At 40.1% G+C, this 144,179-nt stretch overlaps 1 protein-coding gene and 1 non-coding gene across 6 annotated transcripts; one reads left to right on the top strand and one right to left on the bottom strand.

The window, feature by feature from the left end:
- Nucleotides 1-259: 259 nt before the first annotated feature.
- LOC131749048 (U6 spliceosomal RNA) lies at nucleotides 260-362 on the bottom strand. The gene has a single exon (XR_009333166.1). It is a non-coding gene; the product is annotated as a U6 spliceosomal RNA (small nuclear RNA).
- Nucleotides 363-1,642: 1,280 nt separating this feature from the next.
- PHF8 (PHD finger protein 8) lies at nucleotides 1,643-101,615 on the top strand. Of its 5 annotated transcripts, none has more exons than XM_059049745.2 (22): nucleotides 2,270-2,967; nucleotides 3,873-4,062; nucleotides 32,467-32,552; nucleotides 32,942-33,050; nucleotides 35,389-35,549; nucleotides 36,158-36,299; nucleotides 37,025-37,211; nucleotides 39,381-39,543; nucleotides 52,799-52,886; nucleotides 53,256-53,362; nucleotides 54,601-54,692; nucleotides 57,766-57,855; nucleotides 59,526-59,828; nucleotides 60,592-60,695; nucleotides 64,966-65,144; nucleotides 65,439-65,524; nucleotides 66,037-66,170; nucleotides 66,772-67,085; nucleotides 78,888-78,983; nucleotides 93,030-93,139; nucleotides 99,998-100,334; nucleotides 101,265-101,615. In XM_059049745.2, the coding sequence occupies exons 2-22, from the start codon at nucleotides 3,965-3,967 to the stop codon at nucleotides 101,351-101,353; spliced, it is 3,075 nt and encodes a 1,024-aa protein (XP_058905728.1). In that variant the 5' UTR covers nucleotides 2,270-2,967; nucleotides 3,873-3,964; the 3' UTR covers nucleotides 101,354-101,615. The 5 variants fall into 5 exon arrangements, with proteins under 5 accessions (XP_066879188.1, XP_058905728.1, XP_058905730.1 ...); XM_067023085.1 differs by having other exon boundaries at nucleotides 2,404-2,967; nucleotides 3,779-4,062; XM_067023087.1 differs by lacking the exons at nucleotides 2,270-2,967; nucleotides 59,526-59,828 and adding an exon at nucleotides 1,643-1,732.
- Nucleotides 101,616-144,179: the final 42,564 nt, after the last annotated feature.

The following is a 144,179-nucleotide window of genomic DNA, read 5'->3' on the forward strand; positions in this document are numbered from 1 at the left end:
TTTTCTTCTGTGTACCCTGGCTCGACTGATGGCACCATCATCCAGAAATGACACCCAACCTAGAAACGAACTCACGCTCCTTTCACTCATTCACCTACTATTTTCAATTAGTCTCCTAGCCCGGCCTATTCAACCTCCAAAATATCCCACTTATCTGATCATTTTTTACCCTTGCTGCAACTATCCTGATTCAGGCCTCATCTTTTTTCATGACTAATGAAACTGCCTCCTCCTCTCTGCCTCTCCCCCTTTTCTCTCGTTTATTATGGAATGCTTTATAAATCTGCATGTCAAACTTGTACAGGGGCCATGCTAATCTTCTGTCTTTTCAATGTTAATGTATGTGCTGCTGAAGCGAATACCCTCCTGCCTTCTTGTGAAGCTAAGAAAGCTTAAGCTGCAGGGTTTGTCACTTGCCATATGGTCACATGGTCATATGTTTTATAAAGTTTACAAAATATATTTAAACCACAATTGGTTAAAATTGCTGTCCCTTTCCACTGAGAGTTTTCCTGGTCACATTTTCCTTGTATTAGGTGGTGCTGGAGCTGCCTCAGACATTTTTGAGATCCATCTACATGGAAGTTGATTTGCGGGATACATTTAATTTGGGTTTATTGGGGACATTTATATGTTTGTACCGCTTCTATTTATAGTTATTACCGAGGTGTAGGAATGACTTCTAGAAATACTGTCTACCTTTGAACATAATTTTGTATTCACAAGTCTATATTCTTAATGAAATCCTACCTCACAAACTGTACAAGTTTCAGGTCCCACTAAACCTGGATTGTCCTCTGGCTAAGCCACAAATGTGACTCTGTTGCTTTTGCTCAAAAACCTACAATGGTTTCTTATAGCTTACAGGATAAAATCTAATATTCAACTTCTTTTCGTAAATGTTTTCCCAGGTGCATCCATGCATCTGTACATGATAATCATTTATATACAATGTTCTTGTTAATTTAGTCAACTTTTATATACCCTCCAAGTCTCTCTGAAATCTTCCTTGACAGCAGCAAGCAGCTTCTGAGGCACTTTCTTAGCCTTATTCTGCAGTTTGCAAGAGGTATCTGTGTGCTTACTAGATGCTGTATTCCAGCTGTTTACCTGCAAGCTTGTCTCCTGCACTGGCTGCCAATCTCCCACCGCAGAGTTCCTCTTTTGCAACATTGTATCCCCAGGGCCTAACCCACCATCACTTAGGAAACTGGTGTGCACACACACACATTTCCTTTTCTAAAGCAGTTGGACCCTAAGAAAATGAAATAGTAAGAGTATTCCTAGAGAATATTCAAGAATGTCTGAGGAAACCAGCGCCACCTTGAAGCATGTGTGTGGAGTTCCACTCATTCAACCTCTTCTCCTACCCCACCCTCAGGCTGTAGTCAGAAAATCGTGGGACAGGTGCATGGAAATCCTTGAATTGTATCTGAATTGAACTAAACTGAACTGGGGTGGAGTCAAAGAAAAGAGATTTCAGAGGGAGCTGGGGACAGAGGATTTACGGAGGAATTACGATCGAGGGACCGAGGGCAGGACGCGGGCGGGGAGGATAGTAGAGGGTGCAAGGTTCAACAACTTCCCGGCTCTGAAACTTAAGCCACTTGGCTTCCCTAAGCGCGTGTCCTCACTCTGGGATAATAACAGCTTCCCTTGCAGGGTGAAGAGTAAATGACCCGGAGACCGTGTGAAAGCAGGCCAGCTGAAGGTGCTCAATGAAGGGGAACCTGTGAGTACTCGCCCCGCCTCCACCCGGGCCAAAGGCCCGCCCCCCCGCCGCCACCTATTAAGTTTGCGGAGCCCAGTCACTCGTAAGAGGAAAAAGCTGGGGGAGGAGGGGAGGGGTGTGTGTGTGTGTGTGTGTGAGCTGGGGGAGGAGGGGAGGGGTGTGTGTGTGTGTGTAGGGTGTGTGAGGGGAGGGTGTGTGTGCCTGGGGAGTAGGGGAGAGAGTGAGTGACAGTGTGTCAGTGATGTTGGTGTGTGGGGGGGTGTGCTTAACTCCCCGCTCGCCCAGAGTAGGGGGAAGGCGAAGGCGGGGAAGGCTCTGGCCCCACTCAAAATGGAGCCAAGCGCCTGCCTCGCCTAAGATGGCGGCCTCTCCGCCTTTCGGTTCCGGGTTCTCAGCGTCGATTGGGTACCTGGGGAGTCGAGCGTGTCCAAAGGTGGCCTAGCCCCGCCCCCTTTCTCAAGGTGACGCTCCGCCCCCGATGGCGTCACGCGGGAGCCGGGGGCCCGCCCTTGTCCGCCTGCGCCGCGGTTACCTCGCGTGTCCGGCCTTCATAAGATGGCGGTCGGGTCGCCTACCCGTGGTGGCACCGCCACTCTCAACATGGTAGCTGTTTACCCCGTATTTCTCCTCCCCTCTCCTCCTCAACTTCCTCGTTGTTTTGAATAAACTTTATTGACTACTCTGAATTGCCTATCACCGCCACCAGGCTTCTCCTGGCTATTTTTCGGGCCGTTTTTCTCCAACCGGGCCGCCGGTTCATCTCCTTCCTCGTTGGTTTGCTCGCGGCGATCTCCTGCCGGCCCAGCGACACCGCCGCTTGCCTGTTCGTCAGGCGGCCGCTGGACTAGGCCCGAGCCGCGGGCTCCAATAGGCCCTAACGGCCGGGCCCGGGGCAGACCTGTGGAGAAAGCTGCCCTGAAGCACCGCCGAGACAGCGGGTGGCTCGAGAGTAAGGCGAGAGAGGTTCGCCGCGTTGCCGTAACGATCCCAGAATTCGGTGCGCGCCGCCTGTGGGGCCGGAACTGCCGGCCGAACCTCAGCTGAGCGAGGCGCTGAGCAGCTCCGGAGCGAGCCTGGCCGCCGGCGCTTCGGTGGGACTGAGCTCCGCGGGCGTGAGGAATCCCTGCGGCTTTGCGGATGAGGAGGTCCCTGTAGGGTTCCGGACCGAATACGTTCTTGTCAGGTTTGGGGCGTGAAGAGGTTCCTGTCAGTCTGGGAGGCGTGAAGAGATTCTCGTAAGTTTCGGGGGCTGCAAGGATATTCCTGTCACTCGGGATCTGTGACGAGATCCCTGTCAGTTTTGGGGGAGAGGGGAGTCTTGGTCAGTTCTCAAACTGTGAGGAGATACCTGCCAGTTTCAGAGCTGTGGAAGGAAAATCCTGGCTTGGTTGCAGGAGTGAGGAAATTCTAGTCAGTTTCAGGGGTTTTGAAGTGATCCTTTCGAGTTTTGGGGGTGCAATAAGAACCCTGTCGTCTTTGAAGTAGAGGGTGAGCTTATCAGTTTTGAGGTTGAGATTTATTTCAGTTGTTGGGGTGATGAGACTCCCGATTGGTCGGGGATGGAATGATTTTGAGAGTGAAGGAGCAGATCATTTAAACTCTCACAACAGAACCCCAGAACTGTGATTTGAGTTGGGCGCCTAGTCTTGTCTGCCTCGTTGCTGAAGACATCGAGGTAATTGTCGAGTAATCTGAGGACTTCCAATGATCACTCATCTCTCTCTAGTTGCGTCTATTTTGGGGGTGAGAGAAGTGGCTTTTTCTGAGGTACCCCCAGCCTCATCCTCTAGGCTATGCTTTGTGTCATAATAAATATTGAGAGCTCTGGGAAACAAGGTTGCTAACAAGGAGAGGGTGCAGTGAGGGATTAAAGAACCTTCCTGAAAAGGCATCAGATCTTTCCCTGAAACCCGGAAAGAAGTTATCACTGACCCTGGGGGCTGAAGGAGGTAAGGAGGGAAAAAAAGCCTCGACGGCAGAGCGCCGTTCTTTATTTGTTAAAGAAATTCTGGCGGCCTGTTGACTTTCTCCGTTTGCCCCCTACAGCCGCACCAGCTGTGTTGCATCCCGGCAGCGGTAACTGCCCATTTGTGAGCTGAGGGACCTGATTCACTCTGTAAAAAGTGTTGTTTGTGCCCAGCCTTCGTCCAGAGAGAACGCGTGCTGCCGCCTCCCGCTCCCTTTGACGCTAAGAACCTGGCCCACCGCAGAACGCTCCAAGGCCAGGCGAAGATGGCCTCGGTACCGGTGTATTGCCTCTGTCGGCTGCCTTACGATGTCACCCGCTTCATGATCGAGTGTGACATGTGCCAGGACTGGTTTCATGGCAGGTAAGGAGGGCAGGGCACGCTGGACAGGGTGTAGTGACCAGGTGCTCACTCGCTTGCTCCTTTCTCAACTCTGGTTCAGGTTCCTGCTCAGAAACTTATTTCCCCTCTCTTGCAGACAGTTAACACCAACCCACCTCCCAGACCCAGATTCTTCCATCCTTCTTTTCAGGCTAGGGCCTAGGTGACATTGGCCTCTGATTTCTCCTCTTTTTTCTTTTCCCATATGTATTTCTTCTTTGCACCCTTCTTCTGTTTCTTTGTTTTTTTCTCTTAGAAAAATACTTTCTTTCCAGCCACAAAGAATGTATCATTTTTGTATTCTGGCAATTTTGTTTTGACTCAGATGCTGGCTTTGGGGGAGACGTACTGCATTTTTGAGATATTTGAGTCCAACAAACATGGATTTGAGTTGTGGTTTTGCAACTTACTATCAAAGTGACCTTGGGCAAGTTGCTTTGCCTCTCTGAGCCTCTGTTTTCACCCATGAAGTATATCTAATACATCCTTCCTGTTTACTTAAAGCATTTTGCATGCACTGAGTAAATGGGGGCAGAAATGCAATAGTATTTTATTTCTACAGTATTTATCTGCAGAACCATCCAGCTAAATTGAATTAAGCAGAGGAGATGTTGGGTAAAACAGTAGGAGTAAAACCACTAATGAATTCCCTCCAGCTAAACATGTGTGCACATAAGCACCTGTCACCCAGGATTCCAGAGAGGTTAGTGTGTGGAATAAACCTGTAATGTTATCCCATTATTGGGACTTATATCCCAGCTCTGGAAAGAAAACCATGAGAGGGGTTTGTACATTAGAGTACAACAAAACTGTATGGTGCCCTCCTCCTGTTGCATATTGTTAGGTTCTAGAATTTTCAGTTGTCATTAGTCCCTTCCAAAGGAGCTGTTCCTGCTATCACACCCAAGACTAAACTGAAGGTGTTGGTGCTGCTAAAATTCTGCTCTTAGCAGGGACTGCCCTGTGCAGCACGTCCAAATTCACATTCAGCTGATCTTTGTTGAGTATTACTGTGTGTCATGTTCCCATGGCACTTTGTGTACATCCTTATTGAAAGTGATTATTTCATCATATCATAGTTATAAATACGTCTGTGTTACTCATTAGCAAGAGCTGCCTGAGGGCAGAGATGTCAGCTTTTCATGTTTGGTATCCTCAGAACCTAGTTCAATGCTAAACATATAATAGATTATTTTTGGTTGCATTGGGTCTTCGTTGCTGTGCGTGGGCTTTCTCTAGTTGCGGAGAGCAGGGGCCACTCATTGCGGTGGCTTCTCTTGTTGTGGAGCACAGGCTCTAGGCGCACAGGCTCAGTAGTTGTGGCGCACGGGCTTAGTTGCTCCGCAACACGTGGGATCTTCCTGGACCAGGGCTCGAACCCATGTCCCCTGCATTGGCAGGCAGATTCTTAACCACTGCACCACCAGGGAAGCCCTATAATAGATTCTGAGTACATTTTTGAATGAACAGATGAATGAGTTGTCTTGAAAAAAGCTATTGCCTGTGGCCCTTGCTTTGAATTGTGTAGATTTAAACCTGGAAAGTGAACTCCTACCCACAATACAGAGACCCTAACTCTGCAGTCTGGGAACAGGAAACAGGAATGAATGCTTCCTGAGTGCTTACTGTGTGCCAGGCCCCATGACAGAGACTTGGCATGCATTTATCTCATCTAATCCACATCCAAGCATGAAAGTTAGGTATTTCTATTTTAAATAATAATAAAAAATTTTCCCTGACTATGTAAGTGAGACATGCTCATTGTAGAACATACAGAAAAAGAATAAAGAAGGAAATAAAAATCATGCATGAGCCTACTATCCAGGACAATCTACTGTTTAATTTTTTTGTTGCATTAACTCCCATCATTTGACTTAGAATATAAACATATATTTTACAACATGGGATTGTATTATAAGTACTATTTTGTAATGTCATTTTTATTCCTACTTAACATTATAAAGTTAAGGTCATTAAATATTCATCTGATTTCTGATATCCCATCGTATATCTGTATCATCAGTTACTTGGTCATTTCCTCTGAGGTTGGATACTTAGGTTATTTCTACTTTTTTATATTATAAATAATACTATGATGTGAGGGAAACTTTGGGGTTCTGGAAATGTTTTGCATTTTTATTTGGGAGAAAAAAACATTGCGGTGAGCATCTTTGCATAGTAGAGACTTGACATTTACAAGGAACACCACTGAGGCCTTTAAGAATTCCAAATTTACAAATATGGAAATGGATTTATGGGCCAGGCCCCTCCTTAATCACATTTCTGTGGTGAGTCCTGTGTTTCTGTGCACATCCTGACATAAGTTAACTGCCTTAATTGTTTTTCCTGTGAAAGAGACCAAGCTTTTATCTCTTATCATGCTTTTCTCTATGGGCTGCCAGAGAATAAGGAAGCCAGCTGAGAATCAGGTCCTTGGTGGGTGGCTGTTTTTGCTTACTTAGTGTATTGTGTACACTCACACACACACACACACACACACACACACACACACACACACACACACACACACACACACACACACACACCAGGCTCATAGTGCTCTAGTTAAGTCTGTATTTAGCATAATTGAAAATTACTAAATATTGTGGACTTTTCACAGTTGTTCATAATAGTTAAGCCCACAAATGCCTATAGATGATATAAATCTGTTCACATCTCTGATGACTTCCATAGGCCAGATTTCTTAAAGTCCAGCTGGGGATTAGTAATGCTATGTTACTTCCTGGTAAGGTTATAGCAAGGAAGGTGACTATTCCATTTTGCTGGTGAGAATCTGGAACTCATGGAGGTTAAGTTACTTTCTGAGTCTGGATTTGAACTTAGAATTATCTGGCTCCAGAGCCCATGTTCTCAAAAGTGGGAAAAAAATGGTATAGCTCCATTCCTCTATTGTAAAGGGCTGAATTTTGAAGAGCATTTTGATTTGTAGAGCAGTGGTTCTCAAACTTTAGGGTGTATCAGAATCACTTGGAAGACCTCTTAAAAGATAAGATAGGTAGGCTCCACTTGCAGGGTTTCTGATTCAGTATGTGAGCAGAGGCCACTCTCAGAACCACTGATTTAGAGCATTATTCTGTCTTAGTTCCTTCCCTTTCTGTAGAGTGTGACAGCTTCTGATATTGGGGGATGGGTGGGCTAACATATCATTACTGTACACTGTTCTCAAAATGTGGTTCATTAACTGGGAATTTGTTAAAAATGCAAATTCTTGGGTTGGGACCTGGCAATCTATATTTTAACAGGCAGGTAGATTCTGATGTACCCTAACTTTTGAGAAACATTGCTGTACACTGGTGGAGGAAGTTAGTTGGCAAGCATTTATTGATGTCTGGGGCTTTGGCAAAACCTCACCCCTCTACAGTTTTCCAATCTGTAAAGGAAGCATTGGTTGGCATATCCCCAAGGTGGTGGCTGTGGTGTGAACTCTAAACTCTAGAGGAAATGGCACTGGCTTCAGATCTGGGTTCAAATTCTGACTCTGTTACTTTTTAGCAAAGGATTTCATCTCTGTGAAGCCTCAATTTCCCCAAGAGTGGTTGTGATGATTTAAATAAAATGGTAGTGGCCATTGTTTATTGAGCACTAGCTAGTCTGCTGGTCACTATGCTAAACACTTTGCTTAATTATCTTTAACCTTTTTTTCAGTTTTTAAAATTATGAATTCAGTTCATTTAATAGTTATAGTACTATTTAAATTATCTATTTTATATTGGATATGTTTTGGTAGTGTGTGCTTTCTAAGGAATCGATTGATCTATTTCTTCTAAGTTGTGAAATTTAAGCATGTAGAATTGTTCATAGTATTCCCTTATTATCCTTTTGATGGCTGCAGGCTGGCTCTGTGGTGATATCTCATTTCGTTCCTGATATTGAAAATTTGTCTCTTCTCTCTTTTTTTCTTTGTCAGGCTTGCTAGAGATTTGTCAGTATCATTGATCTTCTCAAAGAGGAAGCTTTTTGTTTCATTGAATTTCCCTATTGTCTTTCTGTTTTCAATTTCACTGATTTCTGCACTTTATTATTACCTTCCTTCTGCTTGCTTTGGGTTCATTTTGCTCCTCTTAATATCTTGAGGTGGGAGCTTAGTTTATTGATTTGAGACTTTTCCTGTATTCTAATATAAGCATTTAGTGCTATTGGTTTCCTTCTTAGTACTCATTTAGCTGTGTCCCACAAATTTTGATATGTTTTCTTTTTCATGTAGTTCAATATAATTTTTAATTTGCTTAGAGACTTCACATTTGACCTATGAATTATATAGAAGTATGTTGTTTACTTTCCAAGTGTTTGCAGATTTTTGTGTTATCATTCTGTTATTGATTTCTGGTTTGTTTCCATAGCAGTCAGAGAATATGCTCTATACAATTTCAGTTCCTTTAAATTTACTGGGGTTTGTTTTATGGCCCAGGATATGGTCTGTCTTGGTAAATGTTCCATGGTCACTTGAAAAGAATGTATATCCTGCTGATGTTGGGAGGAGTTTTCTGTAAATGTTGATTTACTCCTGTTGGTTGATGGTGTTGCTGAATTCTCCTCTCTTTGCTGATTTTCTGTATAGTTGTTCAGTCCATTGTTGAGAAGGAGGTGTTGAAGTGTCCAGCCCTAATTGTCAATTTTTTAATTCTTCCTTTCAGTTCTATCATTTGCCTCACATCGTGCAGCTTTGTTGTTTGAATGCAGATGCATTTAGGATTAATGTGTCTTGGTGGATTGACCCTTTAATTATTATGTAATGTCCTTCTCTGTCTCTGGTAATTTTCTTTGCATAGAAGTCCACTTTATAGGATATTAATATAGCCATTAATATAGCCACTCTTGCTTTCTTTTGATTAAAGGTTGCCTGGTATCTTTTTCTATCCCTTTACTTTCAACTGATGTCATTATATATGAAGTGAGTTTCTTGTAGACAGCATATAGTTCAGAATTATTTTTGTCCACTCTGCCAATCTCTTTTAATTGGTATATTTTGACCATATATACCTAATGCAGTTATTGATATGTTAGGGCATAAGTTAGTCATTTTATTTTTTTGTTTTCTGTTTGTTCCCTCTGTTCATTCTGTTTTCTTTTTCCTGCCTTCCTTTGGGTTACTTAAATCTTTCCAAGAATTCCATTTTGATTTATCCGTAATGTTTTTGAGTATATCTTTTTGTATAGCTTTGTCAATGCTTGTTCTAGGCATTGACATAATACATACATAACTTACCATAATCAACTGGTATTGACATTTTACCGCTTTGAGTGAAGAGTAGAAAACTTACTTCCCTTTAAGTTCCTTTATGCTCCCCTGCTATAATTATCTTAAATATTTCACCTACATACATTGAGAACCATATATAGTGTTACAATTTTTGCTTGAACTCTCAAACATGATTTAGAAAACTCAAGGGGAGAAGGAAAGTATATTGTATGTACCCATATTTTCACCCTTTCCCTTGTTCTTGCTTACTTCCTAGTGTTCCTAAGAGTCCTTCTTTTATTATTTCCTTTCTGTTTAAAAGACTTCCTTTAGCCATGCTTTTAGAATTGGTCTACTGGCAACAAATACTCTTAGTTTTCCTTCATATGAGAATGTCTTGATTTCCCCTTGAATTCCTGAAGGGTCTTTTCATTTGATATCAGATTCTGTGTTTCCAGTTCTTTCAATCCTTGAACACTTGTGCTACTTCCTTTTGGCCGCCATGGTTTCTGATGAGAGATCCTGTGTCATTTAAATTGGTGTTTTCCTTTGGGAAATGACATTTTTCTCACTGATCTCAAGATCTTTCCTTTGTGTTTTATGTTCAGGATTTTGATTATGCTATTTTTTTTGGCCACACTGCATGGCTTGTGGGATCTTAGTTCCCCGACCAGGGATTGAACCTGGGGCCACAGCAATGAAAGCTCTGAGTCCTAACCACTGGACCACCAGGGAATTCCCTGATTATTGCTGTTTCTCATTGTGGATTTCTTTGTTGCTGAAGCGCTGTTCTTTTTTTCCAATCTATTTTCCTTCAGTTTTATTGAGATATAATTGACATATAGTACTGTTTAAGTTTAAGGTATAGAGTATAATGACTTGAATTACATATACATATATTGTGAAATGATTACCACAATAAGTTTAGTTAACATCCATCATCCCATATAGGTACAAATAAGAGAGAAAGAGAGAAAAATAAGTTTTTTTGCTTGTGATGAGAAGTTTTAGGATTTACTCTTAGCAATTTTCAAATATACTATACAGCAGTAGTCATCATGTTGTACATTACATCCTCAGTACTTATATATCGTTTTTTTTTTTTTAACATCTTTATTGGAGTATAATTGTTTTACAATAGTGTGTTAGTTTTCCCTCTACAACAAACTGAATCAGTTATACATACACACATGCTCCCACATATCCTCCCTCTTGCATCACCCTCTCTCCCACCCTCCCTATCCCACCCCCCCAGGCGGTCACAAAGCACAGAGGTGATCTCCCTGTGCTATGCAGCAGCTTCCCACCAGCTATCTAGTTTACATTTGATAGTGTATATATGTCCCTGCCACTCCCCCACTTCGTCACAGCCCACCCCTCCCCCTCCCCATATCCTCAAGTCCATGCTCGAGTAAGTCTGTGTTTTATTCCCGTCCTACCACTAATCTCTTCATGACATTTTTTTCCCTTAGAGTCCATATATATGTGTTAGCATACGGTATTTGTTTTTCTCCTTCTGACTTACTTCACTCTGTATGACAGACTCCAGGTCCATCCACCTCATTATAAATAACTCAGTTTCATTTCTTTTTATGGCTGAGTAATATTCCATTGTATATATGTGCCACATCTTCTTTATCCATTCATCTGTTGATGGACACTTAGGTTGCTTCCATGTCCTGGCTATTGTAAATAGAGCTGCAATGAACATTTTGGTACATGAGTCTTTCTCAATTATGGTTTTCTCAGGGTATATGCCCAGTAGTGGGATTGCTGGGTCGTATGGTAGTTCTATTTGTAGTTTTTTAAGGAACCTCCATACTGTTCTCCATAGCGGCTGTATCAATTTACATTCCCACCAGCAGTGCAAGAGGGTTCCCTTTTCTCCACACCCTCTCCAGCATTTATTGTTTCTAGAGTTTTTGATAATGGCCAATCTGACCGGTGTGAGATGATATCTCATTGTAGTTTTGATTTGCATTTCTCTAATGATTAATGAAGTTGAGCATTCTTTCATGTGTTTGTTAGCAATCTGTATATCTTCTTTGGAGAAATGTCTATTTAGTTCTTCTGCCCATTTTTGGATTGGGTTGTTTGTTTTTTTGTTATTGAGCTGCATGAGTTGCTTATAAATTTTGGAAATTAATCCTTTGTCAGTTGCTTCATTTGCAAATATTTTCTCCCATTCTGAGGGTTGTCTTTTGGTCTTGTTTATGGTATCCTTTGCTGTGCAAAAGCTTTTAAGTTTAATTAGGTCCCATTTGTTTATTTGTGTTTTTATTTCCATTTCTCTAGGAGATGGGTCAAAAAGGATCTTGCTGTGATTTATGTCGTATAGTGTTCTGCCTATGTTTTCCTCTAAGAGTTTGATAGTGTCTGGCCTTACATGTAGGTCTTTAACCCATTTTGAGTTTATTTTTGTGTGTGGTGTTAGGGATTGTTCTAATTTCATACTTTTACATGTAGCTGTCCAGTTTTCCCAGCACCACTTATTGAAGAGGCTGTCTTTTCTCCACTGTATATCCTTCCCTCCTTTATCAAAGATAAGGTGACCATATGTGTGTGGGTTTATCTCTGGGCTCTCTATCCTGTTCCATTGATCTATATTTCTGTTTTTGTGCCAGTACCATATTGTCTTGATTACTGTAGCCTTGTAGTAGAGTCTGAAGTCAGGGAGCCTAATTCTTCCAGCTCCATTTCTCGTTCTCAAGATTGCTTTGGCTATTCGGGGTCTTTTGTGTTTCCATACAAATTGTGAAATTTTTTGTTCTAGTTCTGTAAAAAATGCCAGTGGTAATTTGATAGGGATTGCATTGAATCGGTAGATTGCTTTGGGTAGTATAGTCATTTTCACAATGTTGATTCTTCCAATCCAAGAACATGGTATATTTCTCCACCTATTTGTATCATCTTTAATTTCTTTCATCAGTGTCTTATAGTTTTCTGCATATAAGTCTTTTGTCTCCTTAGGTAGGTTTATTCCTAGATATTTTATTCTTTTTGTTGCAATGGTAAATGGGAGTGTTTTCTTAATTTCACTCTCAGATTTTTCATCATTAGTGTATAAGAGTGCCAGAGATTTCTGTGCATTAATTTTGTATCCTGCAACTTTATCAAATTCATTGATTAGCTCTAGTAGTTTTCTGGTAGCATCCTTAAGATTCTCTATGTATAGTATCATGTCATCTGCAAACAGTGACGGCTTTACTTCTTTTCCGATTTGAATTCCTTTTATATCTTTTTCTTCTCTGATTGTTGTGGCTAGAACTTCCAAAACTATGTTGAATAAGAGTGGTGAGAGTGGGCAACCTTGTCTTGTTCCTGATCTTAGTGGAAATGGTTTCAGTTTTTCACCATTGAGAACGATGCTAGCTGTGGGTTTGTCATATCTGGCCTTTATTATGTTGAGGAAAGTTCCCTGTATGCCTACTTTCTGCAAGGTTTTTATCATAAATGAGTGTTGAATTTTGTCAAAAGCTTTCTCTGCATCTATTGAGATGATCATATGGTTTTTCTCCTTCAGTTTGTTGATATGGTGTATCACATTGATTGATTTGCATATATTGAAGAATCCTTGCATTCCTGGGATAAACCCCACTTGATCATGGTGTATGATCCTTTTAATGTGCTGTTGGATTCTGTTTGCTAATATTTTGTTGAGGATTTTTGCATCTATGTTCATCAGTGATATTGGCCTGTAGTTTTCTTTCTTTGTGACGTCTTTGTCTGGTTTTGGTATCAGGGTGATGTTGGCCTCATAGAATGAGTTTGGGAGTGTTCCTCCCTCTGCTATCTTTTGGAAGAGTTTGAGAAGGATAGGTGTTAGCTCTTCTCTAAATGTTTGATAGAATTCGCCTGTGAAGCCATCTGGTCCTGGGCTTTTGTTTGCTGGAAGATTTTTAATCACAGTTTCAATTTCAGTGCTTGTGATTGGTCTGTTCATATTTTCTATTTCTTCCTGGTTCAGTCTCGGCAGGTTGTGCATTTCTAAGAATTTGTCCATTTCTTCCAGGTTGTCCATTTTATTGGCATACAGTTGCTTGTAGTAATCTCTAATAATCTTTTGTATTTCTGCAGTGTCAGCTGTTACATCTCCTTTTTCATTTCTAATTCTATTGATTTGAGTCTTCTCCCTTTTATTCTTGATGAGTCTGGCTAATGGTTTATCAATTTTATTTATCTTCTCAAAGAACCAGCTTTTAGTTTTATTGATCTTTGCTATTGTTTCCTTCACTTCTTTTTCATTTATTTCTGATCTGATCTTTATGATTTCTTTCCTTCTGCTAAATTTGGGGTTTTTTTGTTCTTCTTTCTCTAATTGCTTTAAGTGCAAAGTTAGGTTGTTTATTCGAGATGTTTCCTGTTTCTTAAGGTATGATTGTATTGCTATAAACTTGCCTCTTAGAACTGCTTTTGCTGTATCCCATAGGTTTTGGGTTGTTGTGTCTCCATTGTCATTTTTTTCTAAGTATTTTTTGATTTCCTCTTTGATTTCTTCAGTGATCACTTCGTTATTAAGTAGTGTATTGTTTAGCCTCCATGTGTTTGTATTTTTTACAGATCTTTTCCTGTAATTGATATCTAGTCGCATAGCGTTGTGGTCGGAAAAGATACTTGATACGATTTCAATTTTCTTAAATTTACCAAGGCTAGATTTGTGACCAAAGATATGATCTGTCCTGGAGAATGTTCCATGAGCATTTGAGAAAAAAATGTATTCTGTTGTTTTTGGATGCAATGTCCTATAAATATATCAATTAAGTCCATCTTGTGAAATGTATCATTTAAAGCTTGTGTTTCCTTATTTATTTTCATTTTGGATGATCTGTCCATTGGTGACAGTGGGGTGTTAAAGTCCCCTACTATGATTGTGTTACTGTTGATTTCCCCTTTTATGGCTGTTAGTATTTGCCTTAGGTATTGAGGTTCTCCTATGTTGGGTGCATAAATATTTACAATTGTTATATCTTCTTCATGGATCGATCCCTTGATAATTATGTAGTGTCCTTCTTTGTCTCTTGTAATAGTTTTTATTTTAAAGTCTATTTTGTCTGATATGAGAATTGCTACTCCAGCTTTCTTCTGATTTCCTTTCGCATGGAATATCTTTTTCCATCCCCTCACTTTCAGTCTGTAAGTGTCCCTAGGTCTGAAGTGGGTCTCTTGTAGACAGCATATATATATGGGTCCTGTTTTTGTATCCATTCAGCCAGTCTGTGTTTTGGTGGGAGCATTTAATCCATTTACATTTAAGGTAATTATTGATATGTGTGTTCCTGTTACCATTTACTTAATTGTTTCGGGTTGTTCTTGTAGGTCTTTTGCTTCTCTTGGGTTTCTCGCCAAGAGAATTTCCTTTAGCATTAGTTGTAAAGCTGGTTTGGTGGTGCTGAACTCTCTCAGCTTTTGCTTGTCTGTAAAGGTTTTAATTTCTCCATCAAATCTGAATGAGATCCTTGCTGGGTAGAGTAATCTTGGTTGTAGGTTTTTTTCCTTCATCACTTTTTTTGGGTTTTTTTTTTTTTTTTTTTTTTTTTTGTGTGTGTGTGTGTGTGTGTGTGGTACGTGGGCCTCTCACTGTTGTGGCCTCTCCCGTTGCAGAGCACAGGCTCCAGAAGAGCAGGCTCAGCGGCCGTGGCTCACGGGCCCAGCCGCTCGGCGGCATGTGGGATCTTCCTGGACCAGGGCACGAACCCATGTCCCCTGCATTGGCAGGCGGACTCTCAACCAATGTGCCACCAGGGAAGCCCCCTTCATCACTTTAAATATGTCCTGCCACTCCCTTCTGGCTTGTAGAGTTTCTGCTGAAAGATCAGATGTTAATCTTATGGGGATTCCCTTGTGTGTTATTTGTTGTTTTTCCCTTGCTGCTTTTAATATCTTTTCTTTGTATTTAATTTTTGACAGTTTGATTATTATGTGTCTTGGCGTGTTTCTCTTTGGGTTTATCCTGTATGGAACTCTCTGTGCTTCCTGGACTTGATTGACTATTTCCTTTCCTATATTAGGGAAGTTTTCAACTATAATCTCTTCAAATATTTTCTCAGTCCCTTTCTTTTTCTCTTCTTCTTCTGGGACCCCTATAATTCGAATGTTGGTGCATTTAATGTTGTCCCAGAGGTCTCTGAGACTGTCCTCAGTTCTTTTCATTCTTTTTTCTTTATTCTGCTCTACAGTAGTTATTTCCACTATTTTATCATCCAGGTCACTTATCCATCCTTCTGCCTCAGTTATTCTGCTGTTGATCCCATCTAGAGTATTATTCATTTCATTTATTGTGTTGCTCATCGTTGCTTGCTTCCTCTTTAATTCTTCTAGGTCCTTGTTAAATGTTTCTTGCAATTTGTCTATTCTATTTCCACGATTTTGAATCATCTTTACTATCATTATTCTGAATTCTTTTTCAGGTAGACTGCTTATTTCCTCTTCATTTGTTAGGTCTGGTGTGTTTTTATCTTGCTCCTTCATCTGTTGTGTGTTTTTCTGTCTTCTCATTTCGCTTATCTTACTGTGTTTGGGGTCTCCTTTTTGCATGCTGCAGGTTCGTAGTTCCCGTTGTTTTTGGTGGCTGTCCCCAGTGGCTAAGGTTGGTTCAGTGGGTTGAGTAGATTCCCTGGTTGGGGGGACTAGTGCCTCTGTTCTGGTGGATGAGGCTGGATCTTGTCTTTCTGGTGGGCAGGTCCTCGTCTGGTGGTATGTTTGGGAATGTTGGTAACCTTATTATGATTTTAGGCAGCCTCTCTGCTAATGGATGGGGCTGTAGACCTGTCTTGCTCTTTGTTGGGCATAGGGTGTCCAGCACTGTTCTTTGCTGGTCCTTGAGTGAAGCTGGGTCTTGGTGTTGAGATGGAGATCTCTGGGAGATTTTCGCCGTCTGATATTACGTGGAGCTGGGAGGTCTCTTGTGGACTAGTGTCTTGAGGTTGTTTCTCCCACCTCAGGGACACCGCCCTGGTGCCTGGCTGGGGCGCCAAGAACCTTTAATCCACACGGCTCAAAATAAAAGGTAGAATAAATAGAAAGGAAAGAAAAGGAAGGAAGGAGGGAGGGAGGGAAGGAAGCAAGAAAGGAAGGAAGGAAGGTGCAGAGGAAGAAAGGGAGGAAGGAAGAGAGGAAGGGAGGAAAGAAGGGGGGAAGGAAGGAAGAAAGGAGGGAAGGAGGGAAGAAAGGAAGGAAGAAAGGAAGAAAGAAAGGGAGAAGACAGAGTAGTATATAGTTATTAAAATAAAAAATAATTATTAAGAAGAAAAATTTCCTTTAAAAAAAAAAAAACAGAAAAATGGGTCGGTCTAACCCTAGGACAAATGGTGAAAGCAAAGCTATACAGAGAAAATCTCACACAGCAGCACACACATACACACTCACAAAAAGAAAAAAAAGGGGAAAATAATAGTATATCTTGCTCCCAAAGTCCACCTACTCAACTTGGGATGATTCGTTGTCTATTCAGGTTTTCAACAGATGCAGGGCACTTAAAGTTGATTGTGGAGCTTTAATCCGCCGCTTCTGAGGCTGCTGGGAGAGACCTCCCCCTCTCCTCTCTGTTCGCACAGCTCCTGGGGTTCAGCTTTGGACTTGGTCCCGCCTCTGCGTGTAGGTTGTCCGAGGGCAACTGCCCTTCGCTCAGACAGGACGATGTTAAAGGAGCAGTTGATTCGGGGGCTCCAGCTCACTCAGGCTGGGGGGAGGGAGTGGCACGGGGGCGGGGCGAGTCCGCGGCGGCAGAGGCCGACGTGACGCTGCACAGGCCCAAGGCGCGCCGTGCGTTCTCCCGGGGAAGCTGTCCCTGGATCCCGGGACCCCGGCAGTGGCGGACTGCACGGGCTCCCGGGAGGGCCGGTGTGGAGAGTGACCTGTGCTCACACACAGGCCTCTTGGTGGTGGCAGCAGCAACCTTAGCGTCCGACACCCGTTTCTACTGTCCGTGCCGACAGCCGTGGCTCGCGCCCGTTTCTGGAGTTCCTCTACGCGGTGCTCTTAATCCCCTCACCTCACACCCGAGGAAGCAAAGAGGCAAGAAAAAGTCTCTTGTCTCTTCGGCAGCTCCGCGCCCACTTCTGGGGCTCCTTTAAGCGGCGCACTTAATCCCCTCTCCTCGCGCCCAGGCAGCAAAGAGGGAGGAAAAGGTCTCTTGCCTCTTTGGCAGCTCCAGACTTCTTCCGAACTCCCTCCCGGCCAGCCGTGGCACACTAGCCCCCTTCAAGCTGTCTTCACTCTGCCAACTCCAGACCTTTCCCTGGGATCCGACTGAAGCCCGAGCCTCAGCTCCCGGCCCCGCCCGCCCCGGCGGGCGAGCAGACAAGCCTCTCGGGCTAGTGAGTGCCGGTCGGCACCGATCCTCTGCGGGAATCTCCGCTTTGCCCTCCGCAACCCTGTGGCTGAGCTGTCCTCCGCGGCTCCGGAGCTTTCCCCTCCGGCGCCCGCAGTCTCCGCCCGCGAAGGGGCCTCTAGTGTGTGGGAGTCTTTCCTCCTTCACGGCTCCCTCCCACTGGCGTAGGTCCCGTCCCTATTCTTTTGTCCCTGTTTATTCTTTTTTCTTTTGTCCTACCCAGATATGTGGGGAGTTTCTTGCCTTTTTGGAGGTCTGAGGTCTTCTGCAGCGTTCGGTGGGTGTTCTATAGGAGAAGTTCCACGTGTAGATGTATTTCTGATGTCTCTGTGAGGAGGAAGGAGATCTCCGCGTCTTACTCTTCCGCCATCTTTAAGCCGTCTCGCAGTACTTATATATCTTATAACTGGAAGTTTGCACCTTTTGACCACCTTCATCCACTTCTCCCACCCCACCCCCGCCTCTGGAGGATAACCACAAATCTCACTTTCTCTGTGAGTTTGGGTTTTGTTTTTTTAGATTTCAGATATGAGTGAGATCATAGAATATTTGTCTTTGTCTGACTTATTTCACTTAGCATAATGCCTTCAAGCGCTGTCCATGTTGTTGCAAATGGCAGGATTTTCTTCTTTTTTATGACTGAATAGTACTCCATTGTGTGTGTGTGTGTGTGTGTGTGTGTGTGTGTGTGTGTGTGTGGTGTATTTATATATACATGTATTACATTTTTTTATCCATTCATCTTTTGATGGACATTTAGGTTGTTTTCATGATTCAGTTATTATAAATAAGTCTGCAGTGGACATGGAGGTGCAGATATCTCTTTAACATAGTTTTTATTTCTTTCAGATAGATACTTAGAAGTGGAATTGCTGGATCATATGATAGTTATATTTTTAATTTTTTGAGGAATTTCCATACTGTAAGTGGCTGCACCAGTTTGCAATCCCAACAGTGCACAAAGGTTCCCTTTTCTCCATGTCCTCACCAACATTTGTTATCCCCTTGTCTTTTTGATAAGCCATTATAACGGGTGTGAGATGATATCTCATTGTGGTTTAGGTTTGCATCTCCTTGATGATTAGTGATGTTGAGCACCTTTTCATGTACCCGTTGGCCATTTGTATGTCTTCTTTGTAAAAATACCTATTCAATTACTCTGCCCACTTTACAACAAGATTTTTTTTTGCTATTGGTCTGTATGAGTTTTTCATTTATTTTGAATATTAACCCCTTATTTAACATATGATTTGCAAGTATATTCTCCTATTCCATAGGTTACCTTTTTATTTTGATGATTTCTTCTTTCTTTTTTTTTTGCTGTGCAGAAACTTTTTAGTTTGATGTGGTCAAACTAAATTTTTAATTTATTTTTGATTTTGTCACTTTGTGCTTTAGATGTCATATCCAAAAAATCATTGCCAAGATGCATGTTAAGGAGCTTTTTTCCTATGTTTTCCTCTAGAATATTCATGGTTTCAGGTCTTACATTTAACTCTTTAATCCATTTCGAGTTAATTTTTGTGGGTGATGTAAGTCAGGGGTCTATTTTCATTCTTTTACCTGTGAATATCCAATTTTCCCAGCACCATTCACTGAAGAGACTGTCTTTTCTCCACTGAGTATTCTTGGCTCCCTTGTCAAATATTATTTGACTGTGTATGCATGGGTTTATTTCTGGGCTCTTGATACGGTTCCAACAGATACTGTGTCTGTTTTTATGCCAGTACCATACTGTTTTGATTACTATAGCTTTATAATACAGTTTGAAATCAGGAAATGTGATGTTTCCCACTTTCTTCTTTATCAGGATTGCTTTGGCTATTCTGGGTCCTTTGTGATTCCATATGAATTTGAAGATTGTTTTTTCTACTTTTGTAAAAAAAATACTGTTGGAATCTTGATAAGGATTGTTTTGAATCTATAGATGGCTTTAGGCAGTGTGGACATTTTAACAGTATTGATTCTTCCAATCCATGAACATAGGATAGCTTTCCATTTCTTTGTGTTTTCTTCAATTTCTTTCATTGACGTCTTGTAGTTTTCAGTGTAGAGATCTTTCACCTTCTTGGTTAAATTTATTCCTAAATATTTTATAGTTTTTGACATTATTGTAAATGGGAATGTTTTCTTTATTTCTTTTTTAGACAATGTGTTTTTAGTGTATAGAGATGCTACTGATTTTTGCATGTTAATTTTTTATCCTGCAACTTTACAGAATTCATTGATTAGCTCTAACAGTTTTTAGATGGAATTTTTAGGATTTTCTATATATAAAATCATGTCATCTGCAAATAGAGATAATTTTCCTTCTTCCTTCTTCCTTGTCAATTATGATGCCTTTTTTTCCCTTTGACTGATTGCTCTGGCTGGGATTTCCAATACTCTGTTGAATAGAAGTGGTGAGAGTGGGCACCCTTGTCTTGTTCCTGATCTTAGAGAAAAAGCTTTCAGCCATTCACCATTGAGTCTGATGTTAGCTCTGTGCTTGTCATATATGGCCTTTATTATGTTGAGGTGCATTTCTTCTGTACCCCATTGAGTGTTTTTTTAAATCATGAATCAGTGCTGAATTTTGTCAGATGTTTTTTCTGCATCTTTTGAGATCACTTTTTTCTATCATTCTATTAATGTGATGTATCACCTTTATTGATTTGCTTATGTTGAACCAGCTTTGTATTTCAAGGATAAATCCCATTTGATCATGGGAAATGTTCCCTTTAGTGTGCTGCTGAATTCAGTTTGCTAGTATTTTATTGAGAATTTTTCCATGTGTATTCATCAGGGATATTGGCCTGTAGTTTTCTTTTCTTGTAGTGTCCTTATCTGGCTTTGGTATCAGGGTAATGCTGGCCTCATAAAATGAGTTCTGGAGTGTTCTCTTCTCTGATTTTTTTTTTTTTTTTTTTTTTGTGGTATGTGGGCCTCTCACTGCTGTAGCCTCTCCCGTTGCAGAGCACAGGCTCCGGACGCACAGGCTCAGCAGCCTGTATATGGCTCACGGGCCCAGCCGCTCCGCGGCATGTGGGTCTTCCCGCACCGGGGTATGAACCCGTGTCCCCTGCATCGGCAGGGAAACTCTCAACCACTGCGCCACCAGGGAAGCCCTTTGATTTTTTTAAAGAGTTTGAGAAAAATTGGTGGTAATTTTTCTTTAAATGTTTAATAAAATTCACCAGTGAAGCCATCTGGTCCTAGGTTTCTCTTCGCTGGGTGGTTTTTTTGTTTTTATTACCGATTCAATCTCATTACTAGTAACTGGTCTCTTCAAATTTTCTATTTCTTCCCAATTAAATCTTGGCAGGTTGTATATTTCCAAGAATATATCTATTTCTTCTAGGTTGTCCAATTTGTTGACTTATAGTTAGTTGTTCGTAGTTCAGTCTATTTTCTTTCTGTTGTTCAGATTGGATAGTTTCTATTGTTCTATCTTCAGGTTTACTATTTTTTTCTCTGTTGTCTACATTCTGCTATTGAGCCCATGCAGTGAGTTTTCATTTAAGTTGCTATAGTTTTTTCTAGAAGTGCCATTGGTTCTTTTCTATATCTTCTATTTCTTTGCAGAGATTCTATTTTTTTGCTAACACTTTATTTATTCATTTGTTTCAGGCATGTTTGTAATTGTTTTTTGAAGCATTTTTGTGGTTGCTCCTTTAAAATCCTTATCAGATAATTCCAACATCTGTGTCATCTCATTGTTGAGATTGATTTTCTTTGCTCATTCAAGTTGTGATTTTTCTTGTTCTTGATATGATGAGTGATTATTTTCATTATATGTTGAATATTTTGGGTATTATGTTATGAGATTCTGGATATTATTATATCTTACATTTTTGTGGGCTTCTTCAGACACTGCACTTCAGTGGCAGGGGAAGGGGGTACTACTTCTTTACTGCCAGGTAGGAGTGGAAGTCCAGGTTACCCCAGTTGCTCTCTGTTGGCACTCACTACCTCAGATCCTTCTGTCTTCTAGTCAGGCTGCCTTCTCTCCATCTTTCAGAGTCATCTTACCTTTTTTTTTAATGTCCAAGATTTTTAGCTGTATTTAGTGGGAGTAATAGGGAGAAATAGGGAGAAGTGTGTTTACTCCATTATTCCAGAACCAGAAGTGACCAATTAATCTTTAAAATAGCTCTTTGGAGCTATTATTTTCTCTCATGAGGCTAAATAGCTTGCTCAAAGCTACACAGCCAGTTAGTTGCTCAACCACAAGTCAAACCTGGGTCCCTTGGACTCTTGCTATAGTATAAAGCACTGTTCAGGTTAAGCCATTTTCAAGGTGTTGTGGGAGATAGAGAAAATCAGGCTTATAAACTCACACACACTCCACATTTTTGTTCAAAGTGAAATCAGGTTAAAATGGACATCACTCTTTTTGAAGCAACTGAAGCAGCTGCTACACAGCTTTAGGAGTGTGTAGCAAAGGGAAGAGAAGGCCTAGCATTCATATTCAGGGTTTACTATGATACAATGTATGGGCTGCAGAATCCCTGCCCTGGACAAGGTCTTATAGGGTGTGGAGTTAAAAGTATCAGAAGGACAGCCTGCTCTGTCAGGGCTTACAGGATGTCTCTTGGAGTGACATATTTTTTTTTTAAAAAATTATTTTTTAATAATTATAGATTCATAGGAAGTTGCAAAAAATGTATGTGGAGGGCCTTTGTACCTTTACCCAGTTTCCCCCATGATGATATCTTATATAACTACAGTACAATATCAAAACCAAGAAACTGACCTTGGTACAATCCACCAATCTTATTTCAATTTTTCCAGTTTTACACGCACTCATTTGTGTGTGTGTATGTGTTTAGTTCTATACAATTTTATCACACTTGTAGATTCATGTCACCACTGCAATCAGAATACAGAACAACAGAAGGAATCAGAATTCCTTCACCAGTGGGATAGCATAATTTTTGCCCCAACCCACCTAGAAGAAATTTGGGATGGCAAACATGTACCAAAGGATGGGTGGTCAGTATCCAAGAGGAGTATTATAAAAATTCAGATCAGGTCTGATACGCATGATGCCCAGGACTGAGTTATGGGAGCTAAATGAAAATCTGCTTTTGGAAACAGAGGCATCACTGAGTGGGGAGCACACCTGACATGTTACCTTTCCAGTTATAGCAAAGGGACCAATGTTATTAGACAGAATGAGGGGAGAGTAGTAGAAGCTGATGATGGGGGGTGGGGGTGGGGGTGCAATCATGTAGGGCAGTGGTTCTCCAAGTAGGACAAGCAGGATCAGCATCACCTGGGAACTGGTTAGGCAAATTCCATTGTCCTACCCCAGACCTACCAAATCAGAAACTCTGGAGGTGGGGCCCAGGAATCTATGGTTTAACAAGCCTTCCAGGTGATTCTGATGCACACTAAAGTTTGAGAACCACAGGTATAGGGTCCTATGAGCCATTGTAAGAACTTGGTTTTCACTCCAGATAGGATGGGAGCCATAGAAGGATTTTGAGCAAAGGAGAGTTGTGATCTGGTTTAGGCTTTGGCTGTTGTGAGGACAGACTCAAAGTGAGTATGGGATGAAACAGGAAGAGTTCGGGGATCACTGTAGATCATTATTTCTTAAAATGTGGTCCCTGCACCAGCAGCATCAGTATCACCCGCAACCTTGTTAGAAATGCATGTTTCTGGGCCCCACCCCAGATCTACCAAATCAGGATCTCTAGAGATGAGGTCTAGGAATCTGTCTTAACAAGCCCTCCAGGTGTTTCTGATGTGCCCTAATATTTGAGAAACACTGGTCTAATTAGGCAGTGGTGACTTGGACTGGAGTCACTGGTGATGAGAAGTGGTTGGATTTTGAATATATATTGATACAGGATTTGCTGACAGATTGGATTGGGGTTGTGAAAGGACTCAATGATGTCTCCGTTTTGAGGAGTTTTGGTATACAGGGGAATAGAGTAACAGGGCAGTGACAGAAGAGGTCACAAGAGGATTTTTTTGTTTCGTTGGTTTTTTTGGGAGATAGAGATTACAGCCTGTTTGCCTGCATGTCAGTGCACATGGAGTGATTCTGTTGGTGCATCCAGCATTTAGTGAAGCCTGTTATTGGCAAACTTATGTGCCAGGGACTGGGTAGAACAAAAAGAAACATCCCTGGTGCACTGAAACTTGCTCAGTGTCCTTTGTACTCCTCCAAGTCCTATGTGCTTGGAGGCAGGGGGGACCACTGGTGCGAATGGTGGGTGCCTCAGCATCTTGGGATGGGTCATCCCTGTTTTTATACATTGTGCTTGGCCTGATCAAGGTGTTGCAGGAAACTAGAAAATGACTTGGATTTTCTGATATTTTTTGAATAATGAAGAAAGGTAAAATATGTTCTTTTTCCTCTTTATTGATGACTGAAGACATTGTTTTTCCAAGGCATAGGTGGTGACAGGACCTGGCTCTTTGGGAATCCTCAGAGAGCAGAGGTTGAGCAGATAAAAAGCTAGACAGGATCCTGGGCAATCTTGTCACCTCTCAAGCTTCTCCAGCCCTCAGCTCCCACCTCAGTTCCACATCCCTGGAAGGATTGAATGCCCACTTTTGTGTTCTCATAGCACTTGACTCTACTAATAACACCACATTATATTTTAGTTATGTATTGTAGTGGTATAGTGGAGTCAGATGGATCTGGATTTTTATCCTGCTCTGCTATTTATTAGTTTTGTAATGACCAACAAGTTCCTTAACCACTCAGATTTCCTATCTGTTAAATTAGAATGATATTAATAATGAAGATAGCTAATACTTTGTCCCAAGTACTCTCAGTTCTTTACCTACTTTAGCTCATTTAAGCCTAACAACTCTATGAGGTGGGGTACTATTAATATTCTTCTTTTATAGATGCAGAAACTGAGGCACAGCAAGGTTAAGTAAATTGCCTAAGTTCACACAGCTAGTAAGTGGCAGAGGTGAGATTTAAACCCAGGCAGTTGGCTCCCAAGTCTGCACTTTTAAACTCTGTGCCTCTAAATACTGTACAGAATGCCCTGATTTGTTGTAGAGATTAGATGTGTTAATATATGTGTGATAATGTATTCACAGTTCACTTTTCTCCTCAACTCCTTTTATGCAGGCTTCAAATTCACTCACCACCCCCTTACCCTGCTTTATTTACTTTATAAATAAAGTAAATATACTGTATTTACTATAGCGCTTATGGAACTGTTTTGGTACCACCTGTCTCCCCCTCTAGAATGTCCACTCCATGAGGGCAGTAGCTGTTTTCAGTCAATATTTATTGAATTTATGCACCCACTTACATCCAAATACTGAGTGCCTACCATGTGCCAGGTTCTGTGGCACCTGTTGGGGGTAATTCATCTTAATCTTGAGACCTGGTGCTGTGATAATTGTCTTCTTCACTAAGGAAGCAAAACAGCATTTAGGAACCTTGGTCCAGGTAATAATTATTGAGACAGTGCAGCCAGAAGCCTGATTTTCATCCATATGCCTTCCTGATATGAGATATTATCTAGCCCAATGAATTGGGTTGAATAATAAATAAAGCAAGACTGGAAGATGGATAAGGTGAGGACTTGGGGTGAACAAGAGATGCTGTCTGCTGTATGTAGTAGGGGCAGATAGCAAGTAAATGGGCAGTTGCAAGTCTGCAGGGTGAGTGCTGAAATATGAATAGTTAGGGGGGCGAGGCATGGCAGTAGGGAAGAGAAAGGGAAGGAATGTTCTAGGCACAGGGAGCCATGTGTGATGAGTCCCAGAGACCAGAAAGAGCATGGCACTGGGAGTCGAGCTGGGTTTTAGAGCAGGGCTGGCTTCATGGGTGTGTGACTGCTGTAGTCACACACAGCCTCATATTTGGAAGGGGGCCCCATGCCCATGCTTGAAGTTTAATGCTCTGTGGTTGTAGTCTTGAAATTCTTAATAATTTTACCTTTGAATTTGTGTTTTGTATGTGAGGTTCAAGGGGACAGTGGAGTTTGTCCTGGGGGCCTAAAGCTTTAGCTCACCTGTGGTCCTACCTCTCGCTGCCTCTCTGAATGGATTCTCGACTGGCTGCCTGTGTTGCTGGGCCTGGGTGCAGGTACTGGAGAGTCAGGGTCAGGTTCATGCACCCTGCACACTAAGTCATAGTGCATGGCCCCTGAGTGCCTGTGAGGGTCTGCACTTGCCCCTTGAGTATCCCCATGCCCAAGGGAACATGACAATAATTAACAAAAAGCCCTACGGCAGGTTGAGAGAGATCATGGAAGAGAGGAAATAGCTTTTATTTGTCAACTGGGGTCCCCTGATTTTCATTTGCACCAGCCCCACAAATTTTATAGCCGATGCTATGTGTGAAGGGCAAGAGGTAGGGTCTTTTAGGCCATGATAAGTTTATACTTTATCTTAAGAAAAATAGGAAGCATTTGAGGGGTTTTGAGCAAGTGTTGACAGGATCAAATTTACATTTTAAAAAGGTCACTTTGGCTGTAGTGTGGAAGGCCATTTGGGTGAGGACAGAGTAGAGACCAGGAGCCCAGTTAGGAGAGGACAGGACAGTAATCCCATTTAGAGATAATAGTGGCCTGGATTAGGGCAGGGGCAGTGAGGATGACAAAGGAACAGTTGATAGCCAGTTAGGAGATAGAAGTGATAGGACATGGTGATAACTTGGATGATAATAGCATCACATACAGAACACTTACTCTGTACCAGGCACTGTTCTAAACACTATATAAATTAACTCATTTACTTTTGAGAGCAACATTATAATACACATACAAATTTTTATCCCTACCTTAGAGATGAGGAAACTAAGGCATAGAGTTGAGTAACTTGCCTAAGATCTCACAGGTAGTAAGTGGAAAGTATAGCTAGGCTGTAAACCCAGGCAGTCTGGCCCTAAAATCTAAGGTCCTGAGCTTGAATACCTACTCAGGGTGTAGTGGAGGGAAAAGGTGAGAGGCAAGTCATCAGTGGCTGCCAGGTTTCTGGCTTAAACACCTGGTAAGGTTATGGTGCCTTAGAGAGGGAGCAGGTTTAGGGGCCAGGCAGGGGGAGAAATTGAATTTGGACGTGTTAAATTTGAAGTACTATGTAAGTGGGCTATCCAGTAGAAATATCCAGGAGAAATTTTGAGGAAGGGTCTGAAACTCAGCAGAGATCTGGCTTGCAGTAATAGTTATATAGAGGGCACATGGAGCCCTGGGAGTTAGTGAAACCAACAAGAGAAAATGAGGAGAAAAGAGAGCCTAGGCAAGAGGACCTAAGAAATGTCAACATTTAAGGAGTGGGCAGGAGAAAAAGAATGCACTGGGAAACAGAAGGAACAGCCAGACACATAATTAAGATAACATCACATCCCTGCTCATAATCCTCTTGTGGATTCCACCCAGTTCTTTACTCAGGTAAAGCCAAAGTCCTTTATGATGTCCTACAGCCGTGGTCCCCAACCTTTTTGGCACCAGGGACTTGTTTCATAGAAGACAATTTTTCCACGGACCGGGGTTGGAGGGGGATGATTCAGGCAGTAATGCGCACGATGGGGAGCAATGGGGAATGGCAGATGAAGCTTCCACTTGCTCGCCACTCACCTCCTGCTGTGCGGCCCGGTTCCTAACAGGCCACAGACCGGTACTGGTCCAAGGCCCGGGGGTTGGGGACCCCTGGCCTACAGGACTCTACTGCATGAGCCTTTCTGACCTATTATTGTCCCCCTTGCTCTCTCTATTCCAGAACACTCCTCCTCTCTGTTGATTTAATAATCTAGGCACACTCCTGCCACAGGGCTTTTGTACTTGCTGTTCTAATTGGGATGCTCTTCCCTCATATACATATGGCTTGCTCCTTTACTCTCTTCAGGTCTTTATACAAAAATTGTTTTGTCAGTGAGTCCTTCCCTGACTTCCCTACCTAAAATTTGAACATCACTGTCATTCCCCTCACCCCCCACTGTGTGTATGTATACTTACATATACATATATACATATTCCCCTTCCTGCTTTATTTTTCTACTTAACTCCTCTATCTAACATACAATATATTTCACTGATTACCCTGATTTATCTTGCTTCTTGTCTGCTTCACCCACTAGATTGTCAGCTCCATGAGGGCAGGGATTTTTGTATGCTTTGTTCTGTGTCTTTGTCTCTCCAGCACCTAGACCAGAACCTGGCAGATGCTCATTAAATGTTAGCTGGAGGGATGGACCCCGGGCAAATGGGGTGTTACGGAAGTCAAGTAGAGAGAGCACAGGGTCAGCACTCTGGTAATGCTGCTAGGAGGTCAAATGAGATAAAGGAAGGAAGTACTTATTGCATGTTTCAGTAAGGAGGTCAAGGTATCAGTGAAGTCTGTTTTAGAGAAGGTGGGGACTAAAATCAGACTACAGCAGTGGGTGAGAAAGTGTACACAGCAACTCAGAAAAATTATTTTTATAGGTTTGGCCCTGGTAGAACATCTCTGGATAGTACAGTGTGGCTAGGAGTAGGAAGGAGACTTTTCACTGTATACACTTCTGTACCTTTTGAGTTTCATAAAATTATACATTATACAATTATACATTATACAATACCTATTTAAATAAAAGTCATTGTGAAGCTGCATAGGATTAAACAAAGAAGATATTTAGCTCTGAAGTGGCAGAGAGGGGCAGAAAGGAGGCAGGGAAGGTCTTGCAAAGATCAGTGAGTTAGTTTAAATGCTATTGTGAAGGAGAAGGTAGAGAGGGAGAGGTTGAAGATACTGCAGAAAGAAGAGAGAATTTATTGAGAAGGTAAAAAAAAAAAAAGATGTGACCCAGGTGGAAAAGCTGACTTTACAAAGAAGGAAAGATCGTTCTTTCGTTGTAACAGGAGGAAAAGAAGGGTGCAGAAGGAGGTGGATTTGGTGTTGAGAAGTTGAGGTAGTTCCCATCTGATTACTTCACTTTGTCTAAGAAGTAGGAGGCAGGGTCATTTGCTGAGAGAGAAGAGGAAGGCAGTGGGGGGGTCAGAGATTTGAAATAGCCATTGTGGATAATGGTGGAGAGAACTGAGCAGGGAAATACAGGAGAGTTGTCAGGCAGCATGACCCAGATTTTTTAAAATAGACTTTATTTTTTAGAGTAGTTTTAGGTTCCCAGCCAAATTGAGTGGAAGGTACAGAGGTTTCCCATATGCGTCCTGCCCCCACATGCATAGCCTCCCCCATTATCAACATCCCCCACCACCAGAGTGGTACATTTGTTAAAGTAGATGAACCTAAATTGACACATGATTATCACCCCAAATACATAGTTTATATCAGGATTTACTCTTGGTGTTATACATTCTGTGGGTTTGGGCAAATGTATAATAACTTGTACCCACCATTATATCATTTTAGTAGCAGAATAGTTTCACTGCTCTAAAAATTCTCTGTGCTCTGCCTGTTCATCTCTCTTCCCCTGCAATCCCTGGTGACCACTGATCTTTTTACTGTCCCCATAGTTTTGCCTTTTCCAAAATGTCATGTAGTTAGAATCGTATAATATGTAGCCTGATTGGCTTCTTTCAAAGTTTCTTTCATGTCTTTTCTTGGCTTGATAGCTCATTTTATTTTAGTGCTGAATAATATTCCATTATCTGGATATACCACAGTTTATCCATTCACCTACTGAAGGACATCTTGGTTACATCCAAATTTTGGCAATTATGAATAAAGTTGCTATAAACATCTGTGTGCACGTTGTTATGTGGACATAGTTTTCAGTTATTTTGGGTAAATGCCAGAGAACACAGTTGCTGGGTTGTACGGTAAGAGTATGTTTAGTTTTGTAAGAAACTGCCAAACTGTATTCCAAAGGGGCTGTTTTTTGCATTCCCACCTGCAAAGAATGAGAGTTCCTGTCGCTCCACCTCCTGGCCAGCATTTGGTGTTGTCAGTGTTCTGGATTTTTTGGTTATTCTGATAGGCGTATAGTGATATCTCATTGTTTTAATTTGCATTGTCCTATTGATACAGGATGTGGAGCACCTTTTCATATGCTTATTTGCCATCTGTATATCTTCTTTGGTAAGGTGTCTGCTCAGATCTTTTGCCCTTTTTTTTTTTTTTGTGGTACGTGGGCCTCTCACTGTTGTGGCCTCTCCCATTGCGGAGCACAGGCTCCGGACACACAGGCTCAGCGGCCATGGCTCACGGCCCCAGCCGCTCCGCGGCATGTGGGATCTTCCCGGATTGGGGCACGAACCCATGTCCCCTGCATCGGCAGGCGGATTCTCAACCACTGCACCACCAGGGAAGCCCTTTTGCCTATTTTTTAATCAGGTTGTTCATTTTCTTATTGTTGAGTTTTAAGAGTTCTTTGTATATTTTGGATAACAGTTCTTTATCAGATATGTCCTTTGCAAATATATACTTCCAGTCTTTGGCTTGTCTTTTCATTCTCTTGACAATACCTTTTGCAGAATGGGTTTTTAATTTTAATGAAGTCCAGCTTATCAGTTCTCATTTTTCATGGATTGTGCCTTTGGTGTTGCATCTAAAAACGTCATTGTCAAACCCAAGGTTATCTAGATTTTCTCCTATGTTGTCTTCTAGGAGTTTGATAGTTTTGCATTTTATATTTAGTTCTGTGATCCATTTTGAGTTCTTTTTTGTAAAGGATATAAGGTCTGTGTCTAATTTCATTTGTTTGCATGTCCAGTTGTTCCAGCACCATTTGTTGAAAAGACTGTCTTTGCTCCATTGTATTACCTTTGCTCCTTTGTCAAAGATCAATTGACTATATTTCTGTTGATCTATTTCTGGGCTCTCTTTTCTGTTCTGTTGATCTGTTTATTCTTTCATCAATATCACACTGTCTTGATTACTGTAGCTTCATAGTAAGTCTTCAAGTCGGGTAGCATCAGTCCTCCAACTTTGTTCTTCTCCTTCAATATTGTGTTGGTTTTTCTGTGACTCAGATATTTTGGACAGTGAGAATTTATTGTGGCACCAATCCAATGGATGATTTTTCTCTAGCCATGTCCAGTGGTCCAATGTTATGTAGTTGGATTGAGCCAGGGTTGGGATTTGCATGTGGGAGTGATGTAAAGGCAGTGGGGCAAGTGAGTTGAAGGTATCTGTAAGAGAATGGTTGAAGTGAGGAATGATGAAATCTATGAACTAGATAGGGAAGAACGGTGAAGGCAACAGTAGTTGAACAGGTGAAAGGGATTTTGAGGGCAAAGAATGGGTGTAATGAATGAGAGCTGGATGGATGTACTTGTGGTCAGAGTGTGATGTATGCATTTCATATTCCAGAGGTGAAGCAGTTGCAAGTGTTGACAAGGTCTGGGGGATGGCCATGAGAGTTGGTAGCTGAAATGGGAGTGGAGGCAGCAGTCTCTGAAGATGAGAAGGTCAATGAGCTAAGAGGCTGGGATATTAGGCCTTTATATCTGTAATTATGTCACATGGGAGGCTGACAGGACTTGGGATGAAGAGGAATCTGTGAGCAAGTTCTTCAGTGAGTGAAGAGGGTATGTTGGGGAGATAAGTAGCTGATAATGAAGAGGAGTGGGAAGAGCTATTGTTGGATGATATGAAACTCAGAGGAATAGGAGATCTTACACAAGGATAGAGGAGAGGTGATCTCAGAGTCTCACTGGAAAGTGAGGGGGATGTTCACCCCCAGCCCAGCCCTGAGTTACAAGGGTCTGGGAGAATGTACAGCTTGTACCTGACCGGGTTCTAACACAGTCCTTCTTAGACGTTCTGAGGTGAAGGACCCAGGGTATTTTGGTTTGTTTTTTTAAAATTTCCAGTTCATAATAGACCAATCCTTTTATAAAATAAAATGTCCTCAATTTATTGATGTGCGACAGGTTTACAGGGTTAGCAGTCGGGAAGGTGGTGGGGTCCTGATCCTAGGAAGTCAGTCTTGGCCAAAATGGTTAGAGCTCTGCCTTATTTTTATGCTCCCTGTTCTCTGTGGCTGACCAAAGATTTTAGGAGATCTTAGCCAGAAGTTTTTTGGAGGGCTGCCGATGACTTCTTTGGTGAGGAAGGCTTTAAATTTTGTGAGATTACCAGCTCACATACATGCAGACTCAGATTTTCAAAATTAAATAAATTTGTCTCAGACATTACAATATGAAATAAGTAGCACATGTTCATTGTAGAAAATTAGAAAATACATATAAGAGAAAAATGGTTACCATAATCCTTCACTTAGAGGGAACCACTGTTGACTATAAAATACTGTTTTCATTCCTTTTCATTTAATAAAGTAAATAGCTCAATAAAGTTTAAATGTTTGATTTCATGTTGAAATAATATTTTAGATATATTGGTTAATAAAATATTAAATTATTATTAAACTTAATTTCACCTGTTTCTTTTTACCCTTTTAATATGGCTATTAGAACATTTAAAATTACATATTTAACTCACATTATATTTCTACTGGACAGCACTGCTCTAGAGTCTCTTTCAGCTTTGACCATTCTGAGTCTTTTTTTTTTTTTTTTTTTTTTTGCGGTACGGCTCCGCACGCGCAGGCTCAGCGGTCATGGCTCACGGGCCCAGCCGCTCCGCGGCACGTGGGATCCTCCCGGACCAGGGCACGAACCCGCGTCCCCTGCATCGGCAGGCGGACTCCCAACCACTGCGCCACCAGGGAAGCCCATTCTGAGTCTTAATGATGCTTTATTGTCTGTACATTTTTAGCTCTGTCATAATTACTTTAGACCATTTGGTCCAATAGAACTTTTTGCGTTGACAAAAAAGTTTGATAATCTGCCCAATATGGTAACCACGTGTGGCTACTGAGCACTTGAAATATAGCTAGTGTGATGGAGGAACTGTATTTAAAATTTTACTTAATTGTGTACTGAACAGCACAGTTCTAGACCTTATGAAAAGTAAAATTTCCACAAACCTTGGCTGATTTTCTGTTTTCTAGTTGTGTTGGTGTTGAAGAGGAGAAGGCTGCTGACATTGACCTCTACCACTGCCCCAACTGTGAGGTCTTACATGGGCCCTCCATCAGTAAGTAGATCTTGGGGTTTTTAAGAGAAGGCAGTCCATAGGAGAGACAAAGCAAAGGAAGCTTGGAAGGAAATTGCCTTTTCCTGGGTGCTTCAGATTTGTCTCCCTTGGGAAATAGCAGAAGCCTGTGCAGGCCCTGCAGGCCAGCAGATGCTCCACTGAGAGGGCAGAAATTCAGAGTTTCACCTCCCTCCCTTACTTAGAGATTCCCCAGAGGAAGCACCTATCCTCACCAAGAGCTTTCCTGAGACTGTGAGGGCCTCCTTGACTCCAGATGATCCAAGGGGGTGTTAGATTGGAAGAGAAGCAGGAACTGCTGAGGCGTTTGCTCTTGGAACCATAGCTTGTAGCCATTTTGACTGACAGTGTCTTGTCTTTTTCTGGCTTAGTGAAAAAACGCCGTGTATCTTCAAAAGGCCATGATACACACAAGGGGAAGCCAGTGAAGACGGGAAGCCCTACGTTCATTCGAGAGCTTCGGAGTAGGACCTTTGACAGGTGAGGACCCCGTACTCCAAGGGCCAGTGAATGCCAGGGCTCTGGGAAGCTGGGACCCATCTCTTCCCAGCTTTCCCACTGGCTGTCACACTGGGTACCTCCACCATCTGGGGATGTCTGCAGGGCTCTGTGAGTTCCCTCTGGAGAGGGATCTTCTGTTTTAGTCGGTTTCTGCGAAACATTGCTAGAGTTTCATTTGATGTGCAGAGTACATTAAGGTCCACTTGTAGAAACTTTTGGTAGATAGGCAGTTCTCGCATCAGTCAGGAGAGGATATTTACATGCACCCAGGGAATGCTATAACTAGAAGGAGTCTTAAAAATCAGAAAGTTTAATTCTCTTATTGTAGAGAAGACGAAACTCTTTGGAAAAACATTTTTTTTGAGTAGTCATGTATTTCTTTTAAAATCAAGAAAATTTTTTCTTCTGGAAAATTAAGATGGGCTTATTAAATAAATTACTTGAATTGAGCAAAAATAATGTTAGAAAAATTACTGAATAAAGCATTCTCTTTTGCTTAGTTTTTAATTCATTTGACCTTTTCCAGCTTTCCTGTAATTGAAGTGTTATTTAGGATTTTAAGTGTTTCTTCAGCTTAATAATTTTTGTTTTATTTGTTTATTTAAAGGCAGTGAGTCTCCTTTCTACCCCAGACCCCTCAGGTCCCTTCTCCAGAGTCAACCAATTTCTTGTACATTCTTTCAGAAATAGTTTTTGCTTATACAAACATATGTGTGTGTGTGTGTGTGTGTGTGTGTCCCCTTTTTTATTAAAAAACACAAACAGAAACACTTATTGTTCTGCATCTTGCTTTTTTAAAAAATCTAAATTATGGAGATCAATCCATAACAACATATACAGATGTTCTTCATTCTTTTTCATGGATGTTTAGTACTCCACTCACTATACGGATGTATAATTTATTTAACCAGTCCTCTGTTGATGAACATTTATATCAATTCTAGTTTTTTTTTTTTTTTTTTTTTTTTTTTTTTTTTGCAGTACGTGGGCCTCTCACTGTCATGGCCTCTCCCTTTGCGGAGCACAGGCTCCGGACGTGCAGGCTCAGTGGCCATGGCTCATGGGCCCAGCTGCTCCACGGCATGTGGGATCTTCCCAAACAGGGGCACAAACCCGTGTCCCCTGCATTGGCAGGCGGACTCTCAACCACTGCACCACCAGGGAAGCCCCTAGTATTTTGCTATTAGAAAAAAAATGCACAGTGAATGTCTTTGTACTTAGGTTTTTGCATATGTGGGTGAGTATACGTGTAGATTTACTACCTAAAAGTGAAATTGCTAAGTCAAAGGGTATGTGCTTTAAAAATGTTTATAAATATTGCCAGATTGTTTTCAAAGTGGCCACACTGTTTCATACTCCCACTAGACAATGTGTAAGGGTACTTATTTCCCTATATCCTGGCCAACACTGTTTATTATCAAACTTTTTTGCCTTTCTGATAAGATAAAAAATGATATTTCATTGTTTCCACTTGCATTTCTTTAGTTATGAAGGAAGCATGTCTATTATCGTACATTTATAAGTCATCTTTATTTCTTTCTCTGTTAACTGCCTTCTTAACATTGTTTAACAGTTTTTCTGTTGGGTTACTGCCTATTGCATAATGATTTATAATAGCTTTCCTTGCAGAAAATTTTAATTTTTACGTAAATTTACTTATTACTATTTATAATGATTACTGGGCCTTGTCTCTCCGATAATTTTTCTACTACTCTATGGCTTTATTTTTTCTAATTTGATCTTTGTTCCATCTAGAATTACTTAAAGAGTGAGATAGATATTGATCTTAATATTTTTTCAGATGTTTGTCCCAACACAACTTGTCAAATAGCCAGTCTTTTCTCCAGCATGATTTTAAGAAAACCAAAAACTCCTGTTTTCTAGTTAACTAAGTACGTGTGTCAAGAGAGTGGCTGTAAAAATTGTTTTAGTTTTTTAAATTAGTCTTTTCTCTTTATTTGCCAGTGTTTAAAATGGGGTAGTGCTGCTCTGGGTTAGAGTAATTTAGCTAAACTTGTCAGATATGTCTTTTCTTCCTGGGCAGGCTGTTGAGTGATTTCTTCCTTTGTCATCTAGAGAAGAGCACCATATTGATAGGCTATCCTGGATTTAGCTTCCCACCTCTGCCAGTGACCTGGCTTCTTGCCTTCGATAGGTCATTTCTTCCCTGGCAGGTGAAGTTTATGCCACTCATTAGTTGCCAGCCAACATTAGGTCCCCTCAGGAAGACCCCACCCCTTGGGTGAGTGACAGCATCCAGTGAGGCCTTCAGTAGCAGGGCCTCTAGGGTTCAGGCTTTCTCTCATGTGGCCCACAGCTCAGATGAAGTGATTCTGAAGCCCACTGGAAGTCAGCTGACCGTGGAATTCCTGGAAGAGAATAGCTTCAGTGTGCCCATCCTGGTCTTGAAGAAGGATGGATTGGGGATGACACTGCCCTCACCATCATTTACTGTGAGGGATGTGGAACACTATGTTGGTAAGCACCACAGACCCTCTTAACTGTGACATTGTTCACTCCCATCAAAGTGTATGACCCTTCCCCTCCAGTCTACATTTTGCGTTTCCTTCCTAGCCATCTTGGGAATTTGAGGTGAAGTGCCTTGCCCAGAGTCATTCTTAGGCAAAGCTAGAACCAAAATCCTAGCCTTCCCTTCCTTTTCCTCCTAACAGACCACAGAACCCCAGGCTGAGCCCCATCTTTTACCTGGGGAATTCCAAGGATTGTTATGGCCTCTCTGTCCTCTGTTGAGATGAGAAAGCCTTTGACTTTTGCCCTCACGTGCTAATTGTGTTCTGGACATGAGTTTTGGGGGATAGGAAGAGAAGTGAGGAAGCAGGGCCCAGGCAGGTGGATAGAACTGTGAGTGAGACTATGTGTCAGGCAGTTCTGTTGCCCTAGAAGGTCTGGACCTGGCACATAGGTCTAAGGAAAGTGTGAGGAATACCTACCTCCACTTCCCATTTATGCACATACTAATACAGTGAGAAGTTTTCAGTGTAAGGTCATTTTAGGGACTGGTTAGGGGATGTGAGAATCTTCTCTGATCCCTGAGACTTGGTGCAGAATCCATCTCTTTACTCCAGGTTCTGACAAAGAGATTGATGTGATTGATGTGACCCGCCAGGCTGACTGCAAGATGAAGCTTGGTGATTTTGTGAAATATTATTATAGCGGGAAGAGGGAGAAAGTCCTCAATGTCATTAGTTTGGAATTCTCTGATACCAGGTAAGAGGGAAAGGGGTAAGTAAAAAGCCTCACAAAGTGCCTAGGACTTGTGATATACTGAGTGTGTATTAGTGTTCCTTTCCCTTCTTCCTGGTGGTTTCTTCCTTTGGGATGAGGAGCTGGTTTATACTTTCTAGGGTAGCTGCTCACATTACAACAACCAAATCATATTTCTCCTTTACAGTTTCTAGCATAGGATAGATTATACAGTAGCTATTTTAATTAATTTTTGTTTCCTTCAAGATTTAGGACAGCTTTCTTAGACCTTTTTTTGGTGTTTAGATTGTGGCATGGTCACTGTTTAACTCCCAGGATAGGTTCTCTGTCCCAGGTAAACACTTCTTTACCTGGAACTGAGCCCTGAGAGGTTTCTCTAATTGTTCCTCATAAAGAAGACACTACGACATGGGGACAGTACAATACTGTTAAACACCATGTGCCAGGTGAGTGGGCCCGGGTGTGAAGATTCTGAGCATTTAGTGGAGGAAATGATCACCTTTGACTGGGGAAGGCTATGGAGCTGGGACTTGGGAATTCCAGAGCTGAGTGGAATGAGGATGCTGACTGGACTTACAAAAATAAGTGTCCAATGTGCTCTTTGGGATTCTGTGGAGAGAACTTCTTTTTCTTATCTGAGTCTCACTGGGATGGGGGTGCATTTTATTCAGGCTTCAACCTTCAATTCCCAATCAGCTGACATCTGCTCTCCACCCCTTCCTTGATAGGCTTTCTAACCTTGTGGAGACACCCAAGATTGTTCGGAAGCTCTCATGGGTGGAGAACTTGTGGCCAGAGGAGTGTATCTTTGAGAGGCCCAATGTGCAGAAGTACTGCCTCATGAGCGTGCGGGATAGTTATACAGACTTTCACATTGACTTTGGTGGCACCTCGGTCTGGTACCATGTGCTCAAGGTAAGAATGGCTATGGCTTCTGAAGACAGCCAGGCCTTGGGCCTCAGTGTTTGTTTCAGGTGGCAGCATAAAGACAGGCTGCTAAGACCTACCTGTGTCCTAGATTCTATTTGGGTGATATTTCCACATAACTGCTCTATCAGGGTTGGGTACTGAGTGGATATGCCATATAAATTGTCTCTACTCTACAGTTCTGATGGTTAACTTTTAGTTTTTTTTAATAATAGCAGATGCCTAAGGTTTTCTCTGACTGTTATCTTTTTTTTTACCACCTAAATTGCCTCAAGCTTCATTTAGAGACATTTTGAGGACCCCCAGTGGTCCAGGGGCCACACAACGGGAAGCAGTACACTACACTGGGGATCACTGAAGTCCCAATACTCTTAGGAATTTTTGACCCATAGGTCTGTGGTCCAGGATCCTCTTCATTTTCTAGCACAACAGCCTGTTTTGCTCAGTTTTTCCTGTTAACTCTGTACACGCTTCCTCGCCGTGTACATGTTCTTGAGAGAACACAGTACAAGTTCCTCCAGTGGATCACAGCACTTCCCACAAGCCAGACCTACTTGAAGCTAAGGTGACATCGGCCACATGATCGTTATCTTAATTGAACCAATCTGTACTCCTACTGCTATGTATGGAAATGTCCATATTTACTGCAGAAATTTCTGGTAACATGAGAAATTCCCTCTCCCCTCCAAGTTTATTGAGTTAGAATTTGTATACCATAACGTTCACCTGTTTTAAGTGTATAGTTTGATGAGTTTTGACAATTGTATAAATAGTTGCATGACTGCCACCACCATCAAGATAGAGCACATATGGGATGTTTTTTTTTAATGTCAGCCTTTCTATAGTGTTCCCTTTTAGTGGTCGTTACAATTTTATAATTAGCATATTGATTGTCAATGACTATAAAGGATTTTTGAGGTCTGGAAAACAAATTTCTTAAGTTTTATTGTTTTCCACCACTGTTCATGCTATTTAGATTTCTTATCAGAAACGCCAAAGAAAGAGCAGAAAACTTGGATATGGCTCTTGTCCAAATGATCACAAATCCTGAACTAGTTGTTTTCATTGGTTTATCATGAAGAAATTGGAGTGTGTAAATGAAAGTGCTATTATGCAAATGTTAGATTTAACTTTTTAATTTTTAAATAGGTTCTTTTTCATAGAAAAATTGAAAAATAATAGGAAGATTTCCTGTGTGCCCTTCACTCAGATTCCCATGTTACTATTTTATTATACTCTCTTCTTTCTCTGAAGCAAACATAATAAAATGGTTTTACATAAATATTTTTTCTGAAACACCTGAGAGTAGTTGCAGACAAGGTGTCCCTTTATCTCATAATAATTCAGTGTGTATTTCTTAAAAATAAGGGTATTCTCTTATATAACCACAGTATAGTTATCAAAATCAGAAAATGAATATTGATATATACTGTTATCTAATCTACAGATCTGATTCAAATTTCTCTAATTGTACAGTAATTTCTAGTAGATAATTTTCTACATTGAAATGTATTATGAAATATAGGTTAAACTAATCAAGCTATGGGTTGTGGATATTTTTGTGCTAGTGGGATTTTTTCTTTTCTGCCAAATTATCTATCTGGTGATTATCCAGGCAAAACATAGTTAGGAAATACTATGTTCTTCCAACAGATAATCACCCAACACATAATCTTACAGAAGTCCTTGGGTGATTACTGAACTTTTAAACTTTTATTAGCTTTGATTGCAGGTATGAGAAGGAATGCTCTCTGTAAATGGCATTTAAAGGCAAATTCAATTTTCTTCTCATTAGTAATGTGGCTTTAAATTCTCCTAGGGCTAGTAATATTGATCTACTCATCTATAGAGGCCATTTTTCATTTGGCATTGCATCTAAAATAGGAGCCTTTGGTGTACATTTGTCTTAAGTTGACAATTTTGTTTGAAATGCCCTTTCCAAATTGTTTTTGTCAGTTTTATAGAAGCTTAAAAGTACAAAGTGCAAAAGGACTTTTGAAGTTTTCCAAATATATATATAAATTATCCTTGGACAGAAGGAATTCTAGCATACTACATGGTCTTGGAACATGAGAGAGAATATTCTTTTGGAGACTCCCAGAAGACTTTTCTGGAAACCCTTAATATTTTTGACATGTCAATCTCTCTTTGTTTCAGGGTGAGAAGATATTCTACCTGATCCGCCCAACAAATGCCAACCTGGCTCTCTTTGAGTGCTGGAGCAGCTCCTCTAACCAGAATGAGATGTTCTTTGGGGACCAGGTGGACAAGTGCTACAAGTGTTCTGTGAAGCAAGGACAGACACTTTTCATTCCTACAGGTCTTCCCTGGGCTCCTCTGGGAGGGTTTGAGGAAGGTGGGAAGAAGAAGAGAGCTTGTGGCACTGGAACCAACCCCTTCCCATAATGTGTTGCTCTGATTATGGGAGATATCCCTCTCATATCAGTTGAAGGCTCAGAAGTGGACATCAACAAAATTCGAGTGGTGGCCAGTGGGCAGTGTGGTTGCTTGGGGAGGTCCAGGAGGAAGTTGATAGGCTCCTTTGCACTGGACTGATGTCAACTTGGTGGACAGATAGAAAACAGGACTCTTGGCCCCATGACTCTAGAGATAGTGAATGACAGACTCGCATTGTAGACTATAAGTCAGAATGACCTGGGTGTGGGTAGGGGTTTTTTTTTCCCCCGAAAAAATACATGCCTAGGCTTTACCCATAGAATTGTGAATTCGTTGGTCTGGGGTGGGATCTGAGTGTATTTATTTTGAAAAAGTCCCCATAGTTGTCTCAATTTGGGGAAAGTTGACATCTTTAGTATGTTGAATCTTCCATGAACACATATATCTTTGCATTGATTTAGATTTTTCTTGACGTTCTAATTTCTTAGTTCCTTGATTTCAGAATTAGTGTTAAATTTTCTCAAAATGTTCAGTAGAATTCTCTACTGCAGCCACATGGACATGGAGATTTCCTTTTTGGGAAGTTTTTGAGTAACATTCAATTTCTTTAAACCTGTATTACGCTATTCAAATTATTTATTTCATATTGAGTGAATTGTAAGTTTGTGCTTTTCGAGCAATTGGTCCATCTTCTCTAAGTTGTCAAATTTATGTGTGTAGAGATAGTATTTCTTTATTATTCTTTTGATATCTTCCAAGTCTCTAGTGCTACCCTGTGTTTCATTCCTGATGTTAGTAATTTGTGCCTTCTCTTTTATTCTGTGTTAATCTTGATGGAAGTTTGTCAATTTTGTTGAACTTTCTAAAGAATCACTTTTTGTTTCATTGATTTTCTCTGTTGTCTTTCTGTTTTCAATTTCATTGATTTCAGCTTTTATCTTTGTGTTTCCTTCTTTCTGCTTGCTTTGGGTTTATTTTGTTCTCCTTTTCCCAATCTTGAGATAAGAGGTTAGATTATTATTATTATTTTTATCATGCCCTTCATTATTAAATTACATCAAATACTTCAATAATTTCCCCCTTTTTAACACCTTTATTGGAGTATAATTGCTTTACAATGGTGTGTTAGTTTCTGCTTTACAGCAAAGTGAATCAGTAATACATATAAATATGTTCCCATATCTCTTCCCTGTTGCATCTCCCTCCTTCCCACCCTCCCTATCCCACCCCTCTAGGTGGTCACATACCACTTAGCTGATCTCCCTGTGCCTTGTGGCTGCTTCCCACTAGCCATCCACCCTACTTTTTGTAGTGTATATATGTCCATGCCACTCTCTCACTTCGTCACAGCTTACCCTTCCCCCTCCCCATGTCCTCAAGTCCATGCTCTAGTAGATCTGTGTTTTATTCCCGTCGTAACCCTAGTCTCTTCATGACATTTTTTTTCTTAGATTCCATATATATGTGTTAGCATACGGTATTTGTTTTTCTCCTTCTGACTTACTTCACTCTGTATGACAGACTCCAGGTCTATCCACCTCACTACAAATAACTCAGTTTCATTTCTTTTTATGGCTGAGTCATATTCCATTGTATATATGTGCCACATCTTCTTTATCCATTCATCTGTTGATAGACACTTAGGTTGCTTCCATGTCCTGGCAATTATAATTAGAGCTGCAATGAACATTTTGGTACATGACTCATTTGAATTATGGTTTTCTCAGGGTATATGCCCAGTAGTGCGATTGCTGGGTCATATGGTAGTTCTATTTGTAGGTTTTTAAGGAACCTCCATACTGTTCTCCATAGTGGCTGTATCAATTTACATTCCCACCAACAGTGCAAGAGTGTTCCCTTTTCTCCACACCCTCTCCAGCATTTACTGTTTCTGGATTTTTTGATGATGGCCAATCTGACCGGTGTGAGATGATATCTCATTGTAGTTTTTTTTTTTTTTTTTTTTTTTTTTTTTTTTTTTTCGGTATGTGGGCCTCTCACTGTTGTGGCCTCTCCCATTGCGGAACACAGGCTCCGGACGTGCAGGCCTAGCGGCCAAGGCTCACGGGCTTAGTTGCTCCGCGGCATGTGGGATCTTCCCGGACCAGGGCACGAACCCGTGTCCCCTGCATCGGCAGGCGGATTCTCAACCACTGCGCCACCAGGGAAGCCCCCTCTCATTGTAGTTTTGATTTGCATTTCTCTAATGATTAATGATGTTGAGCACTGTTTCATGTGATTGTTGGCAATCTGTATATCTTCTTTGGAGAAATGTCTATGTAGGTCTTCTGCCTATTTTTTTTTTTTTTTTTTTTTTGGTGGTACGCGGGCCTCTCACCGCTGTGGCCTCTCCCGCTGCGGAGCACAGGCTCCAGACGCGCAGGCCCAGCGGCCATGGCTCACGGGCCCAGCCGCTCCACGGCATGTGGGATCTTCCTGGACCGGGGCACGAACCCGTGTCCCCTGCATTGGCAGGCGGACTCTCAACCACTGCGCCACCAGGGAAGCCCCCTTCTGCCTATTTTTGGATTGGGTTGTTTGATTTTTTGTTATTGAGCTGCATGAGTTGCTTGTAAATTTTGGAGATTAATCCTTTGTCAGCTTCATTTGCAAATATTTTCTCCCATTCTGAGGGTTGTCTTTTGGTCTTGTTTATGGTTTCCTTTGCTGTGCAAAAGCTTTTAAGTTTCATTAGGTCCCATTTGTTCCATTTTTGTTTTTATTTCCATTTCTCTAGGGGGTGGGTCAAAAAGGATCTTTCTTGCTTTGATTTATGTCATAGAGTGTTCTGCCTACATTTTCCTCTCAGAGTTTGATAGTGTCTGGCCTTACATGTAGGTCTTTAACCCATTTTGAGTTTATTTTTGTGTATGGTGTTAGGGAGTGTTCTAATTTCATACTTTTACATGTAGCTGTCCAATTTTCCCAGCACCACTTATTGAAGAGACTGTCTTTTCTCCACTGTATATTCTTGCCTCCTTTATCAAAGATAGGTGACCATATGTGTGTGGGTTTATCTCTGGGCTTTCTATCCTGTTCCATCAATCTGTATTTCTGTTTTTGTGCCAGTACCATACTGTCTTGACTACTGTAGCTTTGTAGTCTGAAGTCCATAAATTTAGTTTGGGAGTGTTCCTCCCTCTGCTATCTTTTGGAAGAGTTTGAGAAGGATAGGTGTTAGCTCTTCTCTAAATGTTTGATAGAATTCGCCTGTGAAACCATCTGGTCCTGGGCTTTTGTTTGTTGGAAGATTTTTAATCACAGTTTCAATTTCAGTGCTTGTGATTGGTCTGTTCATATTTTCTATTTCTTCCTGGTTCAGTCTTGGCAGGTTGTGCATTCCTAAGAATTTGTCCATTTCTTCCAAGTTGTCCATTTTATTGGCATAGAGTTGCTCATAGTAATCTCTCATAAATCTTTTGTATTTCTCCAGTGTCCATTGTTACTTCTTCTTTTTCATTTCTAATTCTATTGATTTGAGTCTTCTGCCTTTTTTTCTTGATGAATCTGGCTAATGGTTTATCAATTTTGTTTATCTTCTCAAGGAACCAGCTTTTAGTTTTATTGATCTTTTCTATAATTTCCTTCATTTCTTTTTCATTTATTTCTGATCTCATCTTTATGATTTCTTCTGCTAAATTTGGAGTTTTTTGTTCTTCTTTCTCTAATTGCTTTAGGTGCAAGTTTAGGTTGTTTATTTGAGATGTTTCCTATTTCTTAAGGTAGGATTGTATTGCTATAAACTTCCCTCTTAGAACTGCTTTTGCTGCATCCCTTAGGTTTAGGGTCATCATGTCTCCATTGTCATTTGTTTCTAGGTATTTTTTTGATTTCCTCTTTGATTTCTTCAGTGATCTCTTGGTTCTGTAGTAATGTATTGTTTAGCCTCTATGTGTTTGTATGTTTTACAGATTTTTTCCTGTAATTGATATCTAGTCTGATAGTGTGTGGTCGGAAAAGGTACTGGATGTGATTTCAATATTCTTAAATTTACCAAAGCTTGATTTGTGACCCAAGATATGATCTATCCTGGAGAATGTTCCATGAGCACTTGAGAAAAATGTGTATTCTGTTGTTTTTGGATGGAATGTCCTATAAACATCAATTAAGTCCATCTTGTTTAATGTAGCATTTAAAACTTGTGTTTCCCTATTTATTTTCACTTTGGATGATCTGTCCATTGGTGAAAGTGGGATGTTAAAGTTCCCTACTATGATTGTGTTACTGTAGATTTCCCCTTTTATGGCTGTTAGTATTTGCCTTATGTATTGAGGTGCTCCTATGTTGGGTGCATAAATATTTACAATTGTTATATCTTCTTCATGGATCGATCCCTTGATCATTATGTAGTGTCCTTTGTCTCTTGTAATAGTCTTTATTTTAAAGTCTATTTTGTCTGATATGAGAATTACTATTCCAGCTTTCTTCTGATTTCCATTTGCATGGAATATCGTTTTTCATCCCCTCACTTTCAGTCTGTATGTGTCCCTAGGTCTGAAGTGGGTCTCTTGTAGACAACATATATACGGGTCTTATTTTTATATCGATTCAGCCAGTCTGTGTCTTTTGGTGGGAGCATTTAGTCCATTTACATATAAGGTAATTATTGGTATGTATGTTCTTATTACAGTTTACTTAATTGTTTCGGGTTTGTTCTTGTACGTCTTTTCCTTCTCCTGTGTTTCTTGCCTAGAGAAGTTCCTTTAGCATTTGTTGTGAAGCTTGTTTGGTGGTGCTGAACTCTCAGCTTTTGCTTGTCTGTAAAGGTTTTAATTTCTCCATCAAATCTGAATGAGATCCTTGCTGGGTAGAGTAATCTTGGTTGTAGGTTTTTCTCTTTCATGACTTTAAATATGTCCTGCCACTCCCTTCTGGCTTGTAGAGTTTCTGCTGAAAGATCAGATGTTAACCTTATGGGGATTCCCTTGTGTGGTATTTGTTGTTTATCCCTTGCTGCTTTTAATATGTTTTCTTTGTATTTAATTTTTGATAGTTTGATTAATATGTGTCTTGGCATGTTTCTCCTAGGATTTATCCTGTATGGGACTCTCTGTGCTTCCTGGACTTGATTATTTCCTTTCCCATATTAGGGAAATTTTCAACTATAATCTCTTCAAATCTTTTCTCAGTCCCTTTCTTTTTCCCTTCTTCTTCTGGGACCCCTATAATTCAAATGTTGGTGCATTTAATATTGTCCCAGAGGTCTCTGAGACTGTCCTCAGTTCTTTTCATTCTTTTTTCTTTATTCTGCTCTGTGGTAGTTATTTCCACTATTTTATCTTCCAGGTCACTTGTCCGTTCTTCTGCCTCAGTTATTCTGCTATTGATCCCATCTAGAGTATTTTTAATTTCATTTATTGTGTTGTTCACCGTTGCTTGCTTCCTCTTTAGTTCTTCTAGGTCCTTGTTAACTGTTTCTTGCAATTTGTCTATTCTATTTCCAAGATTTTGAATCATCTTTACTATCATTATTCTGAATTCTATTTCAGGTAGACTGCCCATTTCCTCTTCATTTGTTAGTTCTGGTGGGTTTTTACCTTACTTCTTCATCTGCTGTGTGTTTTTCTGTCTTCTCATTTTGCTTATCTTACTGTGTTTGGGGTCTCCTTTTCACAGGCTGCAGGTTCATACTACCTGTTGTTTTTGTTGTCTGTCCCCAGTGGCTAAGGTTGGTTCAGTGGGTTGAGTAGGTTTCCTGGTTGAGGGGACTAGTGCCTGTGTTCTGGTGGATGAGGCTGGATCTTGTCTTTCTGGTGGGAAGGTCCACATCTGGTGGTGTGTTTTGGGGTGTCTGTAGCGTTGTGATTTTAGGCAGCCTTTCTGCTAATGGATGGGGCTGTGTTCCTGTCTTGCTAGTTGTTTGGCATAGGGTGTCCAGCACTGTAGGTTGCTGGTCGTTGAGTGAAGCTGGGTTTTGGTGTTGAGATGGAGATCTCTGGGAAATTTTCGCCGTTTGATATTACGTGAAGCTGGGAGGTCTCATGTGGACCAGTGTCCTGAAGTTGGTTCTCCCACCTCAGAGGTACAGCCCTGACGCCTGCCTGGAGCACCAAGAGCCTGTAACCCACACGGCTCAGAATAAATGGTAGAAAAAATAGAAAGGAAGAAAAGAAGGAAGGAAGGAAGGGAAAGAAGGAAGATAAAATAAAGTATGATAACATAAAACAAAGTTATTAAAATATAAAATAACTTTAAGAAAATTTTAAAAAGTAAAAAACAAACAAAAAAAATGTGACAGTCAGAACCCTAGGACAAATGGTGAAAGCAAAGCTATACAAACAAAATCTCACACAGAAGCGTACACATACACACTCACAAAAAGAGGAAAAGGGGAAAAAATGATATATTTTGCTCCCAAAGTCCACCTCCTCAATTTGGGATGATTCATTGTCTATTGAGGTATTCCTCAGATGCAGGGTACATCAAATTGATTGTGGAGCTTTAATCCGCTGCTCTGAGGCTGCTGGGAGAGATTTCCCTTTCTCTTCTTCCTTCGCACAGCTCCTGGGGCTCAGCTTTGGATTTGGCCCTGCCTCTGCATGTAGGTCGCCTGAGGGCATCTGCTCTTCACTCAGACAGGACAGGGTTAAAGGAGCAGCTGATTCAGGCACTCTGGCTCACTCAGGCCCGGGGGGAGGGAAGGGCTCGGGATGCTGGGTGAGCCTTAGGTGGCAGAAGCCGGCGTGATGTTGCACCAGCCTGAGGCATGCCATCTGTTCTCCTGGGGAAGTTGTCCCTGAATCACGGGACCCAGGCAGTGGTGGGCTGCACAGGTTCCTGGGAGGGGCGGTGTGCACAGTGACCTGTGCATGCACACAGGCTTCTTGGTGGCTGCAGCAGCGGTCTTAGCGTCTCATGCCCATCTCTGGGGTCTGTGCTGATAGCCGCAGCTCGCGCCCGTCTCTGGAGCTCCTTTAAGCTGCGAGCTTAATCCCTTCTCCTCGTGCACCAGGAAACAGAGGCAAGAAAAAGTCTCTTGTCTCTGGCAGCTCCACGCCCGTCTCTGGAGGACGCACTTAATCCCCTCTCCTCTCGCACCAGAAAACAGAGGGAAGAAATAAAGAAGAGCTTAGATTATTGATTTCAGACTTTTCTTCTTTTTTAAAAAAATTAATTTATTTTATTTATTTATTTTTGGCTGCATTGGGTCTTCGTTGCTGTGGATGGACTTTCTCTAGTTGTGGCGAGTGGGGGCTACTCCATTGTGGTACACAGGCTTCTCATCATGATGGCTTCTCTTGTTGCAGAGCATGGGCTCTAGGTGTGCGGGCTTCAGTAGTTGTAGCACGTGGGCCCAGTAGTTGTGGCTTGTGGGCTCTAGAGTACAGGCTCCAAAGTTGTGGTGCATGGGCTTAGTTGCTCCGCGGTATGTGGGATCTTCCTGCACCAGGGCTCAAACCTGGGTCCCCTGCATTGGCAGGTGGATTCTTAACTACTGCGCCACCAGGGAAGCCCTTTTTTTAAATATAAGCATTTAGTGCTATAAATTCCTTCCTTAGCACTGATTTAGCTGTGTCACATATTTTGATATGTTGTATTTTCATTTTGTTAAATGTGCTTTTTAAAAAATTGAGATGTAGTGCACATACCATGAAAATTACCATGTTAAAGGGTACAATTCAGTTTTTAAAAAAATATTCATGAAGTTGTGCAAACATCACCACTATCTAATACCAGAAAGTTTTCATCACTTCAGAAAGAAACCCTGTACCTATTAGCAGTCACTCCCCATTCCTTCTTCCCCTCCCCCAGCCCCTGTCAGCCACTTCTGTACTTTGTGTATGAATTTGCCTTTTCTGAATATTTCATGTAAATGGAATCATGCCATATGTGGTCTTTTATGTCTGGCTTCTTTCACTCAACATAATATTTTCAAGGTTCATCCATGTTATCAGTACTTCACTCTTTAAATGGCTGAATAATAATTCCATTGTATGGATATACCATATTTTGTTTATCCATTCATCATTTTATAGACATTTGGGTTGTTTTCACTTTTTGCCTATTATGAATAGTGTTGCTATGAACATTCATGTACAAGTTATTGTGTGAACATATTTTCAGTTCTCTTGTGTATATCTACCTAGGAGAGGAATTTGCTGAGTCATATATAAGGTAACTCTGTGTTTAACTTCTTGAGGAATTGCCAGACTGTTTTCTAAAGCAGCTGCATTTTACATTTCAACCAACGATTTATGAGGGTCTCAATTTTTCCACATCCTCCCCAACACTTGTTTTTGCCTGTCTTTATGATTATAGCCATCCTAGTGGGTGTGAACTTGTAGCTCATTTAGAATTTAATTTGTGCTTCTCTAATAGCTATTGATTTTGAACATCTTTCCATGCACTTATTGGATGTTTATATATCTTTTTTTGAAGAAATATCTATTCAAAACGTCTGCCCATTCTTTTTATTTATTTATTTATTTGATTGTGCCAGGTCTTAGTTGAGGCAGGCAGGCTCCTTAGTTGCAGCTCACTGGCTCCTTATTTGCAGCACATGAGCTCCTTAGTTGTGGCATGTGAACTCTTAGTTGCAGCATGCATGTGACTTCTAGTTCCTCGAGCAAGGATCGAACCCCGGCCCCCTGCATTGGGAGTGTGGAGTCTTATCCCCTGTGTCACCAGGGAAGTCCCTGCCCATTCTTTAATTAGGTGATTTGTCTTTCTATTGTTGAGTTGTAAGAATTCTTTATATATTTTGGTTTAGACTTTTATCAGATGTATGATTTGCAAATACTTTCTCTCATTCCAGGGGTTGTCTTTTCACTTTCTTGATGTTGTTCTGTGAAGCCCAATAGTCTAGTTTATCTGTTTTTTCTTTGCTTGTGCTTTTGGTGTCATATCTAAGAAACCATTGCCTAATTCAAGGTCATGAAGATTAACACCTGTGTTTTCTTCTGAGTTTTCTTTTTAGTTCTTACATTTATGTCTTTCATCCATTTCAAGTTAATTTTTGTATATGGTGTGAGATATGGGTCCAATTTCATTTTTTTGCATGTTGATATCCAGATGTCCCAGAACAATTTGAAAAGACCATTCTTTCCCCCATTGAATTGTCTTGACACCTTTGTCAAAAATCAGTTGACCATAGGCCATGTATTGGTTTTTTTCTGGACTTTGAACTCTATTCCATTGATCTGTATGTCTGTCTTTATGACAGTATCACACTGTCTCAGTTATTGTACACTTGTAGTAAGTTTAGAAATTGGGAAGTGTCAGCCTTCCTGGGCCCCTTGAATTTCCATATGAATTTTTCAGCTTCAGGTTTTATATAGATTTTTTTTAGTGTTTGCTCTAGTTTTATGTATATATGTATACATGTATAGATATATATGTATATGTACATAGACATATACACATATGTCTATGTGTATGTACATATATAGATAAATATGTATATGTGTGTATATATATACATATCTATATGTGTATATTTATATATACATATATATCTATCTTAGGACAGTCTACTGGTATTGACATTTTACCAGTTTGAAGAAAGAGTTGAAACCTTACCTCTTCACATCTCTTTTCCTTTACCATATGTAATGTATTTGTCTTAAATATTTCCTCTGCATACATTAGAGCCACATCACATAGTGTTTTAATTTTTGTTTCAGCTGTCAAACATAATTTAGAATACCCCAGAGCAGGAACGTCTATTTTATTTACCTGTATTTTTCCTCCTCCATTGTTCTTCCTTCCTGGTGTACCAAGATTCCTTCTCTTATCATTTCCTCTCTGATTAGAGTTTCAAGGTAGGTCTGCTAGCAACAGATTCTCTTAGTTTTCCTTCATCTGTAAATGTCTTGATTTCCCTTTCACTCATGAAGGATATTTTTGCTGGGTATAGAAATCTGGGTTGATATTTTCTTTCAGCACTTGAATGTTGTGCTGCTTCCTTCTGGCTTCTGTGGTTTCTGATAAGATTTTGGCTACCCTTTAAATTGTTTTTTCCCCTGTATGTGTCATTTCTTGCTACTTCCAATATTTTTTCTTTTTTATTTAGTTTTTCAGCAGTTTGACTATAATGTGTCTTGGTGTGGATTTCTTTGGGTTTATACTGTATATGTTCATTGAGCTTCTTGAATGTGTAGGCTTATGTCTTTTGCCATATTAGTGAAATTTTTAGGTATTATTTCTTCAAATACTTTTTCATTTCCTCATTCTAACTTTCTTCTGGGTCTTTGATTATACGAATGTAACACATTTTGCTGTAGCCCCACAGGTTCCTGAGGGTTTTTTTCCTGTCCCATTGCATAGTTCTTTATTTTTTTGTCTTTTTAAATTTTTACTGGCATATAGTTGATTTACAGTGATTCAGGTATACAGCAAAAAGAGACTCAGTTATATATATATAGTATCTATCTTTTTTCATATTATTTTCTATTATAGGTTATTACAAGGTATTGAATATAGTTCCCTGTGCTATACAGTAGGTCCTTGTTGGGTTCCTGAGTTTATTTTTCTCTCACTCTATTTCTTCTCTCTTGTTCATATTGGGTGCTTTCTATTGTTCTGTTTTCAAATTCTCTGATTCTTTTCTCTATTGTCTCCATTCTTCTGTTGAGTCCATTGTTTCATTATATATTTCAAATGTAGTATTTTTTAGTTCTATAATTTGTACTTGTTTCTTATTTATAGCTTCTCTTTCTTTCTACTTCTTTTGTTTGTTTGTTTCCAGCATGCTTGTAATTGTTCGTTGAAGCATTTTGATGATGACTCCTTTAAAACTCGTGTCATGTAATTCTAACATCTTTGTCTAACATTATATTGTATAATTCTGGATTTTCTTTTCTGTTACTCAGATCTGTTTGTCTATTCATATATCAGTATCATATTGATTTGATTACATTGGTTTTATAGAATGTTTAATATATGATGAGGCAAGTCATGCCCCCCTCCTCCTACCCCCATACCCATCTGCTTTTCTCTTTCTATTCCCATGCATTTATTTACCCATCTTTGAATTCTTTGCTGGGTCTCACATGGTTTTTTTATTTGTACACTGGGCACTTAGTAACTGGTGAATTGAATTTGTCTACCAGAGATTTGAGTTGGATTCATTTGCATCTTGGTAAAAATTCTCACAAACTGGGTGCAATCTACTTAGTTCCACAAGCATTTCATGTCTACTGTCTACCCCAACATTGGGCTAGGTGCTAGAGATAGAAGATGGATAGGCCATTTCAGTATAATGTTCTCATTGACACAATAGAGGTATTCACCAGAAGTTTTGGGAGCACAGAGAAGAGCACTTAGTCTGGCCAGAGGTTTGTGAAAATCTTCTCAGAAGAGTGACACCTGAAGAGTAAATAGAGACTGACCAAGGAAAGAAAGGCAGGAAAGCCCTCTCAGATAAAGAGAAAGGCATAAGCAAAGCAAAGATATGTGAAGCAGTTTATGGATACTGGAGCCTAAAGACCAAGGGCTGGGAGCAGATGAAGCTGAAAAGGTTGGCAGGTTGAACTTACTTCAGAGGCAACTGGGTACTATTGAAGATTTATTTGTTTATTTAATTTCTAATGAAATATTTCAGATGTAGCAAAAGATATAAAGAAGAATATAATGGACATTTATGTGTTTATAACTCAACTAAAAATATAACATATTACAAACATATTTGAAGCCTTGTATATACCTCTCCTCAATTACATTCCCATTTTGCCCTCTCAGAGCTAGCTGTTGTCCTGAAGTCATTCTCATGCATTTTTATCCCTTTATTACACAGGTATGCCTTAGTAAGCAGTATATAGTATTGTTTTACATGCTTTTGAATGTTGTATAAATGAAATCATATTATATGTATTTTTCTCAACATTTTTCTCTGAACATTATGATTGTGAGATCCATGTTGATACATGTGGCTATTTATTCATTTCACTTGCTTTCTAGTATTCCATTGTATGAGTATACAGCAGTTTATCTATTCTTCTGTGGATGTACATTTCATTGAAGAGTTTCAAGCAGAAGGTGACATGGGCAGATTTGCATTTCAGATATATCACTTAGGGTTGAGATGTGGAGGATAGACTTCAGAGGTTGAGATTGGTGTGGAGCAGTGGTTTACAAACACTTTGGACTCTGGACCTCTTTATACCCTTAAATATTATTGAGGACCCCAAAGAGCTTTTATTTATGTGGTTTATATTTATTAATATTTAGCATATTATAAATTAAAACTGAGAATTTAAAATATTTATTGGTTCATTGAGGATAAAACAAGAATAAACCCATTACATGTTAGCATAAGTAACAATTTTTATGAAAAATAACTATTTTCAAACTAAAAAAATTTAGTGAAAAGATTTACATTTCTGCAAATCTTTTTAATATTTGGGTTAGCAAAAAACGTCTGTGTCCTCAAATCTGCTTCTGTGTGTTGTGATATCATGTCATGTACCCCTTGAAAAACTCCACTGTATACTGAAGGTTAAAAAGACAAATAACATCTTAGTATTATCATGAACATAGTTTTGACCATGCATATGCTCTGAAAGAGTCTCAAGGAGCCCCAGGAATTCCTGGATCACACCTTAAAGAACCAGTGGTGTTAGAGGAGCCAGTTTGTAGGCTGTTGCAAATAGCGTAGGTGAGAGATAATGATGGATCTGAACCAAGCCATTAGTAGGATGGATGGATGAAGAAGGGGAGATGAATATGAGAGATGTAAGAAGAAAAATCAGAAGGTCCCAGAAGGCAGTATAGGGTCAAGGGCAAGGAAAATAGTTTAGTTTCAACTAGGTACATCCTTCACAACCAACCTGTGAAGTGGATATATAGCTATAGAAAATGGCAAGATTTGAACCCAGGTCTGTCTAACACAAAAGCTGTTTGTTTTACCTAGTGCAGAGTTAGAAGGGGTAGTCATGGCAAGGAGGTGATGCCTTTCTTAGCAATAAGAGAGAGAACTAGTGAGGCAACGAAGAGATTTTGAAGTGCAGAGAAGGGAAGTAGAAGGAGTTTATTAACCCCATAGGTTGGTCCAATTCAGGGTTATATTGATGGCAGACTTGGCTAGGATGGGCGTTGGGAGAGTGGAGGAAGCTAGAATGTTCTGAATTACTTCCAGGCTGGCTGGTCTAAGGAGTTGTGTTTCAGCTGAGTGGGCAGTGGTGATGTCCAAAGAAGAAAGGCCCTCTGCTAGCTATGTATTTTGCCTTGTTACACTGCAGGATGGATCCATGCTGTGCTGACCCCCGTGGACTGCCTTGCCTTTGGAGGGAACTTCTTACACAGCCTTAACATTGAAATGCAGCTCAAGTGAGTCCTAAAGCTCGGGTGATCCCGAGTTGGCCATTCCCATCTGCTAGAGTCCTTGAGTTTTCTGCTATTATAAGGAGTGCAGCATAGAAGGGAGGCAAGATGATCAGAAAGGAATGGATACTGGTTTCTGATGATGTTCAGCCTGAAGATGAATACCTCTTCCTCACTTAGTAGTTATGTGAATTTTGTCAAGTCACATAACCTTTGAGCCCAGGTTTTCTAACCCAAAGAGTAAAGTCTTAGAGGGTAGTTGTGAGGATTAGAGATAATGGATACAGAGCATCCAGAGCAATGCCTGATACATAGTAGGTGCCCAGTAAACAGGGTCCTTGTTATCATTGTTATTGTTGTGCCTACTTCCTCCAGAGCCTATGAGATTGAGAAGCGGTTGAGCACAGCAGACCTCTTCAAGTTCCCCAACTTTGAGACCATCTGTTGGTATGTGGGAAAGCATATCCTGGACATCTTTCGAGGTATGGAGCCGTTTGCCAAGTGCCCTTTTTGCCATGCTGCCCTGACCATGTGTGTGTGCACATGTGCACATAACCAGCACCTCAAATCAAGATACAGTACGCATCACCACAAAGATCTCTGTTACCCCTTTATAACCTCATCCACTCTCTCCCCCTGAACTATCCATAACTTCAGGAAACCACTGATCTCTTTTTCATCTCTATAATTTTGTCATTTCAAGAATGCTATAAAAATGGAATCAAGGGATGTGATCTTTTGAAATTGGCTATTTTACTAATCGTAATGTAAGGTAGGTCATGGATTTTAACTTTTTTATTTAGCAAAGGGGACTGAGAAAATTGGATCACAGTGAAATTATTCCTATTTCCTACCAATTAAAATAAGAAACTCAATCGGTATAGTGTCAGAGTTCCCTGGACATGCTTCCCCTGGGGACAGGGCCCAGTCCTGACTACCCATCATTGGTTTGGTTCCTGGGTATCAGCCCAGGTAGAAGCCAACCTGCTGGGTTTCCTCTTTCCTGGTCTGCTTGGAAATAGAGTGGCTCCCTTACTCAGACCTGAGATTCTTCAAGGTGACTTGGCCAGGAAGAGTTACAAAGAACCTCAGAGGCCAATGAGTACAGTCTCTTATGCAGTACCTCAAGCCCTTATTCTTCCACCTAGACAGACCGTCACTTAAGTGTTCATTCAGAGTCTGGATGACTAACTGCTTATTATTTTCTGTTCTGAGCAGCTTAGTTCAGTAGAAAGTTCTTTATTGAGCCTAAATCTGGATGTTTGTTATAACCTCCTCCTGGAGTAACTCAGAACAAGGCATTAATGGCTCTTCAGATCTGTGTACGTGGCAGTCGTCCTCTTGACTGTTCATATTTTGAAACCCAAGAGGTAGGGTAGTGTAGAAGGAGCACAGGCCTCAGATTTAGACAGGTGAGGTTTCAGTCTTGGCCTTGGAACTTACCAGGTGCGACCTTTGGTTATCTCTTTGCCTCTCTGATCCTCATTTCCTGAACTGTAAAATGAAGATAATGATGTCTGGCTTATATGGTTGGGTATAGGATTAAATGAGATAGTAGACGTCAAGGTAGTCATAAAATGAACACCATTATAAGAACTGAGATCTGGAGTTGTGCTCAGAACCTTGAGCATTTTCTCTGGTTGTCTGAAAAAAAAATAACAAGTTCTTCACTTCCCTGCATGGCTTATTTGACACTCTACCTTCCTCTTTCCCTCTTTAGGTTTGCGAGAAAACAGGAGACACCCTGCCTCCTACCTGGTCCATGGTGGTAAAGCCCTGAACTTGGCCTTTAGAGCCTGGACAAGGAAAGAAGTAAATATACTTAATTCTCTACCTACTTTAGAGGTCTCCTCTCAGCAGGGACTGGCTTTGGGAAGATCCTCTGGGGACGTGGAGGAAACTAGGGAGGTTTGTGGGCTCCTAGGATTAGAGTAGAAGACTGGGCTAGGACTCCTTGGATTATATTTTTAAACCTTTCTTTCTGATTATAGAAAGTAATACATGCTTACTGTAGAGAATTAGAAAAATACAGAAGAGTGTAAAGAAGGAAAAACTTCACCTGTAATTTTAACTCAGAGGGAATAAACATTAACATTTGGATATACTTTCTTTTGTTTTTTTTAATATTCATTCTTAAAACATGATTGCTGTCACCCTGTACATATAATTTTGTATCTGAATTGGTTGGCTTTTCTTAATTTTTGTGTCACCAGAGTTCTCCACAAACATTAATAGTTACATGATATTCTTTTGCAGGGATGTACCATCCTTACCTAACCACTTATTTATTGTTGCTTATTTATTTATTCGGGGGATAGTTCTAGAAAATCGTGCAGTAAATAGCTGTTTGCATCAGTCTTTGTTCCCCATCTCTTGATTGTTTCTTCAGGATAGATTTTTAGAAGAGCGATCACTAGATCAAAGTATGTGAAAAAATGTAAGACTCTTGATGCATACTGCCAAAATGGCTTTTTAGGAATATACCAATATCCATCTATCCAACTGAATACTAAACAGCTATAAAAAGAGATTAAGAAAGCTCTCTATATACTGATTTGGAAAGATCTCCAGAATTTATCATGTAAAAGTATAGAACTGTGTGTATAGTGTGGTACCTTATGTGTAAAAGGGGGGAAAAGAAGAATTATATTTGTATGTGCTTGTATTTGACTGAAGACACAATCTGGAGGGATGCAGAAGAAACTAATAAAAATGGTTACCTGTTGGGGTGGGCTAGGGGAGCTGATGGCAGGGTCAGATATATACTGAGGCTTTTCAATATATATCTTTTTATATTGTTTGATTTTTGAACTACGTGAATGGATTATCTACTCAAAATGTTGAATTTATTTAAAAACCAATTTTAAGAAATGCAAAAAAAGGAAATATCAATATATTCTTTTATGCTTCTGATACTCTTTGTAGATTCCTTCCCCTGCATGCAGTAGCCTGAGGAGACTTTTCAGCCACTGCAGGCTTAAATGTGCACAATCTCCCCATTTCCTGTTGACAGCATTCCCCCCAGGTATCCTTGGACTTCATGTTTTGGGCCTTCTTTTGCTCTCTGGACTCAACTGCACCTGGGCCTTAGCCTTCGATTCTGTTTTGCCACATCCCTCAGGTGTGGCTACCTTGGGTTTCATCTCTGACTCTGCATCCCCACCTGACCCTCCCACAAAGTGAACTTCAGAGTGACTCTGTCCCAGGAATACCAAAAGGGAGGGATGTGGGTAGGTCCTAAGCACTCATGTCCTGAGCCAGGATGGCCTCAGGGACCAAGGGATGGCCCCAAACAGTGTGAGCAAAGGGAGCTGGAAGAGAGTAGGACACAGAACTGAGGAGCCCACACTCATAGGAGATGTCTTTTGTGAAGTGCAGACAACTTCTCTTTTGTGAAGAGAAGCAGTTGCTCCTTCACCCTTCCGAAGCCCCTGGGCTGGGAGGAGGGAGCTGTCAAGGTTATCCAGCTGGGTCACATGGGTTCTCAGCCCCCATCGCTGCCCAGCCACCAGAATAAATTCCAGATGGATTAAAAGAGTTAAAGGAATCAAACCATGGGAAGCAAGGAGGAAATGCTGAGGAACTTTTATCAGTCCAATGGATACAGAATTCAAGTCAAAACTGGTGGAAGAAGTCACAGAAGAAAAGTTTGAGCTGTCTGTCTGCATAGAGATGCATTGATAAATAAGATTACAAATGAATTAAAAGAGAGACAATCAACAGGTCTCTCCCTGGGTTGCTGTTGGGCTAGCTGTGGGCTTGTAGCTGCTCAACATTTAGTTCCATCCTCACAAGTGGAAAGGCTGGGTTGTCCCCAGGGATCTTGCTGAGGTTCTTGACTTTCTGAGGGGTGTGGTTCAAGCCACAACTAAGTTCCTTACATCTCTTGACACTGTCCTTTATTTTATCAGATATATGTTTTGCAAATATTTCCTCCCAGTCAGTGGTTTGTCTTAACAGTGTTTTTCTAAGAGAAGTTTTTATTTTTTAATAAGTCTAATTTATCATTTTTTTCTTTTATGGTTCATACCTTTAATGTCCTAAGAAATCTTTGCCTAACCCAAGGTCCCAACGATTTTCTCCTGTTTCCTTCTAAAAGGTTTATAGTTTTAGATTTGACATTTAGGTCTGTGATCCATTTTGAGTCTGTGTGTGTGTCTGGTGCAAGCTATGGAATGAAATTCTTTTTTTGCATATGGATATCTGATCAGTCTAGTACCATTTGTTAAAGAGACTCCCCTTTCTCCGTTGAATTGCCTTGGTAACTTTGTTGAAAATCAGTTGTTCATTTATGTGTGGATCTATTCCTCATGCCTTTTTTTTTAACATCTTTATTGGAGTATAATTGCTTTACAATGCTGTATTAGTTTCTGCTTTACAACAAAGTGAATCAGTTATACATATACATATGTTCCCATATCTCTTCCCTCTTGCATCTCCCTCCCTCCCACCCTCCCTATCCCACCCCTCTAGTGGTCACAAACCACCTAGCTGATCTCCCTGTGCCATGCGGCTGCTTCCAACTAGCTATCCACCCTACGTTTGGTAGTGTATATATGTCCATGCCACTCTCTCACTTTGTCACAGCTTACCCTTCCCCCTCCCCATGTCCTCAAGTCCATGTTCTAGTAGATCTGTGTTTTATTCCCATCCTACCCCTAGTCTCTTCATAACATTTTTTTCTTAGATTCCATATATATGTGTTAGCATATGGTATTTGTTTTTCTCCTTCTGACTTAACTTCACTCTGTATGACAGACTCCAGGTCCATCCACCTCACTACAAGTAACTCAGTTTCATTTCTTTTTATGGCTGAGTAATATTCCATTGTATATATGTGCCACATCTTCTTTATCCATTCATCCTCATGCCTTTTGTTTGACAGGCTCTGCCAGACCACGAGGATGAGATCCCAGAGACAGTGCGGACCGTACAGCTCATTAAAGATCTGGCTAGGGAGATTCGCCTGGTGGAAGTAAGAAGCATGGGAGCAGGGGAGGTGTTTGGGAAGGGCTCAAGGCTCAAGTGGCAGGTCAGGCTTTTGCAGTTGGCATGAGAGCTCAGGGGAAGGATTGGGAAGACCCCACCAAGGACCCTATTCATTCATTCATTTATTCATTCATTCAGATAATTATTATGTGCCTCAAGTGTGCCACATGTTGGGCTAGGTGCTTAGGATACGTAAATAATACAGTGCCGGCCCACAAAGAACTCACAATCTAGTAGAGGAACCTGGGCAAAGTTAACCTGTCTGAGCTTCAGTTTCCTCATGTCTAAAGTGGGGATAACTAATAACTACTGAGGGATTATTAAGAGGATTGAGTAAGATGATACAGGTTGAGCACTAAGTATAGGGCTTGGCACACAGGTGCTCAGTAAATTCTGCTGGTGGGTCATGGTGGTCGTGGGTGGCAGAGGTCATAGTAGTAGTAGTTGTTGTTATTAATATTTTGACTCAGTCTCTACATTCTACAAAATGACAGTTCTCCCAGGTTGAAGATGATTACAAAGCCATGTTTCAACAGGTGGCATATACCACGAGACAGTAAGGTGCAGTGGTAAGAGACTCAGAGAAACTTGGTTCTGGTTCCTGCTCTGTCATTTGCAAGCCTTTCAGAGCCTCAGTATCCTTATCTATAAAGTGGGGATAACACCCCCTTTTCAGAGTTTTGTTATGATTAAGAGCTAATGTATATAGAGCCCCTCGCACAGTGCCTGGCAGAGTAAGTACTCAATAAATGTGAACCATTGTTATTAATAGACTGCAGCAAAGAGAGAACTCAGTGTGGGCTGGTGAAGTAGCAAAGGCACCAGAGGAGAATTGGACTTGAGGAAGTTTCAACTTTCCTTTAGCTCAGAAGCTGTAAGGTTCCATTTAGTGCCCAGGATATAGGCACTAAATCTGTGCTGAAGGGTGTTCAGAGTGAACTACTGGGAAGTTGGGGTTCTAGCCGCACCTCTTGCAGCATGTTTCACTGCCTACACCATAGCTTACATTGTCCACCTCCTACCTCATTTTCCACCACTTCCATCTGTCAGAATCCTTCAGGGTTTTAGGCCTACCTTTTCTCTGGCTCTTCCCACTTAAACCAGTTTTATATACACAGAACTTTGGGCTGGTTGGAAGAGGACTTAAGAGATGGATCATATCTTTTTCATTGGCTTTCAAATGTTTTGAAGCAATGAAATCTTAATGTGGAAGCTCAATATATACAACCAATCAAAGCATAACTGCTATGAATAAGATGAAGGTGGGAGGCTAGTAGCAGAATTAGGACTAGAACCTCTCTCCTGCTCTCAAATCCTGTGGTCCTTAGAGTTGGAACCACACATTTTAGTACTCAGTTATTTTCTGTCTCATGTCAGCTGCTCTTGGAGTCTTTTTCTCTCCGGTTTTGACAGTAGTGCTGAGCTTTTCCTCTGCTCGTCTTCTCCTTACTCGTCAATGGCTAGGTAAAGAAATGCCACCCAGTAAATTCTTGATGACTTATTGTGCCAAAACTAGGGTGTGCATAAGTGCATATGTGAAGCAACTTTAAGCCCCTTCATGGCAGTACCGCCAGTGCCATGAACAGACCTCTGCTCTTAGTGCAGAGTGAACCCTTGAGTAAGCTCTAACCCCCTCATGTCCTAACACTCTTGTAGGATATCTTCCAACAGAACGTTGGGAAGACAAGCAATATCTTTGGGCTGCAGAGGATCTTCCCAGCCGGCTCCATTCCCTTAACCAGGCCAGCCCATTCCACTTCAGTATCCATGTCCAGGCTGTCACTGCCCTCCAAAAGTGGTTCAAAGAAGAAAGGCCTGAAGCCCAAGGAATTCTTCAAGAAGGCAGAGCGAAAGGGCAAGGAGAGCTCAGCCTTGGGGCCTGCTGGCCAATTGAGCTATAATCTCATGGACACATACAGTCATCAGGCACTGAAGACAGGCTGTTCCCAGAAAGCAAAGGTGGGTGCTGGCCCTTGGGTTCAGCCCAACCCTTTTGGGTCCCTTGTAAGAGCAGGGTATAAAAAGGATAGGCTCTCCTGTCCTCCCACCTCCCTTAGGGCCCCTGGTGTTTGGCTACCAGTCCCACTCATTTAACAAGCATTTATTGAGATCTTGTCTATGCTGGGCACTGTGATAGGTGCTGTGGACATAACCCTCAAGAGGCTGACAGGCTAGTGAGAAAGATAGGCATAAAAAGAAATGAGTGCAATGAAGTGTTGTGGATGCCACGATCAAGGGTGTATGTGGGGCCCTGAGACACGGGAGGGGATGATTCTATCTGGGTAGGGGCGATGGTCAGGAGCTCTTCTCAGTAAATGTGACACTTGAGATGAATCTTGAAATGCTGGGATGGGAATGACATTTGAGAGCATGGTATATGAGTAGCAGGTTGGAGTCTTGAACAGGTTCTTGAGAAAAGCCCTCCTCCAGGGCTCCACCTTGCTTCAAGATTGTGGTGCCCTCCATAGGCATGTGAAGATGCTCCACCTCTTTTTAGGGAACATGTTTTGCAAGATTAATAGGTTTCCCCTGAGCCAGCCATACATTCTCAGCCTTCTGCTCCTGTGATCATTTGGGTTGGGGGTGGGGGAACAGCATAGCAGAAGGCCTTGGTTCAGGTGGTTTTGACAGTGAACTCAACCAGTGAAACCAGAGGGAACTGGTCATTCTGATTCACATGGGAGTTCCAGATAGGTGACAACTGAGCCTCCTCCTCCTACAGTTCAACATCACTGGTACCTGCTTGAATGACTCAGATGATGACTCGCCAGACTTGGACCTGGATGGGAATGAGGGCCCGCTGGCCCTGTTGATGTCTAATGGCAGGTGAGGTGGGGAGAAGAAGCAGAGATGCTGGGATTGTATACCACTAAGACAAGGCATGGAATTGGGACCTGGGGCTGGGACATGGGTGAGGGAGGGACTGTGCTTAGGGAAATAACCAGATATTATCAGATAACATTCCGTAGTACAGAGAACCATGGTAGTGTTGGGGGTGGGAAGGGGGAGAGGTCTGGAACTAATTGGCAATCCTGAGAAAAATCTTATATAAGTTCTAGAAATTTCAGCAAGTCAGTGGATCAGAACTGTTGGCGGGAATAGGAGGTAGTACAGCATACTGGTTAAGAGCATTAGTTTTTTATATACCTTTTGCAATTCAGTTTTTAGGAACTTATTTTGCAGAAATATTTGCACAGGTGTGTAAAGAGAAATATTTAGTAGTCACTGTATCATTGTTTGTAATAGTAAGCAGTTGGAAACGTTCATCAATAATGGTTGGATGAATAAATTATGGTACATCTATGGAATAGAATACTGTGTAACTTAAAAAGAATGAGTTTACTATCTATTAACGTGAAAAGATTTCCAAGATATATTTTAAGTGAAAAAATCAGGTTGCAAGATAATATATAGGAATAGTTCATTTTAATTTTTTAAAAAAGCATGTATGCACATATGTGTGTGTGTGTTTGTGTAAAACAACGTACAGACCTTTTCCTTTAACTTTTTTGAAGAGGTTTAAAATTTATGCGGTTTAAAATTCAAAAAGTGTAAAAGAATACATAGTGAAAAATTTTGCTCCCACTCCTCTCTGTTCCCCAGTTCCCCTCTGCATGGAAAACTAATGTCAACGATTTCCTTCCAGAGATGTTTATACACATTCATGCAAATAACTATATTTGTCACATATTTTATACTTGTCACACCAAATTTGTAACAGTAGTTATCTCTGGAAAGTAGAATAGGGGAGGCAAGAGAGGAAATTTTCACTTCAAAAGCATTTGAATTTTATACAGTGAGCACATATTACTTTTCTTAAGATAATTTTTAACAGAATGTTTTCTAAAAGAGTAAAATAAAATCACATCTTGGCAAAAAGCTCCAGCTTGGGAATCAGACAATCCCAAATTTGAATCCCTGCTCTGTCACTTATTCGTTATGTGACCTTGACAAGCTAATTAACATATCTGCACCTCTCTGTCCTCATTTTATCTATTCTATAGATAAAACTTATCTTAGGGTTGTTGGAGGACTAAATGAAGTAATGCATGTAAAGTGCGTGTCACAGGTTCTGGCACATAGTAAATGCTTAATAAATGGTCACTCTTACAAATATGATGATGAAGTTGAAGATGAAAGGTGATGGTGGTGGTGGTGATGATGATGGTTGTGGGTATGGCCAGAAGCTAAGTAGGTCATCAGAAACCCTCAAACATGTAGGGAGGCAAAGGAAGACAGTAAAAGTTACCATCTGGACACTCAGAACACCAGACAGGAGCAGTCAGTAGTTAAGTACAGACTATGAACAGTGTAGGAACATAAGCGACAAGGATACCTTAACAGCCTTTTTGTGGAAAAGATTGTTTTCAGATCCCAAGGGTGAGTGTAGTAGGTCTACCTGGCTGGGAAATAAGGGAAAAGGGAGTGTGAGGGCAGGGCAGATTCTGAAAGCAGCAGAGCTATCCTTGTTATTTGAGAACATAGTTACTGAAGAATAAGATTAAAGAGACTTTTGAGCATTGCCTTTGTCTAGAACCCATGGTTGGTCTGCTGGGGAAGAGAAAATTGAGAGTCCTAAGGGTCCAGCCTATAATGGCTACTGAGGACACAATGAGACATTTTTCCCTTCCTCACCAGTCTTTCTTGTGCTGCTTCTATTATTACCTTCTTGCACCTGCCAGAGGCTGCTTGCTAAGTGAACCTAGAGAGAGTCAAGGTATAGAAATATTTATAGACAATATGATATTATGTCTGGTCTTTTCTCCAGAATAATGCCATGTTTTGTGGGGACTGAGGTGTAGATGAAACAAGATTGGCTGTGTGTTGATAATTGCTAAAACTTAGCTGGGTCATAGGTACATGGGAGTTTTTAATATTTTATATATGTTTGAGATTTTTCATTATTAGAAGTTAATAAAAGATCAAGGTGAAATAGCTACCATTTATTGAGCACATGCTCTGTGTCAGACTCTATCTTAGCCATTTACATACATTATTTTATTTAGTCCTCACAACAACCCTGAGGGTAAGTGTTGTTATCCCCATTTTACTAATGTGGGAAAGTGAGGCCCAGAGAACTATAAGATTAGCTACCATTGATTGGGCCACTTGCCATGGGTCAGTCTCTACATTAGCTCGTTAATCCTCCCAGCAACTGTATGAGGTAGAAAACAGCTAATTCACTAAAATCCAGTTCATCAAATGACTATTTGCTGAATGTGTCAAGTGTACTGATTTACCAAAAACTTGTTTCTCTTAACTATAAGGCTTATTTGAGCAGTCTGTACTGGTTAATATTGTTTACCATGTGTAACAGGATTATTTAAGCCACTTTTGAGTTCTTTCTACTTCCTTTATATATTTTAACAGCTTTTTTGAGGTATAATTTACATACCATACAATTAACCCGTTTTAAGTATACAATTAAATGACTTTTAGTAAATTTAAAGTATATGCTGCCATCACCACGATATAATTTTGGAACATTTCTATCACACCAAATAGATCTCTCATATCCGCTTACAGTCAGTCCTGGTTCTCTTCCCCAGGCCCAAGCAACCACTAATCTACTTTCTATCTCTATGGATTTGCCTTTTTAGACACTTCATATAAATGGAATCATACATATGTAGTCTCTTGTGTCTGGCTTCTTTCACTTAACAATGTTTTTGAAGTTCATCCATGATGTAGAAGTATCATTAATTTGTTCTTTTTTATTGCTGAATAGTATTCCATTGTGTGGATATACCACATTTAGTTTATCCATTCACTAGTTGATGGTCATTTGGATTGATTATGCTTTTTGGCTATTATGAATAATGGTGCTATGAGCATTTGAGTACTAGTTTTTGTGTGGACATGTTTTTGTTTCTCACTTAGGAGTAAAATTTTGGGTCATATGGTAACTGTTTAGCTTTTTAAGAAATTGCCAATGGAGCTTCCCTGGTGGCGCAGTGGTTGAGGGTCCACCTGCCGATGCAGGGGATGCGGGTTTGTGCCCTGGTCCCACGTGCCACAGAGGGGCTGGGCCCATGAGCCGTGGCCACTGGGCCTGCGCGTCCGGAGCCTGTGCTCCGCAGCAGGGGGTGCTACAACAGTGAGAGGCCTGCATACCACACACAAAAAAAGAAATTGCCAAAATTTATCCCAAAGCATATACCATTTTACACTCCTACCAGCAATTATGAGTTTCTCCATATATTGGCTAATGCTTGTTATTGTCTCTCTTTTTGATTATAGCCATTCTGATGGATGTAAAGTGGTATCTTATTGTGGTTTTGATTTGCATTTCCCTAATGACTAATAATATTGAGCCGTTTATATATCATCATTAGAGAAATGTCTTCAGATCTTTTGCTTATTTTTTAATTGGTTTTGTTTGTCTTTTGTTGCATTCTAAGAGTTATTTAAATATTCTGGATACAAATCCTTTTCTAGGTAAATGATTTACAAATATTTTCTCCTAGTCTGTGGCTTGTCTTTTCATTCTCTTAATGGTGTCTTTTGAAGCACAAATGTTTTGAATTTTACCCAATCTCAGGCCACAAAGATATTTTCCTATATTTTCTTCTAGAAGTTTTATAGTTTTAGCTTTTACATTTAGATCTATGATCCATTTTTAGTTAATTTTTATGTATGATATGAGGTAACAGTCCACATTCATTTCTTTGCATGTGATATCCACTTATCTCAGCATCATTTGTTGAAAAGACTATTCTTTCTCCACTGAATTGCCTAATAAGCACCTTTGTCAGAAATCAATTGACTATAAATTTAACAGTTTAGTTCTAGACTCATAGGTCTGTTCCACTGATATGTATGTCTATCCTTATAGCAATATCACACTACCTTGATTACTGTAGCTTTATAGTAAATTTTGAAATTGAGTAGTATAAGTCCTCCAACTTTGTTCTTTTTTGAAATTGTTTTGGCCATGTTAAGTCCTTTGTATGCCCATATACATTTTAGTATCAGCTTATTAATCTCTATAAAACTAGATGGATTTAGATAGGATTGCATTGAATCTGTAGATCAATTTGGGTAGAATTGCCATCGAGTGTGACTGTTTTTATGTTCTCCTTCACTCTCTCTCCAGTACCAAGAGGGTAAAGAGCTTATCCAAGTCTCGGCGAGCCAAGATCGCGAAGAAGGTAGACAAGGCTAGGCTGGTGGTAGAACAGGTGATGGAGGATGAATTTGACTTGGATTCAGATGATGAACTGCAGATTGACGAGAGACTGGGAAAGGAGAAGGCGACCCTGATAATAAGACCAAGTGTGTACTTGTTCTTTTTCTTTCCTTCCCTGCCCATTTCAGTTTGTTTTTGGTCTGCTTGATAGACTCAAGACCTTAGGCCTGAGCTTGTTGACATTCTGATTTACCAGCGCTGTAAGCTTCCATGTATCCTTTGCTCTAGAGATTTATTTATAAGCTAATTCCTAACCTCTCTAAATTACTCGTCTGTGGTCATTACTTTCAGGAAAATTATAGTCTTATTCTCTTTCCCCCGGGTGTTTGGCTCAGATGCTAATCTTAGCTTCATGATAAGTGCATTCCATTGCTTTCTAGAATTTCCCCGAAAGTTGCCCCGTGCGAAGCCTTGCTCTGACCCCAACCGAGTTCGTGAACCAGGAGAAGTTGAGTTTGACATTGAGGTAGGGGCCTGCCCTGTTTCTAATCTTCTGCTCATTCTGGTTACATAGACAGAATACAGATTGTCATTCTAGTTGAGGGTGGGGGAGACATCCTATGCATTCCAGTTCTAAAATATTTATAAAGTGAAAGATTGTGGGCTAAGTGCTCCTGAACATATAAATGGAAGATTATACTTTAGTTGAAATATTTTTAAAACTCTTTAATATAGAGTAGAATAAAAGGCAGTGTGATGTAGCAGAAAGAGTATCTGATTTGGAATATCTGATTGTGACTTTACACAAATTATTTAACTTCACTGAGCCTTGGTTTCCTTATCTGTAAAATGGGAGTTAGACTTGCCTCACAAAGATGCTGTGGAGATTAAGATGAAAGAACAAATATTCTGCTTAGTACTTGGTAGATACTTGGTGCTCAGAAGATATTAGTATCAGGAGTGAGACTGTCAACCCTGTATTGGGGCCTTACCAGACCAACCCTGGGCAGCTGAGGTGATATCCTTTTTCTCCAACAGGAGGACTATACAACAGATGAGGACGTGGTAGAAGGGGTCGAAGGCAAGCTTGGAAATGGGAGTGGAGCTGGTGGAATTCTTGATCTGCTCAAGGCCAGCAGGCAGGTGGGGGGACCTGACTATGCTGCCCTCACGTGAGTACTGGCTTTGATCTCCCCTTTCTAGGTGTTCAGACAACACACACCCCCATCTGCCACCCAAAGGTCTAGGTCAGCCAATCAGTAGATATTAATTGGGTCATTTAAAGGGACAAAAATTAGCCAGGGCATTTGGGCTGAAAGAATAAAGTAGACATGAAATCTGTCCCGAGGTACTTAAGATCTGACTGAGAGAGGATATACGGACTTCAAGGGTAATAAGTTTGGGGGTTTTTGGAAGTTAGAAGGGGCATGGAAGGAGAGCTGGGCCTTTTCTGGGCCTTGCTTTAAGAAAAAAGGAAAAGGAAAGAATGCAGCATTGGTGAACAGGAAGGGAGGTGCACCCCTCTTTTTGCCATCTTGCCTGCTGCCTATGGAGAGACTTGAGTCAAGAAGGACTGGCTTTTTTATGAAGATAGTCTTTGATACTATTTTGATCTTTAGTTTCGTTTCTGGTTTTTCACCTGAGATGGTTCTCTCCTCCTTCTTCCCACCCTGACCCTGGCAGCTGTTGTCCCTCCTCCCTGACTCGTCTGATGACTGATTTCCTCTGACAACTAGAGAAACTCCCTCAGCATTTCTCCTCTGTCCCTTGCAGCGAGGCCCCTGCCTCTCCCAGCACTCAGGAGGCCATCCAGGGCATGCTGTGCATGGCCAACCTGCAGTCCTCATCGTCCTCGCCAGCTACCTCCAGCCTGCAGGCCTGGTGGACCGGGGGGCAGGACCGAAGCAGTGGGAGTTCCAGCAGTGGGCTGGGCACAGTGTCTAGCAGTCCTGCTTCCCAGCGCACCCCAGGGAAGCGGCCCATCAAGCGGCCAGCATACTGGAGAACCGAGAGCGAGGAGGAGGAGGAGAACGCCAGTCTCGATGAACAGGACAGCTTGGGAGCATGCTTCAAGGATGCAGAGTATAGTAAGGGCAGCTGAGCACTTGAGTCCAGGCCAGGAGGGCTCCCCTCTAGCCCCAGTCTCAATCCCAAATCCAATCCAGGACAGCCTGTAGTGAGCAAGGGCCTGGCCTTAAGCCTGATACTTGGTTTCTCTGTGCCATATTTTCTTAATCTGTAAAATGGGGATATCTCACACGTTGATGTAAGAATTAGAGATGATGCTTGCAGAGAGCACTTGGCACAGTGTCTTGTTCATGGGAGGCCCTCAAAAAATGGTAGCTATTATAATTAGCTATTAACCATTTTTAGCATTGTCCAATCTTAACTGCTGGTGACTCTTTTTTCCCTCTTTTCCTATTTTACTTCCATTACCTGTATCATTTGTGTTATGTGTCATTCAGTTCATCCCTTGCAAAGGTTTATGATGACTTTTCGGGCTTTACACATTTAATAGATGACTCCTTTTTTGTAAAGTAAACTTTGTTGCGTACTACAATGTATAAAGCACTTTTTTGTATAGTGCAGCTGACTTTAATGTAGGTTTTTATTTTAATATTATTTTAAAAATTAATCCTCATTGACCAAAATTAGAACAAGACAGAGAAAGCAGAAAGAAATTCCCTTTGACTAACACTCTTCCCCGTCTGAGAAAGGTTATCCAAAGGTAACCTTTGTTATCAGTTTGATGTATACCTTTTATTTTCTTGTGTTTACACCCATATGTAGACATAAATAGATAGAAGTATAGTTTCGTTTAGTGTGTGTGGTTCTACAACTTACTTGGATATCTTTCAACATCAGTACCTAGAGATACACTTCATCTGTGCATTGAGATCTACGTGCTGCACAGTAGTCTGTAGCATAGGTGTACCATCATATGTTTAACTATTTCCTACTGATTATGATTTAGGTTGTTTCTAAATTTTAGTGTTTTGAAAATTCTTGTAAATAACCATTTGTGCCCATGTGCCCATTAACATTTCTGTAAGGTAGCTAGACCTGCTGAGTTGAAGGTATGTACAACATAAATGTTGATAGTGCCGAATTCCTTCCAAAAAGGTCAGTATATGAGTGGTGTATGAGATATACCTGTTTTCCCACAGCCTTACCAACAGTGGATGTTATCAGCCTTTTTAATTTTTGCCAATCTGATGGCAAAAAATGGTGTTGCAGTTTGTTTGTTTGTTGTTTTTTTAAATTTATTTATTTATGGATGTGTTGGGTCTTCGTTTCTGTGCGAGGGCTTTCTCTAGTTGTGGCAAGTGGGGCCACTCTTCATTGCGGTGTGCGGGCGTTTCACTATCACGGCCTCTCTTGTTGCGGAGCACAGGCTCCAGACGCACAGGCTCAGTAATTGTGGCACACAGGCCCAGTTGCTCTGTGGCATGTGGGATCCTCCCAGACCAGGGCTCGAACCTGTGTCCCCTGCATTGGCAGGCAGATTCTCAACCACTGCGCCACCAGGGAAGCCCAGTTTGTTTGTTTTATGTTTATTGGCTCTTCCTTATTCCTTTCCCATGAATTATCTATTCAGTTTTTCACTCATTTTCAGGATGTTAGTTTTTCTTATTGATTTGTAGGAGTTCTTTATGTATTCTAGATTTGTTGGAGTGTTGTGGGTTTTTTTTGTGGTACACAGGCCTCTCACTGTTGTGGCCTCTCCCGTTGTGGAGCACAGGCTCCGGACACGCAGGCTCAGCAGCCATGGCTCACGGGCCCAGCTGCTCCGCGGCATGTGGGATCTTCCTGGACCAGGGCACGATCCCGTGTCCCCTGCATTGGCAGGCGGACTCTCAACCTCTGAGACACCAGGGAAGCCCTGTTGGAGTGTTTTTTATATATTCTGCAAGTGTTGAAAATATTTTCTCTTAGTCTGTTGCTTGTATTTTAATTTTACTTATGGTATCTTTTAGCATGTAGCAGATTTCAGTTTTTACATAGTCGTCTTCATCATTTTTTTTGTATTTTATGTTTTGTGTAAGAAGAATTTCTTATATTTTCACCTAAAACTTGTATAGAAGTTAAAATTTTAGCTTTTTTTCTGGAATTAGGTTTTGTGAATTGTGAGAGGTAAGAATCTATATTTTTTTCCACATGGATAGTCATTTGCCCCAATACCATTTATTGACTACTTCATCACTTATCCCCCTGATTTGAAGCTCCACTTCTGTCCTAAACTAAATTCCCATATACATATGGATTTGTTTTTCTTTTTTCCTTTTTTTGGGGGGTGGGGGTGGGTCGTGCTGAGCGGCTTGTGGGATCTTAGTTCCCGACCAGGGATTGAGCCCACCCCCTCGGCAGTGAAAGTGCAGAGTCCTAACCACTGGACTGCCAGGCAATTCCCTGGATTTGTTTTTCTACTCTATTCCCAGTTCTGTTCCTCAATAGCTATGTAACCTTGGGCAAGCTAATTAACCTCTCTGTGATAATAGTACCTACCTCATAGGTTGTTGTGAGGATTAAATGAGTTATACATAAAGCACTTAAAACATTGCCCAGCACATGGTAAGTGCTGTGTGTTAGATATTATTAATATTATTCTGTTCCATAAAACCAACTTGTCCACTCATGTGGCACTACCTCATAGGTTAGTTACTTCGGCCTTGTGTCTGGTAGGGCAAATCCCCTCTGCATAACTTGCTTTGGACCTGAGGAGAATAGAGATGTTCAGCAAGCCCATCATCTCTGGGTTGAGCTGTGATTGGTCTTAGTTTATTGCCAAGTTTCCCTGGCTATCCATCTTACCTTCAGCAGACAGTCACATTGACCTATAGCCAAGGCATCTGGACCTGGTCTCACTAGTCCTACCTCAGGACAAACAACTCACTCAACCTCTGTCTGCTTCCCCCTCCCTGCTTTGCCCAGCAACACTAGAAAGGCAGTTTAATGAGGAGGTACCCAACTACTTGTTCTTATTTTTCCAGAATTTCTAGACCATTATTGAGCTTTTTCTAGTCCAGATGGATTATAGAACCAACTTGTCAAACTCCATGAAAAATCCTATTAGGATTTTTTATTAAGATTGCATGGCATTTGCAATTTATGGATTAATTTATGGAGACTGACATCTTTCATCAGAGCCCTTTCTGCTACAGTGGGATATACACATTTCTGAAAAAATGTCCTGAAGATTCGTACACTAAAAATAATAGGGCTTACAAGAAAAAGAAAGGGGTATACCCCTCAAAATCTCTGTGACTTTGAAGCCAAAACACTGACCCAGATAATGACAGTCCTAATAGTAATCCTTGCCTGGTTAGAGCCCATCGGCATTTGCACCCAGCGTTGTAGTCAGTGGATCCTTTGTAGCCCTAAACTCTGCCTGGGCTCAGGTTCCTCCTTCCAGATGTAGGTTCTTGAGGGCATTTGCTTAAGATAAATAGCAGCTTTATCAAATTAAAATCTGATCCAGAGCCTAGTTGTCAGCAGTCTTTTGTTGTTGTTGTTTTTATTTTTTAAATATATTTATTTATTTTTGGCTGTGTTGGGTCTTCGTTGCTGTGCGCGGGCTTTCTCTAGTTGTAGTGAGCAGAGGCTACTCTTTGTTGTGGTACGTGGGCTTTTCATTGTTGCGAGTGGCTTCTCTTGTCGCGGAGCACAGGCTCTAGGCGTGCGGGCTTCGGTAGTTGTGGCACACGGGCTTAGTTGCTCCGTGCTATGTGGAATCTTCCTGGACCAGGGCTCAAACCTGTGTCCCCTGCATTGGCAGGCGGATTCTTAACCACTTCACCACCAGGAAGTCCTTTGTTGTTTTTAAACACAGGAGAAAGTGTTTTCACAACGTCTTCAGCTGCACTCTCCACCATCCTCCTCTCCCAACAGAACTTAATTTTGTAGAAAACAAAGCCACCATTTACCCTTCCTCTGACGGGAGGCACTATTGCAGGATTTTTAGCTTTTATGTGTAGGTCTTCATATATAGCTAAGGTTTTCTCTGAAATGTGAGAAAACTCACCACTGATTGGTTAAAAACAACATGCCAGGGAAAATTGCTTTTGAACCAGTGCAACTTCTGGATGACATTGCTATCATTCTGCCATTTACTTTTGAGTAGCCACAAAACAGGCCATCTTGTCCTTCTATCTTCAAACATGGTCTCTCTATTTATTCAGGCTTTCTTGTATATCTCTTCTTCAGTTTATAACTAGGTATTTTATTTTATAGTTTGGTTCCTATTGAAAATGGCATCTTTTTATATATTATATTTTCCAATTGGCTGTTGCTAGTATGCAGGAAAATAGTTGATTTTTCTATATTGATCCTGTGTTGGATTGCCTTATATATTCTTATTAATTCTGTTAGTTTTTCAGCTAATTGTCTTGGGCTCTTGAGGTAGGTGATCTGTGTCCCCTATCTTAGTTTGCTAGGGCTGCCATAACAAAATACCACAGACTGGTTGGCTTAAACAACAGAAATTAATTTTGTTCACAGTTCTAGAGGCTAGAAGTCCAAGATCAAAGTATTAGCAGGGTTGCTTTCTCCTGAGGGCTCTCCTTGGCTTGCAGATGACCTCCCTCTTGCTACCCTTTCACATGGTCATCCCCTGTGCACATGGGCCCCTGATGTCACTCTCTATATCCTAATCTCTTCTTAAAAAGGCACCAGTCAGGTTGGCTTAGGGCCTACCCTAGTGGTCTCATTTTAACTTAATTACCTCTTTCAAAGCCTTATCTCCAAATACAGTCATATTCTGAAGTACTGGGGATTAGGAATTCAACATATCAATTTCGGGGCAGGGGCACAATTAGCCCATAACACCCCCTTTCTTTCTGGTATTCATACCTCTAGATTTTCCTAGTTTTATTACAATGTTGAGTAGTAATGGTGATAGGGGGCATCCTTGTGTTGTTTCTGACTTTAAAGGTAATGCTGCTAGTGTTTGTCCACTCAGTATGTAGGGCTCTGTAGGTCTCTGTTAGACTACTCTCATGAAGTTCAGGGGAGTTTGAGAGGTTTTTGTTTGTTTTAAAATCCAGAGTGGAATTGGGTTTTATCAAATGATTTTTGGGCATCTTTTAATATAAGCACATAGTTTTTCTGTTAATTTGCTAATGGTGATTTACCTTAATAGAATTACTGATTTTGAATTGATATTTTCTTCTTGAAATTAGCTGTATTTGGTTGTGGTGTTTAACATAGTTTGTCTAGTTTATTTGATGATCTACTAATTATCTCCAGTGTTTGGTGTTTGTTTACTGTTAATTTCTGATTTTATTTTATTCCTCTTAGTGTTCTTTGTACAACATCTTGAGTTGAAAGCTCTGTTCATTTATTTTCAGTCTGTTTTCCCTTTTGATAAAGGGTTTTTTAATTTTATTTTTTAAATTAACATTAAGTAAAATTGGCTTTGTTGGTATACACATGCTTAGATTATTGTAACCACCACCACCACCACCACAATGAGTAGAACACAGAACCCCTCCAGAGTCCCTTATGTTATCCCTTAGTAGTCATGCCCTCCCTCTACCCCTAACTCCTGGCAACCACCGTTCCCCATCACTGTGATTTTGCCTTTGCCAGAATGTCATATAAATGGAATTATACAGTATGTAATATTTTGAGACTGGTATCTTTTACTTAGCATAATGCCTTTAAGATTCTATCCATGTTGTTGCGTATCAATAGCTTTTTCTTTTTTGTTGAAGAATAGTTTTCCATTGTATGGATCTACCACAGTTTGGGGTTTTTTTTTGTTTTTCTTTTTTTGCTTGCCATGTGGCACGTGGGATCTTAGTTCCCTGACCAGGGATTGAACCAGTGCCTCCTGCAGTGGAAGCACAGAGTCCTAACCACTGGACTGCCAGGGAAGTCCCTCTACCACAGTTTCTTTATCCATTCACCCATTGAAGGACATTGGATTGTTTACAGCTTTGCGCGATTATGAATTGAGCTGCTGTGAATATTTGTATGCAGGCTTTTGTGTGAACATGAGTTTTTATTTCCCTAGGATAAATACCTAGGAATGAGATTCCTGAACAGTGTGGGCAGTGGATGCTTTAACTTTATTGGAAACTGCCAAACTGTTTTCCAGTGATTGTGCCATTTTACATTCCCACCAGCAATGTGTGAGAGTTCTAATTGCTCTGCATACTCATCAGCACTTGGTATTGTCAGTATACTTATTTTAGTCATCCTAATAGGTGTGTAGCAATATCTCATTTAGTGGCTCATCTGATGGCTAATGATGTTGAACATCTTTTCATGTATTTATTTGCCAGTCATATACTCTTTTTTGAAATGTCTAAACAGACACTTTGAACAACTGCTGCCTTTTAAACAATTAGGTTGTTTCTTAACTGTTGAGCTTTGAAAGTTCTTTATATAGTCTGGATTCAAGTCTCTTGTCAGATAAGTGATTTGCAAATATTTTCTCCCAGTCTGTGGCTTGTATTTCATTCTCTTAAGACTTTCTTTCTTAAAGTAAACACTTTCACTTTCTAGAAAGTCCAGTTTATAAATTTTATCTTTCATGGCTTATGCTTTTAGTGTCTTATTTAACAACTCTTTCTGTAAACTCAGGGCACAATTTTCTCCTTTTTTTTTCACCTAACAACTTTATGGTTTTAGGTTTTACATTTCTATCCATGTTCCATTTTGACTAAATTTTTACATAAGGTATGATGTTTAGGTTGAGGTTCACCTTTTTTTTTGGCATATGGATATCCAATTGTTCCAACACCATTTCTTGAAAAGACTATTTTTTATTTTATTTTTCTATTGACTCGCATTTGTACCTTTGTCAAAAATTGAATGACCATATTTGTGTGGTTCTGTTTCTGAATTGTTCCTTTCCATTGATCTGCGTGTCAATCTCTTTTGTCAATACCTTACTATCTTGATTACTGAAGCTTTATTAATTCTTAAAATCAAGTAATATGATTTCTTCAATTTTGCCTTTCCATATAAATTTTAGAATCAGTTTGTCTGAATCCGCAACAATTTCTGCTAGGATTTTGGTTGGAATTGTGGTAAATATATAGATCAATTCAGAGAGAATTGTGATCTTTATTTTTTATCGAGGTGCAAGTCACATTACATATAATTAAACATTTTAAAGTGTACAATTCAGTGGCATTTAGCACATTCACAATGTGGTGCAACCACCACCTCTGTTTCCAAGATATTTTCATGGCCCTAGACCGGGATCCATTAAGTAATTGTTCCCCATGTTCCCTCATCCCCTGGTAACCACTAATCTGCTTTTTGTCCATATGGATTTGCCTTTTTGGGATATGTCATATAAAGTAATCATATAGTTTGTGACCTTTTGTGTCTGGCTTCTTTCACTTACCATGTATTTAAGGTTCATCCAAGTTATAGGATGTATCAGTATTTTGTTCCTTTTTATGGTTGAGTTAGTATTCCATTGTATGGTTATACCACAGTTTGTTTATCCATTCATCTGCTGATAGGCATTTGGGTTATTTCCACCTTTTGGCTGTTATGAATAATGCTGCTGTAGACATTTTTGTGCATGTTTCTGTGTGGACACATGTTTTCATTTCTCTTGGGCATATACCTAAGAGTAGAATTGCTGGGTCATATGATAATTCTGTGTTTAACTCTTTGAGGGACCACCAAACTGTTTTACACAAGGACTGCAAGAGAATTGTCACCTTAGGTATGTTGAATCTTCTAATCTGTGACATGGTATGTTCTTCCATATTTACTCTTTTAAAAATTTCTTTCATCAGTGTCTCATAGTTTTCAGTATACAGGTCCTACACATGTTTTTTGTTGGATTTATCCCTGAGTTGCATGTTTTTTGGAGATACTGTAAATGGTACCTTTCTTAACCTTGGTTTCCAACTGTTTATTGCTAGTATATATAAATATGATTGATTTTTGTGTGTTGACCTTGTATCCTGCAACCTTGGTAAACTCACTTATTAATTCTCATAATGTTTTGTATATTCTTGGTATTTTTTTTGTCTAGATGATCATGATCATGTCATGTGCAAGTAGGTACAGTTTTATTCCTTTCTTTCCAATCTGTATGTCTTTTTTCCTTCTTGCCATTTTGTTCTGGCTAGGATTTCAAGCACAATGTGGTGAGAGTGAACTAACACCTTTGCCTTGTTTCCAATCTAAGGGGAAAAGCATTTAGTATTTTCATTATTGTGATATTATCTGTATAGGTTATCAAGTTAAGGAAGTTCACTTATATTCCTATTTTACTGAGAAGTTTTTTTTTTAATGAATGAATATTGAATTTTCCCAATGTTTTTATTCTACCAGTGAATATAATCATGTGGTTTTTTCCCTTTAGTCTGTTAATATGGTAGGTTACATTGACTGATTTTCAAATATCAAACCAGAATTGAAATCACAGGATAGACCTTAATTGCTCATGGTGTATTATTCTTTTTATATATTACTGTATTTGGTTTACTAGTATTTCACTGAGGATTTTTGTATCTGTGTTCATGAGGGATATTGGTCTATAATTTTCTTTTCTTGTACTGTCTTTAGCTTTGGTATCAGGGCAATCAGTGCTGGCCTCAAAGAATGAGTTGGGAAATGTTCCCTTCTCTTCTGTTTTCTAGAAGAGATGATGTGCAATTAATGGGTTTTTTTAAATGTTTAGTAGAATTTTTGAGTGAAACCACCTGGGCCTAGGGATTTCTTTTTCAGGCTTTAACTATGGATTTATTTTCTTTAGTAGATATAGGATTATTCAGGTTTTCTATTTCGTCTTGGGTGAGTTTTGATAGTTCATGGTATTCAAGGAATTGGTCCGTTTTAGCTAAGTTGTAGAATTTGTGAGCATAGAGTTGTTTGTAGTATTCCGCTATTATCCTTCTAATGTCTGTGAAGTCTTTAGTGACATTTTTTTAATCTGATGTTACTTTATTTTTTTATTCTTTTTATTTTTATTCTTGATGTTAGTAATTTGTGTCTTTGTCATTCTTTCTGGCATCTTATCAATTTAATTGGTCTTTTCAAAGGACAGTTGTTTTTTTTGTTTTGGGGGGTTTTTTTTGTAGTACGTGGGCCTCTCACTGTTGTGGCCTCTCCCGTTGCGGAGCACAGGCTCCAGACGAGCAGGCTCAGTGGCCATGGCTCATGGGCCCAGCCGCTCTGCGGCATGTGGGATCTTCCCAAACCGGGGCACTAACCCGTGACCCCTGCATCGGCAGGTGGATTCTCAACCACTGTGCCACCAGGGAAGCCCAAGGACAGTTTGGTTTTTTTTTTGGACAGTTTTTTTTAAATTAATTTTTATTGGAGTATAGTTGCTTTACAATGTTGTGTTAGTTTCTACTGTACAGCAAAATGAATCAGCCATACATATATACATATATCCCCTCCCTTTTGGACTTCCTTCCCATTCAGGTCACCACAGTGCATTAAGTAGAGTTCCCTGTGCTATACAGTATGTTTTCATTATCTATTATCTATTATCTGTTATCTATTTTATACATAGTATCAGTAGTGTATATGTGTCAATCCCAATCTCCCAATTCCTCCCATCCCCCCTCTTTTCCCCATTGGTATCCATACATTTGTTCTCTATGTCTGTGTCTCTATTTCTGCTTCACAAATAGGATCATCGATACCATTTTTTCTAGATTTTTTTTCTAGATTTCTAGATTTTTTTCTAGATTCCACATATATGTGTTAATATACCATATTTGTTTTTCTCTTTCTGACTTATTTCACTCTGTATTACACTCTCTAGGTCTATCCATGTCTCTACAAATTACCCAATTTCGTTCCTCTTTATGGCTGAGTAATATTCCATTGTATATATGTACCACATCTTCTTCATCTGTTCCTCTGTTGATGGACATTTAGGTTGCTTCCAGAGACATGGTTACTTTTGAGCATATTTAAGACAGTTGATTTAGAGTCTTTGTAGAGTAAGTCCAATGTCTGAGCTTCCTCATGGATAATTTTTATCAATATTTTTCCTGTAAATGGGACGTAATTTCCTGTTTCTTTACATACATTATAATTTTTGTTTGAAACCTAGACCTTTTGAATATTATAATGTGATAACTCTGGAAGTCATATCTTCCTTCTTCTCTAGAGATTGCTATTGTTGCTTATTGTGAGCTACAGTTATCTATTTATTTAATGACTTTCCAAATGATTTTTTGCAAATACTGTGTTCCTTGTTATGTGTGGTCACTGAAGCATCTGTTCCATTGCCTCAGCAGTCAGCTGAGATTTCCTGACAGAATTTTCCTTAAATGCCTTAATTAAGCAGGCTTTTTCTTTGTTAAGCATCCCCTTTGTTGTTATAAGTTTTTGATTGGATTCCAGAGTCCCCAAAAAGTTGATTATTGTAGTTTTTGACAGCTTAATGGTTGCTTCAGTGGAGGGACAGATTCTTGGAGCTCCCAACTCCATCATTTTTGGAGGAGGCATCACTCCTCCCACCTGTATATTTTTAATATGTGTATTTTAACTTGTATTTTCTTTAAATGTCTAAAATTAATTATTATCTACATCTTATTCCATCTTGAATAAGACATGAACCTTAGAATGGAATTCCTTTTGTATGTTAGTTTATACCTGTTATCTCTCAATCCTCAGAACTTTGCAAGGCAGGTTCATCTTTTATTTCAATTTTATGGCTGAAGGTAGTGAGACTTACAGGAGTTCTCCTAGGCTACTAAGCTAGTGGGTCAGTCCAGGATTTCAAAGTAATCGTCTAATCCTGAGACTCAAGGTCTTTCTACCATACTACACTTCTTTCCTTTAGGTGGAAAAACCTTTCATACCCAACAAAATAACATTGACAGCCATTAGTCTAGTAGGGATGGAACCTTTCTCAAACAACTCTGTTACCAGTAGTCATTTCTTTCTAGGGACAATTAATAAATTCAAAAAATTTTTAAATGAGTCAAAGAGGTGTTTTACTTCTTTGCTCAAGGAGGAAGGCCTGAATAATGGACTCATTTTCCTGAAGAGAGACCCTTCTGGAAGGAAGTGGGAGATTGGATTCCTCTGATGAAGTAGAATTCTAGAGAAGTTTGAAGCTGATCAGTAGGAGGAATGGGAGTAGTCATTAGGAGGAAATATTTACTCTCACTTTGCTTCTGTTTTAGGTTTAGCAGCAGCAGAGTTTGACCTCATCAGTAGGACCTTTCTAGACCATTTTCCTATTAAACTGTATAGGTGTTGCATGTGTATGATAAAACTGGATGTTTCTATGTATTTATATAGGTTGAGATACTTATATATGTGTGTTTTGTCATTCGCATCATTCACTTATAATAATCTTGTTCCCAATTCAGCCTAAGTGGTCTTTTTGTTCCCTTTGTGTGAATGTGTGAACCATTTCTTTTTCCATTAATTCAGCAAACACTTACTGAGCACCCACTCTTTATTATGTTCAGCTCCCTTAGTTTAAAATCAAATAATACATATCCTTGCCCTCACAGTAAATTGGGGGTGATATTTACTAATCATCTCTTGAATACTATATAACAACTCCAATAGAGGTATGCACAGAATACTTTGGAGAGTTGAGAATGCATCTGAATGAGATTAAGAGACGAGGGAAGGCTTCTTTAGGATGTGAATCTAAAGCTGAATTTTGTATAGTCATTAACTCATGAAGTTACTCACTAAATGGATGTTGGGTGAGTGAAATCAGAGTTAGGTGATGCTGGGAGAAGGACATTTGCAGCAAGGGTACAAAAGTAGAAAGACATGAAAAGTATGTGGCATATTCAAGAATTCCTACAGTTGAGTATGGATTAAGTAAAGGGTCCACTTGTAGTGGGTGGGAGGAGCTCAAGTAGGTATCATTCTGTCATCACCCTTTTGGATGAGATCTCATTTTACCCTGCTTTTCCCTCTCACTGCAGTTTACCCTTCCCTGGAGTCTGACGATGATGACCCTGCTTTGAAATCTCGACCCAAGAAAAAGAAGAATTCAGATGATGCTCCATGGAGTCCTAAAGGTGATCCAGTATTCTGTCCTTAAACTCTGTGGGGGTGGTTGGGGGGAAAAATATGTCCCACTGGCTAGGTGGGACATTTAATATAGGAAGACACTCATTTGTTTATTCAGCAAACATTTGATGAGTACCTGCTGTATGCCGGGTACCATGTTAGGTGCTGGAGCAAAAATGATCAGTAAGACACAGAGTTCGTGCACTCAGGTCAGCAAAATCAGAGGTAATGGAGCATGTTTCTTTTGATATTACATGGCTTGAGATGAAAAGAGGAAGACCTTGAGCAGATTGCAGCAAGCAGTCTAAGGCTCCTGAGAACATTCTGCTACCATCATCCCAGCCCTTTGGTAATAATATTGTTGTCAAAGGAGGGAAAATCTGCTAACTGTTGAGCTCTACAAGGCCTAAGACTCCTTAGATTGTTACCTGTACTGGCTGAGAGGCCATCTCTGAGGAAGGAAGACAGAATGAGTTTTGAGTTGAATATGGAATTTAGAGGGTAATAAAAGAATTTTATTCGTCTCACTGGCTGGGTGGTTTTTTCATTGGAGGGTATGTCAGTTAGCTTTTGCTGCTTATCAGACTATCCAAAACTTAGTGTCTTAGAACAACAGTTGATCATTTCTCATGATTCTGTAGGTTGGCTGAACTGTTGTTCTAGTCTGGACCAGATTGCCTGGGGCTGGATGGTCTAGAAAGATCTCCTTCAGGTGTCCAGGACCTAATTTGGGGTGTCTGGGGCCTCTCTCCAGGTGGTCGTTCACCCACCTGAAGGCCAGCCTAAGCTTTTTCACAAGGTAACAGAAGGGTGTCCAGCAGCAAGAGAGGACAAGCCCATTCAAGCCTCTGCTGTGTCATGTTTTCTATTGTCCCATTGCAAAAGCAAGTTACATGGCCAAGCCTTGATTCCAAAGTGGAGAAATAGATTCTATCTCTTGGGAGTGGGAACTGCAAAGTTTCCTATGCACACAAGGACATGTGAGCAAATTGAGAGCCATTACTGCAACAGTCTGCCACAGAGGGTGCTGGCATCGCAGTACCCCTGTGGTTCCCCAGGAAATAAAGGGTGTGCTGTCCCCACCTAGCCTTATTTGACCTTTCTGGTATTTGCTTGGGATTGGAGGAATGGGGTGGCAGGGCAGTCCTGGGAAGTGTTCTCTTACTGAGTCAATCAGCAAATGTTTCTTTTTTCTTTCTTCAGGCCTATTTTCTGATTTTATTTTCTCCTATACTTTCTGGCTTTTTAGCATAATAGGAAATTTGGAAAATAGAGGAAAGTATAAAGAAGAAATCACCCATGATTCTGCCACCCAGAAGCAACCACTGTTAACGTTTTGATATATTTCCTTCTAATCTTTTTTCCTATGCATTTTTCTTTTTCTGGTTGAAATCACAGTCATATGTCCTACTTAAATTTTTTTTTACCTTTTAATCAAAATAATGTGTATATCTGGTAGCAAACCAAATAGTGCAGAGAGGTTTAGAATGAAATGCAATGGTCTTCTGCCTCTGCTTTCCCTACTTCCAATCCCTTGCCTGAGAGGCAACCTTGTCATTTTCATTTTTCTGGTAGTTGCCTCCAAAACTCAAGATAATAGGGTTTATACCACCATTTCTTGATTTATTAACCTTTTTTTGATTTTTTAAAATTGGAGTATAGTTGCTTTACAGTATTGTGTTTATACCGTACAGCAAAGTGAATCAGGTATACATATATCCCCTCTTTTTTGGATTTCCTTCCCATTTAGGTCACCACAGAGCATTGAGTAGAGTTCCCTGTGCTATACAGTAGGTTTTCATTAGTTATCTATTTTATACATAGAATCAATAGTGTATATATATCAATCCCAATCTCCCAATTCATCCCACCCCCGCCCTTTCCCCCTTGATTTATTAACTTAACCTCTGTTTCTCCTCCCATCGGCTTTTGTCAGTCTCTCTTGATTACCCACTTTCCAAGATATGGACATTAATGCTGCTATTCTTTCTTTCTTCCTCCAACTTTCTATAAGCTGTACTCTTCTGTTTATATTGTCAAGGTTGTTACCATTGACTTGTAATTAATACTCTATGTTGACTAGAGGTTGACTGTAAAATTTGAAAACCAGTAAATATATCTGGCCTTTTAAATTAATATTATATCATAAGCATGTCCCTGTGCCATTATTTATAAATAATATTTTAATGGCTACAAAATATTCTGTCTCATGGAAATATCTAATTTACCTAGCCTCTTTAATGTAGGGCATTTAGCTGATTGCCAAGTGTTTACAATTAGTGATAACATTTGGAGTGAACATTTTTGTATGTAAGTGTTTGTATCTCTATTTATATGGTTAGGATAGAGTCCCATGAAACTCTCGAAGGGCCAAGGTATATAAGGATATCCAGTGAAGAGTCTCCCTCCCACCCCTGTTCCACAGCCTTCCAATTCCCCACCTGGAGTCAACCACTATTACCAGTTTTATGTATATCCTTTTAGATGTGGTTTATTCATATACAAGTAAATGCATGTATATATTTTCTTTCCCCCTCTTAACTCAGTTGGAGACATACATTATATATGTTATGTGCTTTACTTTTCTCACTTAACAATTACATGTTGGAGATTGTTTACACCCCCCACAAACAATGCATGAGAATGCTTATTTTCCTACACTCTTGCCACTACAATTTGTTAATCTGAATGTTTTAAAAGCTCTTGATATGTATTGTCAAATTGTTTTCCAGAAAGGTTTTACTAGTTTATGCGATCACCAGCCATGTGCGAGAGTACTTGTTTATGAATCCTCACAGGCATTGAGCATATAGTTAACAATAGTCTTTGCCTATGAGTAATAGGAACCTCTCAGGCATCCTTAGTGAGTGCTTATCCCCTGAGGGTTGCAAGATGGCTGCTTTAAGTTCTACTTTAAAAAAAATATCTCTTTGGTTGAAATTGTGTCACATGGCCAAGATTATCTGCTAGAAAGGCCAGGAAGTGTAGTTTTTAGTTAGGTACATTATTGTTCCACAGAATTATGGTTTTATTAGTAAGCAAGAAAGGGAGAATGATACTGTGTTGAAAACAAGCAGTCTGTATCCTGGTATTTTTTGATCTTTGGTAATTCACAAGCAAACAACAGCATCTCACTGATTTAATTTGCATTTCTTTGATTAGACATTTCCAGTATGTTTGTATTAGCATTAGAATTTCTTCTTTTGTAAATTTTATGTCTGACTTTTGCCCATTTATTCATGTAGGTCTTCAAGATTTTCATATGCCCTTTTTATATATAGTAAGAAGTAGTCAAATATATATATAATTTATTTATGATATTTTTTCCTCTTTCTACATAAAAAATATGAATATTTCTATATCAAAAGGTGATCTTATCCATTGTTTCCCTATTCAGAGAGCAGATAATTAACACTGCTGTATTTTTAACATAAATGTATGCACATATGCATGTGTATTTCTCTAAAAAGAAAGCTAATAACTTTTATCACATTTTCAAAGTAGATTCTTAACCCAAAAAATATTGATTGAGTCATTCTACTAAAGATTTTCCCATTAAAATCAGGAATAAGACAAATAAATATACCCATCATCACTGCTGTTATTTAGCATTGCTCTAGAAGTTCTAGACAGCATAGTTAGGAATGAAGAAGAAATAAGAACTGTAATTATTAGAAATTAAGAGTCCAAATTATCATGATATGAAGCACCCTAAGGGTGGGAATCCTGATTATTTTTGTCCATCATTGTATCTGTAGCAACTTGCAGAGTGCCTGACACATGGGAGTTGTTTAATAAGTATTTGACAATTGAAAGAAATGATATGATCGTTTAATTAGAAAATATAAGGGAATCAACTAAAAAACTGTTAAAACTAATATGAGAATTCAATAAATTGGGTAATCACTGGATACAAACCACATATTTAAGAATCAAGAATTGCCATATATCAGTAATAACCATAATACACTGAGGGGGAAAAGATCCTATTGACAATAACAACAATTATATAAAATACCCAAGAATAATCTTAAGATATGTGTGAAACCTACGTGAAGAAAACTTCAAAACATTACTGAGGAACATAAAAGAAGGCCTGAATAAATAGAGGCATGTGCCTGATTACAAAGACTGATTTTCCTAAAGGGTCATTTAATTAATGTATATGCTTAACACTATCCTAAATCAAAATCCTAATGGAATTTTGTAGGGAACTCATTCCAAAATTAATTTAAAAGAGTAAGCAAGTATGATGAAAAAGAACTTAGCCTTTTTTTTTTTTTACATTTTTACTATATTTGCTTCATCCTTTTTTTTTTTCAAGGCATCTTAAGGGAAATTTCAGACATCATGACATTTCTGTTTCCTTGCTGATCTTCTATCTAATTGTCCTATCCATTAGAGAAAGTAGGGTATAGAAGTCTCCAACTAGTTGTTGAATTATCTGTTTCTCCCTTCAATTCAGTTTTTGCTTCATGTATTTTGGGCCTCTGTTAGGTGAATATATGTTTATAGTTCTCATATCTTCTTGATAGACTGACCCTTTTATCATTATAAAATGTCCTTTGTTTCTAATAACATTTTTTGTCTTAGTTAAGTCTATTTTATCTGATATTGGTATAGTCTTGAATCTGAAGTGTATTAGAGACAGCATATAGTAAGATCATGATTTTTATCCCTTCTGCCAATCTCTGCCTTTTAATTGGAGAATTTAATTCATTTGTACTCAGTGTAATAACTGACAAAGTAGGGTTTATATTGTCAGTTTTTCTGTTTGTTTTCTCTATGTCTCATTTCTCTTTTGGTTCTCAGTTCTTCCATTACTGCCTTCTTTTGTGTTTAAAAGCTATTTTCTAGTGTTCCATTTTAATTTTTTTCTTTTCCATATGTATTTGAGTTACTTTCTTAGTGATTGTTCTAGGGGTTAACATTAATATCTTAATTTATACCATTTGAATTCAGATTAATATCAACTTAACTTCAATAGTATACAAAGTCATTGTTCCTATATATTTCCATTCCTTTTAACCTTTATGTTATTACTGTCACAAATTACATCTTTAAAATGTGTGCCCATGAGCATAGAGTTATAATTATTATGCAGCTGTCTTTTTAATTAGGAGGAAAAAAATGATGTACAATAAAAAAAATGTTTATACTTCATTTTATATTTACCTATATAGTTACCTTTACTAGTGCTTTTCATTCATGTGGATTTGACTTTACTGTATAGTGTCCTTTCATTTTAACCTGAAGAGCTGCCTTTAGTATTTCTTATAGGGCAGGCGTACTAGCAGTGAACTCTCTGGGTTTTTTGTTTGTTTGTTTGTTTTTTGTGGCAATCCTGCAAGTAGCTGGTCTATTGGTGCCATTTTTCCAACAGCATTTGCTAACTTACTGTCTGTGTCACATTTGTGGTTTTAAATTTTTGAATTTTATTTTATTTTTTTATACAGCAGGTTCTTATTAGTCATCAATTTCATACATATCAGTGTATACATGTCAATCCCAATCGCCCAATTCATCACACCACTACCCCCACCCCCTGCCACTTTCCCAGCTTGGTGTCTATAGGATGTTCTCTACATCTGTGTCACAATTTCTGCCCTGCATACCGGTTCATCTGTACCATTTATCTACGTTCCACATATATGCGTTAATATAGGATATTTGTTTTACTCTTTCTCACTTACTTTGCTCTGTATGACAGTCTCTAGATCCATCCACGTCTCAGTTTTTCACCATTGAGAATGCTGTTTGCTGTGGGTTTGTCATATATGGCCTTTATTACATTGAGGTAGGTTCCCTCTATGTCCACTTTCTGGAGAGTTTTTATCATAAATCGGTGTTGAATTTTGTCAAAAGCTTTTTCTTCATCTACTGAGATGATCATATGGTTTTCATTCTTCAATTTGTTAATATGGTGTATCACATAGATTGATTTGCATATATTGAAGAATCGTTGAATCCCTGGGATAAATCCCACTTGATCATGGTGTATGATCCTTTTAATGTATTGTTGGATTCTGTTTGGTAGTATTTTGTTGAGGATTTTTGCATCTATATTCATGAGTGATATTGGTCTGTAATTTTCTTTTTTTGTAGTATCTTTGTCTGGTTTTGGTATCAGCATGATGGTGGCCTCCTAGAATGAGTTTGGGTGTGTTCCTTCCTCTGCAAATTTCTGGAAGAGTTTGAGAAGGATGGATGTTAGCTCTTTTCTAAATGTTTGATAAAATTCACCTGTGAAGGCATCTGGTCTTGGACTTTTGTTTGTTTGAAGATTTTTTATCACAGTTTCAATTTCATTACTTGTGATTGGTCTGTTCATATTTTCTGTTTCTTCCTGGTTCAGTCTTGGACGGTTATACCTTTCTAAGAATTTGTCCATTTCTTCTAGGTTGTCCATTTTATCGGCATAGAGTTGCTTGTAGTAGCCTCTTAGGATGCTTTGTATTTCTGCGGTGTTTGTTGTAACTTCTCCTTTTTCATTTCTAATTTTATTGATTTGAGTCCTCTCCATCTTGATGAGTCTGGCCAATGGTTTATTAATTTTGTTTCTCTTCTCAAAGAACCAGCTTTTACTTTTATTCACCATTGCTGTTATTTTCTTTGTTTCTATTTCATTTATGTCTGCCCTGATCTCTGTGATTTCTTTCTTTCTGCTAACTTTGGGTTTTGTTTGTTCTCCTTTCTCTGGTTCCTTCAGGTTTAAGGTTAGATTGTTTTTTTGAGATTTTTCTTGTTTCTTGAGGTAGGCTTGTATAGCTATAAACTTCCCTCTTAGAACTGCTTTTGCTGCATCCCATAGGTTTTGGATTGTCGTGTTTTCATTGTCATTTGTCTCTAGGTATTTTTTTATTTCCTCTTTGATTTCTCCAGTGATCTCTTGGTTATTTAGTAACCTATTGTTTAGCCTCCATGTGTTTGTGTTTTTTACGGTTTTTTCCCTGTAATTGATTTCTTATCTCATAACATTGTGGTCAGAAAAGATGCTTGATATGATTTCAGTTTTCTTAAATTTACTGAGGCTTGATTTGTGACCAAGATATGTTCTATCCTGGAGAATGTTCAGTGTGCACTTGAGAAGAAAGTGTAATCTGATGGTTTTGGATGGAATGTCCTATAAATATCAATTAAATCTATCTGATCTGTTGTGTCATTTAAAGCTTCTGTTTCCGTATTTATTTTCATTTTGGATTATCTGTCCATTGGCGTAAATGAGGTGTTAAATTCCCCCACTCTTATTGTGTTACTGTCGATTTCCTCTTTTATAGCTGTTAGCAGTTGCGTTATGTATTGAAGTGCCCCTATTTTGGGTGCATATATATTTATAATTGTTATATCTTCTTTTTGGATTGATCCCCTGAGCATTATGTAGTGTCCTTCGTGGTCTCTTATAATATTCTTTATTTTAACGTCCATTTTATCTGACATGAGTATTGCTACTCCAGCTTTGTTTTGATTTCCATTTGCATGGAATATCTTTTTCTGCCCCCCCACTTTCAGTCTAAATGTGTCCCTAGGTCTGAAGTGGGTCTCTTGTAGACAGCATATAGCTGGGTCTTGTTTTTGTATCCATTCAGCAAGCCTCTGTCTTTTGGTTGGAGCATTTAATCCATTCACGTTTAAGGTAGTTATCGATATGTATGTTCCTATGACCATTTTCTTAATTGTTTTGGGTTTGTTTTTGTAGGTCCTTTTCTTCTCTTGTGTTTCCCACTTAGAGAAGTTCCTTTAGCATTTGTTGTAGAGCTGTTTTGGTGGTGCTGTATTCTCTTAGCTTTTGCTTGTCTGTAAAGCTTTTGATTTCTCCAATGAATCTGAATGAGATCCTTGCCAGGTAGGGTAGTGTTGGTTGTAGGTTCTTCCCTTTCATCACTTTATCATGCCACTCCCTTCTGACTTGTAGAGTTTCTGCTGAGAAATCAGCTGTTAACCTTATGGGAGTTCCCTTGTATGTTATTTGTCGTTTTTCCCTTGCTGCTTTTAACAATTTTTCTTTGTCTTTAATTTTTGCCAGTTTGATTACTATGTGTCTCAGCATGTTTCTTCTTGGGTTTATCCTGTATGGGACTCGCTGCACCTCTTAGACTTGGGTGGCTATTTCCTTTCCCATGTTAGGGAAGTTTTCGACTATAATCTCTTTAAATATGTTCTCTGGTCCTTTCTCTCTCTCTTCTCCTTCTGGGACCCCTATAAATGTGAATGTTGTTTCGTTTAATGTTGTCCCAGAGGTCTCTTAGTCTTTCTTCATTTCTTTTCATTCTTTTTTCTTTATTCTGTTCTCCAACAGTGAATTCTACCATTCTGTCTTCCAGGTCATTTATCTGTTCTTCTGCCTCAGTTATTCTGCTATTGATTCCTTCTAGTGTAGTTTTCATTTCAGTTATTGTATTGTTCATTTCTGTTTTTTCTTTAATTCTTCTAGGTCTTTGTTAAACATTTCTTGCATCTTCTCGATCTTTGCCTGCATTCTTTTTCCGAGGTCCTGGATCATCTTCACTATCATTATTCTGAATTCTTTTTCTGGAAGGTTGCCTATCTCCACTTCATTTGGTTGTTTTCTGTGGTTTTATCTTGTTCCTTCATCTGGTACATAGCCCTCTGCCTTTTCATCTTGTCTATCTTTCTGTGAATGTGGTTTTTGTTCCACAGGCTACAGGGTTGTAGTTCTTCTTGCTTCTGCTGTCTGCCCTTCTCTGGGTTTTTTTACTCTTTTTTTTTAGAATGGTCATTTATTATTATTTTAAACAAATTCTTGGCCACACTGAGCAGCATGCAGAGCTTCCCCAATCAGGGATCGAACCCACACCCCTGCCGTGGAAGCATGGAGTCTTCCACGCTTTCCAGTGGACTACCAGGGAAGTCCTGTTTTTGTTTATTTATGAATATCCTGATTTATCCTTTTTTGAAGGATAGTTATGCTGGATGTAGAATTCTTGGTTGACAGTGATTTTCTTTCAGCACTTTGAATATGTCATCCTATTGCTTTTTATCCTCCATCTTTCTGATGATCAGTAAACTGTCGATCTTTTATGTTATGAGTCACTTCTGTTTTGCTGACTTCAGGATACTCTCTTTGTCTTTGGTTTTGGTTATCATATGTAGTCTCTGAGTTTATCTGACATATAGTTTGTTGAACTTCTTGGATATGTAGATTAATTTTTTAATCAAATTTGGAAAAGTTTCAGCCATTATTTCTTCAAATAGTCTTTCCACCCCTTTATCTCTTTCCTTTTGGGCCTCCCATATGCATATGTTGGCAAATTTGGTCCATCCCACAGGTCCCTTTGGCTCTGCTCATTTTCCTCATTCTTTTTTCTTTCTGTTCGTTAGACTGGATAATCTCAATTGACCTTTCTTGAAGGTCACTAAGTCTTCCTTCTGCCTACTCAAATCTGGTGTTGAAACACTTTAGTGAAATTTTCATTTCTGTTACTTTTCAACTCTAAACTATCTATTTGATTCCTTTTTATGGTTGCTATCTGTTTATTGCAACCATAAATATTCTTTATTTGGTGAAACATCATTCTCATACTCTCATTTAGTTCTTTAGACATGATCTCCCTTAGCTCTTTGAACATGTTTGAAATAGGTGGTATAAAGTCCTTGTCTAGTAGGTCCAACTTTGTTCAAGTAGTCAGGGAGAGTTTTTATCCATTACTTTTTTCCTCTGTGTGGGTACCCTTTCCTGTTTCTTTGCATATCTTCTAATTTTTTTGAAAACTGAATATTTAAAATAATGTGGCAACTCTGGAAATCAGATACTCCCTACTTCACTCCCCAGGGTTTGTTTTGTTGTTATTTGTTTATTTACAGAATTTGTTCAGAAAAGTCACTAAAGTAGAAGTTTCTACTCAGTTGGCTTAGTGGTCAGCTAATGATTGGACAGAGATTTCCTTAAATGCTTAGAACCAGTAAATCTCCCAGTGCTTGACAAGGGGCTCTATGTGCATGTTGGGACATACCTTCAGCATTCAGGCAGGCAATTTACAACTGTGCCTTAGCCTTCACTTCCTGCTTTGCAGAGCCTCAAAATCAGCCAGAGGTGAGTGCCTGGGATTTCTCAAGTCTTTCCTGATCATGCACACAGCCCCTATGCATGCATATGGTCTTTTAGATTCCCAGAGATATGTGAGAACTTTTCTAATCCCCAGTGGATATCTCATTCCTCAACTTTTCCTTTTCAGCTTTTGGGTTAGTCTTGTTTGCCACAACTGTTATCCATCACCTTAAGCATCTGTGACATTAAGCACTTGCCTTTAAATATTTTTGATAAATGCTCCCCAGGGAGCACTAGGCTTTGAAAGAAAGCTCCAGCTCCTTTCTGTTCCCTACATCACTGGCAATGCAGCCTGTTATTTTTCAAGGCTACCACTGAGCTGGGGAAAAGTGAATGGGTCTAGGGCAAGTTAAAATGCCACAAAGCTCACTGCTTTTACTGAGATTCAGCTCTTTTTCTTAAATAAATGCTCTCCAGGTAGCTGTAAACCTTTGGTTAATTTCCAGAGTTCTGAAAAAGTTTATTATGACAATTTTTGCCAGTTTTTCATTGTTTTAATTCAGAAGTGATGTTTTGGAAGTCCTTAACTTTGCCTTATTTGTGGATTTCATCCATTGTGACATACTAAATATTAGTTTAGTATGCACCTCTATGAAAATGACTTTTTCTTTCATAACCATAGTTCCATTATTTGACACCTAAGTAACATTTATTTCCTAATATCATTTAATACCAAATCCTTATTCAAATTTCCCCCAATTGTACCAAAAATAGCTTTTATAATTTGCTTACTTAAACCAGGATCTATTCAAGGACTACACATTTCATTTGGTTATTATAATCTCTTAATCTCATTCATTATTTAAAATTTTTATTATGATAATTTTCAAACATCCATAAATGTAGGAGAGTACACAAACACCCATATTCTCAATACTTAGATCCTACAGTTGTAATACTTTTTCTGTATTTGCTTCATTATCTGTATCTGTCTGTCTATAGTTTTTGCTGAGCCACTTTAAAGTAATATGCAGCCACCATAACATACCATAGTATGTTATGGTGGCTGCACATTAATACTTAAGTATCTCCTAAGAATAAGAATGTCCTCCTACATAACCACACTAACTTTGTTATACTTAATAGTTAATAATTCCCTAAGATCTTCTAATAACCCATTCTATGATCGGATTTTCTCAACTGTCCCTACAAAATGTCTTACATAGTTTTTTTCCCCATAAATCCAGATCTAATCAAGGAGGTTAATTTTTTTCAGATTAAAACAACTTGCTTATGTAGGTCAGGAATTTAGAAAGGACACAATGGGGACAACTTGTCTCTACTCCATGATGTCTGGGGCCTCATCTGGGAAAATTTGAAGGCTGGATGGCCAAGAGTTTGAATCATCTGAAGTCTCATTAACTCACATGTCTGGTGCCTGGGCTGGGTGGACTCAAAGACTAGAAGTACCAAGCACAGTGCCAACATGTGACCTCTCCATGTGACTAGCTTCCTCACTGCCTGATGGCCTCAAGGCAATCAGACTTATGTGGTTGCTCAGGGCTCTAAGTGTGAGTGTTCCAGGAAGCAGTGCAGAAACTAAAGTTGCCTTTTCTGACCTAGTCTCAGAAGTCATGCAGTGTCACTTGTGTCACATTCTATAGGCTACAGATGAGCCTGCTTAGGTTCAACAGGAGGGAACATAGACCCCACCTATTAATAGGGAAAATGTCAAAGAATTTGGGGCCATGTTTGTTTTTTTTTTTTAATTTATTTATTTTTGGCTGTGTTGGGTCTTCATTTCTGTGCGAGGACTTTCTCTAGTTGTGGCGAGTGAGGGCCACTCTTCATCGCGGTGCACAGGCCTCTCACTATTGTGGCCTCTCTTGTTGCGGAGCACAAGCTCCAGACATGCAGGCTCAGTAGTTGTGGCTCACGGGCCTAGTTGCTCCACGGCATGTGGGATCTTCCCAGACCAGGGCTTGAACCTGTGTCCCCTGCATTGGCAGGCAGATTCTCAACCACTGCGCCACCAGGGAAGCCCTGGGGCCATGTTTTAAAGCCACCACACACACAAAACTATGGAGAACGATATAAAATATACCCAAGAATCCATGACTGAAAATTGTGCATTAACATTTTTGCTAGATTTGCTTCAGATCATTTTTTAAACAAGTAAAATATCAATATCACCTTTAAAGAAAGGACTTCAACCTCCTGAATTGCCTGTTCTAGAATCTGCATACTGCTTATACAGAAAGTCTCCTTTATAGTAATAACAATAGCTAACCAACCAAGGAATCTTTAAATCTAGGTCAGATACCACCACCACCTCTTTTTTTCCTATGACATTGACTTTTTTCATTAAAGAGTGAAATCCCATACACTCACCAATGAGAATCAACAGTTGTAAAGATTTTGCCATATTTGATTCATCTATAACTTTCTTCTTTTTTAAAAAACTGTCTAAAGCAAATCCCAGATAGTGTCATTCCCTCCCCACCCCACCATGTACTTCAGTATGCATCTCTAAAGTATACATTTTCTCATGTAATCACTGTCCTGTCATCATACATAACAAAATTAATAATAATTTGATAATTCCTTGATGTTATCTAATACTAAGTCCATAATCAAATTTCCTTAATTGTCTAACAAAAGGCATTTTCATAGTGGATTTGTTTAAATCAGGATCTGAACAGGGTCCATATGGCATGTGGCTATCACGTTTTTTGAATATCTCTTAATCTAGAGAAATCCCTTCTTTTTTTGTTTGATGCTGTTGATTTGTTATAAAAACTAGTATAATTGTCCTTTAGCACATCCCACCTTCTAGATTTGTTTGTTTGCTTCTTTGTGACATTGTGTTTTTAAAGAAACCAGGCTAGTTATCTTATAGGATGACTGTTTGCCCTCAGTGTCATTTAACTTCTTTCTTCTTTTTTTAATCTCTGTGTTTCCTAAAAACTGGAAGTAATATGAACTGCTTACTTGATGTTAGGTCTTGGCAAAACTACTTCCCAGGTAATGCTATAGATTTCCTATTGAATTGCATTAGGAGTTACATGAAGTTGGCCATCTTTCTGTTACTGACAATTAAGGGGGTGATCTCCTGATCTCATCATTGTAAGGTTAGTTGTTTTTTTTTTTCTCAAGACTAGCAAGTCATCTGTGAGATAATACTTTGGTACTGTGTGAATATCCAATTCCCTAGAATCAGTTATTTCATTAGGGCTTACAAACCTGTGATTTTCTAATTTTGTCATTCCTTTTACATTTATTAACTGGCATTCATCTGTAAAGAACAGCTTTCCCTCATTATCTGGGGCTGTTTGGTTATCCTGAAATACACTTCCTATGTAAAATGTGGGATGAGGAACTATTTTTTGATTCAAGATTGTTAAGGCATTATATAAAAAGGTTATACAAGAAGATGATCTTCTTTAGGAACTCATAGCCTGGTTATTAGATAGAATAACACACATCAGCATTAGGGAATGAGACAGGATAGTATGTGCTATGTATTAAGTGACTTGTACATAAGTTCAGGGGAGGGGAGGGGTCCATGTGATCCAAAGAGGTCCTAGACGTTTTACATAGAAGATTGATTTCAGCTTACTTTTGAATAATGGGCAGGTTTTAAAGAGGTGGACAAAAGGGAAGAGGGTACTTCAGGCAGTGTAGATGGTGAGGATGAAGGCACAAGGGGAGAGGATGAGCTGTACATGTTCTGGAGGTGTAATAAGGAAGTCATTCTGTCTGGAGAAGCTACGGATATGGGAGTGGAAATAAGGTTGGGGAGGTAGGTAGGGAGCAGAACATGGACAACTTTACATGCCAATTCAGGGAAATTAACTTTTATCCTTTAATCAGTGTGTGCTTTGTGTACCTTGGGCATTTGTGAATTAGCTTTTTACCCAATGGGTAGCAAGATCTGGCTTTGTAAAAAGCTAGAAGCAGGAAAACCAATGACACCACCTTTGGGGGCTCAGAGGTAGGGAATATGATTGTCATTCAGATAAATGTCTTCATCCTGTTCCCTCTGCAGCCCGTGTGACCCCAACTCTACCGAAGCAGGACCGTCCTGTGCGTGAGGGGACCCGGGTAGCTTCCATTGAGACAGGCTTGGCTGCAGCAGCTGCAAAGTTGGCCCAGCAGGTAAGTGCTGACACTCAGGCAATGGCCCTGCCACTGATCCCAGTTTGACTTGGAGCCTCAAAACTCAGACCTCCAGGCTGACAGGATCCCACTGTTGTATCTTTGGGAAGTGGGTAACTTGGGATCTTTATCCATTGCAGTATCCCAGCTCCCTCCTATATCCTACATATACCAACTCAGTGACAAGCTACTTCCACAGGGCACACTGTTGAAATGATTTAGGATGAAAGAAAATAGGGGGCCAGAGAAAAGCCCTTTAAGATATCACTTGCCATTCTGGGTGTGTAAAAACCTCTCAGATGTGAAGGACGAAGTCTGTCGTTGGGTGAAAGCTCTTGTCTTCAGATGAAGCTCCAAGGAGGTGACTCAGTTGAGTACAATCAGTTTCTCAGTCTCTCATCAGTATCGGAATTTGTTTTTTGCGGGGAGAGGCTTTTCTTGTCCTCTGTACCAAATACTTTGCCTGATCTTCACCCCATGCTTCCCAAGAAAACTTCACCCACTAATTTTTGTCCAAGAATCAAGTTGACTTCCTAGCATGTTATAGTTTTCAAAGTTCTTTTTTTAAACATCTTTATTGGAGTATAACTGTTTTACACTGGTGTGTTAGTTTCTGCTTTACAACAAAGTGAATCAGTTATACATATACATATGTTCCCATATCTCTTCCCTCTTGTGTCTCCCTCCCTCACACCCTCCCTATCCCACGCCTCTACGTGGTCACAAACCACCTAGCTGATTTCCCTGTTCCATGCAGCTGCTTCCCACTAGCTGTCCACCCTACGTTTCGTAGTGTATATATGTCCATGCCACTCTCTCACTTTGTCACAGCTTACCCTTCCCCCTCCCCATGTCCTCAAGTCCATGCTCTAGTAGATCTGTGTTTTATGCCCGTCCTACCCCTAGTCTCTTCATGACATTTTTTTTCTTAGATTCCATATATATGTGTTAGCATATGGTATTTGTTTTTCTCCTTCTGACTTATTTCACTCTGTATGACAAACTCCAGGTCTATCCACCTCATTACAAATAACTCAGTTTCATTTCATTTTATGGCTGAGTAACATTCCATTGTATATATGTGCCACATCTTCTTTATCCATTCATCTGTTGGTGGACACTTATGTTGCTTCCATGTCCTGACTATTGTAAATAGAGCTGCAATGAACATTTTGGTACATGACTCTTTTTGAATTATGGTTTTCTCAGGGTATATGCCCATTAGTGGGATTGCTGGGTCATATGGTAGTTCTATTTGTAGTTTTTTAAGGAACTTTCATACTGTTCTCCATAGTGGCTGTATCAATTTACATTCCCACCAGCAGTGCAAGAGGTGCATAAATATTTACAATTGTTATATCTTCTTCATGGATCGATCCCCTGATCATTATGTAGTGTCCTTCTTTGTCTCTTGTAATAATTTTTATTTTAAAGTCTATTTTGTCTGATATGCAAATTGCTACTCCAGCTTTCTTCTGATTTCCATTTGCATGGAATATCTTTTTCCATCCCCTTACTTTCAGTCTGTATGTGTTCCTAGGTCTGAAGTGGGTCTCTTGTAGACAGCATATATATGGGTCTTGTTTTTGTATCCATTCAGCCTGTCTGTGTCTTTTGGTGGGAGCATTTAGTCCATTTACATTGAAGGTAATTATCGATATGTATGTTCCTATTACCATTTACTTAATTGTTTCGGGTTTGTTATTGTAAGTCTCTTCCTTCTCTTGTGTTTATTGCCTAGAAAAGTCCCTTTAGCAGTTGTTGTAAAGCTGGTTTGGTGGTGCTGAACTCTCTCAGCTTTTGCTTGTCTGTAAAGGTTTTAATTTCTCCATCAAACCTGAATGAGATCCTTGCTGGGTAGAGTAATCTTGGTTGTAGGTTTTTCTCCTTCATGACTTTAAATATGTCCTGCCACTCCTTTGTGGCTTGCAGAGTTTCTGCTGAAAGTTCAGCTGTTAACCTTATGGGGATTCCCTTGTATTTTATTTGTTGTTTTTCCCTTGCTGCTTTTAATATGTTTTCTTTGTATTTAATTTTTGATAGTTTGATTAATATGTGTTTTGGCATGTTTCTCCTTGGATTTATCCTGTATGGGACTCTCTGTGCTTCCTGGACTTGATTGACTATTTTCTTTCCCATATTAGGGAAATTTTCAACTATAATCTCTTCAAATATTTTCTCAGTCCCTTTCTTTTTCTCTTCTTCTTCTGGGACCCGTATAATTCGAATGTTGGTGCGTTTAATGTTGTCCCAGAGGTCTCTGAGACTGTCCTCAGTTCTTTTCCTTCTTTTTTCTTTATTCTGCTCTGCAGTCGTTATTTCCACTATTTTATCTTCCAGGTCACTTGTCCGTTCTTCTGCCTCAGTTATTCTGCTATTCATCCCATCTAGAGTATTTTTAATTTCATTTATTGTGTTGCTCATCGTTGCTTGCTTCCTCTTTAATTCTTCTAGGTCCTTGTTAAATGTTTCTTGCATTTTGTGTATTCTATTACCAGGATTTTGGATCATCTTTACTATCATTATTCTGAATTCTTTTTCAGGTAGACTGCCTATTTCCTCTTCATTTGTTAGGTCTGGTGGGTTTTTGACCTTGCTCCTTCATCTGCTGTGTGTTTTTCTGTCTTTTCATTTTGCTTACTGTGTTTGGGGTCTCCTTTTTGCAGGCTGCAGGTTCGTTGTTCCTGTTGTTTTTGGTGTCTGTCCCCAGTGGCTAAGGTTGGTTCAGTGTGTTGAGTAGGTTTCCTGGTTGTGGGAACTAGTGCCTGTGTTCTGGTGGATGAGGCTGGATCTTGTTTTTCTGGTGGACAGGTCCATGTCTGGTGGTGTGTTTTGGGATGTCAGTAGCCTTATTATGATTTTAGGCAGCCTCTCTGCTAATGGATGGGGCTGTAGTCCTGTCTTGCTATTTGTTGGGCATAGGATGTCCAGCACTGTAGGTTGCTGGTTGTTGAGTGAAGCTGGGTCTTGGTGTTGAGATGGAGATCTCCAGGAGTTTTTTGCCATTTGATATTACTTGGAGCTTGGAGGTCTCTTGTGGACCAGTGTCCTGAAGTTGGTTCTTCCACCTCAGAGACACAGCCCTGATGCCTGGCTGGAGCACCAAGAGCCTTTAATCCACACGGCTCTGGGACAGGTGGTAGTTTTGCAACGTGGTCATGGTTGGGCTCTCACAGAAACTGGGAAATATGGGTGTTACCTTCCTTGATGATTATATTTCAAAGGTATGGTTCCTAGGTCCTCTCTCCAGTGAGATGTGTGTCAAGGGCATCAGGTGGGACTTTGGGTAACCAGTTGTTTTCACTGAGCTGAGGGAAACGTCAAGGCTGTCTTAATAAATGATTAGCTGTGTTTCTGCAGTTTTGCACCAACAAACTCAAATTATGAGCTTCCAATCTCATGTTTCTTCATGCAGAGAGCTGCTGCACACTTTACACACCTTTTTTTGTTTACTTTCTTACTTATGAGCCAGCCACACCTCAAAGTTCTTAAATGTGCTTGGCAACCCTGGGAGCAGTTGGAAGTGAATCTTGTGGTTCTCTCCTTATCAGTATCCCCTTAGATCCTCATGCCACATCCTATAGCTTACAGCATTTATTAAACATGTGCTTTATGTTAGGTGCTTCAATGTACAATGTCTCATATAATCTGCTCAATAACCCTTTTCAATAGGTAATATTTTCATCATTTTACAGGTGAAGAAAATGAGGCTCTCTTTAAGTGACTAGTCCAGGATAATACAGCCAGTAAATGGAGGAGGCAAGATTCAAACTCATATGCTCTAACTTCAGATTTCATGTTACTTGCTATTTAAATAAAGTGAAATAGTTAAATGTTTATATAATTCAGTAATTACATCCTATTTAAATAAAATTTAATATGTTTTTCATATGATGTTCTGTGGAGTTCCAGAGTTTAGAAATGTTTTGGAGGCTATTGATGGAAGCCAGCAGAGACCAACCAGGCCAGGTGGCCATTCTTTGCCCAGAACTTTTCTCTATTATGTATATCTTAGTGCCATGTAAATGTAATTTGGAAAAAAAAAAAAGGAAGTTTGACTGCTTTAAATGAACAAATTAATTAAAGATGTGAAAACTACTCTTAGTGCCTTCTGTGGAGCTCACTTCTGGTTGAGTTGATCAGGGATGACATCAAAGAAGAGATTTTTAAATTGGGAAGGGTTTTTCAGGCTAAGCTTTTGGAGGGGAAAGGGAGGCATTCCAGGAGAAGGGGATTCCTTGGTAAGCACACAAGACCCTGTTGATTTGCCCTCTGGTTACCTCTCCTCCCTGACCTTGTGTCAACCCTTCATGCATGCCCTTTTTTTGTGTGTGGTGCACAGGCGTCTCACTGCTGTGGCCTCTCCCATTGCGGAGCACAGGCTCCGGACACGCAAGCTCAGCGGCCATGGCCCATGGGCCCAGCTGCTCCGCAGCATGCGGTATCCTCCCGGACTGGGGCACGAACCCGTGTCCCCTGCATCGGCAGGCAGACTCTCAACCACTGTGCAACCCGGGAAGCCCCATGCATGCCCTTTACACCAGCCATACTATTGCGTTACTGTACTCATTGTTCATTCAGTGTATCAGACTGTCTCATGCCTCTGTGCCTTTGCACAAACTGTTCCCTCTGCCCATTGGGAATCGTGCCCTCTCAGATGCCTTTACCTAACACCCCTTCACACCATACACCACCAGTTTATTTCAGTGGCCTTCTGTGCTTCCATAGCATTCTCATGGTACTTACAATCATAAGTGTACTTTTCTGTGTTCCTTATTAAACTGTAAGGGCCTCAAGGGTGAAGACATATCTAATTTAACTTGGTATCCCTACTATGCTAAGCATGTGTTTAGTCATTGTTGGTTGAGTGAATGAATGAATGAGTAAAATAATGAACAGATCTTTTTGGATTGGAGGCTTCTTGTTGGGGAATGGAGTAAGATAAATAGAGGTTAAAAAATGAATTCTGGAGCCAGCCTGCCTGAGTTCAAATCTTCTCCCTCCCACTTGAGCAAGTTACTTAATTTCTCTGTGCCTCAGTTTTCTCGTAGACTCTGTCTGAGGATTAGATGAGGTAATATATGTAAAAGCTCTGAGAACAGCACTTGCCACATGGTAAGTACTATAGACACATTAGCTTTCCATCATTATCACTACAGGTTGGCTAGGTATAAGTGGCCAGACGATGGATGACTATAAATGTCAGGCCAGGGAGTCTGAACTTGGGTGGGGACTTGCTGATGGCCTTTTGAGATAAGGTGAAAGTGGCCCTGTTATAAGGTAGTCTAGTCTTCTGTGGGGGGATCTGGATCAAGTATATGAAAAGGAGATTGGCAGCAAAGGTAGAAAATTTTAAACTATGTGATCTAGGTATGAAGAGATAATTTCTGGATTCAGATGAGAGAAATGGGGGCAGAAATGCAGTTCTTGGTATGGATGGAGTAACAAGCATTTTGGCTGAGAAAAGAGACACTGAAGACAGATGGCTTGGGTCTGAATCTCAGCTTGGCCACTTACTATTCCTATAACCTTAGGAAAGTGACTTAACCTCTCTGTGCCAGTTTCTTCTCATAAAAATGGAATTATAATTCTTTTTTTCCACATGCTTCATAGGAGTATTAAATGAGTTAAATTATAGAACAGTGCCTGGCATATATTACTAATATTATTATTCTCATCCCACAAAAATTCCTAAGGTAGTCACAGCCTGTCAGATCTTCCAAAGGCAGGAGTAGTCCTGTGTTGCCAAGAGAAGGCAAAGAAATGTAATCACTGAGTTGGTCTCTGTGGCTGTGTAGCATTTCAGAAGGCATTTCAGAAGGTGAAGTCGTTCACATGCTCTCAGCACCACCTTTCCAGGTTCTCAGGCGTCCAGGTGCCCACTATAAAGGTACCCACTACACAGTGGATAGTATATTCATAGAGCAATGGATGGATGAAATCCAAGATATTGTGAGGAGTGACACAACTCCTTATTCATCCCTCCCATCCAAAACTGAGATTTTAAGATCCAGTGACCTGGAAGACTGTCCTCTATTAAAAGAAAAGACCAGCAAGAAGAAGAGAAACCATTGTAAGAGATGAAGATAGAATAATAGTTTCCCATTTGTTGAGTACCTACTATGTGCTATGTGTTTTATGTCATTATTTAATCTTTCCAGCAACCCTGAAAATCATCTATTGTTTTGCCCATTTTACAGATGAGGCAATTGAATTTCAGAAGGGTTAGTAACTTGACCAAGGTCATCCAACTTAGGGAGCACAAGCCTAGATTTGAACCCAAGTTTATCTCTTTCCAAAGCTGCTACTCTTTCACTCGCAGATGTCCCATTTTGAGAATTGTGCAGGGTGGCTGTTCAGATAGACCTAGTTGAATCCTGAACCCAACCAACTGTTCAGCTGTGAGGCTTTGGGCTCAAGTTACTTAATATCCCTGTGCCTCAGTTTTCTCATCTGTAAACTGAGGGATTTTCCTTCTCAGGGCTGTTCCAAGGAGTAAATGAGGTCAAGCATATAAAGTGCCTCAGCTGCTGGTGTAAATTTAGCTATTATTATTAGTCATGTCCGTGGTTCACCTCATAAGTGGCAATTCTAGGACCAAAACCCAAGTCTCTGAACTCATATACCCTTCTGTTGCCACTGTACTGATTAGTAGCAGTGTTGACTTAAGAATGGATGGTACCAGAGGACCTGAGGTATTGGAAGGCCTGTGTGTTGTGTATACATATATCCAAGCTAAGCTTGGAGTAGGGGCAGGTTGCAGAACCACACTGACCACCGTCTAGATTCCCTTCTGGGAAATTTTCTTCTCTTTTCTTCACTCCTAAATTCTCCCCTCCCATTTGGCTTGTGTTTCAGGAGCTACAGAAGGCCCAAAAGAAGAAATATATCAAGAAGAAGCCTTTGTTGAAGGAGGTAGAACAGCCTCGCCCTCAAGAGCCTAATCTCAGCGTGGCAGTACCAGCCCCAACTCTGGCCACTACACCCCAACTTCTCACCTCCTCCTCGCCCCTGCCTCCCCCTGAGCCTAAACAAGAGGCCCTCTCAGGAAGTCTTGCTGACCATGAGTATACTGCTCGTCCCAATGCCTTTGGCATGACCCAGGCAAACCGCAGCACCACACCCATGGCCCCTGGTGTCTTCTTGACCCAGCGGCGCCCTTCAGTTGGCTCCCAGAGCAATCAAGCGGGACCAGGTATGACTGCCATATGGTTGTAGAACTGAGAAGGATCTTAGGGTCACTGGCTTCAAACCCTTAAGCATTCTGGTAAATGAGAACACCTGGGAGGGACACTGATGGGCAACCTAAGATACTTGGACTTGACCTCATAGGCCATGAAGAGACATTGACTGGTGTTAAGCAGAGACAAACTCAGATGTGGGTTTGGAAAGATCCTTCCAGTGGGCCAGAGTGGAGGGTGGGTTGAAGGTGGGAAGTCTAGGGAGGAGGCACATACACAAGTCCAGGCTGCAGTGAAGAGAGGCTAGGGCTCTGGGAGAGGGAATGAAGGAGGGGATAAATTGATCAAATATGGAGCAGGTCACATGGGACATGGGAGGTGATTTGATGTGGGGAAAGAGGAAGCACGGAGGGCTCAAGCCTTCCTTTTCCTCACTTTGGCTCTGAAAGCCCAGTCCCTAGAGTACGCAGCTCAAGGGTTATGAGATTGGTGCGGCATTGGGATGATGAGGATGGGGGTTTCTAATGAAACAAGGCCCTGGGAGTAGCAACTTCAGGGACACTGAGCTATAATCACTAACCAGGCACTTGTTCAATCCTGGTGGGCAGGATAAGAAAATGGAGAGACATAATCACCTTGCAGAAGTTAGGAAGGAAAATGATTGGGACCAAAGAAATCAGTGGGGAAAAGTAACCAGACAGAATAACCAGGGAGTCTGTAGCCACTGCAGGAGGTCATAGGAGGAAGAGCCAAAGCATGTGGTGTTGGATGGGAGTAGTTAAGGAGGGCCTCTTGGCCCAAGATGGTCCTGGAGCCAGGCATAAGGATGGGGAGACTGTGTGGGCAGAGGAACAGAGGAGGGGGGTGGCCCAAGGACAGTTGGTGCTGGAGCTGCTGCTGGCACCCTTGCCATATCCTTTGCTTACCTCTCCCTTCCCCCACAGGAAAGCGTCCCAAAAAGGGCCTGGCTACAGCAAAGCAGAGACTCGGCCGTATCCTGAAAATTCACAGAAATGGCAAACTGCTTCTGTGATCCCCTTTGTTTCCTGCCCCTCACCCCTTCACCCCCATTGCCTTCTCCATTGTCAATTCTCGGGGCACGCCTGGATCCTACCTGCCCCAGACAAGGTGCTGAGGCGCATTGTCCTGCTTTCTTGGAACTGACCAAAGGCACGGACTCTCCCATGGGCCCCTTCACCTACTCCCTCAACTCCCTTCCCCACTTCTACTGGAGCATCCTGCCTTCCTTTTCCATATCTCTGAGTAGCCAGTAAATGGGAGAGGTTTCCAGCTGACTAGAGCCCTCTTTTCTGCTGCCCCAATCCATTTCCCTTTCACCAGCTTTGTATGCCCTTTACTGTCATCCCCACTTAAAGCTGGAAAGCAGGACGAGGAGAGGCATGAGGAGAGCCTGGGCCCCTCGGTATTTCCCTGGTCATGAAGTGGGAGGCCCAGTGCTCAACACTTTCTGCAGCTCCAGCCCTGTCTCCAGAAACCTGCCCACCTCTGCCCATTCTCCTTTGTCCTCTTAGCCCAATGGATGTGTCCCACTCAAGACTCGTTCCTGGGAGAAGGCTCTGGCCTCTACCCCTCTTGCCAAATGCTTCATGGAAATAAAGAGGAGGGCCCAGAGTCTTCTTATTGCCCCACCGTGGGCCATTTCCAGAGTGGCCTAGAAAGGCCATGGGCTGACTTCATTCATCCTTGGGAAGAAGAGAGATTCCTGTCACTTCTCAAGGTGGGGAGAGGACCAACATCCAAGACTTTGACTGAGACTTTGTAGCCCATTGGAGGAAGCTACTTTTGGGTGGCTACAGACAAAGCCACCTCTCCCAGGGTGAGCTCCAGGGATTTGCCTAGAGTTGGAGGTCCTGCAGAACATTATTCACATAGCTTTGGCTGGGCCCCAGGAGGCAAAAACCATCTCCCAAACGCCTTGAAAGCATCTGCCACTGAAGCAGATAACCCTTGCTCTACGGCCTGATCCCTTCAGTACCACAGAGCACAGCCTGGACCTTCTGGAGAGGATGTGGCAGGACAGCTCACCCCAGGTTCTCCATCAGGAGCCTCCCTGCTTCTCTCCCCACCTTGAGGTCTTGGTCTGAAGAAGACTTCTGAACTCACATCTTCACTCCTGGACCTTTACACTCCCAGATGTCAGGTGGACACTCAAGCAGAGTGCTGATGTGGGGGGAGCCCGAGCCTAGGAGCAGAGATGCCCACCTGTAAAGGAGCAGATCATCTGAACCTCCCAACCCCTCTTCCCTTTGTGAATGTTTCTATTGTCCAGACAGTGCCCACCCCCTCCCTCACCCTCTCCCAGCTCCCTCCACCTCCACCTGTCTTTGCCTCTCTGGTGACCTGGACCGGATGGAGAATGTCTCCCTCTCTCCATTTCGGCACTACCCAAGTGGAGTGCTTCATGGTCTTCTACCCCCCCACACTTTAACTTCACCTCAGTTTTCCCAGTGCTTCTGGGGAACTTAACAGCTACCGTGCAGGCCACAGGGAATATGTGAGGCTTCCCTGGTCATCTTCGTGTCTCCAGTTTTTCTTTTCTCCACAGCCCGACATCTACTCTCCTTCCTTGGAATCAGGAGTCCCTTAGCCCCATTTCCTTTTCCTATCTTGGGGGCCCCAGGGGCCAAGCAGTCCTCCATCTATTCACACCAAAGGCAAAAAAGCCTGGCTACCTCCCCCTTAGCACATGAGGTTCCCACTCCCCTCCCCTCTGTTTCTGCCCAGCTTTGCTTTTCTTGGGTATTTCAGAGCAACAGAGGGTAGTGAGGGGAGGGAAGGAGGGCAGCCTGTGTCCCTGTGTAGGCAACTGCCTGACTAGGCCCTGACTGCTGTAACCAAGACCAGGACCCCAGCCCTTCTGCCCATTAACACCCCTCTCCCCTGATCTTTCAAAGGCAGCTAATTGCTAGCACATCCCCCCTGGTTCCAGGCCTCTTTCCCTTCTGTTTCTTAAAAGTTTTGTGGAGCTGAAACCCAACCTCCATTTGACTGGGTTTCTGTTTAATTTAGTTGGGCTCTCAGAGCTGGCTGTTTGTTGTTTTGTGCTTAAATGAAAAGCAAGTTTACCCTCAGATTTACGCTTTTCCAAAGAGGCTAGTGTGCTTTTTTTTTTTAATGTTTCAGGTTCTAAGTGAAGTGAGTTGGGGAGGGGTTGGGAGAGGTTGTAACCAAGGTTTAGAACATGATGAGAGAGTTACCTCTGGTCTCCAATCCCCAGCACAGAGCTGGGGCTTGGATAGGGGGCAGGGAGAGAGGATTTCTATTCACCTTTAATATATTTTTACAAAAAAGCAATTTAAAAACAAGCCCACCGCTTCTGTACATGTCTAAATATATTTTTAGAAGTGGGTAGGATTGTGAATTTCTGATGCAGGGCCTTTTTATAAACAGGTTAGAATAGCATCATACAGACTTCTTTGTTGGTTTTTTTTCCCTGTTTTTTTCTTACGTTGTGTTACTAATGTAATTTATATATTTTTTTTAGATCCTCCCTTTCCTATAGAGATAAAAGTGATTTATCTTGGCAATTACTTTGCTCAGCATTCTTTTTTTTTGGTGGTGGTGGGAGTGGTGGGGTGTTGGGGTCCAGGAGTACTGCCTTCTCTTTACATTTTGTCTCTCTCATCAACTCACCTCTTCCCTAGTGCACAGCCTTATGCCTGAGGTGGGGAGGGGACAGGATCCCTGCCCTCACAAGAGACACAATTCATACACCAAAAACAGTCAAAAGTATAGTGAGCAGAAAAGAAAGGGGTGCAACAATTCAAAGGGGCCTGACAAGTTTGTTGGGAAGGCTTTCCATGGCTTCCATGGGCTGTTTTTACTGGCTATACCTGTATGCTCTTTCTGTGAATGTGAAATTGTGAGGTTTTACTTTTTCTTCCCCTTCTCTCTCTCTCTCTCTCTCTGACATGTTTCTCCAAGCTGAACTTGATTACTGTGTTTAGGGCCAGTGCAAGGGTTATAATTATTAGAGCTAGCATATCATGCTCATTTCCTTGTGCCAGATACTACTCTTAGTGTTCTTATGTATATTGATTCATTTCATCGTCACCAATATCCTCATGCTACTGATGAGGAAACAGGCAAAGGAAACTTCTGGCATCACACATCGTACGTTGTGGAGCCAACCTGGTTCCACAGTCTGTGTTCTTATTACTCTGTTCTAGCACCTCTCACTGATAACCACTACCGTTTAAGTGCCTTTTCTGTGCCAGGCGTTGGAGTAGGGATTTTACCTAGGATATGTCATTTAATTCTCACAACCCCAGGAGATAGTCACTAGCCCTATTTTACAGTGAAGGAGACTGAAGCTTGCCCCTGGCCTTCCACAACAGGATCTCCCTGATGCCAAAATTCATGTTCTTTCCTCTCATCATGTTAGAAAATCTTCAGCAGCTCAATGACCCAACGGAAGTTTGTTGAGCACTTGTGTGCAAGACATTGAGAGTTGTAGCATTGAGAGTTGTGTCCTGAGGAGAGCCCTTGGGGTGATGTCAGAAACCTCAGTTCCAAATTTACCACCACCTGGACTTTCTGTGACCGATGGCAGACTGCTTACTGTCTGAGGGTCACTGTAAAAGAAGTTTGAACCCAATCAGGATTTCTTCATCCTGGAGATTTTGCTTCTGTAGGCTCTGGGGTGAGGCTGGCTGGGTTTGGCACCTACTGACTAAATGACCTCCTCCAGCTCTCCCAATATGAATCTTGGTATTGGGCAGGATTTGGACAGAGGATTCTTGTCTGGGGAATGGAGAACTGTGTCTCCTGGTAGAGAGGCAACAGGGAAGAGAGGAGGGATTTTAGAGTCCTTGCAGGAATAGTGGGATGGGTTCTCTGTCACCAACTCCCACCCCACCCTTTTCAGTAAGGGGCCAAAGCACTGTCACCAGCCTCAGGTTAGAGGATAAGCTAGAGTCTTGGTCACCTTACTCCTCATCTAGGTAGGAGGTACCAGCAGATGAGAGGCTTCTGTCTAAAAAATGGAAGGAGAACAAGAACACCCAACTTCAGTCTTCTCTCTTTCCAATATGGAGTGGGAAAGTGCACAGGACTTGTCACTAAGAGCCTGCCTTCTCAATGATTAACCAAGTAATTTGGGGGAGATTGTCTTGATATCAGATGGAATGATCTCACCTATGGAGCCCTCTAATGCATGGTCACTCCTAAACTTTCTGGATGCTGTTAATTCGCATACTGAATCCTCTAGCCCTGAACTTTCCTGAGTACACATCACACACACTTCTGCTTGCCTGTATTGTGTTCCCTGCCTCAAGTACACAGGCTGCTCCCTTTCCATCAGGATCCTATTCACACCCAGTTGACTGAAATGGTATTTGTCTCCAGTAAGCTGAGTGGAGGAGAAGAGCACCGTGTGGTACAATGTGATGATAGAGATGAGCACAGGATGCTGGTCAGGGAATCTGTCCCAGGGAAGCTGGGAGTTCAGACAAGGCTCCCTGTCAGGGGTGGTGTTTGAGCTGAAGAATGAAAATTAATTAGCCAGTCAGGCAGAGAACAGTGGGAAGAGTATTCCAAACCAAGGCAATAGCATGAATAAAAACAGAAGTGGAGGCAAAAAAAAATCCATGTGCATATAGAGGACAGGCAATTTAGTATAACTGCAGCTGTAACTTTCATCTGGGGGAACATATGCAGAGTCTCCAAGAAGGAATGTATAGTTTGAGAAGGCATATGATCCAAATTGATTAGTTTTAGGCACAATATTTATTTTAAAACCTCAAATAATGGGGGATATGTAATTTGATGTTTGTCAAAAGACATAGCTGTATCCCATGAATGACAGAGAATCATTAAAGGGGTTTAAGCAGAAAATGGCATGATCCAACTTTTTTTTTTTTTCAACTTACTTTTTAAAAAGATCCCCTTGCCAGTCATAGGAGTGGATTAAGAGGGAGAGAGATGAAGATAGGGAGATGAGTGAGGAAGTTACTGAAAGAGCGATGGGGAGGGCACCATCTTCTAATGCCCCATCAAATGCCACTTCCCTAAGGAAGTCTTCACCCAACTCTGCAGTCGATTCTGACCTTTTCTTGACTTCTACATCTCATAAAGGGTGGATATTCCAGGCCATTTCCAGGAGGCAGAACCATGGAGTCAGCCACTTATACAACCCAAGTGATAGAAGTTGCACCCCTCTATCCCCATTTTCAGCTTTTTAACTCTCAAGAAAGCTCTCCTTTCCGATAGGACCACAACAAAATGCCAGCACTCACCAATGAATGTGATAAGAGAGATACAATACCCATTTTATATTTTCCTTGTCAGGAGTCCAGCAAGCCTCCATCACATTCCATTCCATTCTATCATACACAGCCTTTCAGGGTTATCTCCCCAAAGTTCTCTCTTCATCATCTCTTCCTGCATAAAAACATCCATGGCTTCCCACTGCTTATTACACCTCTGGGTTTCAAGGCTTTTCAAACCTGGCCCAACCTGGAGACAATGGGCTGTGGTGGAAGGAGGATGTATCTGGGAGCTGAGAAAACCAATGACTCAATTCCAACTCTGCCACCTATGGGATATTGAGCTGGCTACTTCATGTTTCCTTGACTCAGTTTCATCATCTATCATGAAGATATAATTCCTACCTCATAGTATTGTTGGGAGGAATTATATCAGCACCCAGCAGGAAAGTCTTCTAGGAAGAAACAACACCTGAGTTGACTATTGAACGACAATTCACCAGGCAAGGGAAGGCAGAAGGATGAGTTGGAATAGAGCATTACAAGCAAAAGGAACAGCATAAGCAAAAGTAGAAGTTCAAAGCAGCCTGGTTTGTGGGTGGAACTACAAGACTTTGAGTTGAGTTGGTGTACAGCCTGGGGTGAGATGGCAAATGTTGGGGGATGAAGCTGAAGAGGTTGGCAGGAACACAATCATGAAGGTCCGGTTTATGTTTCAGAACGTTCTTTCTGGCGATCCTTGGGGTGGGGAGAGACAAAAGCAGGTTATTGTGGAGGCCAGTGTGAGGGTGGTTGCAAGATTCCAATTAAGATGCAGTGAGGTCTAAACCAGGGCAGTGGCTATGAAGATACTAGAGATGTTAACCCACATCTCCCTTTTTTATTTCCCTGATATTTTACTATGAACATTTTCAAGCATTCAGAAATTCAAAGTAAATTATACAGTGAATACCCATATATTTACCATCTAGATTCTAAAATCAGTGTTTTACTACACTTGCTTTGTCAAATATATCTATTCTTCCCCCTATCCATCAACCCATCTTATTTTTTATGCATTTCAAAATTTGATACCTGTAACCCATTCTCTTAAACATTTCTGCATGGATGCCATAAACGAGTTCAATATATGTTTGTGATTCATTTTTAGCTAAAATATTCACACAGTGAATACAACTTTCACATACTTTAAGAGTATAATTTCATGTTTTGATAAATGTATATACCTGTGTAACTCAAACCCTTATCAAGACACAGAATATTACCATCCACCCAGAAAGTTCCCACATGTCTCTTCCCAATCACAGCCCTTCTCCCTGCCACAGTAGGCCTTGAGTTTGAAAGGGTAGCATTTGAAATTAGATGATCCAGGAGGAGAGTCTGGGTGGCTTCCCTTTTCAGCAAAGCCATGAAGGCAGGTAGCCATGGGGTATACACAAGCATTAGTAAACAAGCTTGGATGGATGGATGCCTTTCAACCTCCTTCCTCTACCCCTCCTGAGCCTCATCTTTTTGGGTCAATACATGAAATGGTGAGGCAGAGAGGAGTTCAGTCAAGGGACTGCCGGGCCCTCAGGAACTAACAATCTTGTGGGGGAGACAGAGAGAAACACGGTCACAATTCCATGTGACAGATGTTGAATGTTGCATTGTACCAGGGTCAGTGCTATAACACAGGAAAGAGTGGAAGGTGAGATAAAACAACACAGAAGTTCCACAAGGGTTTGGAGTGTGTGTAGGTGGGGGGAGAGGGGAGAGATAAGGCAAGTGGCTCAGACTCTTAGGAGGGACTGGAGGAGCTCAAAGGAAAATGGGAGGAAGAGCATTTAGGAGCCGTGAATATTTACCTGGAGATGAAAGGACTTAAATCTTGAATGATGTTGACTTTGATAATATGTGTGGTAGACACAAAGATATTTTAAGTTGCAAGTAACAGAAAATGCAAATCAAGCATGGGACATTGGCTTGTGTAATTGAAAAGCCTAAAAGTATGTGGATTTTAGGCACAGTTTAATCAGAGCTTTCATATGTGTTAGCTTTGTCTTCAGGATATTTCTTCATGGTTAAAAGATGGCTGCACACAACAGCAAAAGAAAACATAAAAAAACAAACAAACAAACAAAAACCCAAAAGGACAACCTACAGAATGGGAGAAAATATTTGCAAATGATACGACAGACAAGGGCTTAATCTCCAAAATATACAAACAGCTCATACAACTCAACAACAACAACAAAACCAAACAACTAGAGACTTCCCTGGTGGCACAGTGGTTAAGAATCCACCTGCCAAGGCAGGGACATGGGTTTGAGCCCTGATCCGGGAAGATCCCACATGCTGTGGGGTAACTAAGCCAATGTGCTACAACTACTGAGCCTGCACTCTACAGCCCATGAGCCACAACTACTGAGCCCACGTGCCACAACTACTGAAGCCCACACACCTGGAGCCTGTGCTCTGCAACAAGAGGAGCTACCGCAATGAGAAGCCCATGCACCACAATGAAGAGTAGCCCCCACTCGCTGCAACTAGAGAAAGCCCACATGCAACAACGAAGACCCAACATAGCCAAAAATAAAATTTTAAACAACAACAAAAAACAACCCAATTGAGAAATGGGCAGAAGACCTTAATAGACACTTCTCCAAAGAAGACATACAGATGGCGAGTATGCACATGAAAATATGCTCAACATCACTAATTATTAGAGAAATAGAGAAATCAAGAATACAATGAGATACCACCTCACAGTGGTCAGAATGGCCATCATTAAAATGTCTACAAATCACAAATGCTGGAGAAGGTGTGGAGAAAAGGGAACCCTCCTACACTGTTGTTGGGAATGTAAATTGGTGCAGCCACTATGGAGAACAGTATGGATGTTCCTTAAAAAGCTAAAAAGAGAGTTACCATATGACCCAGCAATCCCACTCCTGGGCATATACCTGGACAAAACTATAATTCAAAAAGATACATACACCCCTATGTTCATAGCAGCACTATTCACAGTAACCAAGACATAGAAACAACCTAAATGTGCATTGACAGATGAATGGATAAAGAAGATGTGGTACATATATACAATGAAATACTACTCATCCATAAAAAAGAATGAAATAATGCCATTTGCAGCAACATGGATGGACCTAGAGATTATCATACTAAGAAAGAGAAAGACAAATACCATATGATATCATTTATATGTGGAATCTAAAATATGGCACAAATGAACCCATCTACAAAACAGAAGGACTCACAGGGCTTCCCTGGTGGCACAGTGGTTAAGAATCTGCCTGCCAATGCAGGAGACACGGGTTCAAGCCCTGATCCAGGAAGATCCCAATGCTGCGGAGCAACTGAGCCTGTGTGCCATGACTACTGAGCCACTGCTCTAGAGCCCTCGAGCCACAACTACTGAGCCTGTGTGCCACAACTACTGAAGCCTGCATGCATAGAGCCCATGCTCTGCAACTAGAGAAAGCCCACGCACAGTGACGAAGACCCAATGCAGCCAAAAATAAATAAATAAATTTATTTTAAAATACCCCCCCCACACACACACAGACTCACAGACATAGAGAACTTGTGGTTGCCAAGAGGGAGTGAGGTAGGGGAGGGAAGGGCTGGGAGTTTGGGATTAATTTTTTTAAAAAAACAGATGGCTGCACACAACACAGTGCTTCCATTTGTGCTTATTTGTCATCTTATACATTCTCTTTGGTGAAGTGCCTGTTGAAGTCTTTTGATATTTTTTTGTTGGGTTGTTTGTTTTCTTGCTATTGAGCTTTGAGAGCTTTTCATATATGTAGGATACAAATTCTTTGTTGGATATGTGATTTGCAAATATTTCCTCCCAGTCTGTAGCTTGTCTTTGTATTCTCTTATCAGTATCTTTTTCTGAGCAACAGTGTTTAATTTTGATAAATTCCAATTTTATTTATTTTATGGATCGTCATGTTTAAGAGTTATTTGACTAACCCTAGGTCATGAAAATTTTCTCCTATGTTACCTTCTAAAAGTTTTATGTTTTACATTTAGATCTATGATCCATTTTGAGATACTTTTTGTATCCTGTAAGAAGTTTAGGTCAAGGTTCTTTTTTTGCCTATGAAGTGTTCAATTGTACCAACGTCACTTGTTGAAAAAACTGTCTCTGTTGAATTGCTTTTGTCCCTTTGTCAAAAATCAGGTAGCCATACTTGTGTGGGTCTATTTCTGTAATCTCTAGTCTGTCCCATTAATCTTATGCTTCTATACTTCCATCAATACCACACTGTTTTGATTGTAGCTATATAGTAACCCTTAATGTCAAATAGAGTTATTCCTCCCACTCCATTCTTCTTTTTCAAAATGGTTGAGCTATTCTACGGCCTGTGCCTTTTCATATAAATTTTAGAATAAGCTTTTCTATGCCTACACGTACCTTGCTGTTATTTTGAAAGAAATTGCATTGAATCTGTAGACCAATTTAGAGAGAACTGACATGCTGAGGGTTTTAAAATGTTTTTAGATTTTTATATAATTTTAAATTGAAGTATAATAAGTATAATATACATAAATAGAAGGGCACAAATTCAAAATGTACAGATTAAGGAATTGTCATAAAGTGAACACATCCCTGTAATCATTACCCAGTTCAAGAAATATATTGAGTAGCACCCAGGAGATTGTGTCTTAACACAAAAGAGATAAGAGATGAGCCCTTGAGATGAAGAGTTCCTTAAAGAGCTATACCCTCAAGGGAAAGGATGAGAAAATAGCCTTCCTACTGGCATAAGGACAAAATGAGGCAGCTTGTCTGTCTTGGCCTGGGGTTTGGATAGGGGACAACTTTTTCTTAACCGTGTAACTGAGCTTCACATGTCTTTGTGGTTCAAGCCCATACTACTTACATGGGCTGAGAACCTACAACTTGTAAAATTGACAGAAAACCTGATTTCTCTGGGGAATCTGACAGAAGCAAACACCAAACCTCAGTATGAACATGCTTGCAAGCCAGGCTGAACAGGAATTTCATAGATAAAACCCAGTTGAATGTGAATAATATAATCCACAATAAGCAATAGTCATCAAACAACAAACAGTAGGATTAAACCTTTATGAACTTCAGATAATTGAAGAATCTAATAGTTAATTATGTTAAATTTGATTAAGAACATAAAAGAAGAAATAAAAAACATAAAAGAAAAAAACACTATTTTAAAAAAGAGTGGGCAGATTTGAAAAAAGAACTAAAGCTGACTTCTAGAAATGAAAAATGCATAATTGAAAATTAAAACTCAGTGAATGAGTTAAACAGATTAGATACTGTTGAAGAGATCATTTAATTGGAACACAGATCTTTGGAAATTACTCAGCAGATAGCAACATAGAGTTAAAGAGAGAAAAAAGAGGCTAGGATATATGGAGGACAGAATGAGAAGGTCTCACAAGGAGTAATTGGAGTTGCAGAAGGAATAAATAGGTGGGAAAGAGGGGGAAGGTAATATACAACTGCCAACTCAACATTTTCACTTGGAAATATATCCAAAATGTAACACCTGATCTTCCCTCTTCAAAACTGTTTCTCTCCTAGTCTCCCTCATATTAGTAGATGGCAACTTCATCCTTTCAGTTGCTCAAGCCAAAAACCTTAGGTAGTCCTTGATTCACCTCTTTCACACCCCATATCCAAGCTGTAGGCAAATCCCACTGGCTTTCCTTCAAAGTATTTCCAAAATCTGACCACTTTTCACCATCTCCACTGCTACCACCTTGGCCAGAACCATCATCATTTCTCACCTGGAAAATTACAATAGCCTCCTAACCCATCTCACTGTTTCCTCCATTGCTTCTCTATAATCTAATTTTAACATGGTATCAAGGGAGATCTTTTTAAAAATATAAGTCAGAGACTTCCACATGAGAGAAGATGGAGAAGACATACTTTTCTCTGTTCCATCCACTAAATACAACTTGGGTATTACATATAAACAAACACAAGACTTTGAAAGGCAGAGAGAAGGTAGGTCAGCTAAGGACATTGACACCTGAGAAACAGCACAGTGATAAGTTCCTTGGTTTGTTTGTGTTTTGTTTTGTTTTGCCTCATACATCCAGACTGGATACTGGAGAAGCTGGCAATCCACAAACACCAACAGATGCAGACAGAAAAAGATCCAAGAAAAGCCTGCTTTCTCTAGCTAAAGGATCCATAAAGGGGTAACCTAGAAACAGATAAAACTTTTAGACGATGACGATTTTACTCCAGCCAATTGCAGAAAAACTGTGGCTCCACCCCTACCCTCACCAACAAAGACTGAGTGAAGAGCCTAGACTCTTTGTGGGCTGTGATGAGAGGCTCCAACTTTCAACATGGTGGTGTCAGAGAAAGCCAAGTGGAGAACCTGGATTTCCACTCCCACCTAGCAGTAATGTTCTGGCACCCTACTTTCCCTAATCAGAGTCTTCTCAGAAGAGGCCACCTCCAACAAATATTTAACTAAGGTCCAGAGTCTCATAACAATGCCCAAGTGTCCAGGTTTCAATTAAGAAAAGCACTTGTACTAAGAACCAGGAAAAGATCTCAAATTGAATAAGAAAAGACAATCACCAGATGCTAATAGCAAGATGAAATAGATGATAGGATCTTCTGACAAGTGTAAAAGAACCATTATAAAAATGCTCAGCAAGCAATTAAAAACCCACTTGAAATAAATGAAAAAGAAAAGTCTCAGCAAAGCAATAGAAGATATAAAGAAGAACCAAATGAAAATTTTAGAACTAAAATCATAAATAACTAAAATTAAAAACTCAATGGAGGGAGTTCCCTGGTTGCCTAGTGGTTAGGATTCTGGACTTTCACTGCTGTGGCCTGGGTTCAATCGCTGGTCAGGAAACTGAGATCCCACAGCCATGCAGCATGCCAAAAAACCCAAACCAAAACAAACAAAAAACTCAATGGATGGGTTCAACAGCAGAGAAGACAAATGAGAAAATAATCAGAGAACTTGAAGATAGAACAATAGAAATGACCCAGTCTGACCACAGCTCCTGGAACTGATAGGTGACTTCAGCAAGGCTACAGGATACAAGATCAATATACAAAAAAATCACTGTATTTCTGTATACTAACAATCAATACCTGGAAGCTGAAATTAAGCTTATGTACATTTAAAATGTACAATCACTTAAAAATGCAATACTTACATGTAAATCTAACAAAACATGTATAGGACTTATATACTAAAAATACAAAATGCTGATGAAAGAAATCAAAGATCTAAGTAAACAGAGGCAGTTTGTGCTCATTGATTAGAAGACCCTACATAGTAAAGATATCAGTTCTCCCCAATTGATATATAAGTTTAATACAATTTCTGTCAAAGCTCCCAGCAAGATTTTGTTTTTGTAGTTAGACAAGATTATTCTATTATTTGTATGGAAAGGCAAAGGAACTAGAATAACTACAGTGGGTTGAAGGTTGTCCCCACCTCCCACAAAGATATGTTCACTTCCTAACCCGCAAAGCCTGTGAATGTGACTCTCTTCAGTAAAAGGATCCTTGCAACTGTGATTAAGTTAAGGATCTTGAGATGAGAGCATCATGGATTATCTGAGTGAGCCCTGAATGCAATGACAACTATCCTTATAAGAGACAGAAGAGAAGACACAGACACAAAGGATAAGGCCATTTGAAGATGGACGCAGAGATTGGAGTTATGCAGCCACAAGGCAAAAAACACCTAGAGCCACCAGAAACTGGAAGAGGAAAAGTATTCTCCCCTAGAGCCTTTGGAGGGAGGGCAACCCTACCAACACCTTGATTTCAGACATCTGGTCTCCAGGACTGTAAGAGAATAAATTTCCGTTGTTTTAAGCCACCAAGTTTGTGATAGATAATTTGTTATGGCAGCCCTAGGAAACTAATAAAACAGCTAAAACAATTATGGAAAAGGGAAAAAAAGTGGGAAGAATCAGTCTACTTGGCTTTAACACATTGTATAGCCACAGTGATTGAGACTGTGGTTTCAGTAGAAAGATAGACACAGAGATCAATGGAACAGATAGAGAACACAGAAATAGGTAAACTATCTACACACAAATACAGCCACCTCATTTTTTTGGACAAATGTGCAAAAACAATTTAATGGAGGAAAGATAATCTTTTCAACAAAAAGTGCTGGAGCAATTAGATATCTATAGGGGAAAAGTGAACCTTGACCTAGACTTCACACCTTATGTAGAAATTAACACAAAATGGGTCATATATTTAAATGTAAACATAAAATTATAAAACCCTCATAAGATAATGTATGAGATATCTTTGGGACCTAGGGCTTGGCGAAGAGTTTTTAGACGTAACACCTAAAACAGAAAAGAAAAAAATATGATAAATTGGACTTCATTAACATTTTGCTCTAAGACCCTGTTAAGACGGTTAAAAGGCAAACTAGACTGGGAGAAAATATTTGCAAACCACAACTCTGACAAGGGACTCATATCTAGAATATATATAGAACTATCAAAACTCAATATTAAACAACCTAATTAGAAAATTGGTTTAAAAAAAGACATTTCACTGAAGAGGATATATGGATGACAAGCATGAGAAAATATGTCCAATGTCATTAGCCATTAGGGAAATGCAAATTGTGCCTATGTTGGGACATCTCTACACACCTACTAGAACAGCTAAAATAAAAAATAATGACAGTGCCAAATGCTGGCAAAACTGAGGTGAAATTGGATCTGTCATACATTGCTGGTGGGAATGTAATGGTACAGCCACCCTGGAAAACAGCTTTTCAGTTTCCTAAAAAAATAAACATACACTTATCATATGACCCAGGAATTTAACTCCTAAGCATTTACCCTAACAAAACGAAAATATGTCTGTACAAAAACTTGTACCCGTATGTTCATAACAGCTTTATTTGTAATAGCCAAACACTGGAAATTTGATATACACAACTTGTATGGGCCTTAAGGGCATTATGTTGAGTGGAAAAAGCCAGTCACACACTGTATGTCAATACACAAATGATTAAACAAACTGTTGTACATCCATGCCATTGAATACTATTCAGCAACCTAAAGTGGTAAACTATTGGTGCATGCAACAACTTGGATGGGTTCCAGGGTCATTATGCTGAATGAAAAATTCCAATCTTAAAATGTGATATACTGTATTATTTCATTTTTATAATGTTCTGGAAATGACAAAATTTAAGAAATGAAAAAAATTATTACTGGTTGGTAAAGATTAGGGATGGTGGCAGGGAAAGTGGGAAGTACAACTACAAAGGGGAAGCATGAAGGAGATCTGTATGGCAATGGAATAGTTCTGTACCTTGATTGTGGTGGTTACATGAATCTACACATGATAAAATGACATAGAGTGATACACAAGACAATGCAAAAAATGTCAAATCCCTGGTTACACACAGAGAGTACAATATAATGTTGTATTATAATTATGTAAGATTCATCCATTACAGGAAACTGGGTGAGCACAAGACCTTCTGAACTATCTTTGCAATAGTCTTTATAATTTCAAAATTAAAAGTTTAAAAATGTAAGTCAAATCATATTATTCCTCAGCTCAAAATCCTGCAGTGATTCCTTATCTTAGAGTAAAAGTCCAAATCCTTAGATCTGTTACTTGTTGCCCCTGTCAACTCTCTGACCTCTTCTTCCACTCTCCCTTCATGCACTCTAGTCAAGCCACACTGACCTCCTTGCTGTTCCTTGAAATTGCCAGGCATACTCCTTCCCTTGCTCTAGCTAGAAATTTATAAACCTCAGTTCTGGGGACTTTTCTTTACTTTTTGATCATTTCTTTCATTTTCTCCTGTTCTTTCTGGATTCCCTTTTATTTGGAAATTAGCTCTTCTGGTCTGGATCTCTTGTTTCTTCTTGTTCCTTTCCTAATCCCCCCCCCTCTCTCTCTCTCCCTCCCTCCTTCCCTTCCCTGCCCCCCCATATTAATTAATTATTTATATTTACTTCCTGGAAGATTTCTTCAAACATATCATCCAAACCTTCCAACAAGTTTTTCATTTCTGCTAATGTATTTTTAATTTCTGAGAGCATATTTTCTGTTGTTTTAAAAATTGTGTTCTGTTCTTGTTTCATGAATATATTATCTTCTGAGAAATGGTTAATAGCTTTTAAAAGAGGTTTCCTCTTACTTCATAGTTTCCTTCAAGTTTCTTCTCATCCCTCTTTATCTTTCATGTTAGAGACTTTATCAGGAGAATGATAATCTGTTTGAACATGTTCTCTTAACTTCCTGTTGCAATATAGGATTCCTAATCTCAATTATACCTACAGTTCCCCATTCCAGAGACCCTGTTTTACCCTCTTCTAAAAGTAATAGTTGAGTCTTTTGCCAGGAAACAGGAGATAAATCACCCAGTTTACAGAATGAGGAGGGGATCTGGAAATCTAAATGCTTCTTAAACAGACTTTCATGCAATCCTTCTGTTTTTAGCCCCACTTTCATTACCACTTCCAGAAATATCTGAAGTATCCTGATGACCTTTTCTACAGAAATTTTTTTAAAAAAGCCAATCCTAAATTCTTATGGAATTGCAGGGGACCACAAATAGCTAAAACAATCTTGACAAGAGCAAAGTTGGAACTTTCCTATTTTAAAACGTAAAGCTACAGTAATCAAAATAGTGTGGCATTGGCATAAATATGGATATGTAGACCAATGAAATAGAACTGAGAATCCATAAATAAACCCATGCATATATGGTTAATTGATTTTTTTTTTTTTTTTTTTTTTTTTTTTTGCGGGCCTCTCACTGTTGTGGCCTCTCCCATTGAGGAGCACAGGCTCCGGACGCCCAGGCTCAGCAGCCATGGCCCACGGGCCCAGCCGCTCAGCGGCATGTGGGATCCTCCCAGACCGGGGCACGAACCCGTGTCCCCTGCATCGGCAGGCGGACCCTCGACCACTGCGCCACCAGGGAAGCCCTGGTTAATTGATTTTTAACAAGGGTTACACAACCATTAAACTGAAAAAGAATATTTTCTTCAACAAACGGTGCTTGGCTAGCTGGAAATCCACATGCAAAAAGATGAAGCTGGACCTGTATCTCACACCATATACAAAAATTAATTTAAAACAAATTAAATAACTAAATGTAAGAACTAAAATTATAAGATTGTTAGAGGAATACATAGGAGTAAATTCTTATGACCTTGGATTTGGCAATGGCTGATTAGGTAGGATGTTAAAGGACAAGCATCAAAAGAAAAAAATAGATAAATTGGACTTCAACAAAATTTAAAACTTTTATACATCAAGGGACACTAGGCAGAAAGTGAAAAGACAACCTACGGAATGAGAGACATTTTTGGCAAATCATATATCTGATAAGGACCTAATATCCAGAATACGTAAAGAACTTTTAACAGTTTAACAACAAAAAGACAATGCAATTAAAATATAGGCTTGAATTTACCTTTTTCCAAAGAAGATATACAAACGGCCAATAAGCACATAAAAAGATGTTCAACATCATTAGTCATTAGGGTAATAAAAATCCAAACCACAATGAGATGTCACTTCACACCCACTAGGATGGCTCTAATAATAATTAGTTAGTTAGTTAATTATTTTTGGGGGGCTGTGTTGGGTCTTTGTTGCTGCGTGCAGGCTTTAGTTGTGGCAAGTGGGGTCTGCTCTTCGTTGCAGTGCATGGGCTTCTCACTACGGTGGATTCTCTTGTTGCAGAGCACGGGGTCTAGGCACAGGGGCTTCAGTAGTTGCAGCACACGGGCTCAGTAGTTGTGGCATGCGGGCCCTAGAGCACAGGGCTTCAGTAGTTGTGGCACATAGGCTCAGTAGTTGTGGCTCATGGGCTCCAGGGTGCAGGCTCAGTAGTTGTGGCACACAGGGTTAGTTGCTCCGCAGCATGTGGGATCTTCCTGGACCAGGGATTGAACCCGTGTTCACTGTATTGGCAGGCGGATTCTTAACCACTGTGCCATCAGGGAAGTCCTCTAATAATAATTTTAAGAAACAGAAAATAACTACTGTTGGCAAGGATATGGAGAAATTGGAACTCTTGTATATTGCTAATGGGACAGTAAAATGGTGCAGTCACTGTAGAAAATAGTTTGGCAGTTCCTAAAAAAGTTAAACAGAATTACCATATGACCAAGCAATTTCACTTTTAGGTATATACTCCGGAAAATTGAAAACAGGTATTTAAACAAATAGTGGTACATGAATGTTCATAGCAGGTCTATTCACAATGGCCAAATTTCCATCAACAGATGAATGGATAAAAAAATGTGGTATATGGATACAATGGAATATTATTCAACCATAAAAAGGATGAAGTAATGAACCACACTACAACCTAGATGAAACTCACCTTCCACCACTAAATCTATAAACCTGTCTCCATTTGCCCCAACCTCTCCTCCTTCCCTCCTGTTATCTAAACCTCACTCACTGTTCTGCACTTACTTCCCTTCCTGCACTTTCAGCATCTTGTTTTAGTGATTATCCCCTTTGGGTGGCTGTATTACATTTCCATCTCTAATGACTCCATCTCATTAGTATTAAAGTACACTTATGTATATTTAAAAAAAACAACAGTCTTTATGGCACTGTTCTCATTTACTCACTATTCATACACTTCTCAACATACATCAGGCAGGTTGGGCCTCCATTACTCATAAACAGTGCTCTTCTAATACACTAATGACCAATACAGTAACGTGCTAAACTCAGTAGCCATTTTTTAGTCTTTATCTCATTGACCTCTTATCAGCATTCAGAGCTTATCACTACTGCACATTTTAGTCACTCCTGGCCTTATCTTCCTTGATATAACATTCCTACATTTTCCTCCTATCCTCTGGTTATTCTACTGAGTCTATTTTGCCAGAAAATTTTACTATATGCAACCATTAAATTCAAAAATTCCTCAGAGATACCTCCTAATGCTCTTCTGTGTGTTATGCTATCTTCCAAAGAGATCTCACATGTACCTAAGTACCACCTGTGTGCTGATTTTTTTTAAATGCTCATTTTGAGAAATTCAAGCAATACAGAAAAGTACAAAGAAGAAAGCAAAATATCACCTTAAAATGCCTCACTCCAAAACAGTCATTAACATTAGGTGGACATCATTTCAGATATATCCCAATGCGTGAGAAAATGTTGTTTATTAAGTTCTTCTATAAGATGATGCACTAGTGGGCAATTTTGTTCTGTCCCTTGGGTTGTGTTTTCCTTCAAGCTAGGTTTTAAACCTGTCTTTGCATATTATGTCCCTGTTTACTTTTTGCTTTACTACATTTGCATAATTGCCTTTCATTTTTTAACATCTTTATTGGAGTATAATTGCTTTACAATGGTGTGTTAGTTTCTGCTTTATAACAAAAAGAATCAGTTATACATATACATATATCACCATATCTCTTCCCCCTTGCATCTCCCTTCCTCCCACTCTCCCTATCCCACCCCACTAGGTGGTCACAAAGCACCGAGCTCCTCTCCCTGTGCTATGAGGCTGCTTCCCACTAACTAACTATTTTACGTTTGGTAGTGTATATATGTCCAGCCACTCTCTCACTTTGTCCCAGCTTACCCTTTCCCCTCCCCATATCCTCAAATCCACTCTCTAGTAGGTCTGTGTCTTTATTCCCGTCTTGCCCCTAGGTTCTTCATGACCATTTTTTTTTCTTAGATTCCATATATATGTGTTAGCATACAGTGTTTGTTTTTCTCTTTATGACTTACTTCACTCTGTATGACAGACTCTAGCTCCATCCACCTCACTACAAATAACTCAATTTCATTTCTTTTTATGGCTGAGGAATATTCCATTGTATATGTGTGCCACTTCTTCTTTAACTATTCATCTGTTGATGGACACTTAGGTTGCTTCCATGTCCTGGCTATTGTAAATAGAGCTGCAATGAACCTTGTGGTACATGACTGTTTTTGAATTATGGTTTTCTCAGGGTATATGCCCAGTAGTGGGACTGCTGAATCGTATGGTAGTTCTATTTGTAGTTTTTTAAGGAAACTCCATACTGTTCTCCATAGTGGTTGTATCAATTTACATTCCCACCAACAGTGCAAGAGGGTTCCCTTTTCTCCACACCCACTCCAGCATTTATTGTTTCTAGATTTTTTGATGATGGCCATTCTGACCAGTGTGAGATGATATCTCATTGTAGTTTTGATTTGCATTTCTCTAATGATTAATGATGTTGAGCATTCTTTCATGTGTTTGTTAGCAATCTGTATATCTTCTTTGGAGAAATGTCTATTTAGTTCTTCTGCCCATTTTTGGATTGGGTTGTTTGTTTTTTTGATATTGTACTGCACGAGCTGCTTGTAAATTGTAGAGATTAATCCTTTGTCAGTTGCTTCATTTGCAAATATTTTCTCCCATTCTGAGGGATAATTGCCTTTCTTTTCATCTTGCTCATACTTAAAAGGAAAACTGTGTGCAGTCTGCTATTTTCTCTGATATGGAGTTGATGAATTATACTTACCTGATCTGGAAACATTTTGCCCCCTTCTTAGGACTACACTGTAAGATATGTGTATAATTGTCCAAGTCACTGTAGCTTAAGGAATTGTGGCAATAGTGGTGGTGGTGAATAGTCATTTGGAGTGTCTGGGCTCTACCACTTCTCAAATTTATGACATGAGGTTAGCTTCCTTCCTTATTTTGTTGTAACTTGGTGTGCTTTTTGCTGGACTTTACTATTTTTCTTCTGGGTTCATTTTAGTAGGCATTGGAGGAGGGGAATTCTGTGATTTGACCATATGCCACCATGTTTTTCCCTGGCAGCTGACAGCACAATTCCATAATTCCAGTCTGGGCTTCTCTTTTGTTTTCTAGATCCATATAACCAAAAGAGTCCTTGACATCTCCCTTTCTATGTTGTGGCAATCGCTGTCCTTGGCCTATCCAACAACAATTTCCTGCCCCACCTTTCCCATGCAGAGAACCCTTGATTTCATGGAGGAAAAGAGAACTGATCTAAATGAGGTACAGTTCACAACCCTCTTAGTTACTGATTGGCCTAAGGGTGGGCATGCAAGGCAGGCTAATATGATACAAAAGGAATTCTACTAGAGAGGAGTTTCTCTTTCTGAACAAAATTACAAGGCCTCACAGGAAGAAAACCTTTTCCCACTTTTCTCTTCTTCCTGCCTTGGACTTGAATGCATTTGAACAGCATTTGTGACCATGAGGGAAAAAGCCAAGAGAATTATGGAGATGTCAGCACTGACATTTTAAATCGCTGAACCAGCTCCAACAGCCACCCTCATCTAGACCTTTTGTTTTATGAAAGTTTAAGGCCCATTTCTTTAAACTACCCCTAATTGGGTATTCTGTTGGCATCTGCATTGGTATCAGCAACAAAAAGAATTACTGACTGTGATATATTTATTGGACACACATCAAAATGAACATAAGTGAATTCATGATCCTCTCCACTGAACTTGACTCTCTTCTGGTCACTTCCACTTTAGTAACTTTTACACCAGCCATTCAGTTGTCTAAGTCAAAAAACATGAGTTTAACTTAAATCTCCCTACCCTGCCCCCCGGACCTGCCACATACACCAACATTCTATCACCAAATGCTGTCAATTGTATCTCTTAAATATCTCTCCAATTTTTCCTTATCAACTGCCACCACTCCAGTCCAACCCAGCAACATCTATTGCCTGGACTACTGAAAATAGTTCTCACCACATCTCCTCTGGCCCATCTCCAATATATTCTCCAAAACCAGCAATCATGATGTTTTTAAAGAAACATATCTAATCAAGTCCATCCCCCACCTTAATATTCTCTAATGGCTTCCCACTTAACTTGGAGTTAAGTCCAAACTCCTGACAGGGACTATAACACCTTAAGGGATGTGAACCTTGCCTACCTCTCTGGCTTCATCTCAGGTTTGGTTCCCCTCAATCTCCAGACTGACATTACTGGCTTTCTTTTAGATGACATGATACTATACATAGAGAATACTAAGGATGCTACCAGAAAACTACTAGAGCTAATCAATGAATTTGGTAAAGTAGCAGGATACAAAATTAATGCACAGAAATCTCTGGCATTCTTATACACTAATGATGAAAAATCTGAGAGTGAAATTAAGAAAACACTCCCATTTACCATTGCAACAAAAAGAATAAAATATCTAGGAATAAACCTACCTAAGGAGACAAAAGACTTGTATGCAGAAAACTATAAGGCACTGATGAAAGAAACTAAAGATGATACAAATAGGTGGAGAGATATACCATGTTCTTGGATTGGAAGAATCAACATTGTGAAAATGACTCTACTACCCAAAGCAATCTACAGATTCAATGCAATCCCTATCAAACTACCACTGGCATTTTTTACAGAACTAGAACCTAAAATTTCACAATTTCTATGGAAACACAAAAGACCCCGAATAGCCAAAGTATGCTTGAGAATGAAAAATGAAGCTGGAAGAATCAGGCTCCCTGACTTCAGACTATACCAGAAAGCTACAGTAATCAAGACAGTAAGGTACTGGCACAAAAACAGAAATATAGATCAATGGAACAGGATAGAAAGCCCAGAGATAAACCCACACACATATGGTCACCTTATCTTTGATAGAGGAGGCAAGGATATACAGTGGAGAAAAGACAGCCTCTTCAATAAGTGGTGCTGGGAAAACTGGGCAGGTACATGTAAAAGTATGAAATTAGAACACTCCCTAACACCATACACAAAAATAAACTCAAAATGGGTTAAAGACCTACATGTAAGGCCAGACACTATCAAACTCTTCGAGGATAACATAGGCAGAACGCTCTATGACATAAATCACAGCAAGATACTTTTTGACCCACCCCCTAGAGAAATGGAAATAAAAACAAAACTAAACAAATGGGACCTAATGAAACTTAAAAGTTTTTGCGCAGCAAAGGATACCATAAACAAGACCAAAAGACAACCCTCAGAATGGGAGAAAATATTTGCAAATGAAGCAACTGACAAAGGATTAATATCCAAGATTTATAAGCAACTCATGCAGCTCAATAACAAAAAAACAAACAACCCAATCCAAAAATGGGCAGAAGAATTAAATAGACATTTCTGCAAAGAAGATATACAGATTGCTAACAAACATATGAAAGAATGCTCAACATCATTAATCATTAGAGAAATGCAAATCAAAACTACAATGAGATATCATCTCACACCGGTCAGATTGGCCATCATCAAAAACTCTAGAAACAATAAATGCTGGAGAGGGTGTGGAGAAAAGGGAACACTCTTGCACTGTTGGTGGGAATGTAAAATGATACAGCCACTATGGAGAACAGTATGGAGGTTCCTTAAGAAACTACAAATAGAACTACCATATGACCCAGCAATCCCACTACTGGGCATATACCCTGAGAAAACCATAATTCAAAAAGAGTCATGTACCAAAATGTTTATTGCAGCTCTATTTACGATAGCCAGGACATGAAAGCAACCTAAGTGTCCATCAACAGATGAATGGATAAAGAAAATGTGGCACATATATACAATGGAATATTACTCAGCCATAAAAAGAAATGAAACTGAGTTATTTGTAATGAGGTGGTTAGACCTGGAATCTGTCATACAGAGTGAAGTAAGTCAGAAGGATAAAAACAAATACCGTATGCTAACACATATATATGGAATCTAAAAAAAAAAATGTCATGAAGAGATTAGTGGTAGGATGGGAATAAAACACAGACCTACTAGAGCATGGACTTGAGGATATGGGGAGGGGGAAGGGTAAGCTGTGACGATGTGAGAGAGTGGCAGGGACATATACACACTACCAAATGTAAATTAGATAGCTAGTGGGAAGCTGAAGCATAGCACAGGGAGTTCACCTCTGTGCTTTGTGACCACCTAGAGGGGTGGGATAGGGAGGGTGGGAGGGAGGGTGACACAAGAGGGAAGAGTTATGGGAACATATGTATATGTATAACTGATTCACTTTGTTGTAAAGGAGAAAGTAACACACTATTGTAAAACAGTTATACTCAAATAAAGATGTTAAAAAAAAAAAGACACATGCTAAAAAAAAAAAAAACCCATATCAGAAAAAAAAAACCATATCTAATCAAGTCCATCCCCCTCCTTAATATTCTCTAATGACTTCCCACTTAACTTGGAGTTAAGTCCAAACTCCTGACAGGGACTATAACACCTTAAGGGATGTGAACCTTGCCTACCTCTCTGGCTTCATCTCAGGTTTGGTTCCCCTCAATCTCCAGACTGACATTACTGGCTTTCTTTTACTTTCTCAGCCACTTTAAGTTCTATTTCATATCAGGAATGAAATATATATATATAAAATATTTATTATATATAATATTTATATGTTTATTATATGTTATATATTTATTAAATATAATATATATTATATAATTATATATTCTACAATATATATGTGCTATATATTATATAATACATAATTATATAATATATAAAACATTATAATATCATATGTTATATAATGTATGTAATTCCCTCAGCCTAGTATACTTATCTTCCAATCTTTGCCTCAGTAACTCTTCCTCATCATTCAGGTCTCAGCTAAAATGTCATTCCTTAGTTAGCCTTCCATGGACCTACGGGACTAGGTCAAATCCATCATTGAATGCTACCAGAGCACCATGTTCCTTTTCAGCATGTATTACTTCTAATTACTTACTGTTTTCCTGCTGGACTGGAAGCTCCTTGAGCACAGGCACCATATCTGCTTTGAAACAAAACCCTCATCCTCCCACCAACAAATCTTTAAACCTACATTAATTCTGAACCCAGTTTCTTCCTCCTGTTACAAGGGAGAAAATGTCTCTCCTATTCCTTCACTTTTACTTTGGATCCCATCCCCCCTCATCTTCTCAAGTACTTTGAACATATGACTCCACCCCCTGCCCCACAAGCACACACTTTTCAGAGTCAGTAATATCTCCCTCTCCTCTGGGTCATTAACATTAGCATTTAAGCATGTTCTTGTAGATCCCATCTTAAAAAGAAGGAGGGCGAAAACCCTCACTTGACTCTACATCTGCCTCCTGCTACACACTACTTTTCTACTGTTCTTCACAGACAATTTCACACTGAAGAGATAGGCAAAACTTCGAGATTTAGAAAATACTGAGTGTTCATGAGAACATGGAGCAAAGGCACAATTATTTTAGAGAGTAGAATTTAGATACATATTTAGAATAACTGAGTAAAGTCAAAGATACCCATAATATATGATCCAGCAAATTCCACTTTTAGGTGTATATCACAGAGCAAAGCTTTTTCAAAGTGCTCATTATGACACTTAATGAACGTGTTGTGAAATTAATTTAGTGGGTTGTGACTACCATTAAAACAAGTGAACTAGAAGAAAACAGAATAGAAAATATCAGATTGCATTGCAGGTAGTATGGGTAAGAATTGCTTTATGAAAATTCATTTACATATACATGAGAGTGCCTATATGTGTGTAAGTATGTGTATGCATGTTTGTGTCTTAAGGCACAATACAAAATGTATTTCTTTCTGGGGCTTCTGTCAAAAAAATTTGCAAAACACAGTCCTAGAGAATCTCTTGAACATGTGTCAAATGAGATCTGTTCAAGAGTGTTCAATGCAGTGTTCAAGCCCTAGGAAAGAGGCTGGTTGGCTTGCACAGAGAGCCCTCTATAATTCACCTAACCATTAAAGAGCTTCCTTCACAGTAGTGGCCCTTTGGTGAGCATCCACATGGTACACAAATATTCTCAAATTTGGGGCCCATTCAGAGAGTTCCATCCACATGCCTCCTCTTCAAATCTTGTCACCAGTCTGCCAGTCTTATTCCATTTCCCAATCATTAACCACAGCCCCATACATGAGTGTAAAGCCTGACTTCAGTCCTCTATTCTTCTTGGGAAAGTGGGCAGACAGTAAGTTGTATTTATCAATGTTCTCACTGTGAAGATTTCCCTTTCCCAACTGTACTTCAGCACCACATCTCATTGGGACTGTAATATTGCAGCAGTCCATTTCCACGTGGTTCCAGCACATCCTGTAGAACTCTTCATTAAACTAGACTACAGAGTCCTTCTCCACAGTCACCAGGTCATAAGAAACTCCCAATGAACCCCTATGTGTGGGTTGCAGAACAGGTGGCAGCATAGGGAGGAATAAAAGCCAATTTTGCATATACCATTTCCTTTTGATGATGGAGTTATACTGGCTACACTAGACTTTATGTCTTAGTGGATTAGTCAACACCCAGTGCGTGAAGGGCAGCTCAGGTCACATGATCATCTGGTTTTCCATGGTCAGTTTCTACCAGGGCCAGTAGCAAGCTAGGAGCCGTTTTTCAAAAAAGATAATAGCTACTTGCTCGTGGAGACATAGATTTGCTTCAAACCTAGGGTCCAATGATTTGATTCTCTTATCAGTGATTACTGCAGACTCCATACAGCATCATGATCTATTACAGACACTTCAGGCACCATTGGATTTTCTGGGTCATAAGGGTTTGTGGCAGAGCTGCTTGAAATGCAGCATGTGACGATCAGAGAGCCTTCATTTGCTCTGGGCCCTATTTAGTACTTGCTACTTTTCTTGTCACCTACAAAATGAGTTGGAGCAGGACACCCAAAGGTGGAAAATTTTATCTTCAATATCCAAATTGGCAGACTAAGTGTTGTGCCTCATTACTGGTAGGAGACGAAAATTGAAGCAACTTGTCCTCCACATTGGAGGAATTATCTTGATGTGTCTCAAGTCACTGACCCCCTAGCAATTTCACAGAGGTAGCAGGCTCCTGTAACTTCAAGGGTTTTAACTCAAAGCCTCTAGAACCTCAAAAATCTTTCCAAGGTATCTAGGGTACTTGCTCCTTCCTCTCCTCTAGGTCCTATCAGCAGGATGTCATCAGCAGTGGGCTAGTGGAAACCAAGATGGTGGAGGAGTAGGAGTTCATCTCTCTCCACAAATGCATCAAGAATACATCTACAGATGGAACAATTCTCACAGAACACTGGCTGAACACTAGCAGAAGACCTTGGACACAAGAGAAGACAAGAAAGATTCCTGCATAACTGGGTAGGATGAAAGAAAGAAGGGAAAAAGAATAGGAGAGGAAGCAGGATGGGATCTGCACCCCTGGGGGGGAGCTGAAGCAGAGAAGAGGTTCCCACATCCAGGGAATCTCCCTCACTGATGGAGAAATCAGTTGGGACAGAAGAGGAGCATCTGAGGCTGTCAGAAGAGGGCAAAACAGCTGGTGTGTGGCAGACAGGACAGAGTGAGACCTACACAGATCGTCCTTGCCACAGCCCTGCATGCCCCAGACTGGGATGTGTGTCTGACAGTGCACACAGGGGCTGGAATGTGAGGATTGGAGAGCAAATCCAACTGCTGTTGGCTGCAAGGAGACAGCCTGAGGGAATAGGAGGGAGGAAATCCGCAACTGGGAATGCCTGTGGAAGAAACCCAGACTGCCATAGAAGCAAGGAGTCACTGTTGAGTGACATGTAGGTGGTGGAGCTGCCATTGAAGCCTCTCTGTCCCCATGCACCAGACCCTGTCCCATCAGGCATTAAGAAAATCCCCCAACAGTGCTGACCTTGTCCCAGACACCTGGTGCTATGAAAGGCTTGCACTAGGGCCAGATCTTGTGGGCCTGTGGCCGCTGGCTTTCCCATGCACTTGTCATCACCAGGACCCTGCCACTGAGGCAGTCATGCCACCTCCATTCCCTGTCCTCACCAGGGCAGACCTGAGTGCTCCAGGGCAGGCTTGGGAGCAGACTCCTGTGGGTTGCCCACATGCAGAGGTGGGGCTAAAACCACAGCTGAGTCCCAGGGTGGGGTGACTAAGGAAGATGAACAAAAATCTTTCCATACAGCTGCATAAACTGCAGATTAAATCCCAATTGGCTTGGTAAACCCTGCATCTATGGAATATCTGAGTGGACAACAAATGTTCCCAAAACTGAAACTGTTCTAGCTCTAGCAGCTGTGGACTTTGGGGACCAGTACATGTGGGAGTTGGGCCAGGTCAGAGTCTGAGCTACCCCCACAGTGCCCACAGAGGGACCAGAGACCTACCTAGAGGTTTTCGAGGGCCTCCTGGGGAGGCAGAAGTTGGCTGTGACTCATGGTGGGGGTAAGGACACTGACAGCTGAGACCCCAGGAAAATATAATTATTACTATTTTTTAAGTTTTGCTTTTGTTTTTATTATTGTTTTTATTTTTATTTAGTTTTTAAATTTTTCATACATATTTTTATTTGTTATATTTCTATTTCTACATTACTTTTTTGTTTTTCTGTGTTTTTCCTTGTTTTTTACTTTACTTTGTTCTATTTTGTTTTTATCTTTTTTCCTGTTGTTCTATTTGTTCTTGTCATTTTAATCTTTTTTATTATTGTTTTTGTGTGTTTGATTTGTTTTCTTTGCTTTTACCTTCAGTTTACATTCTACTTTTGTTTTGATTTTGATTTTTTGTTTTTTTTGTTTTGTTTTTAATTGTTTGATTCTGTTTTCAGATTCTTTTGTTTGTCTTGTTCTTCTCTTGTGTTTTTTTTCTGTTTTTTCCTTTGAGTCTTTTTTTTCCCCCACCCCACCACAGCTTTCCCCCCTTGGTGTCCATACATTTTTTTTCTACATCTGTGTCTCAATTTCTGCCCTGCAAACTGGTTCATCTGTACCATGTTTCTAGGTTCCACATACATGCGTTAATATATGATATTTGTTTTTCTATTTCTGACTTACTTCACTCTGTATGACAGTCTCTAGATCCATCCACGTCTCAACAAATGACTCAATTTCGTTCCTTTTTATGGCTGAGTAATATTCCATTGTATATATGTACTACATCTTCTTTATCCATTTGTTGATGGGCATTTAGTTTGATTCCATGACCTGGCTATTGTAAATAGTGCTGAAATGAATATTGGGGTGCATGTGTCTTTTTGAATTATGGGTTTCTCTGGGTATATGCCCAGTAGTGGGATTGCTGGGTCATATGGTAATTCTATTTTTAGTTTTTTAAGGAACCTCCATACTGTTCTCCATAGTGGCTATATCAATTTACATTCCCACCAACAGTGCAAGAGTGTTCCCTTTTCTCCACACCCTCTCCAGCATTTGTTGTTTGTAGATTTTCTGATGTTGCCCATTCTAACTGGTGTGAGGTAATACCTCATTGTAGTTTTGATTTGCATTGCTCTAATAATTAGTGATGTTGAGCAGCTTTTCATGTGCTTCCTGGGCATCTGTATGTCTTCTTTGGAGAAATGCCTCTTTAGGTGTTCTGTCCATTTTTGGAATGGGTTGTTTGTTTCTTTAATATTGAGCTACATGAGCTGTTTATATATTTTGGAGATTAATCCTTTGTCCATTGATTCATTTGCAAATATTTTCTCCCATTCTGAGGGTTGTCTTTTCGTCTTGTTTATGGTTTCCTGTGCTGTGCAAAAGCTTTGAAATCTCATTAGGTCCCATTTGTTTATTTTTGTTTTTATTTCCATTACTCTAGGAGGTGGATCAAAAACGATCTTGCTGTGATTTATGTCAAAGCGTGTTCTTCATATGGTTTCCTATAAGAGTTTTATAGTGTCCAGTCTTACATTTACATCTCCAATACATTTTTTAAAATAAATTGCAGGAATTTATAGAGTTTGAAATTACACACCAAAGTTTTCTTATTCTTTTTGAATTTATTTATTTATTTATCATTTATGGCTGTGTTGGGTCTTCATTTCTGCATGAGGGCTTTCTCTGGTTGTGGCAAGTGGGGGCCACTGTTCATCACGGTGCATGGCCTGTCACTATTGCAGCCTCTCGTGTTGTGGAGCACAGGCTCCAGATCCACAGGCTCAGTAATTGTGGCTCACGGGCCCAGTTGCTCCATGGCATGTGGGATCTTCCCAGACCAGGGCTCGAACCCATGTCCGCTGCATTGGCAGACAGATTATCAACCACTGCGCCACCAGGGAAGCCCCACTAATACATTTTGAGTTTATTTTTGTGTATGATGTTAGGGAGTGTTCTAATTTCATTCTTTTACATGCAGCTGTCCAGTTATCCCAGGAGCACTTATTGAAGAGACTCTCTTTTCTCCATTGTATATCCTTGCCTCCTTTGTCATACATTAGTTGACCATAGGTGTGTGGGTTTATCTCTGGGATTTCTATCCTGTTCCATTGATCTATGTTTCTGTTTTTGTGCCAGTACCATATTGTCTTGATTACTGCAGCTTTGTAGTATACTCTGAAGTCAGGGAGTCTGATTCCTCCAGCTCTGGTTTTTTACCTCAAGACTGCTTTGGCTATTTGGGGTCTTTTCTGGCTCCATACAAATTTTAAGAGTTTTTGGTCTAGTTCCATAAAAAATATCATTGGTAATTTGATAGGGATTGCATTGTATATGTAGATTGCTTTGGGTATTAGAGTCATTTTCACAATATTGATTCTTCCAATCCAAGAACATGGTATAACTCTCCATCAGTTGGAATCATCTTTAACTTCTTTCATCAGTGTCTTATAGTTATCTGCATACAGGTCTTTTGTCTCCCTAGGTAGGTTTATCCCTAGGTATTTTATTATTTTTGTTGCAATGTTAAGTGGGAGTGTTTCCATAATTTCTCTTTTAGATTTTTCATCATTAGTGTATAGGGATGCAAGAGATTTCTGTGCATTAATTTTGTATCCTGCAACTTTACCAAATTCATTGATCAGCTCTAGTAGTTTTCTGGTAGCATCTTTAGGATTCTCTATGTATAGTATCATGTCATCTTCAAACAGTGACAGTTTTCTTCTTTTCCGATTTGTATTACTTTTATTTCTTTTTCCTCTCTGGTTGCCATGGCTAGAACTTCCAAGACTATGTTGAATAGTGGTGAGAGTGGACATCATTCTCTTGCTCCTGATCTTTGAGGAAATGCTTTCAGTTTTTCACCATTGAGAATGATGTTGGCTGTGGGTTTGTCATATATTGCCTTTATTATGTTGAGGTAGGTTCCCTCTATGCCCATTTTCTGGAGAGTTTTTATGATAAATGGGTGTTGAATTTTGTCAGAAACTTTTTTGCATCTATTGAGGTGATCATATGGTTTTTATTCTTCAATTTGTTAATATGGTGTATCACATTGGTTGATTTGCATATATTGAAAAATCCATATATATGTGTTAGCATACGATATTTCTTTTTCCCTTTCTGACTTACTTCACTCTGTATTACAGACTCTAGGTGCAAACCCATATATGTGGAATCTAAGAAAAAAAAGGTCATGAAAAACCTAGGGGCAAGATGGGAATAAAGACACAGACCTACTAGAGAATGGACTTGAGAATATGGGGAAGGGTAAACTGTGACAAAGTGAGAGAGTGGCATGGACATATTTACACTACCAAACATAAAATAGGTAGTGGGAAGCAGCCACATAGCACAGGGAGATCAGCTCGGTGCTTTGTGACCACCTAGAGGGGTGGGATAGGGAGCGTGGGAGGGAGGGAGACGCAAGAGGGAAGAGATATGGGAATATAGGTATATGTATAACTGATTCTTTTTTTATATAAAACAGAAACTAACAAACCATTGTAAAGCAATTATACTCCAATAAAGATGTTAAAAAAAGAATCCTTGCATCCCTGGGATAAATCCCACTTGATCATGGTGTATGATCCTTTTAATTTGTTGTTGGATTCTCTTTGGTAGTATTCGGTTGAGGATTTTTGCATCTATATTCATCAGTGATATTGGTCTATAATGTTCTTTTTCTGTAATATCTTTGTCTGGTTTTGCTATCAGGGGGATGGTGGCCTCATAGAATGAGTTTAGTAGTGTTCCTTCCTCTGCAATTTTTTGGAAGAGTTTGAGAAGGATGGGTGTTAGCTCTCCTCTAAATTTTTGTTAGAATTCACCTGTGAAGCCATCTGGTCCTGGACTTTTGTTTATTGGAAGATTTTTAATCACAGTTTCAATTTCATTACTTGTGATTGGTCTGTTCATATTTTCTATTTCTTCCTGGTTCAATCTTGGAAGGTTATACCTTTCTAAGAATTTGACAGTTTCTTCCAAGTTGTCCATTTTATTGGCATAGAGTTGCTTGTAGTAATTTCTTAGGATGTTTTGTATTTGTGCAGTGTCTGTTGTAACTTCTCCTTTTTCATTTCTAATTTTATTGATTTGAATCCTCTCCCTCTTTTTCTTGATGAGTCTGGTTACTGGTTTATTAATTTTGTTTATCTTCTCAAAGAACCAACTTTTACTTTTATTGATCTTTGCTATTTTTTCTTTGTTTCTATATCATTTATTTCTGCCCTGATCTGTATTATTTCTTTCCTTCTGCTAACTTTGGGTTTTGTTTGTTCTTCTTTCTCTAGTTCCTTTAATTGTATGGTTAGATTGTTTATTTGAGATTTTTCTTGTTTCTTGAGGTATGCTTGTATAGCTATAAACTTCCCTCTTAGAACTGTTTTTGCTGCAGCCCATAGGTTTTGGATCGTCGTGTTTTCATTGACATTTGCCTCTAGGTATTTTTTTTTTATTTCCTCTTTGATTTCTTCAGTGACCTTTTGGTTGTTTAGTAACGTATTGTTTAGCCTCCATGTGTTTGTGTTTTTTATGTTTTTTTCCCCTGTAATTGATTTCTTATCTCATAGCATGTGGTCAGAAAAGATGCTTGATATGATTTCAGTTTTCTTAAATTTACTGAGGCTTGATTTGTGACCAAGATATGTTCTATCCTGGAGAATGTTCAGTGTGCACTTGAGAAGAAATTGTAATCTGATGGTTTTGGATGGAATGTCCTATAAATATCAATTAAATCTATCTGGTCTATTGTGTCATTTAAAGCTTCTGTTTTTCTTCTTTATTTTCATTTTGGATGATCCGTCCATTGGTGTAAGTGAGGTGTTAAAGTCATCCACTATTATTGTGTTACTGTCAATTTCCTCTTTTAGAGAGGTTAGCAGTTGCCTTGTGTACTGAGGTGCTCCTATGTTGGCTGCATATATATTTATAGTTGTTATATCTTCTCGTTGGATTGCTCCCTTGATCATTATGCAGTGTCCTTCCTTGTCTTTTCTAACAGTCTTTATTTTAAAATCTATTTTATCTCATATAAGTATTGCTACTCCAGCTTTCTTTAGATTTCCATTTGCATGGAATATCTTTTTCCATCTCATCACTTTCAGTCTGTATGTGTCCCTAGGTCTGAAGTGGGTCTCTTGTGGACAGCATATAGATGGGTATTGTTTTTGTATCCGTTCAGCAAGCTTGTGTCTTTTGGTTGGAGCAATTAATCCATTCACAATTAAGGTAATTATTGATATGTATGTTCCTATGACCATTTTCTTAATTGTTTTGCGTTTGATTTTGTAGGTCTTTTTCTCCTCTTGTGTTTCCCACTTATAGAAGTTCCTTTAGCCTTTGTTGTAGAGCTGGTTTTGTGGTGCTGAATTCTCTCAACTTTTGCTTGTCTGTAAAGCTTTTGATTTCTCCAGCGAATCTGAATGAGATCCTTGCCGGGTAGAGTATTCATGGTCTTAGGTTCTTCCCTTTCATCACTTTCAGAATATCATGCCACTTCCTTCTGGCTTGTAGAGTTTTTGCTGAGAAATCAGCTGTTAACCTTATGGGAGTTCCCTTGTATGTTTTTTGTCATTTTTCCCTTCCTCCTTTCAATAATTTTTCTTTGTCTTTAATTTTTGCCAATTTGATTACTATGTGTCTCGGCATGTTTCTCTTTGGGTTTATCCTGTATGGGACTCACTGTGCCTCTTGGACTTGGGTGGCTATTTCCTTTCCCATGTTTGTTAGGAATGTTTCTGACTATAATCTCTTCAAATATTTTCTCTGGTCCTTTCTGTCTCTCTTTTCCTTCTGGGACCCTGCGAATGTTGTTGTGTTTAATGTTGTCCCAGAGGTCTCTTATGCTACCTTCATTTCTATTCATCCTTTTTTCTCTTTTTTTTTTTTTTGCGGTATGCGGGCCTCTCACTGTTGTGGCCTCTCCCGGTGCGGAGCACAGGCTCCGGACACGCAGGCCTAGTGGCCATGGCTCACAGGCTTAGTTGCTCCGCGGCATGTGGGATCTTCCCGGACCAGGGCACGAACCCGTGTCTCCTGCATCGGCAGGCGGATTCTCAACCACTGCACCACCAGGGAAGCCCTCTTTTTTCTTTATTCTGTTTCACAGCAGTGAATTCCACCATTCTTTCATCTAGGTCACTTATCCGTTCTTCTGCCTCAGTTATTCTGCTATTGATTCCTTCTAGTGTAGTTTCCATTTCAGTTATTGTATTGTTCACCTCTGTTTTTTTGTTATTTAATTCTTCTAGGTCTTTGTTAAACATTTCTTGCATCTTCTAGATCTTTGCCTCCATTCTTTTTCTGAGGCCCTGGATCATCTTCACTATCATTATTCTGAATTCTTTTTCTGGAAGGTTGCCTATCTCCAGTTCATTTAGTTGTTTTTGAGGGGTTTTATCTTGTTCCTTCATCTGGTACATAGCCCTCTGCCTTTTCATCTTGTCTATATTTCTGCGAATGTGGTTTTTGTTCCACAGGTTGCAGGATTGTAGTTCTTCTTGCTTCTGCTGTCTGCCCTCTGAACACTGTATTTTTAGATCTTTCTGCGTTTTTCTGGCTGATCTTTTTCAGCTTCCAGTCCCTGTCAAAATTCCTCAAGTTGTGGTTGTACTACTCCAAACTCTGCCTTTCTGCTCACATCACCTCCTCCCTGTGTCTTTTCTCTCTGTTTTCTCTTTTCATCTTTGTGTCTTATTTTGTATGTGTGTGTGCTTCCTTGTTTTTTGTTTTGTTTTGTTTTGTTTGTTTTGTTTTGCTTTTACCATTTGTCTGGGATTTGTTTGTTCATTTGTTGTTTATTTTTTTTACATTTATTTATATTTTATTTATTTATTTTTTGCTGTATTGGGTCTTCATTGCTGTGCACAGGCTTTCTCTAGTTGCAGCAAGTGAGGGCTACTCTTCGTTGTGGTGCACGTGCTTCTCATTGTGATGGCTTCTCATTGTGGAGCACAGGCTCTAGGCATGTGGGCTTCAGTAGTTGTGGCACACTGGCTCAGTAGCTGTGGCTCATGGGCTATAGAGCACAGGCTCAGTAGTTGTGACCCACAGGCTTAGTTGCTCCAGAGCATGTAGGATCTTCCTGGACCAGAGCTTGAACCCGTGTCACCTGCCTTGGCAAGTGGATTCTTAGCTACTGTGCCACCAGAGAAGTCCCTGTTTGTTTGTTTTTAATTGTTGCTGTTGCTGTTTGCTTGTTTTTGTCTTTGCCTTGGGTTTTGTATGTCTGTTTGTTTTCATCCCGCCTATTTTTTCTTATTTTTGGCTTTTTCTTTTTTTAAATATTTCACTTTTTTGCTGAGCCGTGTGGATTGTGGGGTCTTGGTTACCAGGCCGGGTTTTGGGCCTGAGCCTCTGGGCTGGGAGTGTGGAGTCCAGGACGCTGGAAGACCAGAGAATTCTCAGCCCCAGGGAATATTAATCTGTGAGAGTTCTACAAGAGGTCTCCATCTCCATTCCAAGATCCAGCTCCACCCAAGTGCATGCAGGCCACAGTGCTGAATGCCCCATTCCAAACAACAAGCAAGACAGAAGCACAAGGCCACCCATCTGCAGACAGGCTGCCTAAAGCTGTAATAAGTGCACAGACACCCCCAAACATGACACCTGATGTGGACCTGCACATTAGAAGGACAAGATACAGCTCCACCCACCAGCGCACAGGGACCAGTCCCTCTCACCAGGAAGCCTACACAAGCCACTGGACCAACCTCACCCACTGGGAGAAGACACCAGAATCAAGAGGAACTACAACCCTGCAGCCTTCAGAAAGTAGACCTCAAACACAGTAAGTTAGACAAAATGAGAAGACACAGAAATATGTTGCAGACAAAGGAGCAATGTAAAAACACACAAGGACAAATAAACGAAGAGGAAATAGGCAAACTACCTGAAAAAAAATTCAGAGTAATGATAGTAAGGATGATCCAAAATCTCAGAAATACAATGGAGAAAATACTAGAAAGGTTTAACAAGGACCTAGAAGAATTAAAGAACAAACAGTGATGAAAACACAATAAGTGAAATGAAAAATACACTAGAAGGAATCAATAGCAGAATAACTGAGACAAAAGAAGGGATATGTGAGCTGGAAGATAGAATGATGGAAATAACTGCCAGGGAGAAGAATAAAGAAAAAAGAATGAAAAGAATTAAGGACAGTCTCAGAGACCTCTGGGACAACATTAAAGGCACCAACATTTGAATTATAAGTATCCCACAAGAAGAAGAGAAAGAGCAAGCCTCTGAGAAAATATTTGAAAATATTATACTCTAAAACTTCCATAACATTGGAAAGGAAATAGCACCCACGTCCAGGAAGTGCAGAGTCCCATATATGATAAAACCAAGAAAAAAAGCTCACCAAAACACATATTAATCAAACTATCAAAAATTAAATACAGCTGCGGTGCTTCAAGATGGTGGAAGAGTAAGACATGGAGATCACCTTCCTCCCTAAAAATACATCAGAAATACACCTACATGTGGAACAACTCCTACAGATCACCTACTGAAAGCTGGCAGAAGACTTCAGACCTCCGAAGACACAAGAAATTCGCCACGTACCTGGGTAGGGAAAAAGAAAAAAGAAAAAACAGAGACAAAATAATAGGGACGGGACCTGTACCAGTAGGAGGGAGCTGTTAAGGAGGAAAAGTTTCCACACACTAAGAAGGACCTTTGTGGGCAGAGACTGCAGGTGGCAGAGCGGAGAAGCTTCGGAGCCAAGGAGGAGAGCACAGCAACAGGGGTGTGGAGAGCAATGTGGAGAGATTCCTGCACAGAGGATCCGTGCCAACCAGCACTCACCAGGCGGGGAGGCTTGTCTGCTCACCCGCCGGAACAGGTGGGGGCTGGGAGCTGAGCCTCAGGCTTTGGAGGTCAGATCCCAAGGGGAAGACTGGGTTTGGCTGCGTGAACACAGCCTGAAGGGGGCTACTGCGCTATAGCTAACCAGGAGGGAGTCCGGGAAAAAGTCTGGAGCTGCTGAAGAGGCAAGAGACTTTTTCTTGTCTCTTTGTTTTCTGGTGAACGAGGAGAGGGGATTAAGAGCAACACTTAAAGGAGCTCCAAAAAGGGTGCAAGCTGCGACTATCAGCATGGACCCCAGAGATGGGCATGAGATGTTAAGGCTGCTGCTGCAGCCACCAAGAAGCCTGTGTGCAAGCACAGGTCAGTATCCACACCTCCCCTCCAAGGAGCCTGTGCAACCCATCACTGCCAGGGTCCTGTGATCCAGGGACAACTTCCCCAGGAGAACACACAGAGTGCCTCAGGCTGATGCAACATTATGCCGGCCTCTGCAGCTGCAGGCTCGCCCCGCACTCCGTACCCCTCTCTCCCCTTGGCCTGAGTGAGCTAGAGCCCCCGAATCAGCTGCTCCTTTAAACCCGTCCTATCTAAGTGAAGAACAGACAGACTCAGGCGACCTACACACAGAGGCGGGACCAAATCCAAAGCTGAACCCCAGGAGCTGTGCGAACAAAGAAGAGAAAGGGAAATCTCTCCCAACAGCATCAGAAGCAGCAGATTAAATCTCCACAATCAATTGGATGTACCCTGCATCTGTGGAATACCTGAATAGACAATGAATTATCCCAAAGTGAGGAGGTGGACTTTGGGAGCAACAATATATATATTTTTCCCCCTTTTTCTCTTTTGGTCAGTGTGTATGTGTATGCCTCTGTGTGTGATTTTGTCTGTATACCTTTGCTTTTACCATTTGTCCTAGGGTTCTGTCTGTCCATCTTTATTCTTCTTGTTGTTGTTGGTTTAAGTATAGTTTTTAGCACTTGTTATCATTGGTGGATTTGTTTTTTGGTTTGGTTACTCTCTTCTTTCTTTCTTTTTGTTCTTTTTTTAATTATTTAAGTTTTTTTAAATAATTATTTTTATTTTAATATCTTTATTTTATTTTACTTTATTTTATATTAGTTTACCTTCTTTTCTCTTTCTTTCTTTTTTTTTCACCCTTTTATTCTGAGCCATGTGGATGACAGGCTCTTGGTGCTCCAGCCAGGCATCAGACTATGCCTCTGAGGTGGGAGAGCCAAGTTAAAGACAGTGGTCCACAAAAGACCTCCCAGCTCCACATAATATCAAACAGCAAAAATCTCCCAGAGATGTCCATCTCAACGCTAAGACCCAGCTCCACTGAATGACCAGCAAGCTACAGTACTGGACACCCAATGCCAAACAACTAGCAAGACAGGAACACAACCCATCCATTAGCAGAGAGGCTGCCTAAAATCATAATAAGGCCACAGACATCCCAACTCACACCACCAGACATGGACATGCCCACCAGAAAGACAAGACCCAGTCTCATCCACCAGAAAACAGGCACTAGTCCCCTCCACCAGGAGGCCTACACAATCCAATGAACCAACCTAGCCACTGGGGACAGACACAAAAAACAACAGGAACTACAAACATGCAGCCTGAGAAAAGGAGACCCCAAACATAGTAAGTTAAGCAAAATGAGAAGCCAGAGAAAAACACAGCAGATGAAGGAGCAAGGCAAAAGCCCACCAAAAAAAAAAAAAAAAGCCCACCAGACCTAACAAATGAAGAGGAAATAGGTAGTCTACCTGAAAAAGAATTCAGAATAATGATAGCAAAAGTGAACCAAAATCGTGGAAATAGAATGTAGAAAATACAAGAACCGTTTAACAAGGACCTAGAAGAACTAAACAGTAAAGAAACAGTGATGAACAACACAATAAATGAAATTAAAAATTCTCTAGAAGGGATCAGTAGCAGAATAACTGAGGCAGAAGTACGGATAAGTGACCCGGAACATAAAGGAGTGGAAAAACTTACTGCAGAGCAGAATAAAGAAAAAAGAATGAAAAGAATTGAAGAGAGTCTCAGAGAACTCTGGGACAACATTAAACACACCAACATTCGAGTTATAGGGGTCCCAGAAGAAGAAGAGAGGGACTGAGGAAATATTTGAAGAGATTATAGTTGAAAACTTCCTTAATATGGTAAAAGAAATAGTTAATCAAGTCCAGGAAGCACAGTGAGTCCCATACAGGATAAATCCAAGGAGAAACACGTCAAGACACATATGAATCAAACTATCAAAAATTAAAAACAAAGAAAAAATATTAAAAGCAGCAAGGACAAAACAACACATAACACACAAGGGAATCCCCATAAGATTAACAGCTGATCTTTCAGCAGAAACACTGAAAGCCAGAAGGGAGTGGCAGGACATATTTAAAGTGATGAAGGAGAAAAACCTACAATGAAGATTACTCTACCCATCAAGGATCTCATTCAAATATGATGGAGAAATTAAAACCTTTACAGACAAGCAAAAGAGAAGTCAGTACCACCAAATCAGCTTTACAACAATGCTAAAGGAACTTCTCTAGGCAGGAAACAGTATCTTTACTGACAACAATGCTATGAGACTAGATATCAATTACAGGAAAAACTCTGTAAAAAATACAAACACATGGAGGCTAAACAATAGACTACCTAATAACCAAGTGATCACTGAAGAAATCAAAAAAATCTAGAAACAAATGATAATGAAAACACGACAACCCAAAACCTATGCGATGCAGCACAAGCAGTTATAAGAGGGAAGTTTATAGCAATACAACCCTACCTTAAGAAACAAGAAACATCTCAAATAAACAACCTAACCTTAAACCTAAAGGGATTAGAGAAAGAAGGAAAAAAAACCCTAAAGTTAGCATAAGGAAAGAAATCATATAAAACATATCAGAAATAAATGAAGAAGCAAATAAGGAAATGATAGTAAAGATCAATAAACCTAAAGCAGGTTCTTTGAGAAGATAAACAAAATTGATAAATCATTAGCCAGACTCATCAAGAAAAAAAGGGAGAAGGCTCAAATCAATAGAATTAGAAATGAAAAAGGAGAAGTAACACTGCATAAATATGAAGGATCATGAGAGATTACTACAAGCAACTATATGCCAATAAAATGGACAACCTGGAAGAAATGGACAAATTCTTAGAAATACACAACCTTCCGAGACTGAACCAGGAAGAAATAGAAAATTTGAATAGAACAGTCATAAGCACTGAAATTGAAACTGTGTTTAAAAATCTTCCAACAAACAAAAGCCCAGGACCAGATGGCTTCGCAAGCAAATTCTATCAAATATTTAGAAAAGAGCTAAAACCTGTCCTTCTCAAACTCTTCCAAAATATAGCAGAGGGAGGAACACCCCCAAACTCATTCTCTGAGGCAACCATCACCCTGATACCAAAACCAGAAAAAGATGTCAAAAGAAAGAAAACTACAGGCCAATATCACTGATGAACATAGATGCAAAAATCCTCAACAAAATACTAGCAAACCGAATCCAACAGCACATTAAAAGGATCATACACCATTATCAAGTGGGGTTTATCACAGCAATGCAAGGATTCTTCCATATATGCAAATCAATCAACGTGATACACCAGATCAACAAACAGAAGGAGAAAAACCATATGATCATCTCAATAGATACAGAGAAAGCTTTCAACAAAATTCAACCCGCATCTATGATAAAAACCCTCCAGAAAGTAGGCATAGAGGAATTTTCCTCAACATAATAAAGGCCATATATGACAAACCCACAGCCAACAACATCCTCAATGGTGAAAAACTGAAACCATTTCCACCTAGATGAGAAAAAAGACAAGGTTGTCCACTCTCACCACTATTATTCAACATAGTTTTGGAAGCTTTAGCCACAGCAATCAGAGGAGAAAACCAAATAAAAGGAACCCAAATCGGAAAAGAAGAAGTAAAGCTGCCACTGTTTGCAAATGATATTATACTCTCCATAGAGAATCCTAAAGATGCTACAAAAAAAGTACTAGAGCTAATCAATGAATCTGGTAAAGTAGCAGGATACAAAAGTAATGCACAGAAATCTCTTGCATTCCTATACACTAATGATAAAAAATCTGAAAGTGAAATTAAGAAAACACTCCCATTTACCTTTGCAACAAAAAGAATAAAATATCCAAGAATAAACCTACCTAAGGAGACAAAAGACGTCTATGCAGAAAACTATAAGACACTGATGAAAGAAATTTAAAATGACACAAATAGATGGAGAGATATACCATGTTATTGGATTGCAAGAATCAACATTGTGAAAATGGCTATACTACTCAAAGCAATCTACAGATTCAATGCAATCCCTATCAAACTATCACTGCCATTTTTCACAGAACTAGAACAAAAAATTTCACAATTTGTATGGAAACACAAAAGACCTCGAATAGCCAAAGCAATCTTGAGAAAGAAAAATGGAGATCAAGGAATCAGGCTCCCTGGCTTCAGACTATAATACAGAGCTACAGTAATCAAGACAGTGTGGTACTGGCACAACACAAAAACAGAAATATAGGTCAATGGAACAGTGCAAAAAACCCAGAGATAAACCCACGCACATATGGTCACCTTATCTTTGATAAAGGAGGCAAGAATATACAGTGGAGAAAAGACAGCCTCTTCAATAAGTGGTGGTGGGAAAACTGGACAGCTGCATTTAAAAGAATGAAATTAGAACATTCCTTAACACCATACACAAAATAAACTAAAATGGATTAAAGACCTAAATGTAAGGCCAGATACTATAGAAGTCTTAGAGGAAAACATAGACAGAACACTGTATGACATAAATCACAGCAAGATCCTTCTTGACCCATCTCCTAGAGAAATGGAAATAAAACCAAAAATAAACAAATGGGACCTAATGAAACTTAAAAGCTTTTGCACAGCAAATGAAAGCATAAAGAAGACGACCCTCACAATGGGAGAAAATATTGGAAATGAAGCAACTGACGAAGGATTACTCTCCAAAATGTACAAGTAGCTCATGCAGCTCAAAATCAAAAAAACAGACAACCCTATCCAGAACTGGGCAGAAGACCTAAACAGACATTTCTCCAAAGAAGATATACAGATTGCCAACAAATACATGAAAGAATGCTCAACATCGTTAATCATTAGAGAAATGCAAATGAAAACTACAATGAGATATCATCTCACACCGGTCAGAATGGCCATCATCAAAAAAAATCTAGAAACAATAAATGCTGGAGAGGGTGTGGAGAAAAGCGAACCCTCTTGCACTGTTGGTGGGAATGTAAATTGATACAGCCCCTATGGAGAACAGTATGGAGGTCCCTTAAAAAACTAAAACTGGAACTACCAAGTGACCCAGCAATCTCACTACTGGGCATATACCCTGAGAAAACCATAATTCAAAAAGAGTCATGTACCACAATGTTCACTGTAGCTCTATTTACAATAGCCAGGACATGGAAGCAACCTAAGTGTCCTTCAACAGATGAATGGATAAAGAAGATATGGCACATATATACAATGGAATATTACTCAGCCATAAAAAGAAGCGAAATTGAGTTATTTCTAGTGAGGTGGATGGACCTAGGTTTTGTCGTACAGAGTGAAGTAAGTCACAAAGAGAAAAACTAATATCTCATGCTAACACATATATATGGAATCTGAAAAAAATGGTCATGAAGAACCTAGGGGCAAGATGCGAATAAAGACTCAGACCTACTAGAGAATGGACTTGAGGGTATGGGGAGGGGGAAGGGTAAGTTGGAACAAATTGAGAGAGTGGCATGGACATATGTACACTACCAAACATAAAATAACTAGCTAGTGGGAAGCAGCCGCATAGCACAGGGAGATCAGCTCCTGATCTCCCTGTGCTTTGTGGCCACCTAGAGAGGTGGGATAGGGAGGGTGGGAGAGAGAGAGACAGAAGAGGGAAGAGATATGGTGATATATGTATATGCATAATTGATTCACTTTGTTATAAAGTAGAAACTAACACACCATTGTAAAGCAATTATACTGCAATAAAGATGTTTAGAAAAAAAAATAAATACAAAGAAAAAATATTAAAACAGCAAGGGAAAAGCAACAAATAACATATAAGGGAATCTCTATAAGATTTTCAGCTGATCTATCAGCAGAAACTCTACAGGTCAGAAGAAAATGGCAGGATAAAATTAAAGTCATGAAAGGGAAAAACCTACATCAGAGATTACTCTACCCAGCACAACTCTCATTCAGATGTGATGGAGAAATCAAAAGCTTTACAAACAAGCAAAAGCTAAGAAAATTCAGCACCACCAGACCAGCTTTACAACAAATTCTAAAGGAACATCTCTATGCAGGAAACACAATAGAAGAAAAAGACCTATAAAAACAAACTGAAAACAATTAAGAAAATGGTAATAGGAAAGTACATATCAATAATTACCTTAAATGTAAATGGATTAAATGCACCGACCAAAATACATAGACTGGCTGAATGGATGCAAGAACAAGACCCGTATATATGTTGTCTACAAGAGACCCACTTCAGACCTAGGGACACATACATACTGAAAGTGAAGGGATGGAAAAAAATATTCCAGCAAATGGAAATCCAAAGAAAGCTGGAGTAGCAATTCTTATATCAAAAAAATAGACTGTAAAATAAAGACTGTCACAAGAGACAAATAAGACACTAT

This window comes from Kogia breviceps, chromosome X (genome assembly GCF_026419965.1).
Source record: "Kogia breviceps isolate mKogBre1 chromosome X, mKogBre1 haplotype 1, whole genome shotgun sequence".
NCBI classification, from domain to species: Eukaryota; Metazoa; Chordata; class Mammalia; order Artiodactyla; family Physeteridae; genus Kogia; species Kogia breviceps.

What these genes read in the sequence shown, in the direction of transcription:
- PHF8 (XM_059049745.2), top strand. Translation starts at nt 3,965, where the DNA reads ATGGCCTCGGTACCGGTGTATTGCCTCTGTCGGCTGCCTTACGATGTC. An exon ending in GACACTTTTCATTCCTACAG is followed by an intron (nt 39,544 to 52,798) that starts GTCTTCCCTGGG and finishes GTTACACTGCAG; the next exon opens with GATGGATCCATGCTGTGCTG. An exon ending in CCTGACTATGCTGCCCTCAC is followed by an intron (nt 66,171 to 66,771) that starts GTGAGTACTGGC and finishes TGTCCCTTGCAG; the next exon opens with CGAGGCCCCTGCCTCTCCCA.